Here is a 144,179-nt window from a genome sequence, read left to right on the forward strand (position 1 = left end):
CTAGGGAGTTCAAGGTCACACTCAGCTACTTAGGATGTTTGAGGTTAATTTAGGCAACTTAAGAATGTTTTAAACAGGCATGGGTGCTAGTGAGCCTGCTCCAGAGGACTGAGACAGGGAGAGATGACCCTGCCTCCTGCAGGTGGTGGCATTGGGTGGCCCAGCCAGGCAGTGCTGGAGAGCTCACCTTGGTGGTGCAGATAAGGGAGAGCCTACACACTGACCAGCTGGGCTGCCACCTACACCTAGATGCAGGGCTCTGATTTGGTCCATCCCCAAACCTCTATCATCTGCTAACGGTGGGTGCACATGAGGGGGCGCTCCAGCTGATCCAGGGCTGCAGGAGCTCCGTGGTGAAAGGCAGCAACAGGATAACCAGCAGGACGTTCCATGAGAATACAATATTGATGGTGTCACAGAAGGCAGAGATCTCGGGCCAGATTGATGACTCATTGTAACGACTATTTGCAAGTGAAGATGTGTGGACAGAGGGACAGACTGTGGGACACACTGCGGGACACTACAGCTTCCACCATGAGTTTGTATTTTTTTTTTTTGTTTCCATGCTTTGATTTCTATTGTTATTTGTAGGTGTCTTATGAGGGGGAGGTTGCCAGGGTGAAGGGCAGAGATGAAGGGATGGGGAGATGGGCCAGACTGGGGTGCATGAGGTGAAACTCACAAGGAATCAATAAAAAGTTGATAAAAAAAATAATAGTAATAGAATGTCTTAAACAGGTTGCATGCTTTGATCCCAGCACTCAGGAGGCAGAGGCAGGCAGATCTCTTTAAGTTCAAGGCCAACCTGGTCTACAGAACAAGTTCCAGGACAGCCAGAGCTACACAGAGACATCCTGTCTTGAAAAAAACCAACAATGAAACAAACACACAAGAAAGAATGTGTTTATTTTTTAATATGCACATGAAAAGCATTTCTATTGCTGATTTCATCTTTAATTTTATTAAAGATCTATAAAATGGTTTATGACAGTACTTAATAACTACTTAATAAAACCAACTCACAATAACAGAGAAATAAGATCATAAATTACTGATACATAAGAATTCAAATCTACACTTATTCATCTTTGCTAATTAATTTTTCACAAAAATCATTCTGAACCTTTATATAAATCATACCATTGCACAGTTAGAGACATGATGATTGCTATATATAAAGTATGTGTCTGGACACACTACAGGACATCTTAAGTAAAGGTGCCTTAGAATCCTTGTTTTTGTTCTTTTCACAGCATGAGCCCCGCCCTGTGTAATGAGCCCAGAAGTAAAAGCCCTCCTGCTGGGCGCATTGTAAGACAATGTTCAAGATGCTATAAAAGTTTGCCTTAAACGACTTGAAAAGTCCTATTTAATGACTTCTGAAGCCTGATATTATTCTTAAAGCGTTATTAAAAGATATGGCTCGTTCAGTAAACAAATCCAATTGGCAAACTGACAAAGACGGGAACAGAGATGTAAAAGATGACGGCAGGCAGAGGACAAGCAGCACATGAAACAGCATCACCGAGCGCTGGTGAGAGGACAGGGAAGCCATGGAGAGCCTGGACCACTCGCACACTGGTGGAGGGCAGAAACAACATGGGGCAGCCACTGTGCCGAGGCTCTTTATCCTCTCCTTCCGTCCTGCACCTAAGCAACCCCAATGGCTATCTAGAATGGGAAAAATGCAAAGGGCAGAGAGCCTGTAAGAATAGAAGAACAGGACTCCCGAATTACCTAATTCTGAAGCCTCTTTCAGACTCTTGATTCCCAATTGGGAGAATCTTAAAGGTTCAGAGGCATGCCTGAAACTTCTTACCCTGACTTATAAAAGCACAATCTAAACTTCCCAAAGGGAGCCAGAATCCTTCAAGTTGGTTCAGCATTCTTTAGAGTAGTTCTGGGTGACTATAGATTCGTAGTTGGAGGACTCTGAGGCACAGCAATTATTTCTCCTCAAAGAACTGAAAAAGTCTTGCCAGCCTCTTGAGCTGTACTAGTTTACATTGATAACCAGTCCCCAAATCTAGGCCCAGTGGCTCTGGGAGACCTTTAATACCAGCACTTGGGAGGCAGAGGCAGGCAGATCTCTAGTTCCAGGATAGTCAGAGCTACATAGCGAGACACTGTCTCAAAACAAAAACACAAAAACAAATCAATGAAACAAACAAAAACCTTAAAAAAAAGACAAAACAAAAGAGCATACACACACACAAAACAAAAACAAAACAAAAAAAAAAAACTGGTCCCCAGTATAGGTGTTTTGCTTAATTAAGGGGCTACTTCTGAGGTTTCTTCTATAGCACCGGAGTGTTGGGCACTCTTTAAATACAAGGCTAGTTAGCTACAGTCTAACATATAAAACCTGTGGATGAAAGTTTCAAGTATACCTTAAAAAGTTAAAAGTAGCCAGGCATGTTTAGCATATACCAGACTCTAGGGTGAATTCCCAGACCAGCAAAAAGAAAGCTGTTATTTCCATGTGTATCTATGGATATATATCTCTACAAAAATATATTTGAAAATACACAGACATGTGACTTTTTTTTTTTTTACAATAAACATCAAGCCTCTAGCTGTAGATATCTTCCTTTTGGACAAGTATAAGATACTATCAATAAATGTAAGATCAAAGATAAATGTGAAGTACACATCTATCCACAGACAGGAAGGCACAGTGCTAAGTTCTGTGGGAGCACACATGGCTTTGGCTTCAGGAAGCATCAAATCTAATGAAGGTTTGGGACGGTGGGCCTTTCCTTGTTCAGAGATAAAACTGAGGCAAGGCCAGGCTCGGTGTCTCATGCCTGTAATCTCAGCACCCAGGAGGCTGAGGCAGGAGCACCGCCAGGAGTTCCAGACCAACTTGAGCTACAGAGTAAGACCCTGTCTCAGAAGTACAGGGGTAGGAACAGATGGTCTACAGAACAGAACCGTCATTTCACAAGGGCAACGGTCCACGCGTTGTGAACACACAGGGTAGAGCTGAGGCACATAAACACGAGGAGACTTGGCGGCTGGGATGTAGCTCAGTAGTAGAACAATTGACTATCAGGCCGAAGGCTGGAGGCTTGCTTGAGCCGTCCTCAGAGGTGATGGGTAAGGGACACAAACAACCAACTTTTTCATTACCAAGCAAAACAGAAACCATACTTTAGGACACTACCTACTTTTTCACTGTTAAGAATTCATTTCCTAGGAGAATAGTATATTGGAAATGTTACTATATTCACCAAATCCTCATGTTTATTCTAACAGCCTGCATCAGTGGTTCTCAAATGGCAATGGTTTTTGGATGGCCAATGTTGACAGGCATTGGGGGCCATGAAGCCCAGGGAATGCTGAACGGTGGAGGTCAAGGACCCCACTGTGTCCAGCACAGCATCCCAGAGCAATGTCGGATGCAGTTCAAAATGTCAGTGTTGGCAGGGTGTGGTCGCACACGCTTTTAACCAGAGAACTCAGGAGGCAAAGTTCTGTGAGTGTGGAGACAACCTGGTCTACATAGTGAGTTCCAGGACAGCCAGGGCTACACAGTGAGGCCCTGTCACAAAAACAAAACAAAGATCAATGCTGACACTGAGAAACTATACCAATGATGAATACAAGAGCTTTGAAGATCAATAAGTAATAGATAATGCAGTTAGTACCACTTTAAGACGGGCTACACAGGTACACTGTCCTCTTAAAATGCCTGGTAGATTTATAATGGAAAGAGAAAATATGCTAAGAAATATTAGCATATTAAAAATTATTTTCAAAAGGCAGATGAAGGGACAATGTTCAACTGTTTTTGATTAACAACTGTTCCTACAACCTCAAAAGCAAATGACATAATATTTCTGATTTTCTTTAACGATTTCAAGAATCACTAAGCCCTGTCATTAAAATATGGCCAGAAATGCCAAAAAGCAAAAGATTAGCTTCCAGTGCCACAGAAGAAAAAACGTCGATGATGTTTCAATTCAGATGAGACATTAGTTGTTTTTCACAGTGTCTGAAGGACATTTGTCCTTCACTCCACAGCTGTCACTTAGAAGGGAACGGCAAACAGACCTTAGTAGTTAACACCACAGCTCAGTCTCTCCTGATAAAAAGGGACAGAATCACTTCCTAGGAAACCATACCTATCAGCAGAACCTATAAAAACATTCACATAAAGAAGCTTTCACAAGATTGATGGGAAAACCTGTAAAAATGTTGTAGAAGAGAAAGAAAAAGATATTTTCTACCTAAGATCTGATTTGCTGCAGTAAACATGCCTCTAGCAAAAATATTTCCAAACCTTTTAGACTTTGTATTATTATTATGGAGGATGTGTAGACAGCACCATGCACATGTTGAAGTCATAAGAAACCTCTATCTGCACACATGTTCCTTCTGGGACGGAACGCAGGACAAGCAAGCGCCTTTACCTGCTGAGACATCTTGTTGGCTTGTCTCCAAAGGTTAATGGAATTAATGAAGCTACATGTTTGCTATAATGTTTCCATTAAGAAACTTTTTTTTCTAAACAACTGAAGACACTGGGAGCCCAAGAAAATAATCTGCAGAAAACATGATGTACCTGCTATTCTAGAATAACTGACTCCCAAATGGACATTTCCTCTAACAGTTGCTCCTTCAGTGACACAATTATGTAGTAGATAGTTCTAGAACAGTGGCACTTTCATGTGATAATGACCAAGATGCAAACAAGTTCATGCACCTCAAGAAAATTCCCTCCTGGACGGAGGGCCACCAGAGGTTACTAAGAGGCTGGGGCACTGTCAACCACCCCAGAACGATTTTATACCCAGTCTGAGGCTTCTCTCTACTGACTCCTCTACCTGCTTCCAGCCATCCGAAGGTGGGACTGCTGCTCAGTGGCTGACTGGTTTGCAGCCATCATCAAGACACATTCCATCACCTTATCTGCCAGCCTCTGCTCTCTCAGAGGTGAGCAGGACGAACACCAAAAGCCACAGCAAATAACCCAGGAAGGCAATTCTTAAGTTACTGAGAAGCTTCAAAGTAAACTGTGAAGGCAGAGTAAACGCCAACAATCCTGGCACCTCTGGAGACTAAATCAAGAGGACCTGGAGTTTTAGGCTAGCCTGAGCTACATACTGAGACTCTGATGCCAAAACAAACACAACTAACAACAATTAAACTCTGTCAAGTAGGCACTTTTTTAAAAAATGGACATTTATGCAAGCATTTCAACAAGTAAAGAAAGATAAAGAACCAGGAAGAAAGATATTAACTGCTTGCATTTTATAAAAATAGAATGGTACACACATCTCTGGAGACTAAAGAAGGGGGCTCAAGAGTTAGAAACTGGCATGGGTTAGACAACAAGATCTTCTCTCAAACAAACAAGGAATTTTCAAAGACAGGGCCTCACTGTATCACCCAGATTGCCTGGAATTCACTGCATTGTTCAGAGAGTCTCCAACCTCACACTCTCCTGGCCTCAGCCTCAAACGTCCCCAAATTTGCCACCATGCCTAGCGGCAATATCCTTTTCAGTCGGCTAACTGAGCCGTGCTCCCCAGTGTATGCTGAGTGCTCACCTAGGCATGACGGTGCATGCCTGAGGACGGGGAGGGAGAGTCTCAAGTTTAAAGCCAGCCCGGGCTACATGGTGACACTGCACCTTACTGAAAACAACGGAACAGCCCAGAGTTTGGCTGTGTGGAAGAATTAAGGCAGCGTCTTTATGCAGGACAAAGGAAAGGGCTGACTAAGGAGGTCGTCGAGGAGTGACATCACAGCTTACATGAAGATATGACACCTAAACAATTATGGCTTTATACACAAAACGTTTTCTCAATTACCTCTCCATTTGAGTTATGTGGATGTCAAAGAGCCCTCTTGATTTTTAATTTAAGAAAACATTTCATCATTTTTAACAAAATGTGATGGATGGTACCAGACCTGGAACCATTAGGGTAAATGACTATGACGTATGTGCCACTGACCCTGTATAAAAGAAGAGGACTCGCAACTCTGGAAATGCAGTTGGGAGTGGACAATGTCCTTTGAAAATAGCTAAAAGAAGAAGACAAAGTTTTGAGATGTTGCTGCCTAAAAATTTCACTAAGATTTGGATTTAAAAAATAAGAAGTGTTTTTTTTTGAGTGTGAGGTTTTTTTGTTTTTGTTTTTGTTTTTTAAAAAAAGAGCCAGGCTTCTTCTCCCAGCCCGTGAGGCTCCTTTCGAATCTTCTCCTCTCGGCCATGGTTGGTCGAATGGTGATCCCTGCGTGTCTCCCATCGGCACATCCTGTCACCCGGCCTTCAGGTTTTCCTTGGCTCCTTGGGGTTATGTCTTGTTATACCAATTCATAGAGCGCTTCACAGCTTTTACCCAGTTTTCCATATTCACCTCGTATTCCTGCCACTTCTTCTGAGGCTTGAAAACCATCTCACTTTGCCTCAGCTTCTGCAGTTCTTCCTTGTCCGCCCAAAATCCTACAGATCAAAAAAAAAAAAAAAATCTCAAAATTTAAGGGAAATAATGGGTTCCTGAAATGTATCCATCAGTGTATGACTGCTGACCAGGGAGAACAGTTAGTATGCTAAAGTGCAGTCTGGAACACTTGTTGCTTTAAAAGTTTATTTATGGATTTTTTTTTTTTGAGACAGGGTTTCTCTGTGTAGTCCTGGCTGTCCTGGAACTCACTCTGTAGACCAGGCTGGCCTCGAACTTAGAAATCCGCCTGCCTCTGCCTCCCAGAGTGCTGGGATTACAGGCGTGCGCCACCACCGCCGGCAAAAATTGTATTTATGACCAAATAAACACCCTAGGGAATAGATACACAGGAATTTTTTTTTTTTTTGATTTGGTTTTTCAAGACACAGTTTCTCTACACAGCCCTGGCTGTCCTGGAACTCACACTGTACACCAGGCTGGCCTCGAACTCAGAAATTCACCTGCCTCTGCCTCCCAAGCGCTGGGATTACAGGCGTGGGCCACCACTGCCTTGGCAATATACCAGGATTTAAAAAAATATCTTGCACTGAGTGATGGTGGCCAACACCTTGAATCTCAGCATTCAGGAGGCACAGACAGGTGGATTTTTGTGAGTTTCAGGTCAGCCTGGCCTACAGATCAAGTTCCAGGACAGCTAGGGCTATACAAAGAAACCCTGTCTCAAAAAACAAGTTTTTTTTTCCTTTTTAAATCTTAGTTTTATTTTTGAATAACATAACACATTTTTGTTTATATTGTAGTTGAACAGAGAACTTCACATACAATAGGTAGGTGTTCTGCCACTGACACACACACATACACACACATATACACACACACATATACACACACATACACACACATATACACACACATACACACACACATATACACACACATATACACACACACATACACACACACACACAAACAATCTCCAACCCTCTTTCAACTTCATTTTGTGACACAGGATCACTAAAAAGTTCTCAAACAGTGTTTTGTACAAATTATTTAAATTCCAATCAAAAATAAAATCTGTATATATTGTTTTTCAGAAAAGACAAATTTTAATTCATAATAAAGAGTGGACAAAGAACACATCTGTGCCTCAAATGATAAGGTGTCTTGTCAGGAAGCTCACTAATCAAATATCTATTTATTTATTTATTTGGTTGGTTGGTTGGTTGGTTGGTTGGTTGGTTGGTTTGGTTTTTCAAAATCAGTTTTCTCCATGTAGCCCTGGCTGTCCTAGAACTTGCTCTGTAGATCAGGCTGGCCTCAAACTCAAGAAATTTTCCTGCATCTATGCCCTACCTCTCCCCAGAGCCAGGCTCAACCTCAAATATTTTTTATAAATTATATATTCTCTCACCAACAACAAGATATTTTAGATGACACGTTTGTGTGCCCACAGGACCTATGCTGCTAGTTTGGCCTGGAATTATTAATCCTCCTGCCTCTTACAGACAGGTATTTGATACCACACCCAAAGTAAAATTCTTTTTTCTAAAATTTTTTATTTAAGAATTTAGTTATTTGTACTATACTTAAGATTATTAATTCAATTAATTTTTAAATGACTACTAATAGTTTTCATGGATACATCAGTTTATATCAGTATATAAATCTAATTATGAAAATAAATGGGTTTTGTATATATTGACTTATTTCTGTAATCCCAGCCCTTGAGAGGCCGAGACAAAAGGATTTTGATTCTGAAGCCAGCCTAGGTTACACAGCAAGACTGCACAAAAAAAAAAATAGATAAAACTTTACTTCCAGAATTGATCTGTTGTATTTAAGGTAAACATTTATATATTATATGTGTCATTTTATTAAATATGTGTAGAGCAGACCCAATAAATCTAGGTAAGTTTAAAAAACATACCATACCCTTCACACACATTTCTAAGAGAGAAGCAAAGGTTTGGGATTAAACATAGATTTGATGAAGTAGATCAAACTCAAGCTAGCATGCAATAACTCAGAATAACCTGCCTGTGCTTGCTAATCAGAACAGAGTGCGAGTGCGCACATACGGGCACGTGACGAGCCTTTTCTTCGCCGGATGCACCCACTTCTCTCCCCAGCCTGCTCTGTTAGAAGCTTAGGTCAGGGCTGACTCTTCGGGAACCATCTCTGAGGGTTATCACAGCTCTGACCTACATTTGCATCTGTTTGTCACACAGAGACCAGGGACCTGGACTTTCCCCTCTTTTTTTTTTTTTTTTAAATTAGATATATTCTTTATTTACATTTCAAATGTTGACCCCTTTTCTGGTTCTCCCCCCTCCCAAAAAATCCCATAACCCATCTCCCCTCTCCCTGTTCCCCAATCAACCCACTTCCACTTCCCTGTCCTGGTATTCCTCTACGCTGCAGCATCGAGCCTTCCCAGGAGCAAGGGCCTCTCATCCCTTTGATGTCCAGCAAGGCCATCCTCCGCTGCCTACGTATCTGGAGCCATGGGTAACTCCATGTGTACTCTTTGGTTGATGCTTTTGTCCCTGGGAGCTCTGGGAGTACTGGGCAGCTCATATTGTTGTTCCTCCTATGGCACTGCAAACCCCTTCAGCTCCTTAGGTGCTTTCTCCAGCTCCTCCATTGGGGACCCTGTGTTCAGTTCAATGGCTGGCTGAGAGTGTTGCCTCTGTATTTGTCCTGCACTAGCAGAGCTTCCCAGTGACAGCTATATCGGGCTCCGGTCAGCCGTGACTGTCTTGTAAAAGGCGCTCAACGGCCGCTAGAAGTAGAAAAATGGCTGATATCTTTCTCTCTCTCTCCTTTTTTCTTTTTGGTTTTTCAATACAGGGCTGTGTAGCCCTGTCCTGGAGCTCACTCTATAGACCAGGCTGGCCTCAAACTCAGAGATGCACCTTCTGCCTCTGCTTCCCGAGTGCTGGAATTAAGGGTGTGCGCCATCACCGACCAGCAGTTTTCTAAATGGGTGATTCCTAGCGGCAAACCCATCAAACTCTACACCTCAGTGCATCTGACCTCTTCTCAACTAAGCCTCAATTTCCAGGCCTCCAGGTTCACCCCCAGGGGCTATCCCCTAACCACGGCCTCTATCTAGCGAGAACCCTGTTGGACTAGAATTTGCTCTCACCACTAACATTTCCTATTTATTTTCACCGCTTGGTCCTCAGCCTGGCTCTATATTCTCACTTTTCCTCGAGGCATCCATTCCAAGGGATGGTTTCCATTCCTCAATGGACATCCTGAACGCCATCTGTATTTTTTTGTTGTTGTTGTTGTTTTTTTTGAGACAGGGTTTCTCTGTGTAGCCCTGGTTGTCCTGGAACTCACTTTGTAGACCAGGCTGGCCTCAAACTCAGAAATCCGCCTGCCTCTGCCTCCCAACTGGTGGGATTAAAGGTGTGTGCCATCACCTCCCAGCGAACGCCATCTGTCTTACAGTTCTTGTCTGTAATACTGTACACTGAGAAAGTTCATCCCAGACCATCCCTTGCTAGAGACCGAAGTAGCTGTCACTGACTGTGTTCTTCACAGTCTTTCTTGTAGTTAGGATGGGAGTTAGGCTTATAACAGAGGTCAGAGGGCAACCCGTGGGCCAGAAGTCTACATATGAATACCTAGGTAGACACAAGCTTTCCAGAGGCTCTCTGCCATTTTGTGATGAGGATGAGCTCACAAGGAAGGGCTCCTTTTCATAAAGTCCACACATACCAACGGCAAGGCCAGCCAGCGAGGCTGCACCCAAGCAGGACATGTCGAAGTGGGCGGGCCGGTCTATCTTCTCGTTAATCAGGTCTGAAGTCATCTGCATGACGAAAGCGTTGTTACAGACGCCTCCATCCGCCCTGTGGGTAGCAGGATTCGAAGTGAGTTACTATTAGATCACCATAAACTAGACTTTATGAAGCTAACTTTTAGGGGGAGAGTGCTGGATGCTGAGCCAGAGCTTTAGGGGTGCTAAGCAGGCCCATACCCCTGAACTACCTCCTCAACCCGGCTACGCTTTTTATTTTTACTTTTAAAATGATAGCACTTGGTGCTGAACTTATGACAAAATCTTTACAACAGAAACTGGACTCACTAGGTGAAGAGCTTCCAATCCTCCTGCCTCTGTCTCCCAAAGGCAGTGAATAAGTACTGGGGCTGGTTTACACTGAGTAATCTTGAAATATTTTGCTTTTTATTCTTAATTTACTTTGTTCTTTGAGACTTTCACACATCTACAAAGCTCACATTAACTATTCCCACCCCTCCCCATCTCCCACCTCCCCACGATCTCTGTCTATCCATCCCTCCCCTACAAATCTTTTTTCTCATGTTTGTGTCTATTCGTCTTGTTCTGTGAGCCACTGAGTTTAACTAGGGGCACCGTGTGGCCCTGGCTTTGCGCTCTGTGTTGGAGTGTGGCGGGCTCAGTAGTGGGTATCCAACAGGAGACAGTGACTCCCTTCTCCCAGATAAACCCCCTCTTTATTTGGGTCTCTGTCTTGGCATCTCTCATTGGATTTGTTACTAGTTCAAGATTATGACAAGATAAGCCAACAGAAGAGTTCATTTGGATATAAAAGAAGGCAAGGGACTGGAGAAATGGCTCAGCGGATAAGAGTACTGACTGCTCTTCCAAAGGTCCTGAGTTCAATCCCAGCACTCACATGGTGGTTCACAACCATCCTTAAAGAGATCTGATACCCTCTTCTGGTGTGGCTGAAGACAGCTACAGTGTTCTTATGTATAATAAGTAAATAAATCTTAAAAAAAAACCCAAGAAGGTAAAACAGTCTGATGCTTCCACACACAACAACACAATGTTAATGGTTCGTATACAGCAAACTCAGTTGACCAGATCCCCTGACATTTCACATTGGGCTATATTCTCATAAATCTAAAGCCAGCATGTTCCTCTCCAAATTGCTACGACCAACAGTTTCACTGCCAGAGAGCTTTGGAAGTCATGGAAAAAAATGAAAAGAAGTAACAGCTTCTTCTTCTTTTAATTTCTAGTGTGATTGTTTCGTGGTGATAGGGCTTGAACCCGGGGCAATGGTCAACCGCTGTGCTAAACTATCAGGCTGACGGACCTGTAGCTCCTAACTCGACCTGTGAGAAACAAAGCTTACGTACCGGATGTTCGTGACCGGAATCTGGATTTCTCTCAGCAGCATATCATATAACTGCTTGTTCCTAGTAAAAGAAAGAATAACTACTGAGAGCATATTCTGGTCATATTCTGTATTTCAGTCTGATGTTTAAAAATAAAAGCCAGGTGGTGGCGGTGCACGCCTGTAATCCCAGCACTCTGGGAGGCAGAGGCAGGCAGATTTCTGAGTTCGAGGCCAGCCTGGTCTACAGAGTGAGTTCCAGGACAGCCAGGGCTATACAGAGAAACCCTGTCTCGGAAAAAACAAAAACAAAAACAAAACCCAAAAAAGATACATTGGCCAAGTGGTCATCACCGAATCTATGCGCGACTACAAAAGCTTGAGGCCTTGTCTTTTCCATCTTCCTGCACGATAATGTGATTTTTATTTTATAATTAGGTTTAACTTATTGCCAGTCTATTTCAAGTGGTTATTATCTATTTAATCAGTACCCTTTACTCAGACAAATGTTCAAGTGCCAATACACTCTCCTTATGTATGACAATTAAGCTATTTTTGAAGATTTACTTACGTAAGTGTATGGGTGTTTTGCCTTTGGCGTGTGTGTGTGTGTGTGTGTGTGTGTGTGTGTGTGTATGTGTGTGAGCGCGCACATGATAGAAGTCCTCTAAGAGCCAGAAGAGGACTCCGGAGCTGGAGTTAGAGATGGTTGCCAGCTGCCATGTGGGTGCTGGGAGCCGAACTGGGGTCTTCTGCAAAGTACCCAGGGCTCTGAGCACTGAGATAGCTTCCCAGTCTCCATACAGATAGAATGGGGAGATGGCTCAGCGTTGAAGAGCACTTGCTACTCTTCCAAGAGACCTGGGTTCTATTCTCGGCACCCAAAGAGAGGCTCAGAAAAGTCTGTAAGTCTGCTTCCAGGGGATCCAACGCCCTCTTCTGTCCCCTGTAGTCACCACGGATACATGTCACAGATGCAGGCAAGACATAATGCACATAAGATACAATTTAGATTTTTTTTTCCCTCGCGACAGAGTTTCTCTGTATAGCCCTGGCTGTCCTGGAACTCACTCTGTAGACCAGGCTGGACTCGAACTCAGAAATCCACCTGCTTCTGCCTCCCAGAGTGCTGGAATTACAGGCGTGTGCTACCACCGCCCGCCTTAGATTTTTTTTAAATAAAATAAAAATTTAAAACCTGTACATGCCCATTAAATTAAAGGCATATGTTTAAATTAAAGTTAAGAGGGTTAGCAAGGTGGCTGGCTCAGCAGGCTAACAGTACTCGCCGCCAAGCCTGGAGACCTCAGTTGGAGCTCTAGAAGCCTCGAAACGGTGAAAGGAAATAGCTGAGTTCACAGCGTGGCCTTTCGGCCCCCACACGTGTGCTGTGGTGCAGAAACATCCCTACTTGAGCACACATAATAATAAAGTAAACATCTGAGATAAAACTAAGAGAAGCTTCTCTTTCCTTTTATCAAATTCAGTCGCTCACACCTGTGATTTCAGTACTAGGAGGCTAAGCAAGAGGTTCACCATGATTCTGAAGCCAGCCTGGGCTACGAGTTGAGTTTTAGGCCAGCCAGAGCTGTATGATACCCTCTCTCAAAACCAAAACCAAACCAACCCTTCAAGAGCTAGAGAGACGGCTGAGAAGTTAAAAACATATACATATTTTAAAAGAACCCTTCCACTAAAATCATCATCATCATCCTGCCCAACAGAAAGTTTCAGTTTGGTAGGAAATCCATAAAGGAACTGACAAAGTCTGAAGGCGACGGAGATCGTGCTGACAGGCTTTACCTGAAAGCTATGGACTCCAATATTGCTCGGACGAGATGGTATTTATTAGTGGAATGCTTCAAACCCATAAAAGAGGCACAGGCACAGGGGTCATTTAGTGGCGCCTAAAGTAAGAGATAAAAGAACATCATTTATGTTCTAAATTACATCTACGGGCTTGGTAGCAGAACGCTTATTTAAACAATTTAAGTTACAGTCCAAAGAGCTGGTTGTTAGATAACTATTTATTCTTGCATCTCAGGATGTCCTCAAACTTGAGATGATCCTCCTACCTCCCGCGTGCTGGGATTATAAAAGCATGTGACTCTGCCTGGCTAAAGATAACTTTTTTTTTCTTTTGAGACAAGGCCTTACCATGTAGCCTCAACTGGTCTAGAACTCATTATATAGACCAGGCTGTCCTCAAACTTACAGAAATTAACCTGCCTCCTGTCTTCCAAAGCTAGGATTTAAGATGTGTGCCAACAAACTCAGCCGTTGTCTTTTGATAGAGTTCTCATACCTGGTCTTGAATTCGCTATGTAGGCAAAGCCAGCCTCGAACCCCGCCCCCCCACCCCCCACCCCTGCTTACGCCTCAGGCTTCAGCCAGCACACTGACGTATTTTTTAGAATGTTTGTATTTGTTTAATTTTTATGTACAGCCCATGTTCTTGTAGGTGTATGCCTCATGTGTGTATGTACCTGTGAAAGCCAAAAGGGGGCACTAGATCCCTGGGGCATGACAAAGCCGGTCACAATGGAGAACTGGGAAGCAAAGGCTGGACCTCTAGAGCAGCAGGCTGAATCCGCAAATCCTCACCCTGGCCTCTTTTAAATTGTATACTTTGTATTATTTTGGAGGTGTGGCAGGTGATAAGAAGAAGCTAAAGAGAGTGGTCAAAACAGTCACTAAAATCCCCGGCGCATTTGGGTTTTTTTTTGTTTTTTTGTTTTTTGTTTGTTTTTTTTTTTTTGTTTTTTGTTTTTTTTCAAAAAGGATCAGCAGTGAGCTAATCAAATTTTACTTTTGTAGCTGTTGCTGGGTCAAGAGTGTACTGTCTTGTTATGTTAATTCAATCTCTGAAGACCCTAGCGAACTCCCATACAGCAAACAGGAGGATGTTACATTTTTGCACATCAGTTTCCTTTACTTTGAAACAATCCCTTCTAGGAGGGTGGGCAAGGGGCTCAGGAAAGGTCACCTGCCTGGAGAGTAGAAATTTGCAAGTCTTTAAGGAGGAAACTACTCTTGAGGGAGGAGACGCCCTGAAGTTACAGACAGTTCCCTGCCTGCAGGTGGTGCAGAGCTCCAGAGTTTTAGTTTTCAGGAGTCACCTTTTTGGTGACAGAGCTGCTTTATTACCCCGCCCCCCTTTTTCTTTGAGTTATCCTTGCCCTGCCATTAGTAACCCCAGTAAAATATACCGGCTCGCCAAATTTGTACTGTGTTGTTATTAAACGGCCTGCTTGTGGTTGGTTCCCTTTCTGTTGTAAATATGTATGTGTTGTCTCCCCTGAAAATTCAGTCATATAACACATATATTAAACAATAAGGCTATTTTAAAACCTTGATGTGAAATTATGATATGTTATTGATTTCCCCCCACTAGTTTCTATGTTATATCAGCAAACTCTACAATTTCAGATTTTATCTAAGACAAATGGAGTAGTGGTAGGTGAATTTTTTCTTTTGTCTCTTCTTCTCTTCTCTTCTTTCTTTCTTTTTTTCTTTCCTTCCTTCCTTCCTTCCTTCCTTCCTTCCTTCCTTCCTTCCTTCCTTTCTTTCTTTCTTTCTTTCTTTCTTTCTTTCTTTCTTAAGACAGGGTCCCATATAACACTAGCTGGCCTCCAATTCTCTATGTAGTCAAGGATGACCCTGAGCCCTCAACCCTACAAGGACTCACCACCACACCCTGTTTTTTTTTTTAATACGGGAGAGAAATTCATGTTTTAATGCATTCCAGATAAGCTCTCTATTAATAGAGCTACATTCTACTCCCCTAGCCATGAAAAAAATTATTTATAAGATTGGGTGTTTTTATTTTTAAGAAGCATTTTTTCAAAGATATGACTTTTATTTATATTGAGTGTATCTGTCTGTCTGTCCGCAGGTACCCACCGAAGCCTGTAGAGAGAATTTCTTGTGTCTGTACAGTGGCACCTGACAATAAAAATCTGATGACCTACAACTTAGGCGGGAAGTAGGAGGTGGAACATCCAGGAGGAAGAAAGGATTCTGGGATAGTGCTAGGCAGGAGATGTACCCAGGAAGATGTGTGGAGACAGACAGACAGACGGACGCATGGCACCTGAGCACAGGCAGCAAGCCATGTGGCAGAATGTAGATTAGAATAAGTGGTTTTTTTTTTTTTTTAAAGTTAGGAGCCAGTCAGAGAAGAGCCTAGCTATATGGCCAAGGTATTTGTAAATATATTTTGACTCTGAGTCTTATTTCTGGGAGCATTGGACTGGGTTCCTCCAGACCTAACTTTCACAGAAGTCAAAAGAGGGCATTCTATCCCTTGGAGCTGGAGTCCTAGGTGATTATGAACTGCCCACCAGGGATGTTGAAAGTCAAACCCGAGGCCTCTGGACGAGCGAGCGGCAAAGGCTCTTAGCCACAGAGCCTTCTCTCCGCTCTCTATGTGAGGTTAAAGGGCTAGCAGACGCTTTCCCCCAAATTAATGTTGTTCTTAATTCTACACCTGAAAACTTTTCCTGAGTCTTTGTGACAGCATTCTAAGTCAGAGCAGAGGCAAGTACAACTCTATTGATTAAAGGATACTAACTTAAGCATTTCAACGACAGGCCGTTTACTGGATTCACTTCTGATTAGACAGAGTAACCAGTATTTTATTATAGTAGCTAGAAAGAAGTGTTGGTTTTTGGAAAAAGCTAATGACACCTACAGATACACTTCAGAATATATAATTATGCATGTGTACTACTACATCATCTTTCTTTTCTTTCTTCTTTTTTTTTTTTGAGTGGGGGGTGTTTGCTTGTTTTTGAGACAGGACCTCTCTATGTAGTCTTAGAAGGCCTTGAATCTACAGAGATCTTTCTGCCTCTGCCTCCAAAGTGCTGTTGCTGGGACTAAAGGTGTGGGCAACCATGACAGTGACATCCCTTTTCCAATTCTTAAACGTATACTTTCCCTAAGTAAAGAATGCCCATTTGCTGATATACACTGCCCAACAACTTGGAAGCGCCTGTCTTATAACACAAGCCTAGGTCGTATTAAAAGTTCTATGACAATCCTGCTAAATTTTAAGTCCCACTGTGGTAGAGCCACCGAGGTAAGAGTCGCAGCCATGTAATTTGGGACATGGCTGGAGGAGAAACTGTTCACTAATGCTATTAACTTTTTAAAAAGGATACCTGTAATCCACTAAAAGACGGAACAAAGTAAACCCCTTCGGAATCTTCCAGGCTCAGGGCCATTTTTTCGGTCTCAGCAGCATCTGTGAAGAGATCTGCAAAAACAAACACAGGAATAGCAACAAAACCTTAAAACAAAAGCAGGGCCTGGGGGTGGGGGAGATGTGACAAACGGAATCATGTCACACAACTGCGCGAGCGCGCACACACACACACACACAGAGGGTCCCCCCACAAATTAGGACCAGAAGATAAAGGACTCTTCACTTAAGAAGAAGGCATTCTGTCCTGACTGTGTAAGGGCTTACAGCAAAGGTTTGGACAAGGGAGACACCCCGAAGGTCCTCCTATGAGTTCTACATGGAGCAGGTCTTATTCTTATCATTGAAGATATCTGGGTAAGCTGAAGAAGAATCCATTTGTGCCATCTTGGGTTTTTTTGTTCTTGCTGTTGTCATAACATTATTCTCATTATATTATGTTATGTTATGTTCTATCATACCATACCATACCATACCATACCATATCATATCATATCATATCATATCATATACAGTGATACATACCTGTAATCTCAGCGCCTGGAAAGCAGAGGCAGGAGAACCACCATAAATAGGTTCAAGGCTAGCCTGGGCTACACAATAAGATCCTATCTCAAAGGCAACAAAACAGAACCCTACTCTCCTTTGGCTGGCAGTATTATCTATGGTTTTCATTTAGCTACTTTGAAGGTTCCCATGGCAACCTGAGTCTCACTTCCCTGTTTACTATGTTAAGGACTTTTCATTGGTCAGTTCGCTATAAAGCCCTGAATTTGATCCTTTGTGTACAAGGTGGCCTTCTGTTTTCTTTCTAAGCAGGGTCTCATGTATCCCAGGTTGCCCTAAAACTTCATGTAGTCCAGGATGGCCCTGAATGCTTACTCCTCCTGCTCCTAGCCCCGCTGTACTGGGATTCTGCCATGTGTTGTTACACAGGCCTTTGGGATGTTTGTTTGTATTGAGATACATACAGTGTCATGTAGCCCAGGCTAGCCTAGAACTTTCTGTGTCACCAAGGATGCTGACTGACTCCATAACCTTCCTGCTCCTACCTCTCCACTGCTGGGATTACAGGCATGCACTACCATACTCAGTTTATGCCATTCTGGGGCTGGAATTCGGGGCTGAGTGCATTTTAGGTAAGTACGCTACCAACTGAGCTCCAGTGAGGCCAGTCTGAAGTGACTTTTAATGAGAATGTGGCAGGATTCAGGTGAGAAAACCTCAGCTCCCAGCCGAGCAGACAGTGCTGTCATTTCATGCCTCAGCTGAAGTGGCTTTGTTTCACTGTTAGGTCTGTCACCCTAAGCAGAGCTGGTTAAACAGAGGCAAAGAAAATCAGTGCTAGAACTCAAGATGATGATGATGATGGTGATGATTTGGGGTTTAACTTGCAGGTATAGTACCCGGCTATAATACGCCAGGCCAATCAATATAATACCTACCAATTTTACTCAATATGATAGGTAACAGATCCATTAAGTTTCATTCATTTGGTCAAAATGTCCAGATGACAAATCAACATTTCTCTGGCATTTCACAGTTACATGTTTAAGTAAACTCACTTGGGATGGGAGCAGGGGAGTCAGGGTCACTCTCAGCTGCAGAGCAAGTTCAAGGTCAGCCCAGGGCACAGGAGATCCTTTCTCAACCCTCTCAGCTCCCCCAAATCTACCCCGAAACGGAAGTCAGGGGCAGTGAAATGATTTAGCAGGTAAAGGTATAAAAGTAGCTTTTATTCTCTTGACACAACTGCCCTCCCCTGCCTCCCTCTGCTAACCCAGGCCCAGTCCTGGAAGCTTCCAGCCTCCGTACAACCTTATCTAGCCCTAGAATGTTTTTCAGCTTCTGAGACTTACTGCTGAATAAGCTCACCCCTTCTTGTTCTTTCTGAACTCTGGCTGGCTGGTCAACTCAGCTGCTCTGGCTCAAACTTCTCTTATGCTGACTGATTCAGTCTGGCTTCTCTCTGGGCCTCTGACTGACTGATCTGCTGGGTTTCATACTAACTTTGGCAGTCTGCTCTAATCTTCCGGTTCCTTCTCATTTTCTGTCTTCCTTCTGTCATTCTCATTCCTTCTGTCTTCACCGTCTTCACCGTGTCTAGCTGATGCTCTCTTCAACCTGACCCTGTAAACCTCTCCTGGTAAAGCCTCCTCCTCTCCTCTCTGTGCTGCTCCCCCAAGCAGCTCCCCTTTCCTCTTTCTTCTCGCGAGTTGGGCGGATCCTATTCTGCCAAATCTTTCTCTGACTCATCACTTTGTCTGCCACTCAATTTGACGTCACTTTCAAATGTGGGTGCTTTCCTCTACAAGTTAACTTTATCTTCACTGTTTGGAATTAAAGGTGTGTACTAAGGGCTGAGTCATACCCCAGCTAGAAACAGGTTTTTCCAGTAAATAACAATCTCAGGGTTCACCATGTGATCAAATATCCTGCACATAAAGGCGCTTGCTCCCAAGTCTAATGACCTGAGCTTGATCCCAAAACCTAAACAGTAGAAGGAAAGAACTAACTCTCCCAACGTACCCTCTAACCTCCATCATACCAATGTGAGACTGGTATGAATTCCTGCACATATACAATAAATAAGTGGAAGAAACACACATCTAGTAGCTGGGCATAGTGATACATGACCACAATCCTATCATTTACAAGGTTAAGACAGGGAACTCAGGAGTTCAAGGCCAGCTTCAACTAAGGAGTAATTTTGAGGATAATCTTGGCTACAAAAGACTTGTATCCAAAAATCATGTTTAATTTTTATAATCAAGATAAGACATGCAAGATCAAAGCTAGACATCTGGCTAAGTAGTTTAGTGTTTTTATGGGATTCCTGAGTGACCCAACAAGTGGGTCTCTGAGTCTTGTGCCTTCTCTTGGATTATTCCTTCTGTTTGTCTTGTTCAATTTGTTCTTAGTTGTTGTTGTTGTTGGTTTTTTCGAGACAGGGTTTCTCTGTATAGCCCTGGCTGTCCTGGAACTCACTCTGTAGACCAGACCAGGCTGGCCTCGAACTCAGAAATCCACCTGCCTCTGCCTCCCAAGTGCTGGAATTAAAGCATGTGCCACCACCATCCAGCTTGTCTTTCCAATTTTAATATGGAAATTTTGTTTTATTTTATATTTTATTATCTCTTAGAAAACTGTTTTCTTTTTTTCTTTACTTTTTCTTTTTTGGTTTTTCAAGACAAGGTTTCTCTGTGTAATTCTAGCTGTCCTGGAACTCAATCTGTAAAATTGAGTTCTGGGATTAAAAGTGTTAGCCACCACTGTCCTGTTGAGTGTTTGTTTTCTAATCAGAGACAGAAAGGGGTGGACAGGATGGAAGGGGAGAAGGAAATAGAGTGTAAAGGGAGAGGCTTTAGGTCTTAACCCGGACAAATGGCTAACCGAGGACTCTGGCTGCCAGCCTCCCTCTGTCCCTCCCTGTGACAGAGTCCTGGTGCCTGCCTCAGGACTTCCCATTCCTACCCCGGACTCTCAAGCCCCCACCGCCCTTCCCCCAGCCATCTTGGATGCAGTCTCTTGGCCTCTGTCTCTGGCTCCTGTCTTGCTCCGGCCCCTCTTCTTCTCTACCTGCCCACCCACCTCTCTCTTCTTGTGGCCAGGTGCACTGACCGGAACCTTCCAGATGCCTCTGGCTACACGCTCACATCTATTTACAATAAACCTTCTCAACCCATACCTAGGGGCGCTCATGTCCTCAGTGTTTTCATTTAAGGGGAACCTGTAATCAGCATAAATTACAAGAGAAAAAATATATTTTCAATAAAAGGGTGCATGGAAAAGGTTTCTCTTTCCTTCTTTCTTTCCTTCTTTCCTTCTTTCCTTCTTTCCTTCTTTCCTTCTTTCCTTCTTTCCTTCTTTCCTTCCTTCCTTCCTTCCTTCCTTCCTTCCTTCCTTCCTTCCTTCCTTCCTTCCTTCCTTCCTTCCTTCCTTCCTTCCTTCCCTCATCCCTTGCCATGCAGACAGAAGTTGTGACAGAATGTGTTCAGCAGAGGGAGATTAAAGCACACTGCCTAACCAGGACATCAGGGCGTAGCCCCTGCCAAACTATCAAGGAGACCCCTGAAAAAAAGGCATTCAAGATAATTACCTTGTAACGATCTTTTTCAAAGGCTGCCCAAGCAAAGAAGAAAGACCTCAGATAATGAACCAGAGTCAGAGAATACCTCGTAGGCAGAACACTTCCAAGACTGGCCGCCAGGTGGCACTACCGAGAGACAGATCCAAACAGCCTAGCAAATGCTTGGAAAACAGAAAGAACTGTGGAAAACAGTAAGGATGGTGGAAAACAGCCCGAGGGGAGTAGAGTTTTGCAGTCACAGCCCATCCTAATGTACTGCCTACAAGAACACTTAAGGGGCTGCAGGGATGGCTCAGGGGCTGAAAGCAGTTTTTGCTCTTGCAGATGATGAGGGTGCTTCCCACCCATTCCAGTTCTGAGGGATCTGGCACCCTCTTCTGACCTCCATGGGCACAGGCACATTGGTAAGCAATAAACAAACAAACAAACAAACAAACAAATAAATAAGATATTACTATAAGAAACAAAAACTTACAATATCAGAACTCCCCATAGGATTTAAACACGAGTCTCACAAATAGCCCATCAATGTCAGAAATACCTTAAAATTGGTTAATTTTCTTAATCCTTTGCAAGAGAACAGATAATAAAGCCCGAGATACCTTCGACATTGAGAGTATCAAAGACAAACTTGAAGACAACTATGATGGCCAAGTCTGAGAAGCAGAAGTCTGCACTGAAGGCAGGCAGGCTAGCAAGGAACAGGAGGGAGCTGGAGAGACAGGTCTGTACTATGAGCACTGGCTGCAGCCGGAGTGGGGCCCAGAGTGCCTTTAACTCAGCGTCTGCAGGCAGAGCTTTTTGAGTTAGAAGTCAGCCTGACCTACAGGGTGAGTTCCAGGACATCTACTGATAGACAGAGAAACCCTGTCTCAAAAATAAAAAAAAAAAAAGAAAAGAAAAGAAAGAAAGAGAGAGAGAAAGAGAGAAAGAGAAAAACAAAACAAAAGAAAAGAAAAGAAAAGAAAAAAGAAAACCCCCCACTTTTCTGGCGGACTCGGGTTGGATTCCCAGCTCCCACGTGGCAGCTCACAACTGTCTACAACTCCAGCTCCATGGGATCTGATGTCCTTTTCTGGTCACTGAGAGCCCAAGTACAGACATATATGGTGCAAAGATACACAGAAAATCAAAATAAATATTTAATATAATATCCTTTCTCAATTAAAAAAAAAGAAAGAAAATAGAAGATATGAAGAGCAGTGGAATGAGATTTTTAGAAACAGAAAATGTGATAAAAATATGAACTCATTTGGATTGGCTCAAAACAAGATGGAGATGACAGAGGAAACTAGGAAAACTGGAGACGGCATGACAGAAGTTACCGTGGGCACGAGGAAAAGGACTGAAGAAGCGCACAAGAAACACAGCTCCCTCCCCGGACTATGGGAAAACAAGGCGGCGGGGCCCCTCTCATTTGAGCCACGGACCACGGACATAAATACCAGAGAAACTACTTGAAAAATAAGTTTCTATGAACTCCAACAGTAAAAGAAAAAAAAAGCCTCTATAAATTCAGGGGTTCCTGGAATCATGCACAGGCCCTGGGTCCGACCCCCGCACCCCTAAATCAAAAGCTATTGCTCAGTTAGAGTGAATGCAGAAAATGGTACCAGGGCCACGGGGCAGAAGCTGGAAGGAAGGGGCCTGAAAGTTGTCACTTAGAAGACATCTAAGTGTCTGAGATGACAGATGTGTGTCCCTGGTGCAAATGTTACAGGTCTCGCTCAACACATGAACTGAAACCCACACAGCACCGCTTTAAGACAGAAGGTTTCTTTATATTTATAAATGGGTCTCAGGTCGCTTAAGATGGTCTCTGACTCACTATAGTCAGGGATGACCTTGGCCTCCCAAGAATCAGGATTATTGGTGTATGCTGCCTACCATACTCTGCTAATGCATTTGATCTGTAGGATGGTTTTTGAGGTATTGTGGGTCTAACCCAGAGCCTTACTAGTAGGAAAACACTCTATTGTCCAACTACAGCCCAAGCTTCTATACCTGATCTACTAGTTAAAAATAATCGACAAATAACACCACTCTGAGTATAACGGTGCATGGGTGCGATCTCAGCAGCAGAGAGGTGGTGATGGAAAGAATGCTGGAAGCTGAGCTACAGATTGAGACCTGCCTCAGGAAGGAGGGGGGGAGGGAGGGAAGGAGGAAGGGAGGGAGGGAGGGAGGGAGGAGCAAACAAGAAAGAATCTCAGCAAAAATATATGCTTAGATTCGCCAGAACAGAGCTAAAACCCAAAAACTAAAGGTAAAGGAAAAACAAGATTGGAAGGCCACAGATGTGGCTCAGCTGGAAGCTTGCTTGGCTAGCACTCCGGAAGCCCTGATCTCTCTCCCCAGCACCCCATTATCCAGGCATGGTGGTGCAGGCTTGAAATCCCAGCACTTGGAAGGCAGAGGCCGGCAGATTTCTGAGTTCAAGGCCAGCCTGATCTACAGAGTGAGTTCCAGGATAGCCAGGGCTACACAGAGAAACCCTGTCTCAAAACAACAACAACAACAACAACAACAAAACCAACAACAACAAAAAATGAAGTTCAAGATCGTCCTCCGCTACCTAGGCAGTTCTAGGACAGCCTGGTGTACATGGGATCCTGTATCAAAAGACAAAAAACAAACAGACCACAGCCAAGCTACATATGGAGGAACAAACATTTCAGTGATGGTGGCCTGGGCGTTTCTCACCAGAAACTCTGAAGCCAAAAGGTAACAGAACAATGGCACATTTTATCTTTTATTTGCATCCACCTACCCATCCATCCATCCACCCACCCACCCATCCATCCACCTACCCACCCATCCATCCACCTACCCACCCATCCATCCCATCTATCTATCTATCTATCTATCTATTTTTGCAGTTTGGGGAGTTAAACCCAGGGTCTGGGGCCAGGCAGCTGCTCTGCCTCCAGCCCAGAATCACATCATTTAAATTACAAAAGAAAAAAGACTATTAGGGAGGCAGAGGCAGGCAGATTTCTGAGTTTAAGGTCAGCCTGGTCTACAAAGTGAGTTCCAGGACTGCCAGGGCTACACAGAGAAACCGAGAAATCCTGTCTTGAAAAAAAACCAAAAAAAAAAAAAAAAAAAAAGAAAGAAAGAAAGAAAGAAAGAGAAAAAAAAAAAAAGACTATTGTTCCAGAATTCTGTAGCCAGTACCACTAAACTGCAGAAGAAAAACCAAACCAAAACCCACAATCTCCAATGGGAGAGCATTAACATTTGTTACCAACGGACATGTAAGTTTATAAAATAAGGAGCCCAGCAAAGAGACTCGGTGAGTAGGGGCGCCTGGGTGCACGTCTGCCATTGAGGGGCGGGGTGGGGTGGGGTGGGGGTTGTGAGGTCATTATCACAAGGCACAGGGACACAAAGAATGACACACGCCAACTCCTCCTGGCAGACCTGCTTACATGACTCTGTTGGGGGAACCATGCTAATACTCCACGTTTAAACAGTAAAACAATCCAAGCATGGTGGTGCATGACTGTAGTCCCGGGAATCACAGGCTGTACTATATAATAAATTCCAGCAGCCAAAGCGGCACAATTTATTTACATAAAAAGTAAATAAATAAAAAGGTTACATTTTTTAATTATTTATTTCTAGTCAAGCGTATCTCTCTGCTAGTTAGTTTTTGTCAACTTGACACATCTAGAATTATGGGTTGGGGGACCTCAATTTGAGACCAGCCTCCATCAGACTCCCTTTCTTAGGCCCGGCACATGTGAGTTGTGTCAGCAGGTAGGCTGAGGGAACCGGGCGGAGTGAGCAGCTTTCCTCCATGGTTGCTGCCTTCCCTCAGTGATTGACTGTGATCTGATGGTGAGCCCGGCTGACCCTGCAGGCTGGTTTTGGTCCATGTTTTGTCACCGCAACAGAGACCCACCTAGAGGCTGACCTGGAACTCACACAACCCCTCCTCACCCTCTCATGTGCTGAGATCACAGGTGTGTAAGAAATCAGTGCCTCTCATGAGGCCTGCTTTCATCTCTCCTGGGAAGGAGCCATTTACTTCAAGTAAACAGTTTGGAATGTGTGCTTTCAAAGGAGTCTAATGGGGATGGCTTGGGGATGGCAGACACAACCAGAACTAGCAATTAAAAGGAATCCTATTAAGAAAGATGTCCCCTGACCTTTGTCAGCTGAGTGTGACCTGAGAACCAGCCACCACTGCATTCTTTCGGGTACACTTTCCCCTGCTGTCCCTCCACACTGGTCCTCCCTCAGCGTGCGGACCACTCCTCCACCAAAGGCTCCTCCCCTGACCCATCAGAGTCCTTTATTCAGCACCCAGCTTAACCACTTTGTTTCTGAGACAGAGTTTTTCTGTGTAGCCGTGGCTTTTCTGTGTCTTAGAACTCTCTCTGTAGACCAGGCTGGCCTTAAACTCAAGAGATGGACCTGTCAGTGCCTCCTAAGAGCAGGCCAGCCTCACTGCTTTTAAAGAAGCCTTCTGATCCTCCTGTAGAAAACTGTCACTTACTTCTGCTGCTGTGTCTCCTTGGCAGTTAGCAGCGATATATATGTATAAAATAAATATTTGTAAATAATTAGGAATGAAGGTAAGTATTGCAGAAGATCAACCTCAGAGCCTTTAAACATGCTTGGGGTACTCTAACACTGTAATATCCCCAGTTCTTCTGTTTACTTTCCTATTGTTGTCACAGACGGGGTCTAGTCAGGCGCTCCGGTTGTCAGGCCTGGTGCTCATTATGGATGTAGCACAGGGTGCTGAGTCCTCTGGGGAGCTGGTGTGATGGTGGGTATGTACTTTCTCAGGACGAGGTACTGCTATGTTACCTGGGCTAACCTCGAAGAACTTCTAGGGTAAAGGAGACTTCTCCTTTGTTTGGTAGCAGTGCCTAAAGACAGGCACCACTGCACCCTCATTAGCATTCCAGAAGTTAACGCCAGTCTTTCTTGGAGACTGGGGCTTCCAAGAGGGCAGGAGGGTCACCACCTGTGCCAACCAACATGCAGCTCCAGGCACATCCTGACCACTCACTTGCAACTGAATCACAGTTTACAGATGTGAAATGTTCCTAAGACTGAGATAATGAAGATGCTGAAGTGGGGGTGGCCGGGTAGCAAAGCAGAGAGTCCAGAAAGGCTTGTGGAGAACTGTGAAAAGGAAGAAACAAACGAAATAAAAGATAGATAACGGGGTCTCTGTGTAGCCCTGGCTAGCCCAGAAGCTGTGGGGGATCATCCTGCCAAGGCAGCACGGGTGTGTGCACGTCTGTGTGCGTGCGTGTGCAACTTGGAAGACCTTCATCACCGGATCTGAGCTTTCCCTATCTGAGAGTAGTAGAAGGCAGGAGGAGGCAGTTAGGCTCGTTGGCGGGTTACAGCCTAGGGAAGGGTGGGGCTACTCAGTCTGACAAGCCTGTTTCCAGAATACAATTTAGGGTTTGTTTGTTTTCCAATTTACTCTGACATTCTCAGAGAGGGGTATAATCGAATAAATGTTTATTTTTTTGTAGATTTCAGGCAACCAAAGCAAGAACTAGCTACAGAGGGGCTGAAACCGAAAGGTACCGCTTCCAAGTTGAAACAATTGTTGCATTTTCTGCACAGAGGCGGTGCAGGCCTCAGGCAGGGCTTGTCTCCAAGCAGAACATGTAGTCCCAGGACCTTTCAAGGTCAGCTCTCTGTGAGAGATTTCTCTCTGTGAGAATCGCCAGGAACAGCCCCAGCCCAGCTGAGCAGCAAACACTCTGTAGCAGACAATGAATGTGGTGTCATATGGAACTTGGAATTTAATGAATGTGAAATTCAGTATTTGGGAGTTTTTCTTCCTATCTCTATTGGGGTAAAACTGAAAAGCATTAACTAAAAAGAGAAGAAATATGCAAACTATATTAACTATATTATTTTTATTTCTGATCATCTAGAAGGGTTTTGGTGGTGGTGGGTTTTTTGTTTTGTTTTTATTTTTACGCAGAATTTCTCCATGTACCCCTGGAGTACAGTACAGTAGAGTAGGGTGGCCTCGAACTGTCAGAGAGATCCACCTGCCCCTGCCTCCCAAGTGCTGGAATTAAAGGCGTGCACTACCAAGTTTTGTAAAACTTCAAAAATACATTTTAACCTTGCAGCTAGTGTCTTACCCACAGACCATGTCTCTAGTTCCAGACTCTTTTTCTATGGCAGGGGAGAGGTTTTATTGTGGATGTAGGACAATAGCCTTCTAGAAGCATCTGGAATTGTCCAGAGCATGGAGATAAAGAAGTAGATGGACCGTGGTCAGTAGTCTGGACCTGTGGTGAGAGAAGCAAGAATGGGAAGGACATGGAGAGAGAGCAAGGGGAGAGCAGAGCAGGGAGAGTGGAGAGAGCAGGGGAGGACAGGGAGGGGAGAGGGAGAGAGCACAGCTGAAATAGCAGGGTTAGAAGGGGACTGAGCAGCTGAGGGGACGGAAGCCCATAAGCTCGGACGTTAACACGGGAGAAGGTGAGAGGGCAAGGAGCGAGCATGGGCTTTGAAATGTGGACCCATGCCGGAATCGGTGCCCACTGAGGAGCCCAGAGTCTGTGCACACTGAGGAGCCCGGAGTCTGTGCACACTGAGGAGCCTGGAGTCTGTGCACACCCAGGGAGCCCAGAGGCTTGTGCTTTGGATGCTAATACGCAGCACCACAGGCAGCCATCTGTCCCTTCAGTTTGGTATTTGAGGAAATGGAGTTTATTCATTGGGAGTAGGGACAGGAGTGTGGCTGGTGCCCAGTGGGGGGTCAAAGGGCATTCTGCGTGACTCAGGTCTCTGCTTCTATCACACAGGTTCCAGGATATGCAGGATACATCAGGCCTGGCAATGGGGGGGCCTCCCCCCCCCAAGCCACCTCACTAGCCCTTCTCGGGACATGACGTGGCAGGGTGTTAAAGGAACCAACCGCACTTAAGAAGGGACTTTAGTGATACCGAGCGCTGCAATGAACTTTTTTTCTTGATAATTAACTGTAAGTACGGGTTAATGATCTAAAACAAAGAGGCTCCTCAGAGGAGCTGAGAAACCCCTGCCCGACCAAAAAAAAAAAAAAAACAGAAAAAAAGCCAGAAGCATAGTGAAAACATCTGCAGGAAGTTAGGAGTCTCTGACAAGGACAAAGATAAGAACATCAGAAAAGAAAAAAAAAATCTGCCCTGGCCCTGCGTCTACAAAGAATAGATTTGCAGATGTAATTTTCCACCACAAAAGTTCCCTTTTCTGCCCTATAAAGTCCTTCTGGCCCCGCACCCTGCTCCTTGAACAGACTGTCCTCCACTTTCTCAAAAACGACAATCTGCTCCAGCTGGGGTCACTCTCCCTCTCCGTTCTCTTCCCATGGCCTCAGCCAATCTCCACACAAGATGTTCATAACGCAGTGCAGGCTCACAGAGGCGGTCGGGTGGGTGGGAACGTGGTTCCGTGCCCAGCCCGTGCAAGGCCAAGAGTTTGGTGCCAGGGAAGGGGAATAAAGGGAAAACACATCACTTGGCACTCCCCCCCCCCCCCCCGAGACAGTGTTTTCTGCCAGCACAACTATCTTTTTCTTTAAATAAATCAGTTTAATTCAAATCAGTAAAGTATAAAGTCACAGCCCACACCATACTTTCATGAATGATAATCACGTTCATCTTAAATAGCCTGGTACTGTCCTGGTGGTTGTTCTTTGTCAACCTGATATAAGTTAGAGTTGTCTGGAAAGAGGAACCTTATTGAGCAAATAAGTGGTGGTGCCGCTCTGGCCAGAGACTGTCCTCAGTCGTATAGCAACCCAGGCTGAATAGGCGATGAGGAGCAAGTTAGTAAGCAGCATTCCTCCGCGGTCTCTGCCTCATTTCCCGCCTTGGGCTCCCTCAGTGGACTGTGACCTGGGATGTGAAAGCCAATCGCAGCCTTTCCTTCCCACAGTGTTTTATTACAGCAATAGAAAGCAGACTAAGGCAGCTATAAATTTTGCATTTTGTGTGCAAAATATGACTTATACAGGCTTATTGTTATTCATAGTGGCCAAAAGACAGAAACAGAGTCTGGCATGACTCAGTGCGTAAAAAATCACCTGTCAGCAAGCTTTAAAGACCTGAGTTCAATACTCAGGACCATTATGCTATTAGTGAGATCTGATTCCTCAGGGATGGGGGAGGCCTCAGAGGGTAAAGAAAATCACCTGCTTCTGAGCCTAACAACCAACCTCAGTTTGATCCCCAGGACCTGTGTGGTGGAGGGGGGAGGGGAAGGAGGGGGCGGGGAGGCAGGAGAGAGAGAGGGAGAGGGAGGGAGGGGGAGAGGGAAGAGGAAGAGGGAGGGGGAGAGGGAAAGAGGGAAGGAGGGAGGGAAGGAGATGGAGAGAGGGAGGGAGAAGAAAAGAGGGAGGGAGAGGGGGAAAGAGGGAGGGAGGGAAAAGGGGGAGGGAGAGAGATGGGGAGGGAGAGAGATGGACAGAGGGATGGATGGACGGACAGACAGAGTGCAGTTGAGCCCCAGCTCCCTTGGATTGTCCTCTGACCTCCATTTCTTCCCTACATACACACACAATATAGATAAAATGTGATTTTAAAAAGCATGGTCCTGCCGGGCAGTGGTGGTGCACGCCTGTAATCCCAGCATTCTGGGAGACAGAGGCAGGCGGATTTCTGAGTTCAAGGCCAGCCTGGTCTACAGAGTGAGTTCCAGGACAGCCAGGGCTATACAGAGAAACCCTGTCTCGAAAAAACCAAATCCAAAAAACAAAAAACAAAAAAAAAGATTATTTAAAAAAATTTTTTTAAAAAAGCATGGTCCAGGAGCTGGGTGGTAGAGGCATAATCTTTTTTTTTTTCTTATTTAGTTTTTATTCATAAACTTAACTTTGCAATCCAGCTAGACTTGAAGGGAAATGAGGAAAATATGGAACCCAAAGAACTTCAGTGAGAGCAGAGATGACAGGATATTGTGAGCAGATGGGTGGGGGCACTCTCCTGAGCTACAGAAGGAATGGTTCGATGGGTGAAATGCCAGCAAGTCAATTTTAATCCAGCACTTGGGAGGCAGTGGCAGGCAATCTGAGTTCAGGGCCAGCCTGAGCTACAAAGTGAGTTCCAGGACAGCCAGGCTATACAGAGAAGCCTTGTCTCAAAAACAAATAAATAAAATAAATAAATGCACACAAGAAAATCATAGCCACGTTTGGTCTGAATGCCTTTGATCCTGGAGGTTTGTGAAGCAGGTAGATCTCTGTGAACTAAGGGTCAACCTGGTCTACCCAGGAGGACCCAGGCCAGCCAAGGCTATACAATAAAACAAACAAACAAACAAAGAGAGAAATGACTCCTACAAATAGCCTCCACTGCACCATGGAATGAACACACACACTAAATAAAAACATAATAAAAATTCTCAAAGACAAAACTACCTGAAATGCTCACCAGCTGATGGACAGGTAAACCATGGGGTTTTCATATGGTGAAGTATTATTCATCAATGAAATCAGTAAGTACTGCTACAAACCCAAACACGAGTAAACCATGAAAACCTTCCTGTGAACGATGTCATTTACTAGACTACTTATCACATGATCACGACTATGAACTGTCCAGAATAAGCCAATCCAGACAGAAATGGAGTGCGGGCAGCAGCTTCCACCAGGAGGAGGAAGACAAGTAGGAGTTAGTGAGGACTCTCCTCACTGGCAAGCAAGCTGCTTACATTCCGGGAAAGCTGTAATCAGGTTCTGAAGGCCTCTCACTGAATTATACGATTGGGAGGGAATGATCTCAACCTCTCTGCCTCCACCGTTCTGCCATCTTTACTTTTTTTTAAAACATATATTCTGATTTTGTGGGCATGTACTCATGTGTGGCCCCATGCGTGGAGGTCAGAGGATAACTTGTGGAAGATGGTTCTCTCCTACCAGTAGGTCTGGGGATCGACCTCTGGTCTGTCACACTTCCACCCTGCCATCTGTTCTTGCTTTTCTTTGTTTGGGCTTTTCTGGGTTTTGTTTTGTTTGGAAACAAAGTCTCACACGACAGCTCTGGCTGGCCTGGAGCTTGCTGTGTAAATGGGTCTAGATTCAAACTTAAGTCTATGCTCCTGCCTTTGCCCGCAGTGCTGGACTTAGAGGTGTTTACCTCCACACTGATTCCTTTCTTGTCAGTTTACTAATCTTCTTGCTTTCTGCTACTAATGGCTCAGTTTGTTTGCTTGTTTGTTTTTCAAGGCCAGGGCTCACTATGTAGTCCTGGCTGTTTTGGAGCTCACTCTAGACCAGGATGGGCTTGAACTCACAGAGGTCCACCTCCCTCTGCCTTCCAAGTGCTGGGATTAGTGTGCACCACTAACCCTGGCTAGTACTAATGCTTCTTATCCCTTTGTCCTTGTATTTTGCTTGTAGCCTAGCTATTCCTATACATTCTGGTGTTCTGTACACTTAACTTTACCTTTCTACCCCTCCTTCCTTTCTTTCGAGACTAGATCTTACTATGTATGTCATGCTAGTCTCGAACCTGTTATGCAATTCAGGAGACGTCAAACTCTGCTTCCCAAGTGCTAGGATTAAAAGTGTGTATAACTATAGCTTATTCGTTCTCTTTCTCTCACTCTCTCTGCCTGTCTCTCTGTCTTTCCTTCTTTCTTTCTTAATGATTCCTACTCCTAATACTCAACTTTACCAACCCTATATTTTTTAAAAGAATATTCTATATTCTCCAAGTTCATATTATTTTTATCTTAATGTCTCATTTGAATGGTCCGTTCTTTGGCTACTGATTTAAAACCATATGCAAATCTGAATTCAAGTCCAGCCTGTAGCTTTTGTTTAAAGGTGACTTACCTAATTTCTGAGCCCATATTATAGCTGTTCCCGTGTCTCCTGCATTGCCTTCAGCTAAACATACAAGTTCTTGCCCAATCTTCCATCCAATTAGTGGGTAAAAGCCTTAGAAAGTAAATAAACAAATGAACAATGTAAGTCATATAGAAAATACAGAACTCAGTGCGGCAACAACCACACAGATGAATAACCACAAAGTGATTAGTCCTGGGGGGGTTCAAATCCCAGCCCTCCCTAGGTGAGATCTTCCTGGACCTTCCACCTTCCTTTCTGAAAGTGAAGAGAGGCCCACCCTAGAGAGTGGCTGCATGACCGAGTTAACTCATAACGGAACTCCAAAGAGCCCAGCACGCACAGCATGCATAGCACGCACAGGATGTGCATATGTGTAAAGAGTGGCTCTCTGTTTCCCTTCTTGCTTTTTTTTTTATTAGACAACTTTTACTAAATGAAAAAACTACATTTAAAATGTACTCCAAACAAAATGGAATTAGAAAAGAAAAACCGGGAAGAGGGACAACATTTGAAGTGTAAATAAATAAAATAACTAATAAAAAAGAAAAGAAAGATGCATGCATTTTAAAGAACTTTTGCACTGTGTGGAAAAACAAATGTTTCTTGCAGTAATATGATATGCCAATCCATAAAATGTTAGCAGAGTTCTCAATTTAACATTTTCAAAGACAATCTAGGATGTCACATCTATGGCAGCAGACAAGAAGAGCATTATTGCTCTTGTTCATTTTGCTGTTAGATAGCTGGTCTCGATGTGGGACACTAGGACCTGGACCAAGGACCTGGTGCATTCTAGGTAGATGCTCTACCTCTGAGCTGTTAGCTTTTAATAGCTACAGGTACATCATATCTCCAGAAACAGGCGATAGGTATTTTAATTGCAAAGTAAAGGCTACACAGCCAGAGCACTAACCACTAACCACACTGCTGTGTTCACTTGTAGTCCCTAAGCAGAGCCCTAAGTCAGGACAGTGGAATACGGTCATCCCTTTTTCTAGATCTGACCCTTCCACCTAGGAGAAAAAGACAAGGCTGCAGAGCGAAGACAGCATGGATTTTAAATGCATGTTTGAAACTGCTGGGGATGCCAGGCAGTGGTGGTGCACACCTCTGATCCCAGCACTCAGAAGGCGAATGCAGGTGGCTCTCTGTGAGTTCAAGGCTAGCCTGGTCTATGGAGCTAGTTCCGGGACAACCAGGGCTATAGAGACAAAGCTCAGTTGGCTGAGTGCCTGCCCAGCACTCATGAATCCTTGTGTTCCACTGCTGCCATAGAAGCCAGGCATGGCGTCAAAGCCTGGGCCCGGCCCTGGGCAACCAGCAGTTCCAGGGTTTCTTTGTCTATAGAGCAGGTTCAAGGCCAGTTGGCACCAAAGGAAACTTGCTCTCAAAAAACCAAAAGGCCCTAAATATGTATCGATCACTAGTTGGCAAGTACTACTCCCCCAAAGTTTCTAATGCCCAGAGAGAATAAATTAGGGTTTTAGATCAAGGCAATCAATATTTGCCTAGCAGTTAACAGGGTGCCCTGGGTTTGATCCCCAGCAGTTTGATTCCCATGACGATACTTACTTAACATTCTACAGTGCAGCACACCAAAATAAATAAATGAGGAAAAGAGAGATGTAGACTCTAATAGTAAATATTAAACAAATATAATATGCAATAAATATTTGGAAAGCTGACCAAAATAGCCTAATCCATCTGTTAATTTGTTGTATTAGTAGCATTAGGTTTGGGGATTTTGGTTTGGGTTTTCCAAAGACATTTTTCTGTATAGCCCTACAACTTGCTCTGTAGAACAGGCCGGCCTCTAGCTCAAGGGGACGTGCCTGCCTCTGCCTCCTCCTGAGTGCTAGGATTAAAGGTGTGCGCCACCACCATCTGGCAACATCTTTACTTTTAATGCTAATTTAATTTTTTAAATTAATTAATTTAAAGGAAATGGGGGATTATTATCTCTAATAGTAGAATATATGAAAGAAGAGCCTTAACATGAAATGGGGACTTGGTATTGGTATGCATCACAAATATGAATGTAATTTTATCTAACAAGATTATTTACCTCCATTAACATGCTGAGGGCTTTTTCCAGTATTGATATCCAAAAATGTTCCTGTTCCCATGGTTAACTTCACATCTCCTGTCTCGAAGCAGCACTCTCCAAACATGGCGGACTGCTGGTCGCCAACCTGCCAAGGTGTCAGACTGTCAGAAGAAACACGCTGTACCCGCTCCTGCTGCATGACGTACAGTCCGTTCCCCGTTCACACAATTCTCAGGATTACACAGTTCACTCGCTTTTTTTTCCATTTCCTTAAGTTGAACATGAACCCCAGAGACAACAGCGGCACAGTCCGAGCGCCCCTCTGGGCCAGCACTGCAGGCGGGTGGCTTGTCTGGCCTCAGGTACCAACCTAGTTCGTGGCTTTTATAAACATGAGCAATTTTAGGAATGTCAGTAGAAAATGGCACTGGGACAATGCGCTTTCTTGTGTCACCCTAGAGGTTTCACCCTCCGTTTGTCAGGACCTGAACTCACAAATTTCTTTTACTAAGAGTGACAGAGGTACAATAAATAAAATTAGAAGTCTTAAATGTGTTTATTGCCTTAGAAGATTATAATTTCATTACTATGGCTACATATAAACGCACATGACGATACTTACTTAACATTCTACAGTGCTCCACACTGAGTTACACTCATAACCTCATTTTTATTCCTTTTAGAGACGGGCTGCCATGTTTACCAGGGTAGCCTAGACCTCCTCCCTCGCCTCAGCCTCCTGAGCAGTTACGACCATTAAGCATACACGCTGTGGAGCACTTACCTTAGCTGTATGTGGCCATGGTCACTAGCACTACATTAAACAAAGACATAAAATGAAGCTACGCTGGCAAGACGTCTCCACAGAGAAACACATCTGCTGCTGGACTGCCACTCTGAGTCTGATCTGTGGGACCTCCAGATGGTAGAAAGAGAGAAGCAATTCCCTGAAGTTGTCCTCTGACCTCCACATGCATGCCATGGTACACACACACACACATACACACACACACACAGAGACATACAGTCATAAATATTTAAAAAGTAAAAAAAAAAAGATTAAACTCATGTAGTAAACCCTTTTGAGGCGAGGCATAGCTGAACACACAACCTCAACATCGGAGATTCTGACAGGACAATCTTAAGTCAGAGGCAAGCCTGGAATAATAAGAGGATCCTGCCTTAAATAACAATGGTGATGATGATGATGAAGATGATGATGATGATACCACCTGGGCACGGAAGCACGTGCACGTTGGGATGAAGGCAGGAGGACTGCTTGGAGATTGGGGCCAGCCTGGCCTACACAGAGATTTAAGGCCAACCTAAGCTACCTAATAAGACCCTGTTATTTATAAGTAAATAAAGTTACTTCCCCCCCTCTCACTCTGACTCCCTGGCTGACGTGGAGAGCCCATCGGGGGACAGGTGTCTAAGCTGTTGTAGGAGAAAAGACATCCTGAGGTTCCCCAGCATGGCCTCCTGGGGGTTTCTAACTTTGTATTTTCTCCTCTGGTCCGAGAGCTAGAGTCCAACAGTAAAAGAAACATTAAAAACAAAACCCAGAGCTGGGCGGTGGTTGTGTATGCCTGTAAATCCAGCACTCTGGGAGGCAGAGGCAGGCGGATTTCTGCGTTCGAGGCCAGCCTGGTCTACAGAGTGAGTTCCAGGACAGCTAGGGTTACACAGAGAAACCCTGTCTCGAAAAAACCAAATCCAAAAAAACCAAAAAAAAAAAAAAAAAAAAAAAAAAACCCCAAAAACAAAACCCAGGAGTTTTGGAGTGGCTCAGAGTTAGAAGCGTTCATTGCTCCTGCCAAGGACCCAGGTTCGATTCCCAGCACCCACACAGCAGTTCATGACCATCTGTAATTCTACTGACTGGGCATCGAATGTGCGCTTCTGGGTTCTGCAGGCACTGCTCACATGTGATGGACATGCATGCAGGCAAAACATCCAAACACATAAAGTAACCATAGATCTAAAAGGATACACACCCGACAGTTATTCTATTTTCACTCCAGCAAGCTAAGGGTTTTATAACATCCAGCTACAACTCTATCCTCTAGTGTCAACTGCCCATTTACTGATTTTCTTTTTCTTCCCCCCCCCCAGGCCGTCCCCCCCACCCCCGACAGAGTTTCTCTGTGTAGCCCTGGCTGTCCTGGAACTCACTTTGTAGACCAGGCTGGCCTTGAACTCAGAAATTCGCCTGCCTCTGCCTCCAGAGTGCTGGGATTACAGGCGTGCGCCACCACTGCCCAGCCTGATTTTCTGATGAAACAGAAACTATTGCTGCCTTTAAAATCAAGCACCTACAGATGTGATCTATTACTTGGAACACAACATCTTTAGAAAATATAACGGTTTCTTTACATAGGAAATGCTTCTCATTATAGACATGACTCTTTTTAACTTGAAAAATAAGAGAGACTAGACAGACCCTGGTAGCAAATGGTCTAACACTAAGAACAACAGTACGGTCTTAAATGTGTAGCTCTGGCTGCCCTGGAACCTGCTGTGTAGACCAGGCGGCCCTCAAACTCACAAAACCTGCCTTCCTGTGCCCCTGAGGGACTGCCGGGAGTGACCTGGGAGCCACCACCCCTGGCTCAGGCATTATTCTACCAAAGACCTTCTGTTTCTCTCAATGCTAATCCCAACTATCCATACACATTTGTTCAGTTTTTACAACCCTCGTATCTTCTACTTACCAAGGCAACAACTGGTATAGGCACGCCAAATATCTCCTCATCCACGGATCCAAAATTATAGCTTCAAATAAGATTGATGAGAGAGTTAATTATAGCTGATACAGTCATCCTGAAATCCAGCAAACTGCTTTTCCCATAACCCATAAAGTTATAGAACGGATGCAGAAACATGTAAAATAAAAAAATCCTGTTCCCAGCAAAGCAAAAAGGATTTGAAGGCAGCCGTGCAGGGGTGCTTCCAGTGCCCATTTACCTTGTGTCCTTCACAGGAGGCAGGATAGAGAGGGGTAGGGAAACCATGGTGGTTAAGAGCCTGCTCCAGCGCATCTGTGCAGGAGAGTATGGGTCAGGGTATGCAAGCAGACCTGCCTCCCACCGCTGCCCACATTTCAAAGCATCACATTGTTTGCAATAGACATATACAAGGGCTGTCAACTACGATCAGGTAAAAAGAACCTAGCCTGCATTACAGAGAAGCTGGTGATTCAAAAAAGAGAAAAGTCTTTACCGCATATGGATCAAAAAATCCAGTTGTACTGGCATTTGAATAATCCGTGGCATAGGAAGAACCTAAATTTACATTAGAAATAACACATTTATTATCAGGAAATATAAATCGCCTAACCTTGGTTTATAATCTAGACCTTTGTCTATCTTCAAATTCATCCTAAAATGGATGTTTGCAACATTCAAGTTTCCAGGAAAATACCCATCAGATCTTTATAAACCTTTGGGGTGTTTTATTTTGATTGGAATTTTATTTATGGTTTTTCAAAATTACAATTATGTGTTTGTGCGCACATGTGTATTATTGTGTGCATGTGTATTTTCACAGCACACATGCGCAGATGAGAGGACCACTTCTAGAATTTGTGCTCTTTCCACCTCATGGGTCCCAGGGATCAGATCTGGTCCTTAGGCTTAGCAGTTGGTGCCTTCCTCCACCTGCTGAGCCTTCTCACCCTGCCCCTTACACACACACACACACACACACACACACACACACACACACACACACCTGCATGGAGGCCAGAGGACAAATTTCAACAGCCAGCTCTCACTGCAATGTGGGTTCTAGGGGCTAAGCTCAGGGCAGCAGACACTGTGATAGGTTAAGCCATCTTACTAGTCCCTGAACGTTACAATTTTACAGATATAACCTTAGATCCTGAGTTTTAAAGGAAGAGGTATCGAGATGCTAGGTGATACCCACCCCAACACACACACACACACACACACACACACACACCCTGAAGTATATCCAAGCACAGTGTTATCACTATTTTATTTTTTTCAAATCTTAAAGTTAGATTCATTCACTTCATTTTATGTGTATTAGTGTTTGACCTGAATGTATTGGTGCCTTTGGGAGTCAGAAGAGGACACTGGATTCCCTGGAACTGGAGTTAGACATGGTTGTGAACTAACATGAGGGTCTTTGGCAGTTAACAGCTGATCCACCTCTCCATTCCCCCCCCCCCCAAGTTAGCACACACAGTGCATTTCATACGTCCCTGCACTTTGCTCTGAATCGTCTCTCCCCTGTCCTCTTATCCATCTAACCTTCCCTCCTTCCTGCAGACAGACTGCATTTGACTTGATGGGGCATATATTCCATCACCCTGTCCCCATGCCCTAAAGTCTCTAAAGTCTCTCATGATCCTCTGGCTTAATGACCCAGACTCAGCAGCAACAGACAAACAGACAGACAGACTGACTGACTGACTCAAACACAGGTTCTGCAAATGAGAGACAATGTGGTATCTTTTCTGGGTTGTCTCACGTCACGTGCTTTCCAGTTCCACTCACGTTCCTGCAAATGTCTTGACTCTGTTCATTGTTTTTAAAGATGAATAGAACTGCATTTTGGGAATGCGCCACATTTCCTCATTACTGATTTGTGCGGTGGTGAACTTCTAGGCTGGTTTTTTTTCTTGGCTGTGTGTACAGTACAGCAGTAAACATGGATGCGTAGGTATCTCTGTGGCATGCTTACAGTCCCCAGGTTGTATAGCAGAGTGGGAGAGCCAGGTCACACGGGCATTCTCCTTTTACTTGTTGAGAAGCCTCCATACTGATTTCCATCATGGCTGCACAAGTGTCCGTTCTTGGCAACAGCGGTGAGTTGGGCCCCTCTCCCTACACCACCCCTAGCATCTGCGGCCGTTTGTCTTCTCTTTGTTTCTGTTTTTTTGTTGTGCTTTGAAGCCAGGTCTCTCTCTGTTGCCCTGGCTATCCTGGAACTTGCTATGTGGACAAGGCTAGCCTGGAGTTCACAAAGATTCACCTGCATCTGCCTCCAAAATACAGGGATTAAAAGTCTGAGCCACCATACCTGGCTTCCTTTATCTTCTTGAGGACAGCCACTCTGATCTGGGTGAGATGGGATTCAAAGTAGTTTCGATTTATATTTCCCTCAGAATTAACATACTGAACACTTTAAAAAGTAATTATTAGCCATTTTTAGGATGACGTGGGGGTGGTTGTGTTAGATCATTTGCCCTTCTCTGTAGGTTGTTTCTTCACTTAAGCAACTGATCCCTTTGCTGTGCAGAAGTTTTTAATCTCAAGCAATCCTATCCACCAATTATTGAGATGATTCCTGTGCTAAAAGGGCACTTTCTGGAACGTCTCTGCCAATAACATAACCTGATGCATTTTGCCTATGCTATTTTTTAGAAGTTTTAGTTTCACCTTATGATAAGATCCATTTAAAAAAATATTTCTTTTTATCTGTATGTTCTGTGCACATGTATGTAGGTGCACATGTATGTAGGTGCCCATAAAGGTCAGACGAGGGTGTGGGATCCCTGGAGCTGGATTTTCAGACTGTGTGAGCCACCTGATAGGTACTGAGAACCAAACACAGCTACTTTGGAAAAGCAAGAGCAAGTATTCGTAACCTTCCAGCCATCGCTCCAGACCCAAACAATCCGTTTTGGTTTTGGAGACAGGGTTTCTCTATATAGTCCTGGCTGTCCTAGAGCTTGCTGTGTAAGCCCCCCTGCCCCTGCCTTCCAACTAAAGGCACTCTTTATTTTGCTTGGTGACAACATCTCACTGTGGAACACTAGCTGAGATAGAACTCGCTCTGTAGACTAGGCTGGTGTTGAACTCACAGAGATCCACCTGCCTCTGCTTCAGAAGTGCAGGGACTTCAGGAATGCAGCCCCAACTCCAGCTAGGACTGTTTGTTGTTTTCTAGTCCCGAGAAGAATGTCACTGTAGGCTGAAATGGCTTGTATAAGTGCCTGCCACCACACCTCACAACCTGTGTCCCCAACCCCATCCCGCGTGGTAGGAGAGGGAATGACTCCAGCAGCTTGTCCTTTGACTGCCATGGGCACTGGCGACAATACTCCTGGTCATTTTTCTAGATGGTCACACTCTTGTTCTCTTCTTCCTGCCCTATTAGTATTAAGGCCTTGCTGGTTTACTGTTCCATGGTAGTTCCTAATTCTCCGCTGTTGAGCAATTCTGCTCACAAAATGTATCTTTCCCGTATTCTTACGATTGAGACTTTCTTCCTCTTCTGCATACAGTATTCCTTGATGCATCTTCTGCATTGCGGGCTTGAGAGTCCAGAACTGCCTGTGTCTGGCTGCGTCTGGCTGGCCTTGAAAAGACTTTGTTTCTCTGTCAACTGTAAAAGACATCTTTGGTGGGCAGCTTGCTCTGGTTGGCAATCATTCCTTCCAGGGTTTGGAAGCACGGTTCCATGCTGGTTGTTGGCAGAGGACTGATGTCTTTCCGATGTTTCTGCTTTTATACATGTACATGGCATGTTCTCCTAACAGCCTTCAGGGTCGCTTTTTGCCTTGGCATTCTGACTGTCATCAAAGGTTCCTCTGTGGTAATATCTACTTGAGATTCTAAATGCTCCTTCTATTGGATATCCATCTCTTTTTGTCTTGGGAAACTCTGCTATAATGTCACTGATCAATCACACTCTTTGGTATTTGTCTTTTCTATCGCTTGGATGCTTATATGATGTTATAACACATTATAATTCATAGATATGTTAGCGTCTTTCAGACGCTGTGGTCACGTCTGTTCGTTTTCTCCCTTCTTGGTGTCTGAAGGTAATAGTTCATGGGTGTGGCCCTCCATCCCTTCTATTTCTCCTTTGAGTAGGTCAACTGTATTGGTGAAATTCTCCACTGTGTTTTTCATTTGATTCACTGTGTTTTCCATTTCCAGTGTTTCTGCTTGTTGTTCAGAACATCAATCTTCGTGCTGCACTCCCCCCCATCCGGTCATCAGATGGCCGACGTTTTCTTTTACAACATTGGCATTCCCTTCCAACCTTGAGTTATTAATCTGCCTGTTTGTTTTCCCCTTAGTGTCACCCATGAATTTTTAACCAATCAACCTGAAATCTTCGCTGCACACTTTACCCACGTGACTCCTCAAGTGTCCTGTCGATCATTGAGACATTTTGGTCTTCTGAAGGAGTCACCCTGCTTCAGAATGGCGCTCCTGTCCCTGTGCTGGTTTGCCTGGCCCTTCAGTTCTATCTGGGGATTTTCTTAAGCAGCCAGCTGTTGAAGGCCCAGTCCCTAGGATGACACAATGCCAGAGGAAATGGCCGCTGCTCCCCTACCCCACGGGGAGCTGTGGGGCCCGAGCTCTGCTCAGCCTCTGCCCACCCCATGCATGTCTCCACCCGCTTCTGAGTTTCCTCTAGTTTCCTTTGTAGATTTCTGAAGCTCTTCCTCTTTTTGGAATAAAGTCTGTCTCTTCTTATTCTGACTCTTTCACTGTCACACATGGGGTACTGTTTCTAGCCCCCCATTTTACCAGGAAGTCTACTTTAGCATTCTTTGAAAGTAAGACTGTTCCCCAGGTCTTGGTTTCATCAACATTTTTAAACCATCTTCCTCTCCTCCCACCCCCAGAATGAAAATATACCTGGCTCTATTGCAGCGTGTGGTTACCAGTGTAGCAAAGAGCAGAGTGTTTAGAATGTGGAAAGAAAGAAAAACGCTAGTGGAAGTAACTACGACTCTTTCTTATACAATACTGAGCCCCCGAGGTCTTACTCAGATTAACTGGAAGGTCTGTGAGGTCGCCTTTACCTTTTGTGAGCTTATATAACAGCCAGGTATCAATTGTCCCAAAGCAACAATTGTCTTCTTCAACTGCCTTTTTCACCTTAAAAATAGAAGAACGGTTAGTCAACTACAACTGACTATGATATCAGGCGAACGCGCACATGTGCATACACACACACAAACACACACAAATACAGATATACTGTAATCTCAATACTGACAAATATACCTAGAAAGACCATTTGTAGAATATATTCCAAAAGATCTTAATTATTAGTGAATGGGAATTAGGAAGGAGTGCTACCTATTGTCTCTGTGCTTCACTGAAAACTTTAGTTTAAAAACTACTTTTTTAGTTTAAAAAAGCAAAGCATATATATATATGTATATATATATATTGATTTAAATATGTAAATACATCATACAACTTAAAGAAGTAATATCATACTATGGCTTAAGAGTTAAATCCAAGGACTGCCTACTTTTAAAAACTGTTATGCCCCCTTACCTAGTCAAAATATACAGAGAACAATGGGCTGACAGGTGTACAACTCCATTTGATACACTTACAACAGAACCCTGACTGGGGGTGTGCTACCCCATCTGACACACTTGCAATACAACCCCTACCTGTGTTGTGGAAGAGGGGATGGGGACCCTTAGGGGGTCAGAGGACTAAGACATCTATTGCAGAGTAGTGTCTTCTATCTATGGCAGGGTAGCTGCACCCATGAACCCACAACAACACGGAGGCCAGAAGATCAGCATATATATCTGCACCATTATATGCCAACATGGATGGGGGAAATCTCGCAATGCCGCATGCCAGTTGAAGAGCTATAGGTGCTGGCTGTTGAGAGTAGAATCTGTATTCTCCGAGCATGAGTCCCTAATAGGTTATCCAATCCCTAGTGGTGAGCCTTAAATGTAAATATAAATATATGTGTATATCTGTGTATGTATATATGTGTATATGTGTGATTTAGCATGTTACATTTATATACATATATATGTATCTATTTATTAATAATAATTAAAGAATAGGCAATGAATTTGAAAGGGAGTGAAAAAGAAAAGAGAGTAGTCAGAGGGTGGAGAGGGAGGGGTAGAAATAATTTAAATATAATACTCATGTCTGAAATTCTTACAAAAACAGTTTTTAACCTTAAAAACTGTGGAAGGGAAAAGGAGAGAGAAATGATTCAGTGGTCAAAAGAACTTCCTGGGGGCTGGAGAGATGACTCAGTGGTTAAGAGCACTGACTACAGCCCGGCGGTGGTGGCGCACACCTGTAATCCCAGCACTCTAGGAGGCAGAGGCAGGCAGATTTCTGAGTTCGAGGCCAGCCTGGTCTACAGAGTGAGTTCCAGGACAGCCAGGGCTATACAGAGAAACCCTGTCTCGAAAAAAACCAAAAAAAAAAAAAAAAAAAAAAAAAAAAGAGCACTGACTACGCTATCAGAGGTCCGGAGTTCAAATCCCAGCAAGCACATGGTGGCTCACAACCAGCTGTAACGGGATCCAATGCACTCTTCTGATGTGTCTAAGACAGCTATAGTGCACTCACATGTATAAAATAAATAAATCTTTAAAAAAAAAAAACCTTCTTGGAACAGCTGTATCAGGCACTCACAACCACCTGTAACTCCTGTGGGATCCAATGTGCTTTTCTGGCCTCCACAGGCACCCACACGTGGCTACACACACACACACACACACACACACACACACACACACACTCATACATGGATACACACAGACACACACACAGAGAAATACACAGACACACACATACACACAGACATACATAGACACACACAGACACACACACAGAGAAATACACAGACACACTCATACATGGACACAGAGTCTCACACACACACACACACACACACACACACACACACACACACAGCTGGGTGGGCAGTGGAAAAGCTCCCAGTACAAAAGGTTTCCAAGCATCAGTTCCAAAGGACTTAGGCTGTGCGAGCTCGGGTACTAACTAGGTTCTCAGGAAAGCAACAGGAAGAAGACTAATCCTGTCAGCTTGTGTTTGCGTCATCATTTTGCTAAGACAGTTTTTTAAGAAGCCGTCACCTTCTTCCCCTCTCCTGATGATTGCAGCACACAGGGGATGTGCAACTTCCAGGTAATGTGGAGAGCTTTACAGATCCTCTACATATAAACACTGCATGGTTGCCCGATTGTAAGCAGGTGGGGACCCAAACCGGAGTATTAGTCCTTTGATCACAATGTTAATTACCGTCCTGCTCCCCCACTCCCTTCTGTGTGTGGCTGGTGACTGAGCCCAGGGCTTGCTCAAGCTAAGCAAACACTTAACAATCTGAGTTAAATCCATCTCCAGCTCTACTCTATTTTTAAAGATCTAATTTTGTTTTATGTTGACGGATGCTTACTTGCTCGACTATGTGTATGTGCACCACACTTAAATGTGCCTGGTATCTATCTGTGGAGGCCGGAAGAGAGTATTGTATTGCTAGGATCAGCTATTACAGATGGCTGTATGATACTGCAGTGGTGTGTGGTGTGTGGTGTGTGGTGTGGGTGATGGGAACTGAACCCAGGTCCTCTGCAGGAGCAGGAAGTCCATCTGATCACTGAGCTAGCTCTCAGGTCCCTCTACGTTTTTTAATGGCGAAAAATGTAAATGCAGCTTCAAAAAATGGCAGTCTCACAGACAATGAGTTTTACCTAAGTTACAGTCGTTATTATTTGAAAACGTTACCCTAATAGTCTAACAGTTAATAGTTGGTTGAAAAAACCAAATAAAAAAACAAAAGAAAAAAGAAAAAAGAAAAAAAGAAAAGAGCACTGACCACGCTACCAGAGGTCCGGAGTTCAAATCCCAGCAACCACATGGTGGCTCACAACCGTCTGTAATGGGATCCAATGCACTCTTCTGATGTATCTAAAGACAGCTATACTGCACTCACATATATAAAATAAATAAATCTTAAAAAAAAAAAACCTTTCTGAAACAGCTGTATCAGGCACTTCTAAGGTAGTCACTCACAACCACCTGTGACTCCTGTGGGAATCCTGTGATAGTTTTAATAGTCTACTTAATACAATCCAGAATTATCTGTGGGGGAAATGTCTTGCTTATGTTGACTGATGTAGGAAGACTGAACCTTAAAGAGGGCTCTGCCGTTCCCTGGCTTTGGGTCCATCTACAAACACAGAGAAAAGTGCCAGGCATGGTGGTGCACACCTTCAATCCCAGTGCCTGAGGTGGAGGCAGGAGGATTTCTGTGATTTCTACAACAGCCTGGTGTTTATACAGAATCCCAAGACAGCCAAGGTTACATAGAGAAACCCTGTCTCAATAAATAAATGAATGAATGAACAAATGATTAAATGAATGAATAAATAAATATCAAATCAAAGCTAGAGAGAAATCGGGCTAAGACCTGGCAAGCATCACAGATCCCCTGTTCTGTCCCTCACTAAGGATGCCGTGTGGCCAGCTCTCTCAAGCCCCTGCCACTGTGACTTCTCTGCTTCGGTGGACTGGAACCTGGAATTGTAGCTGCAATAAACCCTTCAGTTGTATTTGTCATCTCAGCAGCTGACCAGAACTCAGACAGTTGCCATGCCAATCCTCACAGTCTCTATAAACTCAAGATTGTGGGTTTAAAACTAGGGAAGGATTTGTATCATGATATTGAAAAAAAAAAACCTCATATATTTTTATGACCAAAACTATATAAAATTCAAATATTAGAATCCATAATTAGGTTTGAGCAGACTCCAGCTAGGATTATTTGTTCAAGTTCTACCAGCTGAACAGCTGTGGCACAGATAACATAGTCTGAAGAGGACCGAGCAGCTACCCCAAAGAGCACCAACACCAGACCAAAGCATGTGGTGTGTGTGTGTGTGTGTGTGTATGTGTGTGTGTGTGATCAGTCTCTTTAAATCTGATCATACAAAAGTTGGAATTCTGGATAGACAAAAAATAATGAGTCCCTGACACATGGTTTACCCCATCTGTTCTCATCTCCTCACCCTGTCCCTCCGCCCATCTCCACCTCATCCTGTGGTGCACTGTAGGTAGCTCCCATGTGGCTATTATCTCAGTCACCGCATCTCTCCCAGACCTCCACACACTCTTAGACTTCCACACTTACTATTTATATTTACTATGTGTGGCATACACGTTTGTACACATGCAGTCAGTCTCCAGCACATGTGTACACAGAGGCTAGTAGTTGGCACCAAGTATTTATCTATCTATCCATATATCTACCTATCTCTTCTTTCCTTCCTTTCTCAAGATAGGGCTTCTCTGAGTAACAGCCTTGGCTATCTTGGAACTCCCTTTGTAGACCAGGCTGGCCTTGAACTCACAGAGATCTGATTGCCTCTACCTCCCAAATGCTGGGACTAAAGGTATACACTATCACACTGGCTTACAGTAATATCTTATTTAGCATTCTTTTTTTTGGGGGGGGGGGGTTTGGAGACAGGATTTCTCTGTGTAGCCCTGGCTGTCCTGGAACTCACTCTGTAGACCAGGCTGGCCTCGAACTCAGAAATCCACCTGCCTCTGCCTCCAAGAGTGCTGGGATTACAGGCGTGCGCCACCACTGCCTGGCTCTTATTTAGCATTCTTAAGTTAATTTTTTTTTTAATTCTAAAATGTGTTCAACATACAATTTGAAAGAAAAACTGGACTGCTTCATGAATTTGCATGTGGACTTTATGCCAGGGGCTCACTGATGTCCTCAGACTGTTCCCGCGTTAGTAAGTGTGCCACCAGAGTGAGCACAGCACACAGCTGGAGGTGGAGGTGGGAGGAGCAGGTACTCAGTTCTGATCCATCAGGGTTGTTATCACAGGACAGATAGCTGCCCTGACAACTAACCAGAAGCACGGGTAAGACCTATCCCTAGAGCAGCTTCTTAGGAGTCTCATCCTGCAGTGGGAGCCAGGGAGGATGACAGAGCAACTGATTAGCTGTAGGCAAGAGCCAGGGAGGATGACAGAGCAACCGATTAGCTGCTGGAACATGTGCCAGGACTGTTTTGGGTTAAGAACACTCAGGCTCAGCCGGGTGGTAGTGGCACACGCCTGTAATCCCAGCACTCTGGGAGGCAGAGGCAGGCGGATTTCTGAGTTCTAGGCCAGCCTGGTCTCCAGAGTGAGTTCCAGGACAACCAGGGCTACACAGAGAAACCCTGTCTCGAAAAATACCAAAAAACCACACACACACACACACAAAGAACACTCAGGCTCCAGATCTTGGAGGTTTGGCTGTTGGCAGGGGACTGAAGGAATCGATCCCCGTGCAGCAAGCCCAGGTTATGCCGTGCTCCCTAAAATGGGCCTGCAATCAAAGAGAAGCGCCCGCTCTGCAGAGCCTGATCACCCTTGCTTTCACCTGACTGAGCCTAACTCCCGTTCAGCCCCCTGCAGCATGCCTGACTCACCCAAGAGGTTGAGTACCTGTCTAGCACACGCCCTCACTAAAAGACTGATAGGTGAAGGCAGCGCTGCGCAATACTTCCCCTGTAAGAATGTCATCTCATCGTTAGAGCTCCCGGATGTGGCCCAGGTTAGCCTCAAACTTACTGTCAATCCCCTTTGTATTATGAGATAATACAAAGACTTTAAACACAGGAGCCAATGGAGGACTCTGTCTTCGACCCCAGGAGTGCTGGGTGCTTCCCTAAAAGGCTGGATTACTGTTCTTAGTCTTTAAATTTTTCTTCCCCACAGTCATGATCCCCTCTCTACACACTCAATCTCTTACCTCAGCCAGGTTTTGTAAAATCCAGATCAATCTTAAGGTGACATGCTGGGTGGTGAAATTGAAGCGACTGACGGACAACATTACTTTATTTCTACTGAAGAAATGAAGCAGTCGGGTGGCCCCATGCAGTAGCTGTTTTAAAAACAAAAGAGATCTTTAAGAAAATACATTTAATGGTACTTGGGTTTTCTTTCTCCACCCTCACCCCTTTTAAAGACAGGGTATTATTGAGTAGTCCTGGTTGGCCTTGAACTCACAGAGGTCCACCTGTTTCTGCCTCCCCCACACTGGGATTAATATTGTGTGTCACCATGTCCAACTTAATTAGTTAATTAGTTTTTTTTTTTTTTTTTTTTTTTTGGTTTTTCAAGACAGGGTTTTCTCTGTGTAGCCTTGGCTGTCCTGGAACTCACTCTGCAGACCAGGCTGGCCTCGAACTCAGAAATCCGCCTGCCTCTGCCTCCCAAGTGCCGGGATTAAAGGCGTGCACTACCACCATGGCCCAGCAACTAGTTTCTTATTGAACAAAACAGAGGTTAGAGAGGCGTCTCAGGGACTGAGAGCACTGGCCACTCTTGCAGAAGACCTGGGTTCAGTCCCAGCACCCACGTGGTGGCTCACAACCTTCCATAACTCCAGCTCTGGGGGATCCAACACCTTCTTCTGATATCTGTGGGTACTGCGCACACATGTGGTACACATGTATACATGCAGACAAGATACACATAGGTAAAATAAAAACAAATGCATCTTTAAAACATTTTTTTTAAACACGACATGAAGTCAAGTATAGTGGTACATACAGGTCAACCTCAGCACTTAGGACCACAAGCTCAAAGTCAGCCTGGGCTCCATTTCAAAGAGCTCTAGGTCGGAGGCTATCATGGAGACCCTGCATGAAAGCAAACAAACAGGAAATGGCTCAGACAGGAAAGTGCTTGTGCACACAAGAGAACTGAAGTTCCGATCCCTGGAACCAACAAATGTCACCTGGATGTGAAGATTACCAGACACACCCCTCGCACCCGTTCAGAACACTACAGTAGCTGAGAAGGCAGTTAATTACAAGGCCTTAGAAGTCACCATCTGATCAGTGCTGGCACAGGCGTTTAATCCCAGCACTCAGGAGACAGAGGCAGAGAGATCTCTGAGCTTGAGGCCAGCCTGGTCTATAGAGCGAGCTCCAGGACAGCCAGGGCTACACAGAGAAACCCTGTCTCAAAAAACAAAACAAAACAAACATAAGAAGTCAACATCAGCTACACTGAGAACACTGAGCACCAGTACCAACAACACTGAGCACCAGTACCAACAGGCCTCGCTCTGAGGAACTTCACCTTTTCCCTCAGTAACAGCACACTTGGCAGTGTGGGGACGTGTCTGATTGACTCTCTTAGTCTTAATGTCCTAAAACATAAAAGGTAGGGGACTCTACAATTAAATCTAAAGTTGAGACACCATTAGATTAAAACACCATTCGATTAAAAAAAATTACCTTCATTATGAGAGAATTATTCCAGGACTTTACAAGTTCAGCTGCCCTTAGATCTTGCCAACTAATGAAGTTGTGAAAATGATGGCCTGTTTTCCTAAGAAAGATGGAAATAGAAAAGCATAAATCATACACGACATCAAAGGCCAGCCAGAGAGGGCTAGAGGTATTGATTAGGAGGACACTTAGAATGTGTGAGGTCCAGGCTCAATCCTAGCACAGGAGGAAAAATATCTGCCAAAAGACAAAACAAATAAAAAAGACACACACCAAAATTTCAAACTATAATCATTAAATGGAACTTTCTCTCTTGTTCTCTTTGGTTCTCATAAATCGAACACCGCACATAACAATTATGGAACATTAGCTGGGCCATGGCTTATTCAGCAGTTGAGAGGCTGATGCAGGAGGACTGCCCTGAGTTTAAGGCCAGCCTGGAACAGAGGGTGAGACCGCTACCTTCCCCCGCCAAAAAAACCCTAGAAATATAAGATCAGATTTTGAACAGACTATCCAAGATGACTGTCCTTTTGAAACAATGTAACACGTATACATGCGATAACAAAATCACAGATGTTTTAAAAAGCTAATGGGCCTGGCCTGGTAGCACATGCTTTAATCCCAGCATTACGGAAGCAGAGACAGTTGAATTTCCCTGAGTTTCAGCCCAGCCTGGTCTACACAGTGAACTCCAGGTCATCTAGGGACACATAGTAAGATTCTGTCTCAAAAGACAATAAATAAATAAATAAATAAATAAATAAATCCCTCTTCACAATCAGCCGGACACAATCATATACAAACTTCTGACCCCCGGCAGCCCTACCGTGTCCTCCACCTCTCCACATCTCGAAACTTTAGAACTAGCTCTCTATTCCAATTACCAAGATGTATCCAATCAGGAAAAGCCCAGGGCCAGGGGGAAGGCTCAGCAGGTGGCACATGCCTGTGATCTCAGCATTTAGAAGCTTAAGGCAGGAAGTTTGCCATGAGTGCAACAGTAGCCGGTCTACCTGGGGGAGAGTGAGACCTTATCCCTAATTAACTAATCAGTTACTCAATCTCCCAGCAGAGGTGGCGAAGTCAAGTAGGAACACTGAAGAGGCAAGAAGATTAGTCCATGCCTCACCTGGCTACACCTTTCTCATCAAAAGAACAAGACAAAGCAAAAAAAAAAAAAATCCATCAAACCCTGGGCCAATACTACAGTAACAGCGCAAACCTAAGAAATGAAGAGGGAGGCCGGGAAGTGGTGGAGCACGCCTGTAATCCCAGCGCTTGGGAGGCAGAGGCAGGCGGATTTCTGAGACCAGCCTGGTCTACAGAGTGAGTTCCAGGTCAGCCAGAAACCCTGTGTGTGTGTGTGTGTGTGTGTGTGTGTGTGTGTGTGAGCTCTGCTTGGCTAGGAACAGGGTGGTTTACACATCCTGCAATGGAGACTATAAGTCCCCCAGGGCGGGTGTGCTGTCAGCTTTGTATTCAGTCAGAAACCCTGTGTGTGTGTGTGTGTGTGTGTGTGTGTGTGTGAGCTCTGCTTGGCTAGGAACAGGGTGGTTTACACATCCTGCAATGGAGACCATAAGTCCCCCAGGGCGGGTGTGCTGTCAGCTTTGTATTCAGTTCCTAAAGCAGCAGGGAAAGCCGGTGCTGTGAAGCGCAAGGGTTACTGACTCCCTCCCGGCTTATGACTCACAGTTACATGGCTAATTGGCACACGCCCTGATCTGGAGCTGGCTGGCAAAATCTCCCCGAGAGACTCAGCGACTGAAGAAACAAAACAAGTGGTGATTTTTCAAAAGCAGCAGAATGGAGGAGAGACCATGAATAATCATTGCAGAAAGCAAGCTAAGTGCGTTGTGGACGAAACTTGGAGAGAAAAGAAGGTTTAGCTCAAAAGAATAGGAAAAAAACATGAAGGACTGAAAACCGTCTTCCTGGCTTTGAGGGGGCCTGCGAGGAACTCAAGGAGAAAACACGAGAGTTCAAAGTTTTAAAGTTCTTGATATTACTGTGAGGAAAAATCAGTTTCTATGGCTGTGAAGACAGGGCTGCACCATGGTCAGAAAAAGCAAAACCCAACAACATACTGGGGCCCACACCTGCAATCTAAAAGTCCAGGAGGCTGAAGCAAGAGGATTACCTCAACTCTGAGGGCAGTCTGGGCTAGTTAATGAACGTTTATCTCATACAAAGCTACCCCGCCAGTGGGTACAAAGGCACAAAGATCACTGGTCTTACTGGTCACACGGTCTAGCCCACTGGCCAGCTCCAGGTTCAGTGAAAAACTCTGACTCAAAACTAGGGTAGGCCAACAGAAGATACCCACTCTTGACATCTGGCCTCTATACATGCGTGCTCACATACGATCTTGCTCAAGTGTGTGTGAGACTGCGCGCGCGCGCGCACTCTCTCACACACACACACACACACACACACACACAAGATGTGGGGTGCTGACTATACTAGAACAATCCATGACTAGTGCACAGGCTCTGCTCTGTCTCTCAGTGGAACCTGCTCGCTCTGCGCCATCCATCCGCCCTGATGCTGTCTTCGACATTCGTGGGGACTAGGTGGCTCTTGCCACCCCGACGCAGCACAGTGGCTCACTAGCCCAGGGAACAGAAGACTCTTTTATCTCACCATCAAACAAGGACAGGGCTGTACGCATTTCTGCAAAACTTGTCTACATTTTAGGTTCTGCTGCCAAAAAGGTTTTCCAAAATCCATAAAATATAAACATCTCAAGACAGAAAAAAAAAAAAAAGATAGTCAAGAAAACAAACTCACACTAAATTGTTCTACTGCTACACCAGGCCTGAACTGTCTCGGAACCTGACCTGCTTTTCCTAAAATTCCCACTGTCACATTAAAAAACTGTTGTCCAATACTTGTCCTCCCTGCTGTGGATGACACAAAAGCTAACTAGGGGACCAATGACCTCCGACTCGGACCAATATGGACGTCTCCAGCAAGTCCCTCCCCTGGGAACTCTCTCCAGCTTCCAGCTTCCAAACAGACTTCTCACATCAGCCTTGGTACCACTTTGCCAGCCTGCCTCCTGCCCTGAATCTCTTTAAAGCGGGGAGGGAGGAAAACTCAGTGTGAAGCTGTGGCCTGCTTCTCTCTCCTCCACAGACTCGACCAGAGAACATGGCTGCTTCTGGAGGCTTCTGCCAGGGACTCTCAAGTGAGGACCACTCTACAAGGTCTGGAGACATTCGGGCTCGTCCTGAGAGGTGGAACATCTACAACACGCAAAACACGCAAAACACGCAAAACACGCACCGTCCAGCCAAGGGCAAGGTGCCACTGGCTGGAGGCGCAGCTCACTTGGATTTATTTAGTATTATGGGTTTTTAAAATTTGTTTTTGAGAAAAATTTTCACTGTATAACCCAGGCTAGCCATGAACTGAACTGGTAGCAATCTTCCTGTTGTGAACATAAAAAGAGAAAGCGGTTAAGAGAATATGTTCTATGGCAGTGTGGGGGAATGGGGTGCCTCAGCGGGCCCATGCCGAGGCATCCCTCCCCACCCCCCCTCCCTTCTCCCTGAGGGACCTGACACACACCGCGCTGGCTGGCATAGTATAGAATAGTTTATTCAGGGCATGGGGATGGGAGTTAAGGGGCTAGTAGAGGCAGAGAAAGGCAGAAAGTAGAGAAGTAGAGGCCGGCCACGACCACATGGAGAGGGGGGAGGGGAGGAGAGCCCAAGAGGCAGCAAGAGAGAGGCTGAGAGTGAGAGAATAAGAGAGGGCAAGAGAGGGCTGGAGAGGTGGCTCAGCGGTTAAGAGCACTGACTGCCCTTTGGAAGGTCCTGAGTTCAAATCCCATCAACAACATGGTGGCTCACAACCATCTGTAATGAGATCTGATGCCCTCTTCTGGTGTGTCTGAAGACAGCCAGTGTACTTATATATAATAAATAAGTAAGTAAATCTTTAAAAAAAAGAGAGAGAGAGGGAGAGAGAGGTAAGAGAGAGAGGAGGGGCTGAGCAGCCCTCTTGATTGTAGGCCAGGGAGGTGGGGTGGAGCTTAGACAGAATCCTAACATTTCCTGCCTCAGCCTGAGTGCTGGGGTTACAGGTGTGAACCGCCCAGCCTGGTCACACTTCTGGTCACACTTCTTCCTCCTGCCTAATACAGAATGCAAAACCAGATCTTTGGGAATTTGCCCTGATTCTATTTGTAGGCTTAAGTCTTCTTGTTACCCAGTCACCTGACTGCCCAAGCTCAAGATGTCCTACAGAGTCTAGAGCTTTGACTGAAAAACCATTGTATGGTTTTGTTTGTTTTTATTTAATACCTGTCTCTACGAAGCCTAGGCAATGCTCCAGGCTCAGATTCTGAGACATGGGACAGCGGGCACATGCTGCCACAATTTAAAAAGTTAAAGCTCCTTTTTAACTTTAAAAGTAAGGGGGGAAAAAACCTCCACATGTTGAAGGCAAGATGGGAGTAGTTAAAAACAATAGACTTCACAGTTAAAAACAAAGACAAACAGGAAAGAAAAAAAACAGAAAACAAAAGGACTTGGGGCTCGGGAGCTGCTGAATGGAAGAACCCCGGCCTAGTCCCTTGAGGTTGGGAGGGGGCCCGGGGGACAGGGACGGGGACGGGGACAGGGACGGGGACGGGGTAGGCAGTACAAAGAAATAACCAAGGATAGTCTGGAACCCTGGCTCTAGCCCGAGCGACCTTAAGCAACTTACCAATTTTTCTTTTCCAAATGCTCGATTTATGTACCATGTGTACGGATTCTGCCTACATGGTGTGCTCATACACCAGGAGAGGGCGTCAGATCTCAGGGTAGATGGCTGTGAGCCACCATGTGGTTGCTGGGAATTGAACTCAGAACTTCTGGACAAGCAGCCAGTGCTCTTTGCCTCTGAGCCATCGCTCCAGTCCCCCGTTCATTTCTGAGCTTCCGTTCCCTCCCGGGTTTGCCTGTTCTCCAGATAATGAAAGTTGGGAGGGCAACGGTGGCCATGACAGTGCTGCGACTGTCTACAGCATGCACCTTAGACGCTGCAAAGATACACACTGATACAGCAAGCCCGGGAACATAAATCCTGCTCTAGCGCTGTGTTCTGACACCTTAGAACTCCTGGCTTTTTAAGTCTAAGGCATGTTTCTGAGACCTTAGCGTTCCCATAAGACAAGAACAGGGAACTTTTAAGAAAACAGCCATCTCATTGTTATTTCAAGTTTTCTTTTGAAATGGGAACTCACTGTGGTGCCCAGGCTGCTCTCAGACTCTGCTCAAGCAATCCTCCTGCCTCAGCTTCCCAAGTGCTGGAACTATAGCTGTATACCACTCTACTGTCTTCCTTACTGTTTTTGTTTGTTTGGTTGGTTTGGTTTTTTGGATTTTTTTTTTTTTTCGAGACAGGGTTTCTCTGTGTAGCCCTGGCTGTCCTGGAACTCACTCTGTAGACCAGGCTAGCCTCAAACTCAGAAATCCGCCTGCCTCTGCCTCCCAGAGTGCTGGGATTACAGGAGTGTGCCACCACTGCCCAGGTGTTTGTTTGTTTGTTTGTTTTTTGGTTTTTTGAGACAGGGTTTCTCTGTGTAGTCCTGGCTGTCCTGGAATTCACTCTGTAGACCAGGCTGGCCTCGAACTCAGAAATCCACCTGCTTCTGCCTCCCAAGTGCTGGGATTACAGGTGTGCACCACCACACCCGGCTTGTTTGTTTGTTTTTAAGGATAAATCTCTCCGGTTAGAGAGACAACTCAGTGGTTAAGAGCACTGGCTGCTCTTCCAGAGACCCTGAGTTCAATTCCCAGCAACCACATGGTGGCTCACAACCATCTGTAATGGGATCTGATGCCCTTTTCCGATGTGTCTGAAGACAGCTCCAATGAACTCATTTATATACACATTTATATGTGTGTGTGTGTGTGTGTGTGTTTTTAAGAATAAATCTCTCCCTGAATGTTACATATTTGGCTATTTTTTTCTTTAAGGATTTATTTATCATGTATACAGTGTTCTGGCTGCATGTATGCCAGAAGCCCAGAAGAGGGTGCCAGATCTCATTTTGGATGGGTATGTGTATGAACCACTGTATGGTTGCTGGGAATTGAACTCAGGACCTCTGGAAGAGCAGACCTCTGAGCCATTTTTCCAGCCCTATTGTGTGGTTTTAATTTCATTATGCAAACCACTGAAGCCCAGCTTCTTTCTCATTATGTTAAGCAAGCCAAGCACAGATGATGAGCAAAGTATATGGACTAAAAGGAGACCTGTTTAAATCTCTTAGCCAAGCACAATTGCCATCCATTCACAAACGGAAAACCCCCCCAGACACATTTCCCAAGCAGCCAACTCCCCGAAGCCGTGTAGGTCACACAAAGCACCTACCTGTTCCACGTAATGAAAGTGGCTCTCTGCGTTGATATGCCGAGACCGACAATTTGACTCATCTGCACCCCTGCAGCTGAAGGTAAAGACAGATAAGACACGTTTAAAACCCAGTGCCGGTTAACTGGGTAACTACAGTATAGAATCTCTGACATGCTAGCATCGCCTGGGAAGACAGACTCTCGACTGAGAGAACGCCTCCATCAGATTGGCCAGGAAACAAGCTTGTGGGACATTTTCTTGATTTACGATTCATATGGAAGGCTCCAGTCCTCTGTGGCGATGCTCTGCCCGGGCAGGTGTGCTGGGTATTTAAGGCAAGATGAACAAGCCAGCGGAAGCAAGCCAGTAAGCAGCACGGTTCCGTGGCCTCTGCTCCACTTCCTGCCTGGAGTTCCTGCCCTGACGTCCGTGAGTGATGACTGACGTCTAAGCTGTAAGATGAAATAACTTTTTCCCAAGTTGCTTTTGGTCAGAGTGTTCAATAACATTACTAACAACTCCATGACTGTCGTGTAGAGGAGCAGACACATGGTTCACAGTACAGTCTTCAGCTTTTAAAAAATCAGAAACAAACAAGCAAACAAAAAACCCTGAGAATTACAAGCAGGGCATTATGCTAAGCATATTTTCTATCTCTGAACTATCCATCAACTCCTTATTCTTGCAATTCATGAAAGGAATTCTGAAATAGTAAAATCTAAAAAGACAAAAGGGAAAGGGAACCCAACCCCTTCCCCTAAATTCACAATGCTCTTAAACATTGCACTAAAAATAGCTTTTTCCCCCTCCTATTTAAAAAGGTGGTGGTGGCCGACATTTTTAATCCCAGCACACGGGAGGCAGAGGCAGGTGGATCTCTGAGTACTAGGCTAGTCTGGTCTACAAAGCAAGTTTCATGACAACAGAGTTACACAGAAAGATCCTGCCTCAAAAAAACAAAAACAAAAACAAAACAATATGTATCTATGTGTGTGCCTGCAGAGACTAGAAGAGAGCTTTGGATCCCTGAAGCTGGAGGTGTAAGCTGCCGTAAGCCAGAAGATGTTGGTGCCGAGAAGCCAAACTGCTTCCTCTAAAATAACAGCAAGTGCTCTTAATAGCCGGACCATCTCTCCAGCCCTCTTAGTTTTCTTTTTTTAAGAAAATCAGAGTCTCCTAAGCAGCTTAAGCTGATCTCAAATACAACTAGTGTGTAACATTTGAAAATGTTTGTATATCTATTATTTAATGTTTATAATTATATATATCATATATAAGTGATACATAAAATATAAAGGGTAATATATTTTATATAAATTTATATACATTTTGTGTAAATATTATACATTTTAGCAATCCACAAAATTCTCTCAAAATCTGAGAAAAACTCATTGGAAAAAGTCCACTGTAGACGACAGTCTCTTTGTAAATTCCATTACCTTTGACAGCATCTTTTATTACAGTAACAAACTGAGTCCAGAGTGCATCAGGATCAATTTCAACCCAGCCAGGTTGAGGGTAAACATTTTCTACCTAGTCATGGAAAAACAGGATTTAGTGAAAATGGCATTAGACCAAGCTGATAATATCTGCATCTTAAACTACTGGTTAAAATACTTAACATGACTGCATGTAACTAATCTTTACTGTTTAAAAAGAGAGCTGGGTAGGTACAAAACCATAGATTCATTCCCCACCAGACCCTGAAATGTTGAAATAATACATCTACCAACACAGCAGCATTCAGGTGTGCATGGAGGGCTTACATTTTATTTTAGCTTTTCGTTTATTTTTCAAGATTTCTACAATGAAGATGTTTTGAAATTGGTGGCAGAGTTTGAGGCCACCCTGCTCTTCAGAGAAAGTTCCAGGACAGCTAGGGCTACACAAAGAAACCCTGTCTAAAAACAAACAAACAAACAAACAAAATTGTGTAAGACAAACAAAGCACATGGCTATGCCAGCACCCCAGAAGCCAAAACAGCAGGAGAGCCACACAGCCTCAGCTACTTTGTAAGTTCCAGGCTAGCCTGGGCTATACGGCAGAACCCTGTCTCAGAATTAACAGCAATAAAGAAAAAGACAAGCCGGGCGGTGGTGGCGCACGCCTGTAATCCTAGCACTCTGGGAGGCAGAGGCAGGCAAATTTCTGAGTTCATGGCCAGCCTGGTCTACAAGAGTGAGTTCCAGGACAGCAGGGGCTATACAGAGAAACCCTGTTTGGGGGAGGGGGGACAAAAACCAAAAGAAAAAGACAGCTAGGGAGGAACCTTGCCCAGGAGGTTGTGGAGTAACTCCTGGGCTCACGCAGAAGCTGCACGGGTGGGTGTGTCCCTGAAGAGCAGACTAAAGACAAAGGAGAATGAAGGGACAGGTGGCTGCCCAGATCCCTGCCCGACCACCTGATGGTCCATACACAAGCACGGATGTGGAACTTAGAACTACAAGCCAAGCATAGTGCCACATACGTGATCCCACACATGATGAGCCACACACTTGTGATCCCAACACATGAAGGATCCTGAGCTGTAGGCCAGCCTGGACTACACGGGGAGACCTTTCCTTAAAAACACCTAAGTAAACAAATGAATATGTGAATGAATGAATGAATGAATGAATGAATGAATAAGTAAATAAAGGCAAGAGGGCTATTAGGAAAATGAATGTCCCTGGCAGAAGAGGAGCACACGTCTATAATGTTAGTCATCAGGAGACAGAAGCAGGAACTCAGTTCAAGATTCCCAACTGCAAGGATGGTTCAAAACCACCCTGTGTCATAAAATCAGGGGAGGGAAGGGAAAGGAAAAGAGGAGAGGGGGAAGGAGGGAGGGAAAGAGGACAGGAAAGGGGAGAGAGGGAAAGGCAGGGAAAGGGAAGGGGAGGGGAGGGAAGAAAGATTATGAAGTGCACATTAGTAGAAAACAGCTGCATCTGACTACCCAGCACAAGGCCTAGACTGAGCATATATAAAGAAAGCTCAACAAGCAAATAAACAGACCAATTAAAAAATGCACAAAACAAAAACAAAAATGAATACATAAAGACCAGCAAAGCAGCAAAACAAGCCTTTCCCAAGAAAACCAGACGGATGGTAAATACGCACACGAAGACATTAATACTCGTTAGGCGTTAGAAAGATGTAAACTGCTGAGTGTGCTGGCACATGTCTTCAATCCCAGCACTGGGGAGACAGAAGCAGGAGGATTTCTATGAGTTGAAAGCCAACTTGGTCTACATATGGGAGTTACAGGACAGCCAGGGCTCCCTAAGATGGCCCTGTCCCAAAATTTTAAACAAACAAACAAACAAACAAACAAACAAATGAACAAAAGAAGGAGAAAGAAAGAAACCAGTTGGGACTGGAGAGGTGATCAGCATTTCAGAGCATAGCTACACCGTTGACCTGGACTCAATTCCCAGCACCCCCACGGTAGCTCACATCCATCCTCCAGGTCCAGGGGATCTGACACCCACTCTTCTGGTCCCCATGGGCACTGCACATACCTGGTGCACAGATAAACATGCAGGTAAAAGACCATACACATAAGTTAAATTTTGAAAAAAATCTAAAATAATATTTAAAAAAATGAAACCAATGTGTTACCACTAATTGTAGATAAATACAGGTAATAAATAATAATAATAAGTATGAATAAATATGTAAGCCAAACAGTTACATATACTGATGGATATGCAGAACAACTGGGTCTCGATGAACTGCTAGTAAGGATGCAAAACGGCACACCCGATCAAGAAAAGGACTGGGTCTGGGGGTGTGGGGGTGGAGGTGGGCGGGGGTGGTGGTGGTGGTAGGTGCTGGTGCTGGCGTGATGTGCTTTGACCTGTTCTGAGACAGGGTGGCACATGTAGCTCAGGCTGGGCCCAAACTCTCTGCTTAACCTAAGATGACTTTGACCTGGTAATTCTCCTGCCTCTGCCTTCCAAGGATAGGATCACAGGTGTGTGCCCACACCCCCTGCTCAGTAAATTCTTACTCACTCCTTCTCAGGCATAATGGCGCCTTTAATCCTAGCACTTAGGAAGCAGAGGTAGGAGAATCTCTGTGAGGGCAGCCTGGTCTACATAGTGAGTTCTAGGCCAGCCAGGGATATATGATAATGTCTATGTCTTTAAAAGAAAAAAGATAAACATTCATCTAGCACATGTCCCATCACACCCACTCCCAAGTATTTACCCCAGAGAGCTGAGAACACATACTCCATTGTCTATTCAAAACTTCCAGAAACTGGAAACAATGTAAATGCACCTCCACAGGAGAATGAACGTGGCACACTGAGGTGGATTGCTATCAGGATAAGGTGGCCCGGGCTGGGCTTGAGGTTCAGGTCAAGGACGGAACATTTGTCTAGCAAGTGCAAGGTCCTGGTTCAGTCCCCAGGAGCAGACAGAAAACAAACCAACAAGCCAGGAATGAGCCGTGGATACACACAGCTTGAGCAAATCTCAAAAGGCTGAGTACCGCAGCCCTGACATGCCTTATTGTATAGTGAGTCCATATAGGACATTTCTTTCTCTGTTGTTCTCTTTCCCTTTAATCCCAACAGAAAGAAATGTTTACCATGGCATGCTGCAGAGTAACAGCCTCCTGCTGCCCCTCCTGTTGCTCCTCTTGCCTCAGCCCCCATGTTTAAAGCATGCACTATCATATCCAACCTGTGTGTGCACGCACACACATGTGTATTCACACGTGTGCACATATAGATGCTTCCTCCTTTGCCTCTCGCTACGATAAATTGCCCTGAAAAAGCCCACAGAAGGGGGACCCTCTCTGGGGGCCACCCCAGCTACACAGGAGCTGTCTGCTTCCCTTCTCTTAGAGTCCCCACTACAGCCAAACTCCCTTCCAAGGAAAAAGAAATTAAGGCAACTTAAAAGACAAAGGGCTTCTTCTGGCCCCCAGTTCAAGGACACAGTTCATGATGCTGGACAAGCCAAGGTGGCTGGACCCTCAAGCAGCTGGTCACACTGCATCCACACTCAGGGACAGAGAGATCAACGTTCTGCTTACACTCGCCGTCAGGCCAGGGCCCCCTGACCAGGGAATGGTCCCACCTATTCTTAAGATGGTCCTTCTGCAACCTTTAACCTAATCAAGATAATCAATCCCTCAGGACCAGGGTCAGAGGCACACTCCCAGATGACCCCAGAGCCTGTGAGATAGACAGTTAGCACTGACTGTGCTAGAAGGCCATCGAGGGAGAGTCTCCTACTTGGATCTGGGGTTGTCTACTCGGCTAGTCTCCCCGATCCAAGCACTAGGATCATGGGTGGGCTGTTATGCCCATCCTATATAAACATGGGTGCGGGAGGTCCCAACTCCAGTCTTCATCCTTGCATGACAAACACAACATCCTCTGAGCTATACCCCCAGTTCCATACTCAGCTTTTATATGATCGTCTTCAGAAGACAAAACTATATAATGGAGGAGAGACAGGTGGTTGCACTCAGTGAGGTACTGGTGGGAATACTGTCACGGTGTGTGAAGGAGTTTTTAGGTTAGTCTCCTATAGGTACTAACACTCATAGAACTATAACAGCCCCCCCCCCCAAATTTCCATTTTATTTTTTAATTTGGTGGTGATTTCAAAAAATTAAAACCATTCTTTTTTGTGATGGATGGGGGTTTGGTGTGCCTGTGTGTGTGTGAGTGTGTGTGTGTGTGTGTGCATACTTATGTGCACATGCAGGTGTGCATGTCTGTGCTTGGGTGGAGGCCAGAGGCCTTCCTCTGTCACTTTCCACCTTATTTTTTCAGACATGGTCTCTCACTGTTTCAGCTACAATAGCTGGCCGCCGGGCTGCAGGGATCTGCCTGTCTGTGCCACTGTGACTCGCTATGACATGACACTAATAATTGAGTTCAGTTTCCAGAACCCACATCAGGCGGCTCACACCCATCCTTAACGCCAAATCCTGCGACTCTGAGGCCGTCTTCCAGACTCTGCAGGCGCTGCCATCACGTGGCATACATTCTCACACACAAGCACACAGACACATCAATGAAAACCTTAAAATGAACTCTGAAAATGTTTGAAGAGCCTACAGATTAAAATTTAACTCGTGGCTTGAACAAATATATTTATCCCCATTACTTTTCAAGACTCCAATAAAAGAAAAACAACAAAAATAAAGAAAACCAGGCCTGGGCCACACACCTGTCATCCCAGAACTCAAGAGGTCTGATTTGAGTTCCAGGGCAGCTTGGATTACAAACAGACCCTATTTCAAAAAAGAAGGCACCAGAACAAGAACAAAGAGAACAAACAGGATCAGAGTGGATTTAACAAATGTTTTTAATATGAACAAAGAACAAAGAACAGGCAGGTGGGAAAGCTTGGCTCAGAAGACAATGCCTGCATGGATTCCGTTCAAGCCCTTCACCCCATTTCACCCCAAGAAAAATCATCCTTCCTTATAATACTCTGAGACCTGCATCAGATTACCTCTCCTCAGAAAGGAGCGCCCACAGGAGGTGTCTCCCCGGCCCTACCCCCACCCCACACCCGTTTCTTTTCCCTCAGCATCTGTGAGTGCTTCTGACTTTACAGGCAGAGATGAAGGGGATGTGTGCTAGTCACTCAAACTCTGAGAAGAGCCCATAACAGAGAGCAGAGATGTGGGCTGGCTGAGCCCTGGAAACAGGGTAAAGTCTCCGTGAGGCTCCCCGAAGCCCCTTAGTCCGACTGCTGCCCCCCCCACCCCCCAAGCAGGGGCTAGGTTCACCAGAAGTACCATTTGAAAAAACTGTCCAACATGGAGAAAGTGGTCAAGGTGAGAACTGAAAAGCTGGATGTGTTACAAGGTGACGTGTGTGTGTGTGTGTGTGTGTGTGTGTGTGTGTGTCGCGCGTGCCCTATCCTCCCCCCCCCCCTTTTGTTCCTAGGAAGCAGGTTTAACAAAAATCTACTCCCATCCCACCAAACAATTGGCCAGGCTTTTCTAATTGTGCTAGAATGTTTCAACTACAACAATCTCTCTCTCTCTCTCTCTCTCTCTCTCTCTCTCTCTCTCTCTCAACAACATCATGTGAGTATCCTTGCTTTAAGTCTCCAAGCCGTTAGACCTAATGGTGGGACTTCAGGATTATGTCATCTACACTGCTGGACAGAGCATGCCTGTTTTCACCAGACGGTGTTTTTGGTTTGTTTTTTGGGTTTTCCAAGACAGGGTTTCTCTGTGTAGCCCTAGCTGTCCTGGACCTCACTCTGTAGACCAGGCTGGCCTCAAACTCAGAAATCCACCTGCCTCTGCCTCCCAAGTGCTGGGATTAAAGGCACGCGCCACCACTGTCTGGCTCACCAGAGGTTTTTATAGTTCAGTTCTGGAGGTCTATGGTTCAAACTCTTGGCATCTTCCCTAGTCCAGCAAGGGCTCCCTCGGCTGCATCCTTCCTCGGTGGAAGGAAACAGTCTCATGGCCGGAGCACACACTAGAAGAAACACACCCCACACCTCGATGAGCCGATCACTTGGGAGTCTAGGACAGGAGTATTGCCAAGAGTCTGAAGTCACCAGAAGTGGGGAGCAGGGTTGGGGGGGTGTGGAGGAGAAAGGATGAACAGACAGGGACAGGAGAAGGGGAGAGGAAGAGGAAGGAAAGAGAGAGGAGGGGAAGAGAAAGAAAAGGTGGAATGAGGAAGAGAGGAGGAAGAGAAAGGAGAAGGGAGGAGGGAAAGAGGAGGAGGAGGAGGCGGGAAGCAGAGAGCAGGAAGGCAGTGTTCCAGCAGTTACCACAACACCTCTTCTGTGCAAAACAGGGAAGTACCTTAATCCCCTCTAAGGACAGCTCCCTCCCTGATGTAACGACTCCTCCCTAGGACCCACCTCCTACAGATTCCACAGCTCCAGGAAGCGCCAACACTGGCTGTCTAAGATTCTAACAGTTAATCCTTGGGAACAAGCCCAAAGCACTGGAAACCCTAACCACTGTAACGTGAGAAATGGGCCCCCTACCGACGAGGACTAAGCCAAAACAGAAGAAAACAGCGAAAGTCAAGAAGAAAACATCTTCAGCTGATTAAAAGCCAGAGCCTGTTTTTCAAGAGTGAACAGAGCTTGCCAGTGCTGGAGGCCTCGATGCCTCTGTGCTGGGACTTTCTATCCTGTTCTTCCAACCATCACATTTTATGGTTTTCACAGAAGCATGATGTCCTTCTGGGAAAGAGCACGATAAATTTTCTCCAATTTCCAAAACAAAAACATCAATACATATGTGAGGGCTTCAAATATGGGCCACTGTTCTGTTCTAGCATTTAACACTAATATATATATAAGATTTGTTTGTTTGTTTGTTTGTTTATAAGTACACTGTAGCTGTCTTCAGACACACACCAGAAGAGGGCGGGATCTTGTTATGGATGGTTGTGAGCCACCATGTGGTTGCTGGGGTTTGAACTCAAGACCTTTGGAAGAGTAGTCGGTGTTCTTAACCGCAGGTCATCGGGCTTGACAGGAAGTGCCCTTACATCTCAATGGCACACAGCCGGTGGAGGAATGAAATTATTGGGGTTGAGGATGTAACATGCAGAATCTTGTGTGTGTGTGTGTGTGTGTGTGTGTAGTCCCCGCATCACCACAAAAATGGGAAAAAAAAATAACTGAAGAGTCCTGAGAAGCATCATGCACACTGAATGCAAAGGTTCGTGTTTGGATTTTAATTTTAACTGAAGGAGCATGGAAGTCTGTCCTGCTCACGCACCCAAAGGACGGTCCCTTTTCCCTTTTTATTTCTTTTCCATGTGCTTTGTTTGGCTCAATGAATCAAACCCTCCTACACTAAGATTTTAGGTTTTTATGAATAATCTTTCCATTATATAAGAAGGGGCTGTAACTTCTACTGAGAAGGCAGACACAAGTTGTTTGGCTAAGTCACAGGACCCAGGAAGTAAACTGAATTCCTAGCATTTAAATCATTTTGATTTTGAGACAGACTCTCACCGTGTAGCCCTGGTTTGGCCTGGAATCTGCTATGAAGGACTAGCTGGCCTCGAACTCACAGAGATCTGACTGCCTCTGCCCTCCAAGTACGAGGATTAAAGATGTGCGCCACTAGGCCGGGCTCTCACATCATTTACTCTGCACCCGTGAAGTACTAAGTGCTAACTAACAGTGTAGACCAGCAAGACATTTCTCAATGACTTCAGCTCTTGCAGCACACACAGCCTGAGACAGTGCTTCTTTTTCTTTTTGTGGGGAATCATGGCCCGAGCACACGCCAGGCCAGTATGCTTGGACTAACACTCTGACGCACAATTAAGTTTCTAGAAAAATGGCCGAAGAAAGTCCCGTGTTTTATCACTAGAGACAACAGACATAAATTATTTTTTTTAAATGGCCACATAAGCAAAGACTAGTGGCGTCTCAGCAGGGGTAGGGTGGGGTGGGGTGGGGAGATCCCTGTTTCCAACCTAGCCCATGCTACAGAGAGAGTTCCAGACTGGCCTTGGACACATAGAAAGATCCTAAAACCCCAAATACACAAACTCAAACAAGAGCCACTATAACTTACTTATGTACATAGTTATCTGCCCAGAAGCAAGCCCTTAAGTGCTGACATGAGCTATCATAGTCTAAGACCGTGCTTAGCATTCCAAAGACAGTGGCGTTCTTCCCACCATTTCTCAGGCATCCTCTCCACAGTTCTCTACATAGCCCAGGTTGTCCCAGAACTCCATCTCTAGACCAGGTAGGCTGACCTTGAACTCAGAGACCCACCTGCCTCCAGAATTAAAGATGTGCACCACCAAACCCCACTACTTTCTTAAAAATTCAATTTTCCTCAAATTGTGCATCTGTATTGTTTACCAACTTTAAAAAAAAAAATTAGCCGTGCCGTGGTGGCGCATGCCTGTAATCCCAGCACTCTGGGAGGCAGAGGCAGGCAGATTTCTGAGTTTGAGACCAGCCTGGTCTACAGAGTGAGTTCCAGGACAGCCAGGGCTACACAGAGAAACCCTGTCTAGAAAAAACAAAAACAAAAAAACAAAAAAACAAAAATTAAAACGCACCATTTCAGCAAAAGTACTTTGTGACTAGAACTGTAGGAAAAACTAAGAAGTATCATTGTATTTGTGATAAAAACTTGCAATAAGACAAGCACTCAGTATGTGCCTCTGATCTGTCCTTAAAGGGTGGAACAGGGACGGACGGAGTGGGTGGGCAGAGGGGGCTGCAGCACCTCCTAGCACAGAACCCTGAAGGGGTAAATTCTCAAGGCTTCCTTTCACCCTAGCCGATCGATATAGGATAGCACATGGAAAAAAGGGGGAGCCCAATGCTGTTGGGAAGAAATGAAAGGGCTCTCATATTCCTTCACTAATATTTTAAACATTAGGAAATGCTAGTATGCTGGGCAGTGGTGGTGCAAGCCTTTAATTCCAGCACTTGGGAGGCAAAGGCAGGCGGATTTCTGAGTTCGAGGCCAGCCTGGTCTACAGAGTGAGTTCCAGGACAACCAGGGCTACACAGAGAAACCCTGTCTCAAAGAAAACAAAACAAAACAAAACAAAACAAAAAACAAAAAACAAAAAAAAAAAAAGAAGAAAAGAAATGAAAATGCTAGTATGGGCTGGAGTGATGGCTCAGCGATTTTTTTTTTTTGTTTTTTTGTTTTTTTTTTTTTTTTGTTTTTTTGAGACAGGGTTTCTCTGTGTAGCCCTGGCTGTCCTGGAACTCACTCTGTAGACCAGGCTGGCCTCGAACTCAGAAATCCGCCTGCCTCTGCCTCCCGAGTGCTGGGTTTAAAGGCGTGCACCACCACCACCACCACCACCCGGAGAAATGTAGTCTTGATTGGCCTGGAACTCACTGTGTATCCCACTGCCCAGCCTGAGATGGCTCAGCGATTAAGAACACTGACTGCTCTTCCGATGGTTCTGAGTTCGAATCCCAGCAACCACTTGGTGGCAAGATCTGACTCCCTCTTCTGGAGTGTCTGAAGACAGCTACAGTGTACTTAGATATAATAAATAAATAAATCTTAAAAAAAAAAAGAAGAAAGAAAATGCTAGTATTGAAAGAACACTACACCCAATCAACTGCATTGACCACTGTATAGAAGAAATCAGCGCTTTATTAAAATGGGGATTGACTGTTGACCAATATCATCCGAGGTTTAAGGCTTTGCTAACCAAGACCAACCAATACTTTGGCGGACTTCTCAAGCCAGAAAATACTTTTTATGAGTTCTCAAAGATGAAAAGAAGTAAGGATAACAAAGCTTTCAAAATGTTCTCAGTGTCTCCCATATCCACAGAAGTTAGACGCTAATGTGAGGACCTAGCACTTTTAGGAACGCAACGTTGCCAACCAGTAAGGTGGCTTAGCAGGTAAAAGAACTTCTGCCAAGCCTGGAGACCCGAGTTCAATCCCTGGGACCAGCATGGTGGAAGGACAAAACCGATGTGCAAGAAAGTTGTCCCTCTACTCCTAAATGTGTACCATAGCACGTGATCACACACAGACTCACAAATAACAAATGCAACAAATTGTTTTTTAGATTAAAACAACCGAAAAAACACAGTTTACTTTCCATTAAAATCTCAAGAGCTAAAAGGCATGAAAGGTCGATGAGGAAATACAGAAAAACCAGGCAAATCACAAATCTCCTTCTGTCCACGTACACGCAACCAGCCCGCCCAGCCCCGACAGTCACCTCGGTTCCACCAGGTAAAGCTAGAGCGCAGAGTCCCGCGGGACAGGAAGCGGGAGACAGGCACCGGGCCACGCCGGCCCGAGCCCCAGAGGTGCAGGAAGAGCGAGGGTGCAGTCAGAGCCCGAGACCCACCCGCCGTGCCTGGTCACCTTCTGCGCGCTGGAGCCTCGCACCCGCGCCGTCCGGTCATAGACGTGGCAGCGGATCACCGTGCTGCCCACGTCCAGCCCCAGCACGAACCGAGAGAGCGGCGAAGCCGGCGCGCTCGGCTCCTCGCGCCGCTGCTCTGCACCCGCCTGCTGCCCTGACATCGCGACCCCGAACACCGCAGCCGCCACGGGCCGGCTAGCGTAGCGCTTTAAACGCCAGACCCCGGGCGGAGCGCTCGCGGCCCGCCCCGCCCACGCCACGCCCTGCCCCTCCGCGAGACCACCGCCCCGCCCCTCGGCGAGATTCGGCTCCGCCCCTTCACGAGACCCCGCCCCACCTAGCTCAGCCCCTTCGGTAGGCCCCGCTATCCCACGCTCTGCTCCTAACACGTCATCACATCGCGCCGAGCAGCTCTTAGGAAGTTGGCAAAGATGGCGTTTACCGCATCGCTGTCAAGGTTCAGCGACCGTTACTTTGAAACTTTTTAGTTCCCTTCTAGCCCATATTGCTTTTTACGAATGTCTATTAGGAAAAATTAAGTGAGATGAAAAATTTTTAAACTTTTTTTTCATGTCACTTAATTTTTTCCTGTATTTATGCATATGCTCCACATGTGCCTGGTGCCTGTAGAGGTGAGAAGAGGATGTCCGGTGATTGAGCGCTTTCATGTAGGCGATGGCAACCGAACCCCAGTCTTCAATAAGAGCAACTAGTGCTCTTAACCAGTGAGCCATCTTTCCCGTCCCATGAGAAGACATTTAGCCAAAAGTAAAGGAGGTTCCTTATGAAGTCTCTTTCCAGAAAAGCTTGCATGTATTATACACAGCAATGATACAACAGTCCAACTGTTGTATGGCACTAAAGGGCTTTTGCCACGACACAGATAAACTTTAAATTTCGTGAAAATGTTTTGTGGGTAACTTACCATCTTAAAGGAATATTTTCTTGTTCATATTACCCTGTTAGCCTACTTGGCTTTCCACAGGTTTGCTAAATTGGATTTGGGTTGTCACTTGACGCTTGACCGTGAATTCCATGTTTATTTTTGTTTGTGGCTTCTCACGATAGTCTGTCTCTACACAGCAATGCCTGTTTACTCCATATGATGCAGGTCTGCCCTATATCGTTGGTCAGTGTGTGTGTGTTCCCAGCATTGTATTGCATGACTAATAGTTCTATGCTGTCTGGTTCTCTTGAGAAACTGAAACTGAACAAATACCAAAGGGAAGGCAGAACCAGAGCCTGAGAGGCACAACTGAAGTTTGACCTTGTTCCTCAAGGCAATCTCTTACTAGGACCTAAGGCTCCCTGGGATTGTATATGCTCTTATCGAGAACACCGGGCATGAAACTCCTGTCCTCATGCTTGACTGGCAAGCACATTACCTACTGAGCGATCTCTCCCAGTTCCTGAGGGAAAGAAACTTTAAAGAATTGGGTATGCACAGTTGTAGGTCCAGGCAAGCCTAGAAACTTGTGGGGCAGGCTGGCAGGCTGGCAAACAAGGCACATTCCTGTGCTACAGTTTAGAGAATTCCTCCTTTCCAAAACTGGCCCTTGCCTTTTCCAAAGGCTGCCTGGTGTTCAACTAATTGGGTGAGACTGAGTCACATTGGTGTGTGTGTAATTTTTACCAGGGATACTGATTCAAATGTGAATCACATCTAAAACACACCTCCCACAGCAACATGCAAGTAACCTAGTCAAGCTTATACATACAGTTAGCCATTAGTTTCCCTGCTCACAACTAAGAAAAGTTCTGTGTAGGCAGTGTTAACAGTTGGTGTATTTCTCACAGAGGTATTTCTTGGGGGTTTTGGACTCTGGGACTTTGTGATCATTCTCTTAAGTTCAAGCATCAACAGTTTCTCTCTTTGTTTTTGAAAGATTTCTTTATTATATGTAAGTACACTGTAGCTGTCTTCAGACATCCCAGAATCAGATCTCATTATGGATGGTTGTGAGCCACCATGTGGTTGCTGGGATTTGAAGTCAGGACCTTCAGAAGAGCAGTCAGTGCTTTTAACCACTGAGCCATCTCTCCAGCCTGCATCAACATTTTCTACAGTGTGAAAGAGCAGACCTTAAAAACTACTTAGTCTAGAGTTTTTGAAAATAGTTTCTAACGTTTGTCTTATTTCTCTTGAGACAGAGTCTGAGTGCGGCAGAGGCTTGCCTAAAACTCAAGGCTTTCCTCCTAACTTAGCCTTACATTGGGATTATAGCAATGTGCCACCATGCCAAGCCTAGTTTTCTGATTTCAAACAAATTTGAAACCTTGACAAATGTCACCTGAAGAAAACTTGTTTTTTGTTTTGTTTTGTTTTGTTTTGTTTTTTGAGACAGGATTTCTCTGTGTAGTCCTGGCTGTCCTGGAACTCACTCTGTAGACCAGGCTGGCCTCGAACTTAGAAATCCGCCTGCCTCTGCCTCTCAAGTGCTGGGATTACAGGCGTGCGCCACTGTACCCGGCTTTGGCTTTTTAGAATATCATTTATTCTCTGTAAATTTCATAAATATGCAACAATGTATCTTTAAAAACATTCTTTTTAAAAATAATTTTTTAAGATTTATTTATTTACTATATGTAAGTACACTGTAGCTGTCTTCAGACACTCCAGAAGAGGGTGTCAGATCTCATTACGGATGGTTGTGAGCCACGATGTGGTTGCTATGATTTGAACTCAGAACCTCTGGAAGAGCAGTCAGTGCTCTTAACAGCTGAGCCATCTCTCCACCTCTTTAAAAACATTCTTATGTGTATGAATGTTTTGCTTGTATGTATACATGTATATCACATGTGTGCCTGGTGCCCTTGGAGGTCAGAAGTGGGTATCAGAGACCCTGGGACTGGAGTTATAGATGGTTGTCACCTGCTGTGGGAGTGCTGGGAACTGAACCTAAGGACTCCTGTACAGGCAGAAAGTACTCTTAGCCTCTGAGCCAACTCTCCAGCCCCATACAATTTATCTTGTTCATATTCATCCTCAATCTTCCCTTCCTAGTCCTCTGGACACCTCTGAACATGTCCCCTCTTCTCTTCTCCACCGCCCTCCCCAGCCCAGTGGGTTCAATCTAATAGTTGTTGCTGCTGGACTATTAACTTGATGTTGTGCAAGTCAATCACCAGCAGCAGTGAGGTCATAGGTGCAAAAACCATGCCAGGTGCAGGAGGCAGCATTTCACAGCACGCCTCCCCATTCTCCCACTCCTGCATTATTTCCGCCCCTCTTTCATGGAGTACCCCAGGCCTGGGGAGAAAGGGCATGGTATAGATTTCCTACTCAGGGCTGAACACAACAGTCACTTTTCAGTTAAAACAAAACAAAACAAAACAAAACAAAACAAAACAAAACAAAAACCCAAAAAACCTAGTTATGATCCTGCTTTGACTGCTGCCCACTACATAAAGAAGCTTCCCTGGCCAAGATTGACAGCAACACTAGTCTATGTGTATAAATATAAATACAAATACTTAGAAGGCAGTTTGACGAGATGAGCATTTAGCAGAACAGCAGTCATAGATTCTTCTCTAGGGCATATGATCTCCACAGCCATGAGCTTTAGCCCAGATTTATAATGTTGCACATTAATTTCTTCCTGCGAAGCAGGCCACAAATCCAATCAGCAGGTGGTTACTCCATAACCTTCATGCCACACTTTTACCATTGTGTCCTGCCTAGCTTCTGGGGTTGTAGCATTCAGAGTTCACTGTGAGGTTGTACCACGGATGACTTTTCTCCTCCTGCAGCCTGCATCGTTCCTTCCTTCCATCACTATGAAAGCTAACCAGCAAGGAGGAAGTTCTCAGATCAGGCTAGCTTGCCATCTCTGTCCTACACCACAGTGCGCTGTATTTTCATCAGTAGAGTCTTCCATCTAGTTACAGCGGGTAACCAAGAGCAGTAGAAAGAGCCTGTGAATTCTTATACAAGGGCAGTTTGTTTTGGTTGGTTTGGTTTGGTTTTCTGAGTCCAGGTGTGGTTGTTTGAGTAAGAATGGCCGCCATTTCTGGGCACTACTAATTAATCCCAGCACTCTGCAGGCAGAGGCAGTCTTGGCTTTGAGACCAGCCTGGTCTGCAGAGGCAGTCTTGACTTTGAGACCAGCCTGGTCTACAAAGCAAGTCCAGGTCGGCCAAGGATCTGTTACATAGAGAAACCCTATCTAAAAAAACAAAACAAAAAGCCCCCATAAGGCTTAGTAATCGGGGTGGCACTACTTGAGAGGGATTAGGAGGTGTGGCCTTGTTAGAAGAAGTGTGTCACTTGGGGTGGGTTTTGGAACTTCAAAAGCTCATGCCAGGCCAAGTGTCTCTCCCTGCTGCCTATGGATCCTGATGTAGATCTCTCAGCTACTTCTCTGGCACCAAGTCTGCCTGCATCCACCATGCGCCCCACATACCGACAATGGACTAGACCTCTGAAACTGTAATGCATTAAATGCATCATTTTATGAATTTCCTTGGTCATGGTGTCTTTTCACAGCAATAGACACTGACTAAGACACAGGGTTACAGAGTCTCATGTGACTCAGGCTAGCCTTGAAGTAACTAAGTTGCCAGGGATCACATTGCACCTTTTTTCTTTAAGATTTATTTATCTATTATATGTAAGTACACTGTAGCTGTCTTCAGACACCAGAAGGGAGTGTCAGATCTCTTTACAGATGGTTGTGAGCCGCCATGTGGGTGCTGGGATTTGAAGTCATGACCTTCAGAAAAGCAGTCGGGTGCTCTTATCTGCTGAGCCATCTCTCCAGCCCCCACATTGCACTCTTAATCCTCCTACCTGCACCTCCCAAATGCTGGTGTTACTGGCAGGCACCTCTGTGCACAGCTACGATTAGCATTTTGCCCCCAAGTTCAGATATTTATTGTCAGGTAACTTAAACATATAGGACTCATTTAAAAAGCACCCACTACCTTCAGAGGGCAGGTACCCACTACCTTCAGAGGGCAGACTGCTCTCTGATGGTGAGTAGAAATGAAAGATCCCGTGTGTCTCCCGGGTTCTTCATTCTCAACCAGTGGTTCTCACTCTGCTTTGTCCATAGTGGAAAATCCCTTCAACTCATCGGGCTCAGAGATTTCTAGATGACCTCTGCTAGTGGGACAGGTCAGTCCATTGTCCACTATGCAGATGTCACTGTTTGCCGTGGCCTTACATTTGGCCTGGCTGCCCCTTCCCAGAACCCAGACTTGGCTGTTCTCCTAGGTTCTTTCCCCACCACTGTCGCTCCTTACACTTTATCCTCTTACCACAGGCTCAGGATTAGATCTAGAACGTGCCTGCCTCCCACACATCGAAGGAACTTGGACACACTTCCCAGAGCTAAGTCAGAAGGTCACCATTCCTTCATATTCCACAGAGAAATGGACGATACTTCAGGTCTGAGCAGAGAAGTCTTGATGGCTTTCTTCCTTCAAGGGATTTGTCATTGTCTCTTTTTTACTGACCCCTGCTTCCCATGACAGAGGAATTTCTTGGAACATGGATCAAAACAAGCTGGACTAGTCGATGCCCAACTCCTCCCAGAGTTCCACGGCTCCCATGCATTCCCGTCTTCCAAGCCTGCTGCTGTGCATGTGCTGGGGTCTAGCTTCCTCTGTCCACTTGCCTAAAGAAAATGCATGTCCTTCTAGTGATCTCCACTTAGTGTTTTAGCTACACAGTATTTAGGGATGATTACTGCTTCTAAGCAATGAACTCCTTGAGGAAAGGGTCTGGGTCTCAGTCTATTTGTTTGTTTGTTTATTGGCCTCTGAGGCACAGAAAATATTCAGTGACGAAATGAAACATCAAATTAGTGTGTTCATGTTCATCCCAGACCTCATCTTCTGCCTGCCTTGGCTACAAGACACACAGGATGTTGTGCCCTTCCTTGTCTTTATGGTAATGGGGTTATCCGACCACAGGCACACTCTTAGCCAACTTGCAGGAGCCGCCTGAGGCAGGTGCAGACTGAGTACATGAATGTCGAACCACTGGCTTGAAGCTCAGGCAACAGGTCCCTTGCCTCATGCTGAGCCCTAAAAACTCTCCGGAACCTGTGCTTTAGAGCATTTAAAACTTGAAGTCTTTGGGTTAGCTGTTTTCTGAAAGTAGGCCTTTCAAATTGTACAAGCTTAGGGTTCCACAAAATCTTTAACCTTTCCCCCTCATTTAGCTCTTAGAACACCCTTCTTCCCTCTTCTGCATGCCCAAGTGGTAGTCCACAATCCTGCCATGCAGGATTGCAGAAGCCACGGGAAGCCCCTCAGCTCTAACAGCCCACTGAGGCTGAGGCAGCTCTCTCAAACAGCTGAGTACTGCAGCCTTCTGGGTAGGGCGACTCTGTAGGCCCCGCCCATACCTCACGCCTGTTCACTGAAGTCCATCCCATTCTTTGCTGAGAGCAGTGGAGTCAGAAGAAATTAGAACAAAGAACTTCAAACATGCAGCCTGAGGTCCTTCACCGTCTGGAAACAAAAGAATCAAGATTCAAAGGGGAATTGGAAATTTTAAGATGAAGCAACAACCTGGGAATCTCCCCGTGTGCTGCCCTTAGGAAAGAGGGCGTATATGCCAGGGCCTTGGCGGCCATAAGAAGCCTTTGGCTAGTGGGATAGTAGGTCAGTTTGCTTGCTTGCCTCCTCTCCCTCCTACTCTATTTTTCATTGTTGTTGGTTTTCCCTTTCCTCCCTCTTTTGTGACAGGGACTCATTGTGTCTCCCAGCCTAAACTCAAACTCACGATCCACTTGCCTCAGCCCATCCAGCAGGGGTTACAGGTTTCCTCCTTGAGCGAGAGGTCACTGCTTCATTGATTTGCACCACCTGACAGGCTTAACCTCCAGCCAGACTGGCTGCTGCTCCTCCGCTTCCGGCCTTGGCCGCTCTCCTGGCTCTTGCTTCACCATGGTCACCTTTTGTACTCGATCCTCTTTCGGAATACCCACGGTTTACAACTCGGTGTACCAAACTCCCACAGTGCTCCAGAAATTTGGACAGAGTCCCTGGCACTGGGTCAGACAGAAGCCATCCCAGTCACTGCCATGGAGCCTGTGTTTAAGTCTCTCAGAACCTAACAGTGGACTTGCTGCAGCAGGGAATGCTCTGCCCATAAGTGGTGGAAACAGCAGTTCTCCTTACTCGGTAGTTCTCTGGGCACCCTAAAACCTCCTCTATTGCCAGAGGGAAGAGTTAGAGCTTGACCTGTCACTCAGATAAGAGCAAGTGAAAGCCAACAGCAGGACTGGTTTTCAGCCCTGAGAGAAACTTGAATAGCTTCAAGGTTTCCATCTATCCAGAACCTCCCACAACCCCGGAGACATTGTGGTCTTTCCTGTAGTTGATCTTTGGGGAGACTTCAACAGGGCACCCTCTAATCTAAAGGAAACCAAAGTCACAGCAGCACACCTGCCGTCTCTAGGCTCCTGAGAAGCACCCCGTGTCAGAAACATGTGCAGCTCAACTCTCAAATCCTTCCCTCCTGAAGTGTATTAAATGACAGGAGATCTCTTCATCCGCTGACTTATCTGTATCAAGTCGTGGGAGGGAAGAAGTCGCATAATGCACAGCTCTGTGAACTCGCTTCTTAAGCCGATGAACGCTCGGGAGCTGGTACGTCAGAAAGGTCTTCACTTGAGAGCAGCCCTTTCCTCTTCTCTGCTCAGTGATGGAGTTGAGAGCCCTTCATGGGACTGAAAAGCTTGGAACCCATAGGAAAAATCAGATGAGAAGAGAGAGAATTGAAGCAAATGAAGTACAGAAAGTCAAGATGGAGCTCCAGAGAGGGCCGCAAAGTAGAGCGCTGGCGGCCCACAGATCCTGGGCGTGGTTCCCGCAGCCACACGATGGCTCACAGCTGTCCACATCTTCAGTTCCCAGGGAGCCAGTGCCTTCTCCAGACCTCTACTGGGATTGGGCATCAGGCACATACATGGTACACATACATACATACATGCAAACAAGACGCTTATACACACTAAAGTAAATGAATCATTTTAAAATAAAAAAAAACCCCTAATAATAAAAATAGTGGTATTTGATGCCCAGACCACCAGGCCAGATAAGATGCTTATGCTCAAGTTAAATAGAAGTCAGCTGAGCAGAGCCCTCAGGGCTGGGACGAAGCTTGGTGACACTGGCGAACACCACAAAGGGATGTGATCTTTATGACGCCTGGCTGTGGATACCATTCCTTGCCATTTCTGATTTCTGTCCCCTCATTAGGCCGCTCCGGCACAGTGCTTTTCAGTGAGCACAAAAGATGACTCCTTCCTCTTATGTAACTTAGCACTGGTCTCGATCGTTGTGGATGGGTTTTCAAAACAGGGTTTCTCTGTGTAGCCCTGGCTATCCTGGAGCTCACTCTGTAGACCAGGCTGGCCTTGAACTCACAGAGATAGATCCACCTGACTCTGACTCCTGAGTGCTGGGATTAGAGGTGTGTGTTGCCACTGCCAGGCAAGATGGTTATTATTTTAATTGTTCATATTTGGTTGGTTGGTCTTGGTTTTGAGACAGGGGCTCACTCTGCAATCCTCTGCCTCCCCTGTTCTGGGATGGTAGGTGTGTACCACCACACCTGGCCGGTTACATATTTGTGAGATACAGCAGGTGCGTTGATAACATTTCTCACTGCTTTGATAATATACCTGGGAGAAAAAGGAAATACTAATTTTGTCTCATAGTTTCAGAAATAGGAGCCAGTCAAGGGTGTGATGGCTAATCCTGATTGTCAGCTTGGCAGGACTCAGAATCAATGAAGAGGCGTGCCTGTGGGCAGGTCTGCGAGGGCATTCTCAGAAGGATTGTATGAAGCGGGAAGACCCTCCTGCAGAGTTAGCAGCACCTTCTGGTGGAATAAAAAGAAGTCCCAAGGAAAAACTCATTGCTCATCCTGCTTTCTCTCGTGGCTGGTAAGTCCATGAATCCTTCCCTGACAGCAGAGAACAATTTCTTCAGCTTTCCACCAGGAACTGAGGGAGGACTCATGACTCTCCAAGACCCATCCTGGCCTCCACAGCCAGACTGAGACCGCTGAGGCCCCGAGCTTTATGGGCTGAACAGCTGCTGGCTTCCCGGCCTCTCCAAGGTGTGCATGGCTGTGGTTGGACTATACAGCCCTGTGGGTTGTAATCCGTTCTAATAAAGCCCCTTTATAGTTTGCATACAGTCTTATCAGTTCTGGTTCTCTAGAGAACCCTGGCTAATATAGACAGGCTGGTGAAGGAGAGAAGGTCACAGCAGGGTACCAGGAAGCAGGGGAAAGGCAAAGGAAGGTGCCCAGGGCAGGGGCCTGCAAGCACAGGCTTCTGATGAGTTCTTCCTTTAATGAGGCCTCACCTCCCAAAATGTCCAGAACCCAGATGGTCCCTGCTGGGGATCAAGTGTCCGAAACATGAATCTTGGAGAAACATTTCATATAAAAACTCTAACAGTGTGGTAATTCAACATAAGGAAATGTACGTCAAATGACAATGAGACTCTGCCGTGGTGTTAACGTGCTGGTGGGAGCGTGCAGGAAAAGAAGTTCTCCGGCCAAGTGCACGCTTGTAAGCCCAGCACGTGGGAGGTGGACGCAGGGAAGCACAAGCGACATGAGGCTATGCTTCAAAACAAACCCAGGAGGAGAAACTGTAACTGAAACGTGGTGGTGCAGGCCTGTAATCGCAGTACTCGACTAATCGTAGTAAGAGGCAGAGGTAGAAAGAGGGCAGCAAATCTGAGGCTAGCCTTACGTACATAATAAGTACAGGTCAGCCAGGGTTTCTAAAACAAATGGAGATGGGGCTGGAGAGATGGCTCCGAGGTTAAGAACACTGGCTGCTCTTCCAGAGGACCCAGATTCGGTTCCTAGCACCCATGTGGCAGCTCACAGCTGTCTGTTACAACTCCAGTTCCAGGGCTTCTGACATTCTCACATAGATGCACGCAGGCAAAACACCATTTCACACAAACACAAACAAAACAAAGCAAAAAAACAAGTGCAGGGACTGGGCAGGCAGCTCAGTTGGTAAAGTGCTTGCCTTGGGACCACTAGAGCCTGTGATTAATTCCTAGAACTATTTTTTTGGGGGGGCGTATTTGTTTGGGTTTTTTTTGCTGGTTTTTTTTTTTTTTTTTTTTTTTCTCGAGACAGGGTTTCCCTGTATAGCCCTGGCTGTTCTGGAACTCACTCTGTAGACCAGGCTGGCCTCGAACTCAAAAAATCCACCTGCCCCTGCCTCCTAGAGTGCTGGGATTACAGGCACACACCACCACCCCCTGGCCCTAGAACTATTTTTAAAGGGAGCTGTAATGTGCAATACCAGTGCTTGAAGAGGCAGAGACAGGTAAATCTGTGGGGCTTGCTGGCCAGCTAGCTTCAGGCCAGTCAAAGACACCATCTCAGTAAAGAAGAGACATCTGAAGAATGATGTTGAGGTGAGGTCTCCACACACAAGGGCAAACACATGTGAAATACACCTGCACACACACACACACACACACACACACACAGATAGGGTGCAGAATAAAAGAAATTACTGGCTAATCATTACTTGTAAAGTCTGTGAAAGCAGGTGTGGTACTGGTAATCCAGCAGGTGGGAAGCTGCAGCAAAACAATTACCACAGTCACTGTGCTGCCAACCTGGAGAAAGAGTGAGACTTTGACTCACTAAACAAAACCAAGGGCCTGGCAAAGGGCCGGAAGAGCATTTTTCATATGCCTGAAGCCCTGCCTTAGCAAATATTGGATCATTTCTCTGAGAAGAAATTTGAGATTAGGATCCTGCAAGCCTTTGGTCACATTTTCATGATGAAATCAATTCCTCACCTTATTCGTGCGTGCTTCTGATTAACAGCAAATCATCAAACATGTCCTGCTGACTCAGCACGTAGAGGTCATGGCCAATAGCACCGTCCCTGCAGCCTGGGCAAACCTGTCTAGTGAACGCGTTCCCTCCTGTTTTGGCTCTGTGTAAGGCAGGATCTTACATAGCCCCCTGTTGGCTTGCACTTGCTGCGTATCCAAGAATGACTCCTGGCCTTCCCAATCCCCTCAAGGATCAGGGTTATCGGCAAGGACTGCCACAGCAGCAGCAACCTTTGCTTTACATTTTTACTTCTTTATTTACTGGGGGAGAGGCACCTGCCACTGCATGTGTGGAGGACAAAGAGTGTCTTGTACGAATTGGTTCTCTCCACTACGTGGGTCTCAGGGATTGAACTCTGGTTGTCAGCTTTGACGGCAAACCTTTCCCTAGTAAGCCATCTCTCTGACCCAGTACAGTCTTCTTAAGCCAAGAATAACAGAGAGAATCTCAGGATGATGTTTGGGGAAACAGCAAAATCACCAACACAAAACGTGAAAACCGTAACTAATATTGGAAGGGGACACGTGTTTATAGGATAAGAACTGAAGTCAGATGAAGGCTGAATGCTTACGCCGCCCAAGACTTCATTGTTCTACACAGAGCCACGGAGGCCCAAGAAATCACCAAGCAGCTTAAGAACAAAATGTGCCCTGCAAGTGTTGTTTACAGTTGTCAACATAGCTGAGCTGCAGACTAGTTCATAAACCCGGACTGCAAGAAAAATGAGGCTCGCCGGGCGGTGGTGGTACACACCTGTAATCCCAGCACTCAGGGAGGCAGAGGCAGGCGGATTTCTGAGTTCGAGGTCAGCCTGGCCTACAGAGTGAGTTCTAGGACATCCAGGACTACACAGAGAAACCCTGTCTCAAAAAAACAAATCCAAAAAACCAAAAACAAAAACCAAACAAACAAAAAAGAATAACGAGGCTCAGTTATAAACATCCAATGTTTATTTTTCTTTTTATTTGTCTGTGACAGATCTCACTATGTAGCCCTGTCTAACCTGGCCCATCACTATGTAGATCAGGCCGGGTTTGAACTCACAGAGATCTGCCTGTCTGCCTACCTCCCATAAACTGTGCTTGTGAGTGTGTAAGCTATCACACCTGCCCGATTTTTTTTGTTTTTTTGGTTTTTTTGGGGTTTTTTTTGTTTTTGTTTTTTGAGACAGGGTTTCTCTGTGTAGCCCTGTCTGTAGACCAGGCTGGCCTCGAACTCAGAAATCCGCCTGCCTCTGCCTCCTGAGTGCTGGGATTAAAGGTGTGCGCCACCATTGCCTGTGAAGCATTTATTACATAATGTTTCATGATTATGGGATGGGATGCAGCTCAACTCTGAGAAACAGAAATTCAAATTTTATAGAAAACAGAAACTTAATGTAGCTGGTTCTTGAGGTACAAGGTCTGGCTGAGCTAGAATGCGTATCAATCCTCTCTCCAAGTGCTGAGATTAAAGATACTTCTTAGGGCTGGAGAGATGGCTCAGCAGTTAAGAGCACTGACTGTTCTTCTAGAGATCCTGAGTTCAATTCCCAGCAACCACTTGGTGGCTCACAACCATCTGTAACAGGATCTGATGCCCCCTTCTGGTGTGTCTGAAGACAGCAACAGTGTACTCATATACATAAAATAAATCTTTTTTTAAATACTTCTGATTAAATACAAAGAAGTTTTATTCCATTTATATGCAACCATCTATTGTGATTTTCATAGTTATTCATGATAAGTAGGGCTACACCTGAAAGCATCTGTAGTACCAGCATCTGGGAGGCAGAAGCAAGAAGATTGGAGATCAGGCTCCTCCACAGCTGTATGATGAGGTGGAGGCCAGCCTGGTGATGTGAGACCCTGTCTCAACCACAATAGCAAGAAGGTGCAAGCTAAACTTATTGGCCACTTGTTTCCAAAAGATTAGAGGAGGAAGCTGCTCTGAGGTGTTGGCACCAGACCATAAACAGATAACCATGTATCTTTCCACAGCTCAGAATGTTCTGAATAGCAAGAAATCCACAAGGTTTGGCAGTTTTAATAACAGTATGTACCATTGAGTTTGTCTACCTCGGAAGCTTGGCTGAGGTTGAGTGCAGATAACTCTAGCACTTGGTAGGAGGGAGCAGGAGGAGCAGGAGTTCAAGGCTGACCCGGGTTACCTGAGATCTCATTTCTAGGAAACAAAACAAGGGCTGGAGAGATGGCTCAATGGGTAAGAGCAACTGATTAACCTTCTGAAGGTCCTGAGTTCAAATCCCAGCAACCACATGGTGGCTCACACAACACAAAACAAAAGAAAAAGCTATAGGGACCATCATTTCAACCAAGCTCATGCCCCTTTGAAGAAGCCAGTTTTTTTTTTCTTGAGGTAGGGATTGCAGGCATGTGCCACCTCCCACTTAAGGAACAATCCTTAAGAAGTTCTTGAGACTTCTGCCACCAGAAGTGGAGATCAAGCTACATCCTACTCTAAAGCCGTCCCACGTGTTTCTAATGTCTTTTATGATTGTGCACCTGCCTCAAGAAGAATAGCAAGAACTTGGAACACTCAGCCACCTCTCCATCCCCGCCTGCTTTTAAGGCTCGCTTTAAATGGAGACTGCTGGCTTTGAGTCCTTCAACGAGTCTTCTCACCTTTTCTTTTCCCATGTCGTAGCTCCCTTCTTTGCCAGCGAGAAGTCTCACTCCTGTGACTCATGTATTTACTCATTCAATTGAGCTTAGAATGCAAATAAATTAGTTCCAAAATGTCTACTCTGTGTTTGTGTGAAATCAAAGTCTACCAGCTGGAGGCCAATATTTGTCTAAGCTGACGGTGGAGGGTCAATGTTCTTCTGTGACTCTCTTTGTCTCCAGAAGCGTGGTTGGAGTATGCATTTGAAATAGGATCGATTGCCAACTGTCTACTCAGCTGGTTAGAGCACGGGGCTGAAGTATGATTTGGGGACTCACGGAGGTGGAACATAGCAGCCGTGCTGTCTTGAGAGGAAGACAGAGGAGGAGGCTCAGTGCAGCCGTCGGGCCAGCTGGTCTGTATAGCAAAGTCCTGGTCAGCTGAGGCTTCATAAGAGAGCCTATCGAAAGACAAACAACAAAATAAAATCATAAGATAAAATGAAATAAAATATAAACAAAAATATACAAAGAAAAATCTTAGATTTCTTTCTGCTTGAATTTCATTTTAGGCTTCTCCTTAGGCTGGTCTTATTCATTTATATATGTTGGATATGGAAACATTCACATCGTTTAGGTAAGCGTAATTAATTATAAACAAAGATGTGCTCAGGGAGCACAATTCATCTTGTTCTCACTTGTCTGTTCTTTTTCTTCATCAGATCCCCAGCTCCTTTTCATTTCCATTCCCTCCCTCCTCCCTCCTCCTTCCTCCCTCTGTGCCTCCCTTCCTGCTATTTTTCCTTCCCTCCTCCCTCCTCCCTCCTCCCTCCTCCTTCCTCCCTCTTCCCTCCTCCCTCTGTGCCTTCCCCCCTGCTATTTTTCTCTTCCTTCCTTCCTTCCTTCCTTCCTTCCTTCCTTCCTTCCTTCCTTCCTTCCTTCCTTCCTTCCTTCCTCCCTCCCTCCTTCCTTTCTTCCTCCCTCCCTCCCTTCTTCCTTCCTCCCTTCCTTCCTCCTTCCTTTCTTCCTCCCTCCCTTCTTTCTTCCTTCTTTCCTTCTTTCATCTATCATCCATCTATCATCTATCATCCATCTATCTATCATCTATCTATCTATTCTCTGTGTGTGCTCACCTGTGTGCACACCCCACACAGTGACTGTAAAAGGCACAGGCAGCCTGTAGATGTTGGCTTCCTCCTTACACCCTGTGCGTCCCAGAGACTGAAGTCAGGTCATCAGGCTTGGCAGCAGATTCCTTCCCCTGCTGAGGTTTCTCACTGACCATCGTTTTTGAATCCCAGATCCTTCATTTCCCAAAGGCTTGGACTAACAGGTGTGAGCTGTCACAGCCGATTCATCAAATCAACTTTAGGTTTGTATTTCATTTGTGTGAGTGAGTCTCTTCCTCTGCCCTCCTCTTTCTTTTTTTTCTTCTTTCCCTCCCTCCTTCCTTTCTCCCTTCCTTCCTTCCCTCCCTCCCTCCTTCCTTTCTCCCTTCCTTCTCTCCCTCCCTCCTTCCTTTCTTCCTTCCTTCTCTCCCTTCCTCCTTCCTTTCTTCCTTCTCTCCCTCCCTCCTTCCTTCCTTTCAGCATTCGACTCATGGTCAGGACCTCACCTGACTTCTTTTCTGTCCTTTAAATATTACCCACAGATCCCTTATGTTTATTGTACTTACTGGTTTTGTTTTAGTTTTTGTTTTTTGTTTTTTTGAGACAGGGTTTCTCTGTATAGCCCTGGCTGTCCTGGAACTCACTCTGTAGACCAGGCTAGCCTCAAACTAAGAAATCCACCTGCCTCTATCTCCAGAGTGCTGGGATTAAAGGCATGTGCCACTACTGCCCAGCTGTATTTACTGTTTTGTGATGCATTGTGGATAACTTCTTTGACATGTTTTCAATCTATTCTCTTTGCAGCTGTGTTTCTGACCTAAGTAAGTTTTTTAAAAATATTTTTTAAAGATATATGTATTTTATGTATATGTGCACACTGTAGCTGTCTTCAGACACACCAGAAGAGGGCATCAGATCCCATTACAGATGGTTGTGAGCTACCATGTGGTTGCTGGGAATTGAACTCAGGACCTCTGGAAGAGCAGTCAGTTCTCTTAACCACTGAGCCATCTCTCCAATCCATAAGTAAGTTTTAAAATTTCTATGATTTAGACATTTTGATGCAGTACTGTACATTGAACCCAGGCTACCACCACATCTCCGTATCTGTTTTCTAATTCCTCTTCTAATTTATCTTCTCCTCCTCTTCTTCCTTCTTTCTCTTCCTCCATCTCCTTCCTTTTCTTCTTTCCTTTAAGATAGGTTCTGGTGTAGCCCAGGCTGGCCTTGAATTCACTTTGCAAACAAGAGTGACTGAACTTCTGGCCTTCCCACCTCCATCTCTAACTGCTGGAGTTGCTGCTGTCCCTGACAATGCTCAGCCCAGCCTTGGCTTTGTGCAGACTAGACAAACACTCTATCAACTGCAACACATCCGAGCTCAGATTCAGCCTGTTCTTGAATCAGATGACTCTGCATTAGTTTTCTGTTGAGTGTTAGTTTTTTTTTTTTTGCTTTGTTTGGTTATTTTGAGCATAATAATAGCATAATTTCTCACATTCTTTGCCTGCTTCAGGCTCTCAAGGTGTAAATGCTTTTAGTGAGGGTTTTTACCCTCCGCAGTATGTTTTCTTCTGTTTCATTACTTTTGTTTGGTGTGTGTGTGTGCATGCATGTGCGTGCGTGTGTGCGTGTGTGTGTGTGTGTGTGTGTGTGTGTGTGTGTGTGTTTACGTGTGCCACAGAATTTGTGTGAGCATATGGAGAGTACTGGAGAACAGTCCGAGGGAGTTGGTTCTCTCCTTCCACTTTGCTGTCTCCAGGGAAGAGACTCCAGCTACTTCATTCCGTCCAAGTGCTGGGTAGCTCACCGAGTCCTCTCACTGGCCCACACTGTATCTTTTCTCCACACCAAGAAATTACCTTTCATGTGGTTCTCCACAGAAATTGCTCATACCGTGGGTCACGTAAGCATCCCTGTGCAAGTTCACGATTGCTCCTCAAAGGTCTCCCCTGCCTCAGGGGAGTTTCTATATTGACTTCTCAGCTCAAGGGCCTCACCACAGAGAGGAGCCAAGTTGGCGGGTGACGCAGTGTCCATTGGTCCCTGAGCCTCGGTGACAGCTGCGGCTATTGGATCAGCCTGCTGCACTTCCATCTCGCCAGCCACCAAGGAGACGAGTCCAAATGCACTTGGGCCTGGCAGGAGGTGCAAACTCCGTTCCATTTCAGTGCAGTTGCTTCTGAGGGCCAGGCCAGGGGTTGGTGTCACAGCGGAGACACACTGAGCCTGGGAAACCCCTAATCTTCCCAGTCATTTCATTTATGTCTTCCAAGACAGGATCTCCTTATGTTGCTCAGTCTGGCCTCATTTTCTCCACCGAGATGATGCCCCTCGCCTCAGCCTCTGAAGATCTAGAGCTACAAACAAGGTCCTGGAAGAGCCCAAGTCTTGCCTTTGTGAGTGTGATCCTAGTCATTGAGCCATCTCTCCAGCGCCAAGCCCAGGTGTCTGGAGGAAGGCTGGGAACATATATTAAAAAAATATTGTAGGTATGTATCGCTGGGATTGGCGTTATGCCAATTTATAAAGCAGTTCTTTGAAAACTACACACCTAATACCTTGGATGGCTGTGCAATGGGACTCCATAGAGAAGGACAGAAGGAGTCCTTGGGTTAATTTTTAGGAGCAAAAATCTCCTTTTTTGCACCAAACACAGAATAGAGATGTTGTTGGCAGCCCTTCTTCTTCTTCTTCTTCTTCTTCTTCTTCTTCTTCTTCTTCTTCTTCTTCTTCTTCTTCTTCTTCTTCTTCTTCTTCTCCTCCTCCTCCTTCTTCTCCTTCTTCTCCTTCTCCTTCTGCTTCTGCTTCTCCTTCTCCTTCTCCTTCTCCTCCTCCTCCTCCTCCTCCTCCTCCTCCTTCTCCTCCTCCTCCTCCTTCTTCGTTTTATTTATTTAATATAGGAGTACACTGTAGCTATCTTCAGACACACCAGAAGAGGGCATCAGATCCCATTACAGATGGTTGTGAGCCATCATGTGGTTGCCGGGAATTGAACTCAGGACCTCTGGAAGAGAAACCGTGTTCTCGGCCGCTGAGCCATCCCTCCAGCATCCTCCTCATGCTTCTTTTTTTTTTTTTTATTCGATATATTTTTTATTTACATTTCAAACGATTTCCCCTTTTCTAGCCCCCCACTCCCCGAAAGTCCCGTAAGCCCCCTTCTCTCCCCCTGTCCTCCCACCCACCCCTTCCCACTTCCCCGTTCTGGTTTTGCCGAATACTGTTTCACTGAGTCTTTCCAGAACCAGGGGCCACTCCTCCTTTCTTCTTGTACCTCATTTGATGTGTGGATTATGTTTTGTCCTCATGCTTCTAAAGACAATGGAGCCCACTCTAGAAAAGCAGAGGTATAATACAGAGAAAAGCATCCATGTCTCATGACAATGGGAGATCTCACCTAAGAAAGCAGAGTTGAGAGACTGAGAAAAGAAATTTATGTCTTGGCCGTATCATCTGAGCTCTGGATAAAGTCAAGTCTTGACTGTTTCATCCCTGTATCTGCTGGGCCCAAGACAATGGTCCCATTGATTGAACAAGTCTGTTTGGACTAACCCCTAAGTTCCCTGACAATTTTTTTGTCCTTTTTTATTCTTTTTCTCTCATATATTATATCCCAACTGCAGTTCCCCTCCCTCAGTCTCTCCCCCCACCTCCTTTTCCCCCCAGATTCATGCCTCTCCTGCCCTTCCCTCAGAAAAGAGTAGGCCCCTCAAGGACATCAACCAAACACAACATAACAAGCTACAGTAAGACCAGGTGCATACCCTCACATCAAGGCTGGATGAGGCAACCCAGTAGGATGAAAAGGGTCCTAAAGGTGGGCAAAAGAGAGCCAGAGCCAGTCCCTGCTCCCACTATTAGGAATCTCACAAGAACACCAAGCTACACAATCGAGACACAAAAGCAGAGGACCTAGCTCAGACCACACTGATCTCTGCTGGGCCCACTTGAGTCCTAGTCTATTGATTCTGTGGGCTGTGTGCATGTGTCCTGGGTCCCTTTGTTGATTCTGTGGGCTGTGCGCGTGTGTCCTGGGTCCCTTTGTTGATTCTGTGGGCTATGCACGGGTGTCCTGGGTCCCTTTGTTGATTCTGTGGGCTGTGCGCCCGTGTCCTGGGTCCCTTTGTCTCCTATCCTTCCTCCCCTCCTCCTCCTCCTCCTCCTCCTCCTCCTCCGCAGGACTCTCCAAGCTCCACCTAACGCTTGCTTGGCCATGGGACTCTGCTTCTGCTCGCATCCCGTTCATTACTGGTTGAAGTCTCTGGATGACAGTTGTGCTAGGCTCCTGTCCCAGCACTTCCTACAGGAAGGACAAACTGTACATTGGAAATTTGGGGGTTGGGTTGGTGTCTCATATCCCTCCACTTGCAGCCTTTCCCGGGTTCAGAGGACAGCCGTCCAAACCCAAATTTTAAAAAGACCACAGGCAAAAGTGTCTTATCTTTGCCCTGAGGAAGACTTTATCTTTCTTCTCTTTATTGAGAAATTCCTATTCTCTCACACAGATGGAAATGCTATGTCTAGCTTCCAAGGCCATGTTCTATACAAATGAATATGCTTAAAAGGAGAGTTAAGAAGTCTGTCAGAGCTCTCGCTCTTGCCTTCTTGCTCCCACTCTATTCCCCTCCCCCTCTCTGCCCATGTGTCCATGGCCGGCCTCTATTCCACTGCTCCTTTACACACACACACTCTCTCCCCCCCCCCTCTGCCTTTCTCTGTCTCTACTACCCTCTCAACTCCCCTCCCCATGCCCTGAATAAACTCTATTCTATACTCAGAAAAGAAAAGGAAAGAAAAGAAAAGAAAAGAAAAGAAAAGAAAAGAAAAGAAAAGAAAAGAAAAGAAAAGAAAAGAAAAGAAAAGAAACCCGTTGGAAGGCCTGAGGGAGCTCTGCAGAAAACTGTCAACAGAAAGGAGTTGATATTCTCTATTCACACCTGTATTCACACCTGCAGTAGCATGACCAGGGGCTCAGAATGTGTCTTTCTTGATAGTATGCTCTAGTCTTCTAGGTGCCTCTGTGTGTGTGTGTGTGTGTAATTTTTCTTCATCTCAAATTTTTATTACATTTATATTTATTTTATCTGTCTCTGTGTGTACTTGTTTGTACAGCCCAAAGCACACCATGGTACACCTGGCTTTCAGGACTCAGTTCTCTCCTTCCATCTTGTGAATCCCAGGGATCAAACTCAAGTTACCAAACTTGGTGGCAAGGGCCTTTACCCAAACCATCCTGCTGGGCCCTGTTGTTAAACATTAACCATCCTCTCTTTCTCTTTCCTTCCTTCCTTTCTCCCTCCTTCCTTTTCTCTTCTGAGACATGATTTCTCTTTGTAGGCTAGGTCAGCCTAGGACTCACTATGTAGCCCAGGCTGGTCTCAGACTCACAGTGCTCCTCCTGCCAAGTTTCTTGAGTGTTGAGATGGTGGGTGAGACATACCTCGCTCCATATTTATTTATTTCATCTAGAGTGAAGCACTCATGGGGAGAGCTTGGGATTCGGCTCAGCCACTCCCTTGTCAGATGTTAAAGGTTGTTGCTGCTTCCTCCTTAAACTGCTGTAAGATTATGTCTCCACCATATCTTACCTGCCACCGTTTGTGACACCTGCTTATTACCAAGCTCAGATTCTACATAACTATCTAAGTATCTAACCCAACTGCAATCCAGAGAAAGTGCTTGGTTAAATTCAGAGTGACGTTCCATGTAACTGACCTGAACACTGAACTATTAGGAAGGTGGGCCTGAGGAAAAAGGCTAAGTGTAGTAAGACTTCCTTTGCAAGCGTGAGAACTTGAGGTCATAGCCTCAGCATTCATGGGACAAGCTGGGCTTAGCCATGTTCGCCTGTAACCCAGCACTGCGAGGAGACACAGGCACACTGAGGCTTGCTGCTGTCAGCTAAGCTCCAGGTTCAGTGGAAGACGCTGTCTGTAAGAATAAGGCAGAGGAATGGCAGTTCAGAACACATCCTCCTCTGGTCTCCATGTGTCTTCCCCCCCCCCACACACACACCTCAAAGTCTTTTTGTTTATTCTTTACTCCATTTTTACAGTCCAGTCTTCATCCCCCTTCCAATCTGGACCCCTCCCCATCCTATACCTCCTCCCTCCATCTATAAGAGGATGTCCTCCCCCACCCCACCCCCAGGCCACCCCACTCCCAGACCTCCCCACTCCCCGGGGCTCAAGTCTCTTGAGGGTTAGGTGCATCTTCTCTCACTGAGTCCAGACCAGGTGGTTCTCTGCTGTATATGTGCCAGGGGTCTCTCACATCAGCTGGTGTATGCTGCCTGGTTGGTGGCTCAGTGTCTGAGAGATCCCTGAGGTCCAGGTCAGTCGAGACTACTGCTCTTCCCTGAGGTCTCCCTCCTCCTCAGCTTCTTCCAGCTTTTCACCCAATTCAATCACAAGGGTCCCCAGCTTCTATCCATTGGATGGGTGCTAGCATCTGCATCCAACTCTTTCAGCTGCTTGTTGGACACACAATCTTTAAAAATAACAATAAAAATAAAAAGCACGGTGTATGACAGTAGATACCTATAATCCCAGAACTCAAGAGATGAAAGCAGGATTGCTGTGAGTTTGAGACTGTCTTGGACTATACAGTGAAATCCTGTCTCCAAATTAAAAAAAACAAAAAACAAAAAACAAAAAAACAGCTGGGCATGGTGGTCAGGAGTCAGAGGCAAGTAGATCTCTATGAGTTCAAGGACATCCTGATCTACACAAGGGGTTCCAGCTCAATGAGGGCTATGTTGAGAGACCCTGTCTCAAAAATAAGCAAACAAATAAAACCTCAATAAATAAATAAGTCCATGAAATGTTATATGCCTAATTTGGAATTAAGGGGGAACAAAGAGATGGTAATTAACATTGTTTGACATTGTAATTAACATTGTTTGACATTTGTCATCATTCTAATTCCTCGCTGGATTCTAGATTCTAGGGGATAGTTAAAGAACTGAGAAGGTTTGCGGCTGCAGAGCACATCAGTCACAGTACGATCCAGGTTCAAGGCTTACTGTGATCCGTGCTTTCCCGGGAGTCCTCATGCCCAGGGTACTGACGCCTTCCCCAAAGCCTTCCCTGCTTGGCATTAGACGTTGATAATCAACACTGGGGTAGAATTCATTTTCCTTCTTTCTTCCTTTCTTCCTTCCTTCTTTATTTTGATGGCTTCCCTGACAGATTTGATTATTCTTGTATGCCCCCCATGCCCTTTCAAATGCATCTGTAGCTATGTCAGCTTGAGCCCTATTAAATTTATGGAGACAACACTTTCCTTAGAGAGAGCTGTCCTGAAGCTGGGGACTCATTGTATCACCACCATCAGACACACAGCTGGTGCCACCACCATCAGACACACAGCTGGTGCCACCACCATCAGACACACAGCTGGTGTCACCACCATCAGACACACAGTTGTGGTGAAAGAAATGTTTGTTGACTAGGCCAGGAAGGATGTAATGATCTGAGTTTAAATCATCCCGGTCTTTCAGACCTATACAGCATGCTATTAATTCGCCTGGAGTTTGGGGACCTGGCTCGCTGGTAGCATTCTTGTCTAGCATGGAGAAAACTCTGGGTTCAATCCTCAGCCCCAAAAATAAACAACGAAGAGAAAATGGAGCTGACCTCCTCCAGAACCTGTTGCCCAGGTTGTTGTCTTTAGAATCCAAGTTTGGCTTCATCAGATGACCTAAGTTCACCATGAACTTCTCCCAGGCCAACTATCAACTGTTAGATGAAGCCCGTGTACGCTGATTGCCACAGCTGCATGCTGCAACAAGACAGAAGTCCCTTTATGCTTCCCCAGTTCCTTATCTCAGACGCTGCTCACCAAGTACACTGATTTCCCATGAGACTCAAGCCGGGTGCTGTGCTCATTCCTGTAATCCCAGGACTGAGTCAGGATGGTCCCTGGGAGGCTGAGACCAGCTTGGACTCAAAATGAGACACTGGATTTGTTTAAAGGATCTCTTTTTATTTATTTTTTCCATTTATTTATTTGTTTGCTTGTTTATTCATTTTACATCCCGATTGCTGTATCCCTTCCCAGTCCTCACCTCCCCAACCTTCCCTCCCTCCTCCTCTGAGTGGGTAAAGGTACCACCCACCCCACCCCCATATATCCCCACCCTGGCACAGCAAGTCACTGCAAGACTAGATCCGTCCTCTCCCACTGAGGCCAGACCAGGCAGCCCAGCCAGGAGTACTGATACCACAGACAGGCAACAGCTTTAGGGACAGCTCCCACTCCCGTTGCTGGGGGACCCACATGAAGAAGGAGTTGCACACCTGACACATACGTGCAGGGACCTAGATCCAGTCCGCCGTGTTTGCTTTATTGTTGGTGGGTCAGTCTCTGAGAGCACCCAGGAGTCTGAGTGCCTTACTTGGCTCTGTTAGTCTTCCTGTGAAGTTCCTATCCCCCTTGGGGTCGTCAATCCCAGACCCAACTCTCCCATGAGATTCTCCAATGTTTGGCTGTGAGTCTCTGCATCTGTTTCAGTCAGCAGCTGGGTGGAACCTTTCACAAGACAGCTGTGCTAGACTCCTGTCTGCAAGCATGACCGAGGACCATTGATAGTGTCAGGGATTGGTGCTTGCCCATGGGATGGGTCTCAGGTTGGGCTGGTTATTGGTTGGCCATTCCCTCAGTCTCTGCTCCATCTTTGTCCCTGCATTTCTTGTAGACAGGACAAATTTTGGGTGAAAGTTTTGTGCGTGGGTTGGTATCTGTATCTCTCCACTGCTAGTCCTGCCTGGCTACAGGAGGTGGCCTCTTCAGGTTCCATAGCTCCACTGCTATGAGTCTCAGCTAAAGCACCCCCATAGGCTCCTGGAAGCCTCCTTCACCCCAGGTCTCTGGTATGTTCTAGAGATGCCTCCCCACCCCACCCCACCTGCCTCAGATCTCCATCCACTGTCCTGACCCTCTAACCCTCTCTCCTGTCTCTCCTCACATCTGGTCCCAAAGCCCCATTCCCCTCCCCATCCTCTGTCTCATTCAGTTCCCTCCCTCCATCTGCCTCCCAGGACTATTTCATTCTCCCTGCTAAGTGAGATTCGAGCGTCCTTGCTTGGGCCTTCCTTCTTGTTTAGCTTTTTTGGGTCTGTGGACTGTTGTGTGGGTATCCTGTACTTTATGGTTAATATATGTAGTACATACTATGCATGTCCTTTTGAGTCTGGGTTACTCAGAATGATATTTTCTAGCTCCTACAAAATTTATGATATCCTTGTTTTAAATAGCCAAATAGTATTTCATTGTGTAAATGAACCACATTTTCTTTCTTTCTTTCTTTCTTTCTTTCTTTCTTTCTTTCTTTCTTTCTTTCTTTCTTTCTTTCTTTCTTTCTTTCTTTCTTTCCTTCTTTCTTTCCTTCCTTCTTTCTTTCTTTCTTTCTTTCTTTCTTTCTTTCTTTCTTTCTTTCTTTCTTTCTTTCTTTCTTTCTTTCTCTCTTTCTTTCTTTCTTTCTTTCTTTCTTCTTCTTCTTCTGTTTTTTTTGTTTTTTTTTTTGTTTTTTTTTGTTTTTTTTTTTTTTTGTTTTTTGAGACAGGGTTTCTCTGTATAGCTCTGGCTGTCCTGGAACTCACTCTGTAGACCAGGCTGGCCTCGAACTCAGAAATCCGCCTGCCTCTGCCTCCCAAGTGCTGGGATTACAGGCGTGTGCCACCACACCCCCCCACACCCCCACCCCTCCACCCCCGGCTCACATTTTCTTTATCCATTCTTTGGTTGAGGAACATCTGGGTTGTTTCTAGTTTCTGGCTATTACGAATAAAGCAACTATGAACATAGTTGCACAAGTGTCCTCGTGGGATGGTGGAGCATCCTTTGGGTCTAGCTGGGTCTTCAGGTAGAACTATTTCTGATTAACTGAGAAACCACCAGATTGATTTCTAGAGGGGTTGTACAAGTTTGCATATCCAAAAAGATCTCTTAAACAACAACAACAACAACAACAACAACAATATCAAAACCCCACCAATAAACCTATGCACCAGAGAGATGGCTCAGAAGGTGAAGGCACTTGCGGCCAAGGCTGATAACCCACGTTCAATTGCTAGACTCTCTGTAGTGGAAGGAGAGTGGGGACTCTGGAATGTTAGCCTCTGACCTCCACGTGTACCTTGGGGTGTGTGCACTCACGTGAAATAAATCAACGAGGTTTACAAGTCTGTAGGTCTTGTGAGTGTTGTAAGTAGGCTGTGAATGTAGAGTTATCTAGTGTGTCTGAGGCCCTGGGTGTGACCACCAGCCCAGAAAGACAGCACAGGCCTGTAATCAAAGAATTTAGAAGATGGAGGGAAGACAATCAGAAGCTTAGGATCATTCTTAGCCATATAGCAAACATGAGGCCAGAGCCCTGGGATACATGGGACTCTGTCCAAAACAGAAAATCTGCAAAAGAAAGTCTTAAAATTCATTTAGAAACTCAGTGAATTTTAGCTTAGTCATGTTTTGTAACCTTTAAAGATAAATTTTAAGTTGGGTGTGCCTTTAAATTCAGCACTCAGGAGGCAGTCTCTGAGTTTGAGGCCAGTCCAGGGACATGTAGTGAGGCACCCTGCCTCATAACAAATGTATTTATATATATCTATTTATTGGGGAAATTTCCACTTAAACTAAGTCCTGGCTGGGCCAAATGCATTAGTGTTCACTAACTCAAGTTTCCATAATACCCTGCTCCTTGGGTCTTTACCCAAGTGTGCAATACCTTTGAAACATTAGTCCTCATCCTCTGTTCACTGTGATATCCCAAGGGTGTTGATACAGTTGCTGATGGAGCTAGAAAACTGTTTAGGTAGGGGTCGTGGTGGCCTCATCCATTAATTTAAAAGAGATGCTACAATTGGGTTCTTTGTGGTTTAACTGACTTGTGAGTAATTAGTTTGAGAGATGAATGGGTTTAATTAAGGAGGCCACCATTTCCTCATTGTATTTAACATCTCTCATTACAAAGAGCTAAGTTCTAATGATCGGATTTTAAGATTTAAATTTCAGTTTAACCTAATGGCTTGTAATCAGGATGCCTTATAATCAGGATATCCAGGTTTCTCTTCTCTCCTCTCTCTCTCTCTGAAAATATTCTTTTCTCATACAATATATCCTAATTATGTTTTTCCTCGGTCTACCCTCTACTCCCCCAAGTCCCTCTCTGCCCCCTCCCCACCCATGAGTCTACTACTCCGTTGCTGTCTCTCCTTAGAAAAGAACAGGTTTTGTATTAGTCAGGGTTCTCTAGAGTCACAGAACGTATGGATAGTCTCTATATAGTTAGGGAATTTGTTGATGATTTACAGTCTGTAGTCCAACTCCCCAATAATGGTCAGCACAGGAGAGGTGAAATTTATGACGACATGACTTGTTTGGACCTTTGGTTTCCAGGCATGAAATAGACAGGAAGCCTACTACGTATCTGTTTGATCTGTATAAGCAGAACAGTTCTCAAACAAATGAAAGAAAGGCTACATTGGATCGTGGCAAAAGGCTGTCTCGGCCAGTGAATCCATTTCCAGACTTGAGTCAGTTTGCAGATCCAGAAACCCTTGAATGAAGGGGTGGCCAGGTTCCCCTGAGGAAGGATCTTGATAAGACACCTGAAAGTTTTGCTGTTAGTCTTTCTCCAAATTCTTTCCCAGAGGGACTTACAGCCTTTTACAAGGGTAACTGTACACTGGGGGAAAGGAAATAATCAGACATTCCAGGGTCTACTGGATACTGGTTCTGTGTTGACACTGATCCCAGGAAACATTGTGGCCCTCCAGTTAGGGTAGGGGCTTATGGAGGACAGGTGATTAATGGAGTTTTGACTGATGTCTGACTCACAGTAGGTCCAGTAGGTCCCCAAACACATCCTGTGGTCATTTCCCCAGTTACAGAATATATAATTGGGATAGATATATTCAGAAATTGGCAGAGTCCTCACATTGGTTCCCTGATCTGTGGAGTGAGGACTATTATGGTTGGAAAGGCTAAATGGAAGCCTTTAGAGTTGCCTCTGCCAAAGAAAATAGTGAATCAAAAACAGTATCGTATTCCTGGAGGAATTGCCGAAATTACTGCCACTATCAAGGACTTGAAAGATGCCGGGGTGGTGGTTCCCACCACATCTCCCTTTAACTTTCCCATCTGGCCAGTGCAGAAGACAGATGGATCATGGACAATGACAGTTGACTATTGAAAACTAAATCAGGTAGTAACTCCAATTGCAGCTGCTATACCAGATATAGTTTCATTACTTGAGTAAATTAACACATCTGCTGGTACCTGGTATGCAGCTATTGATCTGGCAAATGCCTTCTTCTCAGTATCTGTCTATAAGGACCACCAGAAGCAATTTGCTTTCAGTTGGCAAGGCCAGCAGTATACCTTTACAGTTTTGCCTCAAGAATATATTAACTCTCCGTCCCTGTGTCATAACTTAGTTAGAAGGAATCTTGATCATTTGTCTCTTCCACGAAATATCACATTGGTGCACTATATTGATGACATTATACTGATTGGACCAAGTGAGCAGGAAGTAGCAACGACTCTGGATTCATTGGTAACATATATGCATATCAAAGAATGGGAAATAAATCCAACCTGACCATTACAGGGTATGTCATTATAAACATCGTTTTGCCAACAAATTGGGAAAAGATCTTCACCAACCCTACATCAGATAGAGGGCTAATATCCAATATATACAAAGAACTTAAGAAGTTAGACCCCAGAAAAACAAATAACCCTATTAAAAAAATGGGGTACAGAGCTAAACAAAGAATTTTCACCTGAAGAACTTCGGATGGCTGAGAAGCATCTTAAAAAATGCTCGACTTCATTAGTCATTAGGGAAATGCAAATTAAAACAATCCTGAGATTTCACCTTACACCAGTCAGAATGGCTAAGATTAAAAATTCAGGAGACCAGCCTGGCGGTGGTAGCTCACGCCTGTAATCCCAGCACTCTGGGAGGCAGAGGCAGGTGGATTTCTGAGTTCGAGGCCAGCCTGGTCTACAGAGTGAGTTCCAGGACAGCCAGGGCTACACAGAGAAACCCTGTCTCGAAAAAACCAAATCCAAAAAACCAAAAAACAAAAACCAAAAAAAAATTCAGGAGACAGCAGGTGTTGGTGAGGATATGGAGAAAGAGGAACACTCCTCCACTGCTGGTGGGGTTGCAAATTGGTACAACCACTCTGGAAATCAGTCTGGTGGTTCCTCAGAAAACTGGGCATGTCACTTCCAGAGGATCCTGCTATACCACTCCTGGGCATATACCCAGAGGATTCCCCAGCATGTAGTAAGGATACGTGCTCCACTATGTTCATAGCAGCCCTATTTGTAGTAGCCAGAAGCTGGAAAGAACCCAGGTATCTCTCAACGGAAGAATGGATGCAAAAAATGTGGTATATATATATATATATATATATATATATATATATACACACAATGGAGTACTAGTCAGCCATTAGAAACAATGAATTCATGAAATTCTTAGACAAATGGATGGAGCTGGAGAACATCTTACTAAGTGAGGTAACCCAGTCTCAAAAGATCAATCATGGTATGCACTCACTAATAAGTGGATATTAGCCTAAAAAATTGGAATACCCAAAACATAATCCACACATCAAATGAGGTACAAGAAGAATGGAGGAGTGGCCCCTGGTTCTGGAAAGACTCAGTGTAGCAGTATAAGGCAAAACCAGAACAGGGAAGTGGGAAGGGGTGGGTGGGAGAACAGGGGGAGGGAATGGGGCTTTGTGACTTTCGGGGAGTAGGGGGCCAGAAAAGGGGAAATCATTTAAAATGTAAATAAAAAATATATCGAATAAAAAAAATCACACAAAAAAACATTGTTTTGTCTACGCTGTCCATTATAATAACTACAATCATCTTGTCTCTGGCGATTCAATGCTGCCACCTGGTCCTTGTTACCTCGGGGCCCAAATAAACCCATTGAATTTAATTCATCTAATCGAGCAGCAGCATCTCCAACCCTAAGGTCTGGCACAAGGAAAAGGGAAAGAGCAAAACTCTTCAAATGTGCTGGTGCCCCTCTCACCAGTTTGCATCTTATAGGATTGGTGAAGGGCCTATCTCCTGGGCCTTCCCATTGAAGAGGATTAGGTTTTATACAACATATCCACTCTAGCATTGCACTTTCCCTGAGCCTTAAAATCCCATCATCAACACTAAGCCAAGAGAGAGATATCAGGCATCTCCATCTCCTTTTCAGTAGGCAGCAGGGCCAGGCCTGGGATTTAGAGGACTCCTCTGGTAGCCACACTAGGGAGCAGACGGTTTTTATGGTGACAGGGCTGTTGGCTTTGGAATTGTGGAGACTTGGATTCTGCCTTTCTTGCTCAACATTTGTGTATCCTTAGGCAACATCTGTGTATCCTTAGGCTAAATCACCTCCCATCCTTGAGTATTATCAATAAAACATGGAAATAAAAGCATCTCCCCTGAGTGGTGTTAGCTGACAACTCATAAAAATCACTTGGTTAGCTAGGTGGTGGTTGGTGGTACATACCCGCCTTTAACCACAGCACTTGGGAAGCAGAGGCAGGAAGGTATCCATGAGTTTGAGGCCAGCTTGGTTTACAAAGGGAGTTCCAGGACATCCAGGGCAGCATAGAGAGATCCTATCTCAAAAGACTTAAATAACCAAACAACCAAACACACATACTTGGTCTGTAGACAGGATTTCTAACTGCTATTGTTATTTTCTTAATTTTTACAATTATATTGTCTCTTGTGGTAGTGCTGCAAATAGCTTTCGATGCCCTGCCCAAGCTCTAGGATTGGGCTGTGCTTCCAGCCTCTACCCAGCTTCTCTTGCATCCACATATAAAAGATACAGACACACAGTTGCTCAATTTCAACTTGCCTTCTTGGCACAATTGTTTGGCGATACTATCTCGCGCCTGGAAAAGCATGCCCTTATCAATACTCTTAGCTCTGCACCTCTCACCTGCTTAAACTTTAATTGCTAAACTCCCTTGACCACCACCTGTAGGAGCAGACTGTGTGCCCACTCCATTTTTAGATCTCTCATGGCTGGTCAACTTTTCTCCATCAGAAGCCTGGAGAACTCTGTCTCTTCCTTATGTCAGTCTCTTTTCCTCCAGGGAACCAGAAGTCCCAGCTATTCCTTCTATTGAGCAATTGACTCATGGCTTCTTTATTGACAGATCAAGAACCAATTGAGGAATAGGACCTTAGCAAAAGAACCACCTTACATGGTAGTGCATGCCAGTAGAATATGCTTAAGAGGCAGAGGCAGGAGGCTAGCCTGGGCTACATGTTTTAGCTGGTTGTAGTAGTGCACACCTTTAATCTCAGCACTTGGGACACAAACACAGGTGCATGTCTGTGAGTTTACAGTCATCTTGAACTATAGAGTGAATTCTAGGCCACCTAGGACTATATACTGGACTCTGTCTAAATTTTTTAAATTGTGTGTGTGTGTCTGTGCCAGAAGACACATTTTGGTAGTCAGTTCTCTGCTCCTGCTGTGGACTTGGGAACTGAACTCTTTGGAGTTGCTCAAGACAGGAGGGAGGGAAAATCATGGAGTATTCTAATAGTTCAAAAATGAGAGTAAGCCTGCACTAAGACACAACTTCTGGTCCAATGAACAGACTAAGGCAGCGTCAAAGATGACTTGTGGACCTGTAAGTGTATTATTTGCTACAGATAAGTGTAGAAATACCATACAATGAAATTTCAGCTTGAGAAGTAGGGAGTAAGGGAGGGAGGGTGAGAGAAAAACTTGCTTTACTTAATGGCCCTAAGGAAGTTGTGATGGTTTGAATGTGCTTGGTCCAGGGAGTGGCACCTCCTAATAGGAGGTGTGGCCTTGTTGGAGTTCTGGGGGTCTAGCCTGACATACACAGAATCTGGGTTCTCAACTGGAAGCTGGGATATCTGGAAGGTGAGTAAGAAAACAAAAGATAACTTCTCAGGTACAAGCTGACAGGCAATTTTCAAGGCTTGAACTCTCTCTCTCTCTCTCTCTCTCTCTCTCTCTCTCTCTCGCTTGAAGCTTGAGGCTGTGCACTCTCGAGGCTGGAGGTTGTGATCTCTTGTTCACCCCTTCTCTCTCTCTCACACACACTCCTCTGTGCATTCTTTCCCCACTTTTTTCTTGCCCCAGTCTTTTATTGTTACTTAAAAAGCAGGTACAGAAAGAGACATTGTATAATCATTACCAGATCAAATTCAAAAGAATGACCACATCTCACAGAGAATTAAGAATTATGATTGTTTTCCAAAGTTTCAGGCTTCTCCTATTCCCAGGCCTGTGGCCAAAATAATAACTGCAAACTTACCATTATTTAAACTTTAACTTTTGACTTGCTTATTATACTTAATATGCTTCAGCGCTCAGAGCTCCAAGGTCAGCTACATGCAGTTTCCTGTGAAGCTCTAATGATAAGTGACATGGGCAAAGGTGCTAGGCAGAGCAAGAAAGAGTCAGGCTAACCCTTAACTCAGCAGTTCTGCTAGCTTTCTGCTTCTGCACGTTGCACACAATGACTCTCCTAAGAGTCCCAGTGCTTTGACTTAGTTTTACTAGCATAAGATTTTATATATTCTAAACTGGGAGGTGGTGGCATACACCTGTAATCCCAGCACTCTGGAAGGCAGAGGCAGGCAGATTTCTGAGTTCGAGGCCAGCCTGGTCTACAGAGTGAGTTCCAGGACAGCCAGGGCTATACAGAGAAACCCTGTCTTGAAAAAAAAAACCAAATCCAAAAAAAAAAAAAAAACCCACCCCAAAAAGATTTTATGTATTCTATACTCAATTATTCACACATTTCCAAAGGAGACCAGGAACTACTCTCAAATGCTGTACAAAACTCTTCTTATAACTTCAATTGCTTTTTCCTTTCTCAGAGTCCCAATGTTGGCTTTGCTTCACTTTCTTGATTTATTTCTAAACATAATTTATTCAAATTTTCTTCGCAAGTCAAGCATTAATCTGAAACTACCATTGTGCAGCTATTGTATTATTTCCAAGAAGAGAGTGTACAGCACGTACCCGGGCCATTAGGACTGTGCTGTGCTGTGCCCCTATGCCTCAATTTTTGATTGTTTAAAAATCATTACATTAGTCGGGCGGTGGTGGCACACACCTTTAATCCCAGCACTTGGGAGGCAGAGGCAGGCGGATTTCTGAGTTTGAGGCCAGCCTGGTCTACAGAGTGAGTTCCAGGACAGCCAGGGCTACACAGAGAAACCATGTCTCAAAAAACAAACAAACAAACAAACAAACAAACAACAAAAAGAATCATTACATTAAGGAACATCTAGTTTCACAGAATTCACCAGAGAAAGAAAAAGAAAAGTCAGATATAATAGAATGATTATTCACACCAAGGTCAACTATACAGCCATTGTCCAGGGCTAAGGATAAGGAGAAATGTGAGCAACTTTTTTTTTTTTTTTTTTTTTTTTTTGTTTATAAAGAGCTGCCATGGGCTTCTGAGATGTCTCCATCTAGGCCTGCTGTGGGTGGTTCCTTATTTCTGTCGATGGGTCCCCTGCTTCTCTGGGTCCCAGGTGCCATTATGTTATGGTATGCTATCCCCAACATTGGAGGAAGTGTGTCATTGTGGGTTATGGGCTCTGAGACCCTCCTCCTAGCTGACTGTGAGTTGTTCTTCTCCTGTTTGCCTTCAGAACAAGATGTAGAACTCTTAGCTCCTCCAGCTCCATACCTACCTAGATGCTGCTATGCTTTCTGTCTTGATGATAATGGACTGAACCTCTTGTCCCTTATACAAGTTGTCTTGGTCATGGTGTCTGCTCACAGCAATAGAAACTCTAAGACAGAAGTTGGTTCCCCAGGGACTGGGGTATTGCTGTGTTATGCCTGAGCATGTTTTGTTTTGAGGAATGTGGATTTTGGGACATTGGAAAGCAGTGGAATGCTGGGGCTTAATGGGCCATCCTAGTAGGAATATGGAAGACATTGGTGCTAAGGGTGATTTAACTGTGCAGGGCTGGACCAAGGGGTTTCAGTGGAGAATAATTTTGGTATGTGGCCTAGAGACTGGTTTTGTGGTATTTTAGTGAAGAATGTGGCTGTTTTTTTGCCCTTGTCTGAAGTCTACCTGAGGCTAAGGTTAAAAACATTTATATTAATTGCATTGATAAATGAAGTCTCAAAAAAGCCCAGCAGAGTCTTTGTTCTCTGGTTTAGTCTCATGAAGAACATTTTGATCAAGTGTAATAAGCTTCGAAAGGAAAAGTACATCGTGTATGGATCAAAGACTAAAGGGGCACCAGGAAGTAGAACGGAGATGAACAGGTTAAGGGAGTAGTGAGCTCAGGGCAAGTTCCAGCCTGCTAACTTAGTGTTTATGTGTTTGCAATTGAACAAGGGTTAGTTATATCATGTTAGGCATTATTACCTGGTTGTTTTCATTTGGACTTTTAATCTGGAATGAACTACAATCCAGAAATGGAGGGCACACCTGTGATCCAGATCTTGAGGCTGGAAGAGACAGGCTTTGGATCCAGATCTTGAGGCATAGTGGCCATGAAAAGCTTAGGCCTGCCAGGCAGTGGTGGCACATGCCTTTAATCCCAGCACTTAGGAGGCAAAGGCAGGTGGATTTCTGAGTTCAAGGCTAGCCTGGTCTACAGAGTGAGTTCCAGGACAGTCAGGGCTACACAGAGAAACCCTGTCTCAAAAAAAACAAAAACAAAAACAAAACAACAACAAAACAAAACAAAAAACCAACCAACCAAACAAACAAAAAACGAAAAGCTTAGGCTCAGGCTTGGTGATACACACTTGTAATCTCAAGAGACAAAGCCAAGCAGATTTCTGAGTTCAAGGCCAGCCTGGGACAGAACAAGCTCTAAGTGAAGAAAGGCTTAAGTCCAGGCATGGTGGTACTTGGCTTTGATCCCAGCATTCAGGAGACCAAGCCATGTAGATCGCTGAGTTCAAGATCAATCTACAGAGCAAGTTCCAGGACAGCCAAGCTTAGGCAGGCAGGAGCTGGAAAACAAGACAGCTGGTGATAATGTAATAGAACAAGGCAGCCACATTCTAGCTCCAGAAAGCAGCAAATGTGGCTTCAGCCATGTGGCTCTGACGTTGTAGTCAAGAGGAGACACTGGGACAATTGATGCTAGTTAGCAGGAGCTAAAAAATTAGTGGTGATTAAGGAGAGACCAGCATTACTGAGGTGAAATATGGGAAGTGTTTTCTGAGAGTACAAAGAAGCTGTCTTCCAGAAGTAGCCCAAGGTTGAACCTCATGCTGCAGCTGGACGTGGTGATGTGTAAGAGTCACCCAGGTGGTACTAGTTTTGAAGACAAGAAGGGGTCATGGAGTGAAGCTCAGCACTGTGAGAGGCCAGGGAAGGCAATTGGTAAAGGTGCAGCCTCAGTTGATGGCCTAGGACTAAAGGGGTCATGAAAAGAAGGTGAGGCTTGGCACCATGAAGAGAGCCTACGAGAGGCTTTTGGTGAAGTCAAGTTACAGTGGAAGACCCCAGAGTATTGGAGATGCCACAACCATGGCATGACCACCAAGATCAGCAGCAGCAGTGGAGTCAACCAGAGTGCTAGAGAGGACAGAGCTGGAGAGGTCACCTAAGCCCTTTGGAGGAGCCCAGAACTTCATGTGTGATCCCAGATATTAGAACAAGAAGCTGTAAAACTGGAGCTGCCTTGGAGACACCAAGATGTTAGAGATGTCAGAGCTGTGGGATCCCGGAAATTTGTTGCTGCTGAATCTGCCAACAGCAGTCAACAAGGATGAAAGGAGTTGGAGATCTGAAGAGCACTTTGACATCAGACATGGAGACATAGAGGTTGGACTTTGCCCAGTAGTTTTCTGTCTTGCTTTGGTCCAAGTATTTCCTCAACATGACATTTTGGATATTCTGCATGGTGTGGGAAGTATGTAATCTGCTTTTTGACTTTTATTTCTCAAGGGATTACAGTTAGATTTCGTGAATCTCAGAAGAGATGTTGAATCTTAGATTTTTAACATTGCTGAGACTATGGGACTTTTGAAGTTGGACTAAATGTATTTTGCATTATGGTATGGCTAGGCATGGTCCCCTTAGACTCACAGACTATGGGGTTCAGGGAGTGGAATGTAGTGGTTTGTATATGCTTGGCACTCTTAGGAGCTATGGCCTTGTTGGAGTAGGTCAGATAGAGGGATAGAAACCCGGCATACAGAGAGTAACAGACCTGAGCCCCATAGTATAGAGGAACTTGGGTGTGCCTGGAACCTAGTTAACAGATCTGAGCTCTCAGACTGTTAATCTATATTATTACTAATACTTTCGGAACATCTGTTGGGTATCAGCACTTTGTTCACATTAACAAACCAAGAGACACTGCCTTTTGTGTGTATGTGTGTGGTTTTTTGGTATTTTTTTTTGAGACATTTCTCTGTGTAGCCCTGGCTGTCCTGGATCTCACTCTGTAGACCAGGCTGGCCTTGAACTCAGAAATCCGCCTGCCTCTGCCTCTCAGAATGCCGGGATTACAGGTGTGCGCCACCACCGCCCAGCAGAGACACTGCCTCCTTAAAAATAATGGAGATAATTTCCTCCTTTCCAAATATCCCTCCTTTTGCTCTTCCTTCCTTCCTCTCTCTCTCCTTCTTTCTTTTTTCCTTTCTTTCTTTTTTTTGTTTTGTTTTTTGGATTTGTTTTTTTTTCCATACAGGGTTTCTCTGTGTAGCCCTGGCTGTTCTGGAACTCACTCTGTAGACCAGGCTGGCCTCAAACTCAAATCTTCCTGCCTCGGCCTCCCAGAGTGCTGGGATTATAGGTGTACGCTGCCACCACCTGGCCTTTTGCTCTTTCAACTTCATGGCCTCTTTTAAAAAATGTTATAGTTGGGCAGTGGTGGTGCATGCCTTTAGTCCCAGTACTCAGGAGGCAGAGGCAAGTGGATCTCTGAATTCAAGGCCAGCTTGGTTTACAAAGTGAGTTCCATGATAGCCAGGGTCACATACATAAAGGCTGTCTTCACCCCGTGCCCCACAAAAAGTTGTTACATATGCATATAAATGTATGTATATTCCTAAATATGTAAATACAACCCACATAGTCCATATAATATTACTGGTATGTACATGTGTTCACTGTTGACCATTTGGTATTCATAACCAGTTGGAACTTGTGTTGGTGTACTCTTCCTTGGGCGAGTTCCTGCTCTCTACAGTGCTTGCAGTCATGAGCTTTCCCCTGTCCATATTATCATGTCTATTGTGTCAATTTGTTTAGACAGGCGTGTTGTGAGACTTCATGGGTGTAGCTTCTAATATTTCTAGGTGACAGAATTTTTTTTTTTTTTTTTTTTTTTGCTTTTTTTGAGACAGGGTTTCTCTGTATAGCCCTGGCTGTCCTGGAACTCACTCTGTAGACCTCTGGCCTCGAACTCAGAAATCCACCTGCCTCTGCCTCCCAAGTGCTCTTACAATCTTTTCACAGTGATCAGCCCTTAGGTGTAGCTGTGTTATGTATCAATTGGGACTGGACCCAAAACTGCATTTTCATTGGATGTAGTTTTTTGTAATGGTCTCCATCTGTTGCAAAGCGAAATTTCCTTGATGAGGGGTGAAGATCATATTTATATGTATAAATGTTTAGGATGTTGCTAAACATTACACTGGCTTAGTAACGTGGCAGTTGTAGGTTCTCCAAAATCTGTGGTTCACTGGTCTTGGATTGTTGTCTAGGATTCCACTACCAGGAATGATTTTTCTCTTGTTGAGTGGGTTTTCCATTCAGTTAGAGAGAGCTGTTGGCTTGTGCCACTATCGTACCCTCCTCAGGGCTGTCATGTTGTGTGTTATGGTTCCCAGGTTTGGTAGGATTGTTGGTGGCTTCCCTTCTTTGGAAGCTTGCATGGAATCTTCTGGTATTAATGACAGCTAGTCTTCAAAGAGATTTTCAGAGCAGATCCAGTTCATGGTCTCTGCCTGTGTCTTTGTCTAGTGATCCTGCCCTCCAGGCGGCACTCCCTTTTTACTCTCCGGTCTCCGAAGTTACTCCAGGTTATATATTCCCATCTGAAGATTTAGAGATAGGAGCCTCAGACAAGAGAGAATGGGAGATGTTAGCCTTTCTGGGTCTTTTCTCCATTCCTCATTTACCAGACAGAGCAAGGGAAGGGTGTCTTTCTCCTTTCTTTAGGGGGACTTGCCAGTGACAACACTGTGATGTATTTACAAATACTAAGATGGCGAGCCGAGGTGTGACTCATACCGTCTGATTCTGTAATTCAGATTTTTGCCAACCATAATGACTTAACACAATAATGGAGCAGCAGATTGAAAAATAAAAGGCCATCTTTTAGGGTGGGGCATGGTGGCACAGGCCTGTAACACTAGCATAGAGTCTGAGACAGGAATCGCACGTTTTGAGAACAGCATGGGATATGAGGCTCTGCCTCAAACAGGAAAAACTGCACTGAGCCACAAGCAGAGTGAGGCTGAGAGAAAAGCAACCACGGAGCAGCGCCACGTCACCGTCATTCCATCTTTAATCAAAATCACAGCGCCTTTGACACGTACAGATGTCCCGCCCGGCAGGGACTTTTGCATACCAAAATCCCTTTGCATAACATTTTGAGGCTAATTTCGTGCTATGAATTTACAAATGTACAACATAAAAATACATTTGGAGTCCATTCCATGTAAGTTAAAAAACTTTTAAATGCAATAGACATACAATGTAAAGATATTTAAAATAAAAATTACAAAATGCGGACAAAGAAGTTTTCCCTTTGGAATTTTTAATAAAATACTTCTCTGTCTAAAATCTAATGAGAAATTCCAGTTACTTACAAAATAGTTACATGACAAAAGAAATCAAGGAAGATAGCTATGTATGAAATCACACTATTTAAATGAAGCAAATGTTAAACACTTTGATACACAGCACACCACTGATTGCTCAGTGTCAAGTGAAAACACTCAAAGTAATTTGTACAGCAAAAGAAAATGTAAGATTCTTGAGGCCAAGAAAGAAAAGCTAAAATATAAAATCCAGCTGGGCAATGGTAGCACATGCCTTTAATTCTAACACTTGGGAGGCAGAGGCAGGAGGATCTCTGTGAGCTTGAGGCCAGCCTGGTCTACAGAGTGAGTTCCAGGACAACCATGACTACACAGACAAACCCTGCTCTGAAAAACAAAACGAAAATCTAACACTCACAGACACACATATACACATAGATACACACACCTATAACTGTAAAGGAAAGGCAGGATTAAGAGCTTACAGCACTCTGGGCCTGGTGCCATGCTCTGTAACCTCACAACTCAGGAGGTGGAGGCAGGAGGACTGAGGGGCTGTACAGCAAGAGGGAGTAGAGAAGGGGAGAGAGAGAGAGAGAGAGAGCCCGAGGGAGCAGGAGTTATAAGGACTTACAGCAGGCCCCAGAGCAAATTCTCACCCCCATCATTTTGAGAGAAACAGAAGAACTTGGCTTCCAATCAATCCCTATGCAGCTACACAGACCGTTACCTTTCGCAATAATTGGCAGTCATGGGCCAGCTGGTGGGGAAATTCGCGTCTTCGGGTCTCACTATGCCAAAATGTGATCTGAAAGCAGCCTCCTTCCCCAGCTGCCCTGGAGACCAAGCTCTGCAGAGCAGGGAGCTTCCACTGCGAGGCACACAGATCCTCAACATTCTTGATGCTTGAACTACTTTCTTCTATCCTCTTTCTCTCAAAAAGAAGGCCATGTGCTGTGTGAGCTAACGCAGCCCGTGACAGCAACCCTGGGTCTGCTTTTCCCTGTTGCTGGCGAGGTGCTGCCCGGCTCCAGCTGTGCCCTGGCACAAAGTGAGGATGTCTGACAGGAATAGGAATTAAGTCAGTCTGAAAAACACTAAAAACTTAAGCTTTATTTTCTTCTAGGAAAGGGAGTGCCTGCAAAAAAGACTACTTTGTTGAAAACAACACAACATAAAACACACACATCAAGGTGCAGTTGGAGCCTGTCACTGTTTCTAAAAAATAATGATTTGTTTTTTTTTTTTTTAGTGACTGATATTTTAAAAAAGATACAGAATGCCTTTCATAGTAATTTCTAACAGATTCTCTTCTATATAGTAAAAGAAAAATCTGGACGCAAGATAGTACAATGAACATTTATCTGACAATTGTGTGAGCGCTCCCTTCTATGGAGTCCGGCCATATAAGATATAAACTAGATAACCACTGTGAAAAATATTTGTTGATTCAACAAGAACAGATACGTAAAAAGGAAGCAAATAAAATGACTCTATAGTTTATTTCTTGAGCTAAGTCAGTACCTTAAAGTCTGGAATAGTACTGGATCTCACCTCTGTCCTCCTCCTCCCCTAGAACCAAGAATCTAGAACTATGTAGACATCAAGTGAGCATGTGACAGGTACGGGAATGAAAGACAAGAGGCAGCAACACCTTCATTCTGCTCATCATGGAAGGGGAAATACCTTCAGACTTCATTACTGACTGCTTTAAAAAGTAAAGAGAACTTTTTTCAAACAGGGTCCACATAGCCCAGGCTTGCCTTGAATCCCAGTTCTGCTACAGCTTCCAGAGTGCTGGGACTGGAGACGTGCACTTCCACGCCAAGAGAAGGAAAATATGAAATAAACTGAGGTTCAGAGGAAATAATGTTTTGATTCAACTGAGGTTTAGATATTTAAGCCTTTAGTCTATGAAGTGCTTAGGACAATTAATGCATTGACCAGAAAATATAGAAAATTAAGAGAGGGAGCCAAGGCATAAAAGGACCCAACTTCAGATGAACTTCATTTGCTGAACAAAGAAAGATTTGTTGAACAAAGATATTTACAATAATTTCCAGTGAGGAGAGGAAGGCTTAATCAAATAACTTTTCTAGTTACACAGAACTAGACAATCTGGTGGAACTGTTTCTTCTGTGGCCACAGTCCACCATTTCCAAAGGTTCTTAGATTCAACAGTCAACTGAACATATTTTAAAAGCTTGAGGGTGGTTTCAGACTGATTCATCCCAACAGGGAAAACTGTATGGTTGCCACAGCCCAAGTATGTTTCAGAGATGTGCTCCACCCCTCATGGGTCAAGAGATCCAGTGTCCTCACAGCACGCTGCTGCTGAGGCAGTCTTGGCCTCTCACACCTTCCAGGGGCTGCATACTTCACAGACATGGTATGGAATAGGGCACTGGGGGGTGGGGGTGGCACACAGAGTACACCGCCGCTCCCCATCTGCCATACAGAATCCTCTCCTTCTCTTTGCAAGCTTGGCCCTTAGAATTTGATTTTTATTTTTAAAAGGAAGGTCAAATACTCTTACTGGTTTTCCATATAGAATTACTAGCTTGTTGTGCTCACATTTTAGAGAAATATCCTCACAGGTTCAATGGCATTGTGTTTACTAAAATTTCTTATGGAATTTTCAGAACAGCTCCTTCCTCTGTGTTTTACAGGGGCCATGGTTGTACACCACAGAGAATTCATCCCACTGGAGTCAGTGAATGCACAGTAAATGTGAGGTAACAGATACTGCACATTTCAATGGTCTCGAAAGGAGTTACCACAGCATTGTCATGGCTGAACTTCCCTTGTGTCTGTAATGGACACTTCCTGTAAAAACAGTTTGTGAGCAACAAAGACAAACACTGTGGAGGACCCGAGCCTTCCCACAGTGCCCCAGTGAGAAGTACTGGACACTGACACACAGCTGAACTTCTACTGACAGAAAACAAAGTTACAGAAATTCACATGACCATAGAAAATACAGATAATGATCATTTATCTCTTATACTAAAGGCACTACTAGTATACATATATCCTGCCATCATTTAGAGAAACACTGAAATCAGCAGAGAAAGGAATTCAACACCAGCATTTTAACAAACAGACTATTTTAAGACTTATGGCAGAGTTTTCAATGACCTAAATTAAATCAAACATAGCAATAAGCAGCTCCATATAAAGACTGGTTCCTACTTTTTAAAAAGTATGATCATTTTACTCTTTAAAAATATAAGTATATCATAAAACTGAAAGATAAATATATGTTTATATATAAATGCACGTCCTGATGTCCTTGAGAAATTTTCATAAATCCAAAATCATTTCAACAGTGTTAACAACACATACCCATGAGTGACATGCAGAGACAAAGTGTGACGTCACTGAGCAGTCCAGCAGGTGCTCAAATGCACAACCGGATGGGACAGCCAGTAAATAATGTCCACACACAAAGGCGTCTTGAAATTTTTAAAGTTTCCGTTTTTACCAGTCCCAGGAAGCTCCACACACAGACCCAGTGAGTATTCACATATGTGAAGTAAGCAGAGAAAAAGCCACATGAGGGGGGCGTGGTGATACACACTGGAATCTCAGAACATGGAGGATTGCCATGAGTACCAGGCCAGCCAGGACTACACAGCAAGACCCCGTCTCAATAGAAAAAAATTATCAACAAAGCAAATACGACCCGAGAAGCCTATAAAAGCATAGTGATCAACGTTCTGCTCTGTACTCTATTTGAAGACTGATTTGTAATCACTGTACCCTGTAGATTTTGAAACTTAATTTTATTAGGAATTCTGAATGCTGGTTCTTGAATAATCTAAAAAAATTCGTTATTTTTCAAATCTAGATTGCTACTCCTAGTTTGAAGCAGTCAGATGAATGCTCTTCTAAATTGCTTTGGTACAAGATTTAGAACATAGCAGCACTGGCTGCACCAGCCAGCCCCATGGCTCTGCGGCCTCGGCCGGTGTGCGTGCTGACTCCCGAGCATCCGAGGGACTGCCTGGCCACAGACTGCGGGCCACTCTCTTCAGTCATGTTGCCCCATCATTACAAACAAATAAAACCCACACTTAGGAAATTACGAGGCCTAATTCATGCTGTATTTAGTCATCCCTCAATAATAGTGTAAAAAGCTTGTTATTATGATAAGTTAATGACTAATTTATAGTTCAAGGATCCTTCTAATGAGGAAGCCAATGGTCAGAGTGGTACATTTTAACATTTAGACCACTCATATTTACTGTAGTTTTGGTTTTTAAAGCAAGGTCTCAGGCTGGCCAGGAATTCACTATATAGCCCTACATGGTGAGTATAGGGCAATCCTCCTGTCTCAGACTCTCAAGCATGATACTCAGAGGTTATTACCATGCTCAGTTTGCTATTTATTTTAATACAAGATTTAATTTTTCTTTTTTTACAGCTTTATTGAGGTATCACTGATGTACAACAAATTGCACATATTTAAAGTGCACAATTTGATAGTCTTAAATAGCATGAAAAGTGCCTGATAACTTAAAAATAAAAAATATTTAATCTAAACATATCCTAAAATAGTACATTTCTGACACATAGATATTAATTTATAAAAAGGTAGATGGAGATGAAAGAAATGAATTCCCAGGTACCAAATTTATTCAGAAGGTTTAGAAACGCTAAAGTTGACAGCCAGTTTTCTTGATTTCCTTCTTGAAGAGCTTGGCGCTGACCTCTGTTGGGACACAACATGGCCTTGGGAGGCAGTGTCAATGTGAGAAGACACAGGCTGAGCAGCCTGAGAGGATGAGGAAGAGGCTGGTGGACTTTCTTGTGGAGTCATTTTGGTGGCTTCAGAAGATCCTGGCTTGTTAGTCTGAAGTGGCGTGGCTTGAGAACTCTGGGTCTCCTTATTCTCAAAATTCTTTCTGTTTGCAACCCTTTTTTTCGTAACCTTTGAGGAATAAAAGCATTATTAACTAATAATCTAGCAATTTGCACATACACACACACACAAACACACACAGAACCTGTGTCAGAAAATAATATAAACTCGGCCGTAGATCACTGCTAATCACTGCTGTTTTGACTTCCACTTACAATAGCAACAAAATATTTATAATAACGGCTGAAGAAAAGGCTCAGTGGGGATCCAAATGTGGTTCCCAGCACCCATATCTGCTGGCCTGTAACTCTGCTTCAGGAGGTCCAATCAATACCTCTGGCCTCCCAGGGCACCTGAATTTGGGTAAAGTTACTCTCCCTCCTTGGACATAATTAACCCAAACTAAATCTTTAAAATGTTTATATTACATCCTATACTTAGTATTTCTTATTAGAATATAAATTCAGACCAGAAAGACCAGCTTAGTTCATACACACTTTCTAGTCAGTACGGGTAAGTACTAACTAGATAAGTTTTCTTTTCTTTTTTTTTTTTTCCCCAGAGACAGGGTTTCTCTGTGTAGCCCTGGCTGTCCTGTAACTTACTCTGTAGACCAGGCTGGCCTTGAACTCAGAAATCCGCCTGCCTCTGCCTCCCAGAGTGCTGGGATTACAGGCGTGTGCCACCACTGCCTGGCCTAGATAAGCAGTAGTTTTGTTCTGAATATTAAAAAAAAAAAAAGAAAGAAAAGAAAAGAAAAGGAAAAAAGTACCACTGTTAAGAAAGCCTCTCCTTTCCCCAGCCAGCGCTCACCTGCAGAGGTATGAACTGATTGTGCGCTCCGCCCGGCCTTCCTCCAGCCAAGGGCACGGTTCCAGGGTACGGAGGGTAGTGGAAGGCATTCCCAGCAGCTGGCACTGGTGGTCTCCATGGCACTGAGCCGAAGAGGTGAGACGATGACGGAGGCATTATATTAGCTGTAAATACCAAACCCGGAGAGTTAGGACTGCTCCCCGCTAGCCCTTAGCTCCCCCTCCTCAGGTGGCAACTGGAACTGCTCTGTTTGTTTCAGTCAGCCCTGGGCTCCGTTCTTAGCACCATCAACTATCTACAGAAAGGCAGTCATCCTGATGCTGGCCTACAGAGGACAGTAGTACTAATGCTACCATGACTTTAGGAATGGCTGAAATTATGAGACTTGGAAGAAGCTGGACTTTGCTGTGGAATCATTTCAGTTCCTTCAGAAGACCCTGAAGTGGTGTAAATTGAGAAGAACGCTAGCCCTCCTCATTCTCAAAATCCTGTTTGTTTGGATTCATGACCACATATAAGTTCTTGAAATGACTCCTTAAGAAAGGTCAGCAAACAAAGACAGAACACAAGGCTCTTGCCTTACCAATGCTAAGTAGCTTCAACAATGAGCACAGCATATAAAAAAGCCCCAAAGCTCAAATTTTGAAATGTAATCACTTTCATGGTACAAGTAGTTTCTTTTCTCTATTCTAGTATTGTAATTCAAGGACTTTTTTTTTGGCCATTGGAAGCATACTATTTGTCTTTCCGAGATACTTGAAGAGCTTGTGAAATGCCAACTCCTTGTCAGTGACTATAATCTAGTAAGCCAGACTCTTGAGATCTGAGATCAGAGGGCAATTTGTGGGGCTCAGTTCTTTCCATCCACCACGTGGGACATAGGATTTAACTCAGGCTGTCAGGCTTTGCAGCAAATGCTTTTACCTCCTGAGCCATGGCTCTGGTCCTGGTATTTTGAATTTTAAAGCAATCCATTTTATTATACTGTTGTTCCTTTCAGTCTAGAGATGTGTGTTCTTTAATTCTAAGAAATTTTAAGTTTCCCTCCTTCCCTCCCTCCCTATCACTCATTTTTCTGGAGTTGCCAATAACAAGGGTTGTTGATCTGTGTACAATATTAAATTTTTGTTATTTCTTTTTTTTTTTTTTTGGTTTTTTTTTTTTTTTTTTTAGATTTGGTTTTTCCGAGACAGGGTTTCTCTGTGTAGCTCTGGCTGTCCTGGAACTCACTCTGTAGACCAGGCTGGCCTCGAACTCAGAAATCCGCCTGCCTCTGCCTCCCAGAGTGCTAGGATTATAGGCGTGCGCCACCACCGCCCGGCATTTTTGTTATTTCTTTATTTTCTAGTTTTTACCATCCTTTGACCATTTTAAGTTAAGAACTGTGATGTTTTAAATGAGAAATGTCATCCTAGGCTTATGTGTTTGAATACAGTGCCCTGTGGGTGGCACTGTTTGTGAACATTATGGCATCTTTAGAGATAGTCTTGCTGAGGAAGAGTGTCCCCGAGAACTGGCTGAGTTTATAGTTGATAGTCTCATCCTACTTCCTGTTTCTCTCCCTGCTCTGCGTCTGCTTCAGTCATCTGTTACCATGTCCCTGCTTCCATTTCCAATTTCTTGAGTCTTTTTACACACAGAGTCTATGTCATGACTTTTTTTTGTTTTGTTTTGTTTTTTTGAGACAGGGTTTTTCTGTGTAGCCCTGGATGTCCTAGAACTCACTCTGAAGACCAGGGTGGCCTCGAACTCAGAAATCCACCTGCCTCTGCCTCCCAAGTACCGCCCATGACATACCACCAGGCTATGTCATGACTATTATTAATCAGACACATGCAACTCTATGCTCTACAATAACCAAGAGCAAGTGGGGCAGAAAGAAATGGAAACATGCAGTCTGGAGATAAAGAGGGCATTTGGAGATGAAAGGGAATTCTCTTTTGGAAACATAAATCAAAATAAACTATCCCTTTTAGAACTTGCTTTTGGCTATGGCGTTTTAGGCACATTAGTAAGGTTACAGCTAAGGCATGAGCTAAAGAGGCTGCAATGGTTAAAGAGACTCGTGCCATCAGGGAGAGACCTGCCCTGCCCTGGAACAATGGGAAAAGTGCCCCAGAAGAGTCCACATAGCCAAAGCTCCAACTTGTGAAAGGACAGTCCTCAAGGACAGCAACTGCTTCAGCCCAGGAAAGCTGCTCCCAAAGTGGCTGAAGGAGTGTGGATCCATTTTAGATAGCAGTCAGACTTGTCACTGTCACCCACGCAGCACCATCTTTGGGGCATGTTAGATGCAAGAGTGAGGGTGAGCCTGAGGCCAGACAATGTGCGTCAGGGGAGTTCCTGTAAGGAGCCTGTAAGAGGCCATCCTAGAGAGTTGTGATAACGAAGTCTGGGTTGCGGTGGAGACCACAGTCATGAGACAAGAGAGCGCTGAGGCAGCAAGCTGGAATCATCCAAATCCTATGGAGATAACCTGCAGACACTGGGCACGGAGCTGTGGACTCTGTGTCCTGAGCTTGGGCCTACTCAGCGCAGTACCTCTTCACTATGTCCTGCTCTGCTACACTGCCCTCTCCCCCTCTCTCTTTTCTTCCAGACAGGGTTTCTCTGTGTAGCCCTGGCTGTCCTGGGACTCACTCTGTAGACCAGGCTGGCCTAAAACTGAGAGATCCTCCTGCCTCTGCCTCTTGAGTGCTGGGCTTAAAGGCGTGTGTCACCAGTACTGGCTGCTTTCAAATTTCTAGTCTGCTGAAACTTCTTTTATCTATTTATACCCAGAGGCTTTGTTTTTAAAATTTCTTAATATTTAACTTAACAGAGTTTGGGTGGGAAGAAAAGGTAACTATAAGTTGTAAAGTTTTTTGAATTTTGAAGATAGTCCTTTAATTTGGTGTGGTAGATACACTTTAATCTTACCACTCAGAAGACTGAGGTAGAAACCAGAAATTCAAAACTATGAGACATTGCTTTGAAAAAAAATTAAATCCCAAACCACAAAAATGGTACATGTTGATGTATGTATATATACACAAAATGTAATTTAACACCCCCTCCCTAAACACGATGTGATTCTTAAAAGAATTTAGAGAAAATAAGAACTGAAGGAGAAATACTTAGAAAAGCAAACCACCTTACCAGTAGGTTGGGTAAAAACAGGAGGGACAGGTCCAGGTGGTACCGCAGGAGGATAATTTGTAAATATTGGTGGAGGCAAAGGAAAATTCACACCCAAGGAGCCCTATGGAAGTATTTAAAAGTAATAAGACAAAACGACAAGACCTTTCTTTCTGTACAGACTAATTACAAATCTAATAGACAGACTGGAGAGAGCTCAGTGGTTAAGAGCCCTTCCCGATGATGGAGTTTGATTCCTAGCATGCATGTGGGGCAGCTCACAACATCTGTAACTGCAGTTCTAGGGGATATGACTCCCTTCTGCTGCTCTCTGCACACACACACACACACGCACGCACACACACACACACACACACACACACACACACACACACACACACACACACACACACATTTTAAACCCTCAGGACTCACGCATGATTCTTACCAGCTGCTGTAAAGCAAAAAGCGCGGCTCGCTCCTTGGCTTCACCTTCCGAGTGGCACTGTGGCCCATGCACCAGTAAGCCATTAGACAATTTTACCTGACAAACTGTCATTGTCTAAAATAAGAAAGCAGAGATTTCCATAAGATTATCTGTCTAGGACCTGAAGTTCCTCTCTTAAACTATGGACTAACAGCAGGATAATCTCATCTAAGTTTTAGGCTTCCAGGGAACACTTTAGAATTGTGCCTTATCTTTCTTTCCTTAAAAAACAAAAAACAAAAAAACAAAACAAAACAACAAAGTCAAGGTCTCTCTATGCAGTCTCAAGGTCCTGGAGCTCTCTATGTAGACTAGGCTGGCCTCAAACTCCCAGATGTCTGTCTGTCTCGGACCCGGAACACACCCCCAAACCCCCCAAAAAACATGTAATATTAAATTTAACCATCTTAACAATTTTTTCAAGAATACAATTCAGTGGTAGTACAAATACTAATAATGTTATACTATGTGTCACTACAATCTATCTCCAGAAATCTTTTTATTTTATAAACCTAATTCTAAACTGGGCAGTGGTGGTGCATTCCCTTTAATCCCAGCAGAGGCAGGTGGATCTCTGAGTTTGAGGCCAGCCTGGTCTACAGAGTGAGTTCTAGGACAGTCAAAACTACACAAAGAAATCCTGTTTCAAAAAACTACCCACCCCCCACCAAAAAACAAAACAAAAATCCCCAAACCAAAAAACAACAAAACCCCAAAACCAACAATCAATCAACCCAACAGGAAAAACAAACAAAAAACCCTAATTTTACACTCATCAGTCCATACTTTCCTCCTCCAGTCAGTTTGAGATATATCAACCTTTGTTTATTAATCATACCCTAATGTAGACTTCTTTCGAATTTTTTTTGTTGTTGTTTTGTTTTTTGGATTTGTTTGTTTGTTTGTTTGTTTTTGAGACAGGGTTTCTCTGTATAGCCCTGGCTGTCCTGGAACTCACTCTGTAGACCAGGCTGGCCTCGAACTCAGAAATCCACCTGCCTCGGCCTCCCGGAGTGCTGGGATTATAGGAGTGTGCCACCACTGCCTGGCCTCAAAGTTTTTTTTTTGATGTAGACCTCTAGGTTTCATCTTCTACAAACCAGGCCATTAGCCGGGCACGGATTTCTGAGTTTGAGGCCAGCCTGGTCTACAGAGTGAGTTCCAGGACAGCCAGGACTACACAGAGAAACCCTGTCTTGAAAAAAACCAACTGCCCACAAACAAACAAACAAACAAACAAACAAACAAACAAACAAACAAAAGAATGTAAAAGTGCAAACCCTTCAGGCAAAGTTTTCTTTTTTTCCTAGACAGGTTTCTCTGTGTAGTCCTGGAGGTCCAGGGACAATATAGACTAGGCTGTCCAGGAACTTGCTCTGCAGATCAGGCTGGCCTTGAAGTTTAGAGAACTGCCTGCTTCTGCCCTGAGTGCTAGATTAAAGATGTGCACCCTACTGCCCCGAAAGACTTGGTTCTCTTTTGGGTATGTGTGTGTGTGTGTGTGTGTGTGTATTTAAAAGATTTATTTATTATGATATGTAAGTACACTATAGCTGTCTTCAGACACTCCAGAAGAGGGCATCAGATCTCATTACGGATGGTTGTGAGCCACCATGTGGTTGTTGGGATTTGAACTCAGGACCTTGGGAAGAGCAATCGGTGCTCTTAACCGCTGAGCCATCTCTCCAGCCCTCTTTTGGGTATATATTCAAAAATGGAATTGCTATAGCATATAATAATTCTATCCAAAAAATAATGTTTGGAGATACAAACAATGTTGGATAAACATTTATTTTTATGTGTATATTTTGTCTGCTTATATGGCTGTGCATCATGTGGATGGAAGGACAGACAGACAGCACTCTCAACCACTGAGCTATCTCTCCAGCGCCTGGAGACAAGCTCTTGACTATATAGCCAGGCTGACTGTAGCCTCCTGTGCTGGATGACAGATATATATCATCATGTCTGGCTATAAACCATTTTGGATTAGAAATGTCTATTTAGAGGTTTTGTTCCCTTCGGAGTCAGGGGTTCTGTCATTGAGTGTATGAGCGAGCTTATCTATTCTGTCATTACAGTGTGCGCCTCTGCAAATGAGGCCTTGAGTTCAAATCCCACTGCTGCTGAAGAACAGCAACAACTTCCCAAATCACTAACAAAAACAGCCTTATACTCTCACAAATGCAAAGATCCAACCTCTAAACCACTGTGCTTTTTTTTTCTCGCTAAAGATTTTCAGTTAATTCTGCTCAGTTAAAATTTACATTTGTGTAGACATCAAATACAGTATACTATACCTGTGTTGTTCGCAGAAAGGAGAAATCAGGTTGTGGCATTCCAACAAGGGAACAAATTCGAGAAAGTTCAGTTACTGGTGTGGACACAGGTGGCATCTGGCCTGGCCAACACACACTGTCTGCCGATGCCACACCGTGGAAGTCATTAGTGCTGTGAGGCCTGTCCATGTGGCATGCTATCGAGAGAGCAGAGGGAGCACGCACATTAAGGAGAACATCCGACTGCCCAGGTGTGCAGGCTTGGGTAAGAACGGCCCGTCAGCTCATACATGGGATGTTTAGTCACCAGGGAGTGAACTGTTTGACAGGATTAGAAGGATTGGGGGCGGGGGGGGGGGGTGGCCTTGTGGAAGGAGGAATGTCTTTGGAGGTGGGTTTCCAAAGCCCAAGACAGGCTCAGTCTCTGTCACCGGCTGCTGCAGGGCCATGTGTGGGACCAACCCTCTGAAACTGTCAGGCAAGCCCACAATTATTTACAAGTGGGCATGGAGGTCTCTTCACAGCAACAGAATGGTGACCAAGCCACGGTTATTACAGCTTCATAGGAGACAAAAAAGAAAAATACTAAATGGTTAAAAACAACAGGCTGGGCATGGTGGCTGATACCTGTAACCTGAAGCAGAAGGGCTGCCATCAGTTTGAGTCTAGTCTGGAATACAAAACAAGATTCTGTCTCCAACCAAGAAAAAAAAGAGTAAAATAATTGCCAAGGCATAAAGCTAGATGGTTAAAGTTTATAAATGATAATTACCAAGATAAATATTTTAAAACTGGGTATAATGGAACACACCTGAACAGAAGTATACTTCAATGAAGAAATAATTCACCCCCTTTGAGACAAGTTCTCTCAGTATGTGTGAGCTAGTTTACTCAAGTAGACCACGATGCCCTTACTCACAGAGATCTACCTGACTTATTTCCAGAGTCCTGGGATTAAAGGGGTGTGTCACCATATCTACCTGCTACTTTCTACTTTTGACTGGGGCTCAAGAAACTTAAGATCTGCCTCAAACTTGTTACACCACCCAGGCTGGTCCCGAACGCCTTATCCTCAAGCCTCTGCTTCCCTAGGGCTGAGAGCATGAGTGGGCACCACATCCCGCCCCTTACGCAGTACCAGCGCGGCAAGGAACCTTCTACTGCCTGAGCTGCTTCCTGAGAGCCTTGAAGCACCATCACAGAAGAGAGATTAAACACTGGCCTGGAAGTGCAGATCCCTAATTCCAGGTATTTAGGGAGCTGAGGCAGGAAGATCTAGAGTCCAAGGCCAACATGGACAAGTTAATGAGATCTCAAAACCAAAGGGGTGTGGAGCACACCACTGGTCTAGCTTACTTGAGGTCTCAAGCTCAATCTCCAATAGTATTTTACAAACCAACAGGAGGAGGGGTGTGAGTGACCTCGCCCAAAGAAACAGAGCCAGTCGGCTATATGACTCAGGCTAGATTCCTAGCTGCGTAAGTTCTTCACATTTTCTTTTTTCTTTTTCTCTTCCTTTCTTCCTTCCTTCCTTCCTTCCTTCCTTCCTTCCTTCCTTCCTTCCTTCCTTCCTTCCTTCCTTCCTTCCTTCCTTCCTTTCTTTCTTTCTTTCTTTCTTTCTTTCTTTCTTTCTTTCTTTCTTTCTTTCTTTTCTCTCTCTCTCTCTCTCTCTCTCTCTCTCTCTCTCTCTCTCTCTCTCTCTCTCTCTTTCTTTCTTTTTCTTTCTTTCTGAGACAGGGTTTCTCTGTATAGCCCTGGCTGTCCTGGAACTCACTCTGTAGACCAGGCTGGCCTTGAACTCAGAAATCTGCCTGCCTCTGCCTCCCGGAGTGTCTCACATTTTCAAAAGTAAAATATACTTGTTTTTGAAATTTGTCCATTTTGCTTAAAAATTATCTTGACCTATTTCAGGAACATGTCTATCACTATTATAAATATGTAATCAATTTCTAATAGCTTTTGAGGGCCAGCGGGATGGCTGAATGGTTAGAGCAACCTGCTGCCAAGCCTGCAGACCTGAATTTGATTCCCAAAATCACATAAGAGAAGAAAACTGATTGCCATGAGCTGTCCTCTGGTTTCCAAATGGTATGACATGTGACCCCATCCCACAGTAAATAAATATAAAGTATATAGGCAGCATGCACCAGCAGATACAAGGACCCTAGCACACACACAGCCGAGGACTGCTGGGTCTGTGTTCAATTAGTGATGATCTACCTAACCCGCAAGAGACTGGAGACCCTGCGAGTTTAGAGGTGGGGGGTGGGGGGTGGGGGGTGGGGTGAGGGATGGGGGGTGGGGACATCCTCAGGGAGACAAGGGGTCGGGAGGAGGTACAGGATATGGAATAGATGGTAGATGGGATGAGGGGGTGGGAGAAATAAAATCTGGAGTGTAAAACAAAAAAATAAATTAAAAAATCCCATTAAAAAAGAATCCTATCTCACCATAAAAATGTAACTTTTAAAAGGCAGGGGTTTCTCTATGTAACCCTGAGGATCCTGGAACTCTATGTAGACTCAAATTCAGAGATTCACCTGCCCCGGTCTCCAAATGCTGGGATTAAAGAGGTGCCGCTATACTTGGCTTCTAATAGCCTTTAAAATTATTAATTATTCAATATTTACTGTTGTACTGGCTGGTTTCCTGTGTCAACTTGACACAGGCTGGAGTTATCACAGAGAAAGGAGCTTCATTTGGGGAAGTGCCTCTATAAGATCCAACTGTGGGGCATTTTCTCACTTAGTGATCAAGGGTCAGGGCCCCTTGTGGGTGGTACCATCCCTGGGCTGGCATTCTTATGTTCTATAAGACAGCAGGCTGAGCAAGCCAGGGGAAGCAAGCCAGTAAGTAACATCTCCCCATGGCCTCTGCATCAGCTCCTGCTTCCTGACCTGCTTGAGTTCCAGTTCTGACTTCCTTTGGTGATCAACAGCAGTGTGGAAGTGTAAGCTGAATAAACCCATTCCTCCCCAACTTGCTTCTTGGTCATGATGTTTGTGCAGGAATAGAAACCCTGACTAAGACAACTGGTGTATATTGGAGCTAGGCACTGCTTTGGGGACAGACTTTGATCCTTAATAACTTCAGACTGAATTACTCAAAACCTTTTTAATATTGTGAGACACTTTTTTTTTTTCCCTTCGAGACAGGGCTTCTCTGTGCAGCGCTGGCTGTCCTGGAACTCACTCTGTAAACTAGGCTGGCCTCGAACTCAGAAATCCACCTGCCTCTGCCTCCCAAGTGCTGGTATTAAAGGCGTGCGCCACCACTGCCTGGCTCTGTGAGACACTTCTGTTCAAATTCAGTTTTGTTGGAGCCATTCTTCCTGGTCAGCTTTTGGCAGATGATTGCATAAGTGCAGTATTAAACTTAAGGTCTAAGGCACAGGGGCAATGTGTGTACTGTCATCCAGCACCGAACCACACTACAAGTGTCACTTCCAGTGTACGTCCCTGCTAATGTGTCTTAATTGTATTCACAGCCTTTTCTGTTTTAATAATGATTATTTTAATACTGATATCAATTGATAGCATCTATGATGGGTTGGAGAGTGCTATTTGGTTTATATATTAGTATCACAAGTTATTTGTAATGATTGTGGCCACTGTATAAATTGGAAAGATATTTAGAAAAGTTAAATATGTATTTAGCACATAATCATTTTTAAATTACGAAGGAAAAAGGATATGATATTCTTTTAAGGCTTGCATATTTATCTATAATAGTTTATCACAAGTAGATGTACAGCTTACAAATATTTAATTACATACACAAGCAAAAAAAATGTTTGAACAGAGTCCAAGTATGTAGCTTGGTTAGCCTTGAACTCCTGTTTTAGCTTCTCAAGTGCTGGGATTAAAGGTGTACATAACCAAACCTAGACTTAAAACTATTCTCAGCTAAGTGTGGTGGCATAGGCCTGTAATCCTGGCACTGGGGAGCAGTGGCAGGGGAAACTGTGAATTCAAGGCCAGCCTCCTCTACATAGTGAGTTCTAGACTAGCTTGACTAGAAGTACATTGTGAGAAACAAACAAACAAATGAACAAACAAGCCAACCAGAAAATAAAACCAAGCCAAGGAAGGTAGCTATCTGTGCCTGCAATTCCAGCACTAAGCTTATACTCCAGTGAGACTCCATCTTAAAAAGACTAAAGACAAAAACACATAAAAATAAAATAAAATCAAACAAAACAAATGGCTTATTAACAAAATTATCATCATTATTATTCTAATTTGCAGATAATTATTGCTATGTACCCAAAGCTAAGTAAGAACTCCTTATGCAGTGCAGACTGGCCTGGGGCTCATGGCCATTCTGCGTCAGCCTCCTGGGGCGGAGCCTACATGTGTGAGGCACCATGCCAGGCTTCAGAGTGTAGATATTTGTTTACTTAACTTTGTAAAAGATTTGTTGAGGTTATTTTAAAGTACATGTGTGTGTGTGTGTGTGTCTACACATGCGTTTATGAGCATGAGGGCACTACATGGGGAGGTCAGAGGTATTGGATCTCCTTGAGATGGAGCTGTATCTGGATGTTAACCACCTGATGTGGTTGCTGGGAACTGAAGTCCATTGGTTTCTACTGCAAGTAGAGTGCACTCTCTTAACCCTAAGCTATCTTTCCAGCTCTATTTATTCTTTATGTGTCTGCGTGCACATGAAGGTCAGAGTACAGTGTAGGTTATTCTCTGATAACACTGTCTATTCCTTGAGGCAGTGTCTTTCCTTAAATTGGGCTTGATTTTATTGGATAGACTGTAAGACAGCAAGACCCAGCAATCCTCTCACTGCTTCTCCAGTAGCTGGACTAACAGGTATTCATGAGCTACCTGGCTTGTTATATGTATGCTATGTAAGTGAATGATGGTCTTCATGTGGCAAGTATTCTTTATTGATTTTATATGAGTGTTGTCTTCAGACACACCAGAGGAGGGCACCAGACCTCACTATAGATGGTTGTGAGCCACCATGTGGTTGCTGGGAATTGAACTCAGGACCTCTGGAAGAGCAGTCAGTGCCCTTAACCACTGAGCCATCTCTCCAGCCCCGTGGAAAGTATTCTTAACTTGTTGAGCTACTTCCCCAGCCCCTACTTTTAAAATGAATAAATGGATTTGGTGAGATGGCTTAATTGGTAAAGGTGCTTGCTGTCAAGCCTGATGACCTGAGTTTAATCCCTGTCTGGGACATACACAATGGAAGGAGAGAACTGAACCCTCCAAGTTATCCTCTGCTCACCACACATGTGCTACACACACACACTAAACAAGCAAACGAACAAACAAAATAAACAGTTTTCAAAGGACCCACATGACCTACTGACCGAGTTTTCAGAAATGGCACTCACTATTGGAACCAGGAGTTAGCTTACCCAGCTTCTTACTTGGCTTAGGATGTGATGACGTCCCACGCTCATCTCTCCTCCTAGAGGAAACAGTGCCTTCATTATCAGACTTCTTCATATCATTCTTACTGTCTGTTGTGTCAGGACTATCAATTTTCAGAATTTCTTTAAGCATCCGTGTTCCTTTCTTTTTAGAAAATGATTCATAGAAAGAGGGACAAAAAGAGAATAAATGTCAGACTTAGGTAGCTTATTCATTTTTCTTCTTGATTTTCTGAGTTTTTTTTTTTTTCTTCTTCTTTTGAGGTTTGTCCTTATGCAGCTAGATGAGAGCTCTATCTAGTACTGGGCTATATCTACAGCCTTTGCTCTTTCTTTTTAATCCACTGTTAAAAATTAAGATGCGGCCGGGCGGTGGTGGCGCACGCCTGTAATCCCAGCACTTGGGAGGCAGAGGCAGGGGGATTTCTTGAGGCCAGCCTGGTCTACAGAGTGAGTTCCAGGTCAGCCAGGGCTACACAGAGAAACCCTGTCTCGAAAAAACAAAACAAAAGCAAAAAACAACAAAAATTAAGATGCTTGGGATGGAGAGATAGCTCTTTTAGAGATTCTGAGTTCAATTCCCAGCGACCACATGGTGGCTCACAATGACTTGTGATGGGATCTGACGCCCTTTTCTCATGTGCCTGAGGACAGTTACAGTGTACTCACATATATAAAATATTAAGTCTTTAAAAAAAAATACTAAGATGCTTATTGAATTCGCTTAAGGCAATTAGAAGGTCAAAGGCCAAAATACACTCAGATTTCTAAGTAATAGTTACCCTGTTTACTTTCTAGCCTATTTAACAATAGCAGTGTTTAAAAAAAAACAAAAACAAAACCCCAAAGAACATAAAAGCATGGCTAAACTGCTCCAAGCAACCCCGCCTTTCCTCACATGATGACGAAAGTGATGTAAGGTACCAACCAAGAGGAGACAGAGGGTTTGAACAGACCATGGGTGTGCACGTGTGGCTGCTGAACATACGAACCATAGCAAAGGATTGCGGTGACAGATGCGCCTCATCTGGAGGCTCTCCATGATGAGATAACTGTGGTTCACTCTCCTTAGAGATATTCAAAGATGCTAAAAAGTTCTCAATTCCAGAGTGAGGCTAAAAGAATAAATATGTGTAAAGATAAAAGTGGGAAGTAGCAAAAAGCTAGATTTTACTCTAAAAACTTAACTTTTAGTCAACCATTTTCCTAGATGTAAAAGTTTGAGAGGAGACAGTGGATAAAGGGTTTACTTATTTATTTACTTACCTTATGAACTGCATTTGGGTAACTAGTTACAACCTTCTGGGCTTCTGAAGTTCCTGGACTTTCATTTCTCTTCAATAGTTTAATATTACATTTGGCAGACTCTCCAGAAGTCTATATGAAAGAATAAGTTTCTTGTGCTAGTAAATTTATAGTTACTATTTAATAATATTCTATATAAATTCAGCAAAGTATTCTAGGTACTGCATTCTCTCTCTATTCATCTTTATGTGCGTAGGTGTTTTACCTGCATGTATGTCTGTATATGTAATGTAAATAAGCAGCCACATAGGTTCTGGGAATTGAACCCAGGTCTTGTAGAAGAGCAGGGAATGCTCGTAACCAGTGATCCAACTTTCCAGCCCCAAGAACTGCTTTCTTTTAATGCCATAAGGAAAAAAGGAATGAGAGGGACTAATAACTTGAATAGGAAAAATTATCATTTTCATTAACCTGTAAGTAAGATTTAGATTTCTTTCAATTTTAAGTATAGACAATAACCACTGATAAAGTTTGTATATTTGTGCTCTCCCATCTCAATATAGATAACCAGCTTCAGATGAGGTCATGAGGTGGAACTTTCATGACGGCATGAGCAACCTTAAAAGGAGACAAAGGGCTGGAGAGATGGCCACTTTAGCAGAGAAGTGCTCATCAAGGAGGATGTTCCCAATCCAAGAGATCCATTAAAATGTTCGTTAAAGTATGGTTTGTATGCATAAAGATACACATAATTATGCAACCTAACACATCTCCATGCTCCTTATTACAGACTAGAGACTGTACAACAAATACGATGTATGACCTCAGCTCCCCCCACTCTAACTCTACAGTCTGACTTCTTAAACTTTGCTACCAGTGTGTGTATTAACTAAGATTCTTGTAAGCTTCAGGGACTCTACTAGAATCCACCTCCCACAGACAAATGGACTCAAGATAAGTACTATCAATTAACAGCCTGTTTCCCTCCCCATCTGCCCATTCCTGAGGGTGGGACCTATTCCCCTTTCCCTGGTCCTGGAACAACCTCCCTTCAAGCCCTTCTCCAACTCTCAAGACCATAGGGCTAAGAATTTCAAATATTCACCAAAAAAAAAAATTTTTTTTTTCCCTGAAACTCCTTCTTCTGCTCCAGGTGCTCTCTCAGAGCCTCCATCTAGGAAAGCCCCCAGTACTTTGGCCTAACCTCACAGACTGTGTCAACCTGAACAGTAGTAAAACAACCAGCTCTTCCTGGACTTGGCCAACATTCCAGATTTTTGCCCACACCCCATAAACAAAACTGCACCCCAATGTCAGCAAGAAGTAGTGATGGCCAATCACAGCATCCCTTATTTATTTATAATCAACAAAAGGCTGGGGTGTTTGGTTTAGGACCGGGACAAGGGACCAAGGTACAAATTTTATATATCAAGCAGACCTGGCTTCCTGGTCCTCTCAGCATCCCTCAGTTCCTCCCTCCCTCCCTCCCTCCCTGGCATATCCGGCCCCTCTGAATTTTCCAGCCCAGGGGCTGGGTTGTCCTTCCCTCACAGACTCTTCCCTATATAATCCAGGTCTCCTACCCCGCCCCTCCTCCTTTTCCTCTTACTTCCCTGAAGCTTTCCCTCTTTCTCCTCCCCATTCCCCAAGGTAACTTCCCTGGCCTCAATCCACAGGGCCAGTGACCTCACTGACTGAGAGCAAATTCCCAATAAACCTGCCTTTAATATATTCTAATCTGGCTTGAATAGGCTCATTTCATGGGTGGAAAAATTTGTATGTATTAGTATGTACAAATAGATATTCCCACATATTTTATAATACATGAGAAAAGCTCTAAGTAACCAATAGTTTATTTCTCTTCTCCCCCCCCCCCCCCAGTCTTGCACTGTCGAGATGGCTGCAAAATTCACTAGACGCTATACAACTACCAAGGGCATAAAACAATCCAGCTATTAAAAATGTCAAAGAAAAATTACCTGTTTATTGGATAACTTTTGATTCTGACACTCAGCTTTAGGATTCTTATATTCTTCCTTAACTAGAGACAAGAAAACAGAAAATTTGGGAAGTGAAAGTGCTTACTAAATACCAGTTACAGTCATCAAGTACTCACTATAGTAAAAACATTTTAAGGGTTTCAAAGTGCACAGTTTCCTTCTGTGTCTGCGCCTCCCTCTCCCTGCTCCTTTTCGCCACTGTCAGTGCTGAGATCAAATCTAGGTGCTGGCAGTTCTAGGAAAGTGCTCTACCACTGAGCAGAGCCCTAAGTGAGAAGACATATGAACTGAAGAAATTTATAATCCAGGGGAGACAAGGAAAGATAATTGTAGACAATCAGATGGGAATGGACAGTGGGCTGTCCTACCGATGTCTATACAGTCATCTGAATTGGACATTGAAGGGTGTTAGTTCTTCAAACACAAAGAGGAGGCTTAGGGGAAAAAAAGATTTTGAGAAAAGACAGAAAGGAATGTAATAGGTCAGCTCCACAGGAGGGTAAGGATTTTGTGCTCATTGGAACTACAGGAGCAGGAGAGTCATAATCTTGAAGATATGGACACATGAAATTAGGTTGTAAGCAATGTGTAAGCAAGCACAGAAAGGCAATCTGATCAGAAGAGGAATTTAGTAAGATTAAATTATGAGTAATACACCACTGGCTAGATAAGAGGAGAGTAAGAGACAGATAAGGAAGTTCTCAAAAAAGTTTTATTTTTGAAGCTGGGTGGTGGTGGTGCACACCTTTAATCCCAGCAGAGGCAGAGGGGCAGAGGGGTAGAGGGGCAGAAGGGGCAGAGGGGCAGAGGGGCAGAGGCATCATATCCTGATCAGCCTGGGCTATGAGAGAGCCTATGTTAAACAACACCAATGAAAACCACAGCTAGTAGCAAAAACCAAGTGAGAAGAGAGAGGAAAGCAGATACAAGGGAAGCGGACAAAGAAGACACCAGGACATGAGAGGGGGCGATAGAAGATGAGAAGGAAGGAAGGACAGGAAGGAAGCTTAGAAAAAGGAAATGAAAATGTTAGGGCACATGATTAGTAAGCCTTTGTTGAGATATAAAATGCACATAGTAACTTACATCACTCTGTATAAAGCAATCTCAGGAAATACTTTAATACATTTTCATTAAATATACAATTTTTAGCTGATGCATAGAGAGGATAAATAAAATAAGGTTGGATTTGATTTGCGTGTGTTGTATGCATGTGTGAAAATATATGTAACCATATTAAAATCTATAATTAATATATGTTGATAAATAATAGAAAAACCAATAATTTCCTACAAAAAGAAGTCTAGGTGGTTTTCTGCTGATTTCTATCAACCCCTTAAAAAGGAAGTAAACACTTCAAAATATAGTAGGGACTATATCTCAGTTCTATGAAGCCAGTATTACCAAATAGCTCCAAATTAAAAATATCTCTTAGGAATACCTGTGCAAAACCAAAACTAAAATAAACAAACCCTAAAAATAATAGCAGTCTGACTCTTCAAGCATGTCAAAATGATTATGATCTATGATCTAGTAGGATTTACCCTAAAAATCCAAGTTTGCTCAGCATAGGAAATATGATTGGACATGTAGGATAAATTGAACAAGGCTAAATCATCCCAACAGATACAGTAAAACGAAAAATGAATCAAGGACCTAGGGGTGGGGAGGACTAGAGGGATAGCTCATTCAGGACTGGTCAGCTGCACAAGCCTGACACTCTGCACCTCTGTAACAACTAGACATGGAAGCATATCAGCTCTGGGGGAAGAAGGAAGGGCGGAGACAGGAAGATCTCTGTAGCACATTGGCCAGTCACAACCAGTGACTTCCAGATTTTGTCAGAGACCCAGCCTTTTTTGTTTGTTTGTTTGTTTGTTTGTTTTGGATTTGTTGCCCCCCAAAGACAGGGTTTCTTTGTATAGCCCTGGCTGTCCTGGAACTCACTCTGTAGACCAGACTGGTCTCGAACTCAGAAATCCGCCTGCCTCTGCCTCCCAGAGTGCTGGGATTACAGGTGTGCGCCACCACTGCCCAGCTGATCACGTCTTAAAAAATAAGGCAGACAGCTGGGTGATGGGCAGGCCTTTAATCCCAGTACGCAGGATGCAGAGGCAGGGGGATTTGTGAGTTTGAGGCCAGCCTGGTTTACAGAGCAAGTTCTAGGACAACCAAGGCCACAAAGAGAAACTCTGTCTTGAAAAATAAAACAAGACAAATACAACAATAACAACAACAAAAGGTAGATGACCCAGTAAGATGGCTCAGTGGGTAAAGGTCCTTGCTGTCATGGTGGAAAAAAAGAACCAACTCCTGTAAGCTGTCCTCTTGACTTCTACACATATCCACAGAATAAATATGACAAGTTTAAAGAAAAAGAAGGAGAAAGAAAGAGGAAAATACTTGATATCAGACCCACATGTGTTTGCATGCACTTGCAGAAACACCTATGTAAACCTGTAAGTCCTCATGGAGGAATCTGAGGCTGGAGGTATCCAGCTCAGTGGTATACTATTTGCCTGGTAGATATAATGTACTAATCCTCAGAACAGAAGGAAAGAAAGGAGAGAGGGGGAGAGAGAGAGAGAGAGGTAGGGAGGGAAAGAGAGAGAAAGAGAGAGAGAGAGACAGAGACACTGAGGGGGTGGGAGAGAGTGAAGGAAAGAGAGAAAATAAATATTTTAAAAAATTTAGCTCCTCCTAGGTAAAAATAAGAATAGAAAAAATTGAGTGTTTCCTCACCAAATTGGGGACACTGAAACCCATAGCTAAAAATAACATGTGATTGTAAGAGACATACAGGTCACCTCTACGATCAAGGTTAGGCGAGGTTAGGACAGCTCTTCTCTAAAACAATTAGCATAGCCTCATCAATAATAGTACCAAAAGAATAATGTAGGAATAAATTCAACAAAAACATTCTAAGGATTGTGTACTATAAATTATAAGACATCAGTGGAAAAAATTAGAAAAAACTAAGTACATGGAAAGGCATTTGTGTTCATGAGCAGAGGAATGCTGTGGTGTTGAAGATACTCCATCCAATGTGATCTATGAAAATTTCAAGCACAGTTTTTGCAGAAATAGATAAAAATGAAAAATTCATATGGAAATATGAATAAATGAAGCTAGAATAGACCTAGAACAAATGACACTATCCTGAAAAAGGCAACCAAAGTTGGGGACTCAAGACTGTCTGATTTCTGGAATGAGCACCACACTAAGCACAACAGCATGCCGTCTGTACAGATGTGTTAGATGGGCAGACTGGGATGGAGGCCAGAGCTTACCACAGAGATGTCTAGTCAACTGACTTTTAGGAAGGGTACCAGGAGAGCGCAAAGTAGAAAATAACAGCCTTTCTCACAACTGCGCTGTAACAACTGGGCATCTACCTGCAGGAGTATTAGAAACCTTCCCTTCCTCATTACAGCAGACTTTAAAGTGATGCGTCTATTTTATTTGTAACTCTCTCCGTCTCTGTATGTGTGGCATATGCATGCCACGGCACACATGTAGCTCAGAGGATAACTCTAGAGGCTGTTTCTCCTCTTCCACCACGTGCATCTTGGGGACTGAAGTCAAGTTGCTAGGCTTGAACGGCAAGAGCCTTTACCTGCTGGGTCATTTCACTTGCCTGATGAATTTATTTTAAAGTATGAGTTATATTTCAACAAAGCTATTTGTTTAAAAAAAAAAACCAACCAACCAACCAACCAACCAACAACAACAACAAACAACAAAAAGAAGAAACAGTTTTCTACCTTAAAACTTACATTTTCGGTGAGAGTCATGTTTTCTTTGCTGATGTCTAACACTGTGGTCATTAAAGCCAGATTTATGAGGTTCAGTTACTTGACTTATCTCTTGAGGTAGAACTGCACCCTGAAAGTTAAAATTCTCAGAAATTAATTAAACAAACCCTTGATATAACTTCAAAAAAATTAAAGTTAATTTAATAAAAATTACACAGCTTTTTAGAAAAACACACAGAAAACTATAAGGAATTTAAAAAACTACTCAAAAATCACTCTTGGAAATAAGTATCATTAATATAATGGTCACCACACTCCAGAATTCCCCTACATGTTAGTTAGAAAGCAAGGTAAAGAAAAGACAAGTACCTTCCCAAAGTTCTCTTTTCAACGGAAACAATTCAAACTAACTTTGTTTAAAGTTAACAAATACAGAAACTAAAAAAAAGCACTAAACTTTGAATGCTCATTAATTGAACCATCTCTAAATCTTTAGAAAGATTTCCATTGTTCTATGTGTCTGGGCGTTTTGCCTACATGTATGTCTGTGTACCATATGTGTGCCTGGTGGTCAAGGAGGTCAGTAGGGCATAGGATCCCCTGGAGCTGGGTGACAGAAGGTTGTGAGGCCACCATGTGGACACTGGCAACCAAACCTAGGTCTTCTACAAGAGCAACAAGTACTCTTAACTGTTGAACTTTCTCTCTCTTGGCCCCCAGAAATTTCTCGAAAACTTTCTCTAGATTTACTTCAAGACAAAGACACTTTTAGTGTGAGTGGAGATAAGGAGCGAGTGGGTGTACAGAACAGGGCTGGGCATGCTCAGCCACCACCACAATTGTCCCCACACATTGATGTTAACAACTTCCATTAAAAAGGCTTTAAAATTAATATTTTCTTGTATTTTTTGAAAGGTGAGGATATTAACTCATGTACATTCCTTTCTAGGTTCTTTTCTCAATAGCGGATTTTAAAATTAATGTTTATATTTCCAAATGAAACAGAACTTTCCAGCAAGACTGATCACAAACTTACAGTAATTAAGACAGTTTATAAATGGGCACAATAGTAAAATGACATGGCTAAGTTTTACATAAATATTTTATAAGATTCTTTCTCTCCTCTCGGTGAACGCACACATGTGTGCATTATACACTGATGTCCTCACACCTTCCTCAAATACTTCTCAGTCTAAGTTTTTGACAGTGTTCTTCACTGAACCCGAGCTCACCGTTTCAGCCACACTCAGTGGCCGGCAAAGCCCCAGGATGTGCCTAGCTCCCAGCCCCCAGCGCTGTGGCTACACATATGTGATACTATGCCTAGCTCTTAATTGAGTACTGAGGATCCAAATTCATATCCAAGCACTTTACCCACTGAGTCCATTCTCCAATCTTGTTTTGTTTTTTTGGTTTTTTGGATTTTTTTTTTTTTTTTTTTTTGAGACAGAGTTTCTCTGTATAGCCCTGGCTGTCCTGGAACTCACTCTGTAGACCAGGCTGGCCTCCAATTTAGAAATCCGCCTGCCTCTGCCTCCCAGAGTGCTGGGATTATAGGCATGTGCCCCCACCGCCCGGCTTCAACTGTCCAATCTTAAGATCCTTTGTTTGTTGGAAGAGAAAGCCAGAGGGCAAAAAGAAACAACTTGCTATAGTTGAATCTGCAAAAGGAAGTAAAAGCAGAGGCTGGAGAGATTTAAGACAAAGCAATTTTCATCATTGTGCTCTTGGCAAGTCCTATTTATCTTCAATTCTGGGCACACAGAACTTCACACTGGGTCCAAAGGAGCATCATGTCCTAGCTGACATTGAGCTTGTCTCAAAACACTTGAAAATATGATGGAGTTGGGGCACAGGACCCGTCAGGCTCCTCCTTCTCTACAGTTACATGGCGTGAGACTTTATCACCAGAGCAGGATGGCTGGGAGAGCTTTGGAAAGAGCAGTGCTTTCTGAGGGCTCTGGGCTAAGGAAGTGAACTGGAACAGAAGGATCAATAGACAGGCATACATAGAGGCTGCTTGTTGGTTACCGCCAGGTATGTTACATGCCTGTGCTCCCGCTACCTCAACTTCAGTATGGTAAGGGCACCAACTTATATATAAATAAACTGAAGTCCAAAAGTGATAATTTCATTGAAGAATTACTGATATTTGGGTATTTAAGTTTAAAGTACTTCAAAAAACAGATGTATAATTCTAAACAGAAAGAAAATACTGTAGTTGTGAACAGTTCTTTGGGTCATTAAAAAGCCAACTTATTATTTATGTGTGTATGTGTATGTGGAAGAATTGCAGGTGGTTGTAAGTTACCTGACATGGGCACTGGGAGCCAAGCTTGGGTGCTCTGCAACAGTAGTGCCCACTCTTAACTGCTAAGCTGCTGTTCTAGAACCCCCTAATGTTTCTCTAAGTGTTGGGCATACCGCTATATTTTACTAATGAATGCTTGGATTTTTTTTTTTAACTTTTGGTAAATTCTCTAGAATTTACTTAAGCTCAGTCTCTTCCTTCATTCCTTCCTCCCTCCCTTTCCATCTTTCTTTTTCTTCTTCCTCTTCCTTCCTCCCCTTTTCTTCTTCCTCCTCCTCTTCTTTTTTTCTGAGACGGGGTTTCTCTGGGCAGCCCTGGCTGTCCTGGAACTCACCCTGTAAACCAGGCTGGTCTCAAACTCAGAGATCGCCTGCCTCTGCCTCTTGAGTGCTGGGATTAAGGGCGTGTGCCACCACTATGCCCAAACAAACTCAGCTTATCAATATTAATGGTTCATGAGTTTAAAATTGTTGACCTATGTAGCTTTCACTTCTTGGGATAGACAAAACATGGCTGTGTTTAGTTAAATAAGTTGAATCTAGAAAGATTTAGCAGTAAAGGAAGAAAGCATATTTTAAGAACAAAGAACACACAATCCCAAATGGAAATGATTTGTGGGAAATAGAAAGTAAAGAGTACAATCTGGTTGATTTTATCATTTTATCAAACGGCTGGACATTTTTTTTTTAAATGTGAATTAGTATGGTCATGTTACTGGACCATAGCTCCGAGAGGTTTTTGATCTTAGAGAAAGAATTCAAAGACACAGAAGAGACTCAACAATAACAGGTCTGTTAGCGCAAAGCTCCAGTGTACTCTAAAGACACAGAGGGCAGGCTCAAGAGTCAGTGTCTGTCCTGATGTCTGTCTTAGTCTGGGTTTTTCTTCAGGTCTTATCCTTGTATCTTCAGCTCTTTCCATACTCAAGTAGGGGACTGTTTTATCATGAATGGTGCCACAGGGACTGTCACACCACATGATTAAGTGCATGGTACTGAAGTCACAATCCAGAGTATACTTTTAAAAGCCAATTTCTACACCATAGTTTTTGGCCAGTTATTTAATAACTCCTTACCTATCTTCCATATCAGTTATAGATTACAAAAGACCTTATGAGTGGGAGGAGTCAGGCTGGAATCCAAGAGTACTGAGCAGGAAGCGCTATACATTCAAAAGTATTAGAACAACACATTTTTAGGCCTGGCAAAGATCTCAGAAGTCTCCAATGCCTTCATTTTATATGTGTGATCACAGCAGTCCAGAGTAGTACATTTTCATAACTTGTGTTGTGAAACCTGCATTCCAGAACTTAAGGTTTAGCACTACTACAATCACTGCTACGCGGCATAAAGCGGGTTTTCAACCGAGAAGATACCTTACCCAATTATTCCTTCAGGCCAATTTAGGTAAAAGGATCATTAAGAGAGATTACACAACATTATACACAAAGAACTCTGAGAGATAACACCGGGGAGAACAGAAAAGGGAATGGAGAAGTCCAATGACTTAGAATCTTGTTACAAAAAGATAACAAAAAGAAGACAATTACAAACTTTCTTTTAGTGGTGACAGCATACAAAGCAGCAGGAAGCTAGTGTGGACAGAAGAAGCCAGACAGAATCTCAACTAGATCTGGGGGACATAAGTTCTCGATTCCAAGCTTTTGGGACTGCATGTCTGGGCAGTGATGATGTAGAAACGAGAACAAGAGGACAGGCTTTAGCTGGGGTTACTTTTGGGACTTCTTGAGGTCAATGTGACACATACACTCCTCCTCTACAGACTGGCAATACTGGATTAAATACCTGATTAAGAGGTCAGAACCATAGATTATAGATTAGTTATACTTGACAGACAGGTAAGAATCAAAGACATTAGTCAGGCATAAGGGAAAGGGAAGTTGTTCCGTTCAGTGGGATGGTTTTCTAGTGAACAGCTGGAAAAGCAAGAGTTAATATAGAAGGTGCACATGCAAGAACCAGGGAAATGTTTCCACTCACTTACCCACCCACTCATTCACTTTATGAAGCAAGGTCTCGCTGTGTTAGGTAAGTTGGCCTTGAACTCCTGGGTTAAATGGTTCTTTAGCCTTCTGAGCTTCCGAGAGTAGCTGGGACTGCAAGTGTGAGCCACTGTGCACAGACTTTTACAGCCAGTACAGTGGTGCAGACCTATAATCCCAACACTTGGGAGGTAAGACGGGGACTCTGATGATAAGGCTTGGCAGCAGGGGCATTTATCCACCAAGTTATCCTAAATAATCTTTAAGGTTATTATTACTACTTAGACACGGTCTCACTATGTAGCTCTGGCTGACCTGGAACTTGATACATAGACAACATGATTCAGGATCAGATGGGCATTCACAAAAATACATCTGCCTCTGCTTCCCAATTACTGGGATAAAAAGTGCATACCACCATACACTGCAGTTATTTTATTTATCTATCTATCTATCTATCTATCTATCTATCTATCTATCTATCTATCTATCTATCTATTTAGGCAGGGTTTCTCTGTGTAGTGTCTGGCTGTCCTGGAACTCACTCTGTAGACCAGGCTGGCATCGAACTCTGCCTCCCAGTGCTAGGATTAAAGGCGTGCACCACCACTGCCCGGCTAGTCTAGGGTTTTATTTCTCTAAGGTGTTGTTCAACTTGTTTTTAAGACAGGGTCTAACTGGGACATGGCTTATCCCGAAGGAGAAGCCGGCGGAGCAGTGAGCCCCAGGGATGTGTCTGTGTCAGTGTCTCCTGTGCCCTTTATGTGAGTGTTGAAGAACGAGCGCAGGTTATCTGACAGGCACTTCACTGTTTTAGTCACTGTTCTACTGCTGAGAGGAGAAAACAAGGCTTCTTTGTGGGGCTAACCACACTTTCAGAGGGTTGATCCCCTCTCCCCCTGGAGGAGAGCACAGCTGCACACACGGTGCTGGGGCTACATCCTGATCCACAGGGAGAGAGAGAACACTGGACTAGGGTTCTGAGGACTTGTCAGACCTCAAAGCTCATCCCCAGTGACACACTGCCTCCAACAAGGCTACAGGTCCTAATCCTTCTAATCCTATCAGGTAGTTCCATTTCTTTTTTTTTTAAATTTTTTTAAATTCGATATATTTTTTATTTACATTTCAAATGATTTCCCCTTTTCTGGCCCCCCACTCCCCAGAAGTCCCAAAAGCCCTCTTCCCTCTCGCTGTTCTTCCATCCACCCCTTCCCACTTCCCTGTTCTGGTTTTGCCCTATACTGCTACAACTGAGTCTTTCCAGAACCAGGGGCCACTCCTCCGTTCTTCTTGTACCTCATTTGATGTGTGGATTATGTTTTGGGTATTCCAATTTTCTGGGATAATATCCACTTATTAGTGAGTGCATACCATGATTGATCTTTTGAGACTGGGTTACCTCACTTAGTATGGTGTTCTCCAGTTCCATCCAAAAAATATGGAACGCTTCACGAATTTGCGTGTCATCCTTGCGCAGGGGCCATGCTAGTCTTCTCTGTATCGTTCTAATTTTTAGTATATGTGCTGCCGAAGCGAGCATGGTAGTTCCATTTCTTAGTGACTAAAGCAGTAAACATATCAGCCTACAGGGTCAATCTTATTCAAACTACCACACTGAGCAATTTTCTCAGGCTAATGAATCTTTTTAGTTTTTATTTTTGGGAGACAAGGTGTCAAAATAGCTGAGGCAGACCTCAAATTCCCTGATCCCGTTGCCTCTTCATCTGTTTGGATAACAGGCATATCCCACCATGAACAGTAGACTTCATTCTTTTATGTATGTAGATGAAGACATTCATGTGTGTGTGTGTGTGTGTGTGTCTGCCTGTGTTTGTGCATGCACATGAATGTGTGCTGGCTCATGTGTTATGTGCTCTAGGCGTTGTGCCTACTACTTTACTTTTTGGGCAGGGTCTTTTGTTGAACCTGAGCACACCAACTAAGCTAGCTTGGCCGACCAGCAAGCCCCAGAGACCCCCGTCAGCTTTCTATAGCCCTGGGACCCCCACACAGGCACTGCTGCACTGCCTGACTTTTTCTGTGGCTGCTGAGGATTGGACTCAGGTCGTCAGGCTCTCACCATGGCACGCTGCCAACCAAGCCCGTTTCCCAATGCCTCTTCTGTCTTGTGTAGAAGGGCCAGGGTTAAACTCACATAGGATAAGGAGCTTTGCATCACTGCCTACAGTCCCAGACCTCTTTTTAACCTTTCAATGTTTGTTCATATTTAAGAAAACCCTCTACCAGAATAACATTGCATATTAAGGGGGGGAAAAATAAGTTAATTGTGCCATTAAGGCCTTTGTTGAATTCAAAATATAATCATTACAATTTTGTGAGCAAGTAAAAATTATGCCAAAACTGATCTTGAAATTATATTCCCATTTACTGGTCCAACTTTATGCATGCCTAAAAGGAATTATGAAAATTCATGATAAAAACTCTCATAAAATTTGGAGAGAAATAACACTACAAATGCAAAGAAAACCACTTTTAACTAACTGTCCATCAAAGAATGCTAACCTTCTCTTGTATCGTTGGCTGCAAGTGTTGAATTTTTCCAGATCCTTGTAGAGATTGCCAAATGTTGCAAAATTCATCATCACCTTTTGGAGGTACCTAGTAAATAAACAAAAATTTATATGAAATATATTAGAAATAAAACTGCTTACTAAATATTGAACAATAAACAGAATACTTAACTGTTACTATTTAAACCTCTCAGTTGCCCTGTGCTGTAGCCTGTACTAATTCCAAAAGCATCGCACTGGACTCTAACTAGTCTTCATATACAAGGTTCTAAATGGTTTTTTGGAAACTATTTAAATCTAAGCAAATTATACTCTAAAGGTGATACTTATAGGTGGCGGTAGAAAGGTCATGAGTTTGAGGCCCCCTTCAGCTGTATAACAAGTCTGAAGCTCTTACAAATAATGATAAAAAATATTGCCAACAACACACTTATGTTTTTCTAATGTGGTAACCTATTAACTCATTCAAACTTAGACTTGAAGACTTCATAGAAAATCTTCACCTCTGCTGACCTGGTGGTATAGACCTACCATTTGTATGGTGGGAGCAAGAACATGAGTTCCAGGCAGCCTGAGCTACCAAGTGAGAACCTGTCTAAAAACAAACAAAAAATATCCAACTTACACAGGAATAATCTAATAAATTTAAAAACTAGCCACTCTGGATCTAGATAAATGGTTTCATGCAGATTAAGACTAGAAAAAAACATGCACCAAAACTTAACCCTGGGCCAGTAGGCAGTGCTTGCCTTAGGACCTAGCACTTAGCAAACAGATGCAGAGATAGGCAGAGTTCTGTGAATTCAGCCTGGTCTAGACTACATAATGGGTCCAGTGAGACCCTGTTCAAAATAAATAAACCCACAGTTGAAGAAAAACTTAATTGTGGTTACTTGTGTAACTGGAGTGAATTTTGTTTGTGTTTGTTAACAATTACCATTTTGCAATGATCAATGATCCATGATATGTGTTAAAAATATGACTTAGCTTAAGATTTGGAGTGAAGGAATTAAAACTGTCTCACAGGCAACAACTCTATGCTCAGAGAGCTAAGAACATACTCATGAAATGCATGGCAGGAATGTGAAACTTGCTTCTTGCTATGTTTGTGCAGGAGGGCTTCAGGTTCATGTAGTGGAGGATGACCTCAAACTCATCCTTCTGCCTCTACTTACCAAGCACTAGGATTATATTTGTGGGCCACCACATACTATCTCAAAACTCTTTGATACATGTGACATAATCTCCACATTACAATTCAAATTTATTGTCACTCATAAGAAGTATAGGACATTTAGATTATATAAGAAATTTAAGTGTTGTGCTAGTCAGTTTTGCGTCAGTATGACACAAGATGAAGTCAACTGAGAAAATGCCTGGAGGTAAGTCTGTGGTATGGTTTCCTTACTGATGGTAGACGTGGGAGGGCCCAGCTCACTGTGGGCAGCATGGCCCTTGAGCTGGTAGTCTAGGGTGCAATAAGAAAGCAAACTAAGCAATCGAGTAAGCAGCAGTCCTCCATGGCCTCTGCATCAGCTCCTGCTTCCAGGTTCCAGCCCTGTTGGAGTTCCTGGCCTGACTTCCCTTCACGATGGGAATCCAGTTCCACTGAGATGTGGAACTAGAAGGTGAAATAAACCCTTTCCTCCCCAAGCTGATTTTAGTCACGGTGCTTTATCACAGCAATAGAAACCCTAACTAAAACTAATACTGATTAGGAAAAGATAAGAATATTCTTGAGCTTGTTATTTAAACAAATGTATTTGTTAAATAAACATTTGTTAAATAAACATTTGTTAAATAAACAAATGTTATTTAAGCAAATGTCTTTGCTATAACTGTAACTTTATAACATAGGTAGACTACTACTAATAGTACCTTTCATTTGCCTTTCTGATATAGGACATCAGTATGTAGCTGACCAGGAATATCACATATGTGGGCCAGAATAGCAACCTGCTTCATCTTTCCAAATGTTTGTTGGGATTAAAGGTATGTATCAAGCTGGGTGGTGGTGGCACACACCTTTCTTTTTCTTTCTTTCTTTCTTTCTTTCTTTCTTTCTTTCTTTCTTTCTTTCTTTCTTTCTTTCTTTCTTTCTTTCTTTCTTTCTTTCTTTCTTCCTTCCTTCCTTCCTTCCTTCCTTCCTTCCTTCCTTTCTTTCTCCTCCTTCTTTTTTTTTAAAACATATTTTCTTTATTTACATTTCAAATGTTATCCCCTTTCCTAGTTTCCCCTCTGAAAATCCCCTATCCCATTCCCCCTCCCCCTGCTCACCAACCCACCCACTCCCACTTCCCTGTTCTGGCATTTCCCTATACTAGGGCATCCAGCCTTCACAAGACCAAGGGCCTCTCCTCCCTTTGATGTACAACAAGGCCATCCTCTGCTGCATATGTATCTGGAGCCATGGGTCCCTCCATGTGAACTCTTTGGTTGGTGGTTTAGTCCCTGAGAGCTCTGGGGGGGGGGCGGGTACTGGGTAGTTCATATTGTTGTTTCTCCTATGGGAAACCTAGCGACCCTGTATTTAGTTCAATGGTTGGCTGAGAACATCTTCCTCTGTATTTGTCAGGCACTGTATTTGTCAAGCACTGGCAGGAAACAGCTATATTAGGCTCCTGTCAGCAAGCACTTGTTGGCATCCACAATAGTCTCTGGGTTTGGTGACTGTATATGGGACAGGTGGGGCAGTCTCTAATGGTCTTTCCTTAATTTCTGCTCCACACTTTGGCTTTAATCCCAGTGCTCATGAGGTAGAGGCAAGTGGATTTCTGCAAGTTCCAGGACAGCCTGGACTACACAGTGAGTTATAGGATGGTCAGGGCTACAGAGAGAAATCCTGTCTGGGAAAACAAAAACCAAACAAACCAAATGCAACCAACCCAAAAGGTGTGTTGTGTCTTTCCATCAGGGTCTGCACCATTTTTTTTTTTAATCAAAAAGGAAAACTAAGTCAAATTGAGTTTCTACTTAGAAGTTCTCATGACTGAGGAACTTACCCGAGTAGAGAGAAACAGAGACTGAGGAGAGTGGCCGAGACCTCCCGAGTGCCCAGTCGAAGCTGATGTGTTTGCGCTACAGTGACTCACAGCTGGCTGTGGTTTCACGATGGCAGTCAACTTCTGATTTCCTGTTTCACACCGACTCCCATGAGAAAGGTTCACCAAGGCACTTGTTGGCAGCCGGTATCCCCTACCCGGTGAGCACCTACAATTAAGAAGCTATTTCAGTGGCAGGTCTGGTTGTACATGCCTATAATGTGGGCAGCTGGGAGGCAGGAGTAGGAAGGTCAGAAATTCAATGTAGTCCTCAGATATAATGGCAGTTCTAGGCCACACTGTGCTACAGAGTACAACTTTGCCTCAAAAAATGTGGGAAAAATAAAATAAAATAAAAAAAAAAAAGAAAAAATACTAGAAGTTAATTAAGGGATAGATCCCTGAACTTAAGAAAAGGGGGAAAGTCTTTTGTCAACTTCTTCAATTCTAATAATACTTTTTCGTTTTTCAAAAATACCATCTTCTTGTATTGAGGACACTGAAAAAGTAGAGTTCTTTTATGAGTTCCAGTTTGCTATAAACACGTATTTTAATGAGACATATTATAAAAGTGAATGTACATGAAAGCAATCTTTCACAGCTCTCTCTCAGATGCCCTTAAGTAGGAGTAGGAGAAAAAGATGTCAACAAGACAAAACAGACAAAAACACCAAGCCATGCCTGGTAATGCATGCCTGTAGTCACAGTATTAGAGAGGCTGAGGTAGGAATATCAGGTGTTCAAAGCCAGCCTTGGCTATGTTTCAAATCTGAAACTAGTCTGTCTAGATGAAACCCTTTGTCAAAGAAATTAAAACAACGAAAAAGAAAACAAAACCAAAGCACACATCATCCTGGTGTGTTTTGACAGTGTGGCTGCACATCCTTGAACCTGTCTGTCATCCATGAACGTGGAATGTAGAGGAAGGAAGACCTTGGGTTTGAGGTCAGCTTTGATCAAGACTTTGTCTCAAAATAATAAATAAAAAAAAGTCATGTAATATATATGTTAAATATATACAACAGTTATTGTGCAAAGGTGAGTTATTATAACTAAACAATTGAATAAAAGATCAAAATTCTGTTGTTGCATTTAAGAGTACACATTGGAAGGTCTTAGAGGAACAAGCATATTGAAGATTCAAAATAACAGAATTTTTATATTATTATTGAGTGCCCATGGGAAGAGGTCAGAGGACAGCTTCATGAATTTGGCTACTTTCTTCCTTCGAGCTTTCCTGGGTCTGGCAGCCGTCACCTACACCTGCTCTGTCATCTCGCTGGCTCAGTAATGGCATGTTGTAGAACCATTCTGTATAGACTAAGATTTTATGACAGGAGGCTAAACAAGAGTAATTTAAAATTATAATTACCTATTAACCAAAACACAGATGCAAAGGAAATTAAGTTCATGGCAGCTTTGTAGTTAAATTAGAAAGAAAAGCTGGAAAATGAGTCTATTTTTCCCTCCTAATATTCTAGTAATTTTCATTACAAATGAAGACATTATAAAGTATAAGTGAAAGAACACATCCTTGCTAGTAGTTCCTGTAACTTTAAACTTTATACTAGAGCTCCCTCAAAATATCATATTTCATATGCTTTAAAATGAAAGCAACTCAACTCTACTGTTTTAAATCTGATAACTTCCAGTTTTTGCTTTTATCCTTCAGAGTCAAGTTTCCTGTCTCATTACTATACTGCTATCTAATCCTCGTTACTTGATCTTGTTAAGAACCTCTAATTCCACTACATTAGATGATGAAGACTTACATGTCTTTGAACTCAGCCAGCTCAATTCCTGAAGCCATTTAACCAGAAAATGTCCTTTGCCGCCTGTTCTCTCCTGTGTTCCTGAGTACTTCTCACTCTATTCTTTCCTCTCTGCCCAGGTAACCACTGTTCATGCATTGTCTCATTTAATTAAACAGTTCCCATTAGAGTCAGTTGCTGAATCTCCTTGGCTAAAGTGAAAAATCAGGAGGGTAGACAGGCACTCACTGTTTTAATACTATAGCAACTATGATGTCAAATTGGGCACACACATCTGCAAGTAACACAAATCAAAGAATGCATGGACATTCATGAAGGACAATTATTATTTGGAAATACAAACCTTATTGTTAAGCCTCCAGGAAATTCCTCATCAAATAGTACTTCAAATAGTACATCAGCTTCTCTACTAGCTGTTAAAGATGAAGAAAGGAGTCAGACTGAAAAACCAGACAATGAGAAACCAGCAGTTTTTAAGAATGCTCAAAAGCATTTGTTTTATTCTAAAAGTTTATAAAAATTGTTTAAATATGAAGAAACATGTAACAGCACACTGCCTGCCATCTGAGGCAAGAGACAACACACATGCCTTACAAGAGCATCTTGTCTATATCCCCAAAAGGCACCCACAGTCTTTACCTTGACAATCTGGTTGCTTATATACTCCTTTACATTTTCACTAGTACGGACATACCCGATATGTATATAGTGTTTTACAAGTTCTAAAGCATTATCCATCTCTATCTCTGTCTGTCTGTAACTATCTACCTACCACTGGGGATACAGTCTTGAAACACACTTATGCTTGTTTCAAAATGATGAGACTCAGTCTTGTTTCCTGAATATATCACAGTATTTCTCATATTCTATCCATGAATATACCATCATTTATCTCTTTCCTCTGCTATAAAAACTTAGTTTATAATTTTAACAATTATAAAAATGCTATTATAAATATCATGGAAATGTCTTCTCTATGTATGCTAATTTTTCCCTAGAAGTAAAATTACTAGGTGTTAAGGAATGCATTAAATTTTTGTTTGTTTCGAGACAGGGTTTCTTTGTGTAGCCTTGGCTGTCTGGAACTTGCTTGTGGATCAGGCTTGCCTTGAACTCACAGAGATCTGCCTGCTTGTGCCTCCCGAGTGCTGGGAGTGCTAAATGCATGTGCCACCACTTTCCAGGCTCATTTAAAAAAATTTAATATAAAATTGGCATGATAGGTTATACATATTTAAAGTATACAATTTAGTAAATTTTACCATATGTAGTTAGTCAAGAAGCCATAATAAATAAGACAGTTATTCCCAAACTCTCCTTTGTCATTTTGCAATGCATATTCTTAGTAACCAGGAAACTATTAAAATATTGTCATTATAGATGACTGCATATATCGAATTTAAAATAAATAAGATTATGCAGTTCATATTCTTTTTTGTCTGGCTTCTATCAGCATAATTATTTTGAGAGTCATGCATTTTGAATGTATCATTTTTTTTCTTTTTCCATTGCTGAGAAGCATTTCATTGCATATTATCTAACAATTTATTTACTCATCTACTGACAAGCATTTGGAACTTTCTGATTTTTTATTGTCACTTAAGGTTTGGTGTAAATTCACATCTTATTCTGTCCTGGATCAGAATCTAGGAATGGAATGTCTTTACTTCTCTGGTGTAGGTTCAACATTTTAAGAATTTATTAGAGGCTGGTGAGATGACAATCCTCAGGACCAAATGGTAGAGAGAATGATGCTATAAATAATCCTCTGGCCTCCACATGTACACTGTGGCACCCAAGTGAGCATACACACTCCCACTCCACGTATACACTCATGGCCTGACACACACAGAACCAAGAAAAACTAAATAGAAAACGTAACTATTAGAAAACCTATAATCTTAGCACTTGGGAGGTTGAGGCTGAAGGATTTTGAGTTTGAGGTCAGCCTGTGCTACATATAGTTCCAGGAAAGTCTTGGCTACATAGCAAGGGCATGCCACAAACAAACTTAACAAACAAAGCCAGATATGTTAGTGCACAAACTAATTTCAATACTCAGTTGCAAATGAAGAAAGATTATGAGTCTGAGGTTAGCCTGGGTTATGAAGAAACTGTCAAAAATTAAAAATACCCCTCTTCAAAAAAAAAAGTGTATTTTTATAAGGACCTACCAAACTACTTTCCAAAGTGGGCGTATCATTGTCAATTCTTACTGACAATGCAGGAGAGTTCTATTCAGTCCATGGCACTATTGCCACCTGGACACTTCTTTATTCTTTCCTTTTAACCTTTCTTTCTCTTCGGAGGTAAAGCCTGATGTAGCCTAGGCTGTCTCTGACTCAGTATGTGAGTCAGGGGTGACCCTGAAGTTCTGTTCCTACCTGTGCTGCCTGTGGCACTGGGCTCTGAACCAGAGCTTCACTTCATCCTGGCAAGCAATCTACCTACTAAGCTGTGCCCACAACCCTCCCATTCATTTCAGTCAGTCCAGCTGGGGTTTGGCAGTATCACTTTCCCTGCACATACTTCCTGTGGTGGAACATCTGCTTGACCACTGTGCTCATGTAAGAAGAATGGCTGAGGGAATCCAGGACTGAAGTCTTACCTCCTTTAATTCCGATGACGGTGCCTCGAAGGCCGACTGGCACAGAGAAGTCTTCTCTCACGTTTACAACACGATCAAAGAGACGAAATTCAGCATCCCGATCAGGAACGACTCCATGCTGCTGCTCTAAAGGCTGGACAGAAGAGAGCTTTGTATTCTAAGGGACATCTGAAACCTTTCACATTTTGATGTCTGTGAGTTCTGTTTTTAGAGGTCTTACTACGTAGCCCTGAGAGACTGCAGACTTATTCTGCAGCCTCAGTCGCCCTCCGCCTCACCGTCTTCTGACTGCCTCCTGAGGGTTGGGATTGCGGGCATGCCGCCATGCAGAGTTCTTTCATAGACACTTACTCTGTACAGCAAGTGGGGCTTCACTGTCACCCGGACTTTCTTGTTGTTCTTTCTTTGCTGAGGAAGAGAGAATTCAAATGGAAAATTATAAAGCCACCACCACTTGCAACATCTGTGAATTTCATAAAGCCAAACAAAGATTGTAATATTAAGAATACCTAAAGTTTTGCACCTGCAGGAGTGAAATACATATTGATAAGATGAATATTCTAATTTCTTAAATCTTGTTATTTTAGGTGGTATCAGCAGCAGCAGCAGCAAATGTAGAGTTGGCTGTCTCCTTTACATTTATGTATGGAGATCAAACTCAGATCATTGGGTGGCAATTCTTTTTACTTGCTAAGTCATCTTGCTGGCTTCAATTGTTTTTTTTTTTTGAAATAGGGCCTCATTATGTAGACCTGGTTGTCCCGGAACCTGCCATGTAAACCAGGCTGGCCTTAAGCTCACAGCTATCTATCTACCTGTCTCTGCCTCCCAAATGTTGGGATTAAACATGGTACACACCACAATCCTAAATTCTTATTTATAAGTTTTAAAGGTAAAATACTTAAAATATTTATTTTTAATTTATTATTTCTGTGTGCACGCGCGCGCGTGGGCCTGCCAAGTGCTGGTGGTTAACTCAGGGTCCTTGGAATGCTAGGAGAGGGCTCCACCTGAGCTCTGTCCCAGTCTTGCTCTAAGTCCATCTGGTGTGTAACTGCCCAACCCAAGAAAGAAGACTGCCAATCAGGACAGAAGAAACTAACTTTTAAGACAGAAGATTATATTTGTTTTAAACTTTATATATATATTTTTCTCTAAAAAGAATAGTAAAGAATAGTCATCAGAAGTTTTTTGGAGACAAGGTTTTACTCTGTTTAGGAGGTATCATCAAATTCAAGATGATTTCCTGCCAAGGCCTTGTAAGTGCTGAGATTACAGGCACCCTTGCCATGCTGTACTAACAAAGATTTGTAATAAAGAAAAACAAAGGATGAAGCATTTATGTATAAAGGCATAATAAAACTTTAAAACTTAAAAATTGATGCGTATGCCTGTGCGTACGTGTGTGTGTGTGTGTGTGTGTGTGTGTGTGTGAGAGTGTATTTGTGTGTACTTAGACCAACTGACTCAGAAACAGGTGGTTGTTTTTTGTTTTTGTAGAAAAAAGAAAACATAGATAAAACCATCTATACCCCTTACTGTACACCCATACACACATATTAAGAAGTAGGAGGAAGGAAGGAAGGAAGGAAGGAAAGAAGGAAAGAAGGAAGGAAAGAAGGAAGGAAGGAAAGGACTGGATTCCTAGGGTAAAATGACTGTTAGTCTTTTCTTTCTAGCTCTGCTAACATTTC

General features: G+C 44.0%; 2 protein-coding genes and 1 non-coding gene across 4 annotated transcripts in view; all 3 read right to left on the bottom strand.

The window, feature by feature from the left end:
- Positions 1 to 931: 931 nt before the first annotated feature.
- On the bottom strand, positions 932 to 67,166 carry Gk5 (glycerol kinase 5). Its single transcript, XM_052187621.1, has 16 exons — positions 66,915 to 67,166; positions 56,531 to 56,624; positions 55,110 to 55,185; positions 48,744 to 48,837; positions 47,249 to 47,380; positions 41,497 to 41,572; positions 36,927 to 36,988; positions 36,672 to 36,745; positions 36,419 to 36,479; positions 33,723 to 33,849; positions 31,643 to 31,747; positions 16,699 to 16,793; positions 13,337 to 13,440; positions 11,556 to 11,615; positions 10,146 to 10,279; positions 932 to 6,454 (listed from the first exon to the last, which is right to left on the bottom strand). The coding sequence occupies exons 1-16, from the start codon at positions 67,074 to 67,076 to the stop codon at positions 6,306 to 6,308; spliced, it is 1,605 nt and encodes a 534-aa protein (XP_052043581.1). The 5' UTR covers positions 67,077 to 67,166; the 3' UTR covers positions 932 to 6,305.
- A 36,822-nt stretch (positions 67,167 to 103,988) lies between these two features.
- Positions 103,989 to 144,179, bottom strand: part of Xrn1 (5'-3' exoribonuclease 1) — a 104,317-nt gene continuing 64,126 nt past the window's right edge. The window contains exons 28-42 of one of the 2 annotated variants that reach the window (XM_052187626.1): positions 142,837 to 142,893; positions 142,486 to 142,618; positions 140,221 to 140,290; positions 138,067 to 138,274; positions 135,057 to 135,152; positions 128,239 to 128,347; positions 124,442 to 124,503; positions 122,484 to 122,594; positions 122,210 to 122,332; positions 121,215 to 121,362; positions 115,844 to 116,019; positions 113,505 to 113,618; positions 113,078 to 113,180; positions 109,940 to 110,103; positions 103,989 to 109,195 (exon numbers count right to left, since the gene is read on the bottom strand). In XM_052187626.1, the coding sequence (XP_052043586.1) occupies positions 108,899 to 109,195; positions 109,940 to 110,103; positions 113,078 to 113,180; positions 113,505 to 113,618; positions 115,844 to 116,019; positions 121,215 to 121,362; positions 122,210 to 122,332; positions 122,484 to 122,594; positions 124,442 to 124,503; positions 128,239 to 128,347; positions 135,057 to 135,152; positions 138,067 to 138,274; positions 140,221 to 140,290; positions 142,486 to 142,618; positions 142,837 to 142,893 (1,971 nt within the window). In that variant the 3' untranslated portion in view covers positions 103,989 to 108,898. Of the gene's footprint in view, positions 109,196 to 109,939; positions 110,104 to 113,077; positions 113,181 to 113,504; positions 113,619 to 115,843; positions 116,020 to 121,202; positions 121,363 to 122,209; positions 122,333 to 122,483; positions 122,595 to 124,441; positions 124,504 to 128,238; positions 128,348 to 135,056; positions 135,153 to 138,066; positions 138,275 to 140,220; positions 140,291 to 142,485; positions 142,619 to 142,836; positions 142,894 to 144,179 lie in introns of both variants that reach the window. The other variant, XM_052187625.1, reaches the window with a different exon arrangement.
- LOC127690237 (U6 spliceosomal RNA) lies at positions 133,966 to 134,073 on the bottom strand. The gene has a single exon (XR_007978978.1). It is a non-coding gene; the product is annotated as a U6 spliceosomal RNA (small nuclear RNA).

Source organism: Apodemus sylvaticus, chromosome 7 (genome assembly GCF_947179515.1).
Source record: "Apodemus sylvaticus chromosome 7, mApoSyl1.1, whole genome shotgun sequence".
In the NCBI taxonomy this organism is placed as follows: Eukaryota; Metazoa; Chordata; class Mammalia; order Rodentia; family Muridae; genus Apodemus; species Apodemus sylvaticus.

Coding starts and splice junctions, on each gene's coding strand:
- Gk5 (XM_052187621.1), bottom strand. CDS start 67,076: ATGTCAGGGCAGCAGGCGGGTGCAGAGCAGCGGCGCGAGGAGCCGAGC. Junction 55,186..56,530: donor AATAAAAGATGCTGTCAAAG/GTAATGGAATTT, acceptor CTTTACCTTCAG/CTGCAGGGGTGCAGATGAGT. Junction 36,989..41,496: donor GTTATATAAGCTCACAAAAG/GTAAAGGCGACC, acceptor ATGTAAATTTAG/GTTCTTCCTATGCCACGGAT.